This window comes from Delphinus delphis, chromosome 9, assembly GCF_949987515.2.
Source record: "Delphinus delphis chromosome 9, mDelDel1.2, whole genome shotgun sequence".
In the NCBI taxonomy this organism is placed as follows: Eukaryota; Metazoa; Chordata; class Mammalia; order Artiodactyla; family Delphinidae; genus Delphinus; species Delphinus delphis.
The window spans coordinates 3,906,531-4,028,426 of record NC_082691.1 but is presented as its reverse complement, the minus strand read 5'-3'; the positions used below and the strand labels follow the sequence as shown (position 1 = coordinate 4,028,426).

The following is a 121,896-nucleotide window of genomic DNA, read 5'->3' as shown; positions in this document are numbered from 1 at the left end:
TTGTGGCGGACTCTGGCCCTGGGAGGACTCAGGTGCCTCTGGCCCCTCACTGCCTGCTGACAGGCTCTGTTTGGCCTCACGTGGTGGAGGTGATGCAGCCCCCGCTGTGCCCTTTCCCTGCACCCCACATGCCAGCCCGATCGCCGCCCAGGTGGGCTTGTTCAGGTGTACACGGCCGGTCCCCGCACGGCCAGGCCTGGCCTCTCATCTCTTGATTCTCTGACTGGGGTTCCTCCGGCGCCCTCCGGCCACTCTCTTTGTATTGAGTCACTCCAGAGCCTGACGGTGGCCTTCATTACATTGCACGGAATCCACGGCTGGGTCTGTGGTCAGGTAACTGGGCAAAGACAGGGCTTCTCAAAAGACTGAACTGTGCTCTCTCCCACCTGCCCACCTGTGTACCCAGCAGGAACCTCTTCTGGCCTCTACCCACCCCTCTCCTCCTTTGCCAAACCAGTCCACAAACACCACGTCTGCCCTCCTCCTAGGTGAGGCTCAAAAAGACAACGCGAGTGGTTAAGAATCCGCCTGCCGATGCAGGGGACATGGGTTCAAGCCCAGGTCCGGGAAGATCCCACATGCCGCAGAGCAACTAAGCCCGTGTGCCGCAGCTACTGAGCCTGCTCTCTAGAGCCCACGTGCCACAGCTACTGAAGCCCACGTGCCACAACTACTGAAGCCCACGTGCCACAACTACTGAAGCCCACACGCCTAGAGTCCGTGCTCTGCAACAAGAGAAGCCACCACAACGAGAAGCCTGTGCACTGCAACGAAGAGTAGCCCCTGCTCGCCGCAACTAGAGAAAGGTCGCGCACAGTAACAAAGATCCAACACAGCCCAAAATAACAAATTAAAAAAAAAAAAAAACGCAGTAGGGAATTCCCTGGCGGTCTAGTGGTTAGGACTCAGCGCTGTCACTGCCGGGCCCAGGCTCGATCCCTGATCTGGGAACTAAGATCCTGCAAGCCGCACAGCTCAGCCAAAAAAAAAAAAAAAAAAAAAAAGACAACGCGATGAAACCCACTGGACCGCATTGGCTTAATTATAATTAGAGCAGCTGAACTGGTGGCTTTGTCTCCGATCAGCCGAGCTGACTGGCCCCCACAGAGGGCTCCGCCACGGCCCTCGGGTCCCACCGGCACGCCAGCCCTGGCCCCCTCCCAGCCCCAGTCCTGGTCACTCCCGAGCTACAAATAATACAGTAAACGGAAGCCCAGAGTTCACAGAAGAAGACTGCAAATAGCTAAGGAACATAAGAGCATCAATTTTTAAGTGAAATGAACAGTTACAGGAATAGCTGCTTCCTCCAGCTTGTGTGGCCACTGTTGAATCCTCACCTGCACGTATTTTACAAATCTCGTCTCCTTTATGTCTCTAGAGAGAGCGTATGATCCTTAGTGGCGTCTGCCATCTTTGATCGTAACCTACGGTAAGAAACGCTGTCATCTTGCGGCCCAGCGCACATACGCCCATACATCATCGAAACAGAAATTTCAGGAAACACGATTTCTCTTGTTAGGTGCGATGGCCCCTCTTTCCTAGTCTATTCTGTTCTGTTCTGTTTGCTTTCCTTTTTAAAGATGCTGGTCACGAGATCTCTAAACCGGTTTCATGACCCAGCGACAGGTTGATCCCAGTGATTTGAAAAACATATGAATTGGAGAAGAACTGGGTTGGAGGTATGACACCCCCGATTTCAGAACTCCTCTGAAGCTGCGGTAGCCAAGGCCGAGTGCCGTTGATGAAAGCAGAGAGAAATGGATCCGCGGAACAGAGTGGAGAGGCCAGAAACAGACCCACACGAATAGTCAAGTCTCTCTGACAAAGGAGCAAATGCAAGACAACGGAGCAGAGACAGTCTTTCCAACAAACGGTGCTGGAACAACTGACATCCCCTTGCAAAAGACAAATCTAGACACAGACCTCACACCTGCACAAAAACTACCTCAAAATGGATCGCAGACCTGAACGTGAATGCAAAACTATAAAACCCCCAGAATATGACACAGGAGACAGTCTAGATGAATAGAGGGTTTGGTGATGCCTTCTTAGCTACAACACCAAAGGCACAATCCACAGAAGAAAAACTAAGCTGGACTTCATTAAAATTTCAAAACACTGCTCTGCAAGTCGTATGGAATTGACATTCTCATCTGCTCCTAAGCAAAGCGGCTTTTCCAAGAAAATTTGACTCCGAGGACATTTCTCCTCTGCAGATCGGTCACAAGGCAGGCCTAAGCAGGTGTGTGACTCATGGCTTTTCACCCCCGACTTCACCAGAGTCTGCGGGGCCCCGCTTTGCTCCAGTCTCCACAAAGTGGGAATACTGAAGTCCCTACGCCTGCCTCCAGACCAGATGATGTGGCTTTGACACTGTAGAGAGCTGCTCAGTGTAACCGAGACGTACAACTCACTTGGTGGAGGAAGAGGCTTCCTAAGACCCGTGCGGTGGGGCAGCTTCACTGGCTCTGCCCACCAGACAGACCAAGATCCTCCTCCCGGGGACGCCTGGGTGTCCACATGTGACATCGCTAGAAGGGGTTCTTTAACTCCAAGCTGCATTCAGTTGAAAATGTGTTCTGTTGAAAAGCCCGAGTCCACATGGTATAGTGAAAAGTACTGAGAACTTCCACTCTTGCGTCAACAAGCCTCCAACGCAGACCTGCAGACGCAGGACTTGGTTAAGTGGCCTCGGCCAACGCCATCCACGATCCATCACTTCTGTGCACCAGCCGCAAGGTCTGGTGACTCTGCCCACAGCTGTCCCCGGGCACCAGAGCTTGCTGTGTCCGAGTGAGGGGTGTGAGGGGGAATTACCAGCCCTCTCAGGTGGACCCCCCCACCACCCATCCCAGCTCCCAAAGTCCTGCCGCAGGGTCCCTGCCCACCAGGCCACCAGGGGGGTAACTGGCTTGGAAAAAGGCCTGGTACTGCCTAACAAAATAACAACTAACAGGGCTTCCCTGGTGGCACAGTGGTTGAGAATCTGCCTGCTAATGCAGGGGACACAGGTTCGAGCCCTGGTCTGGGAAGATCCCACATGCCGCGGAGCAACTAGGCCCGTGAGCCACAACTGCTGAGCCTGCGCTTCTGGAGCCTGTGCTCCGCAACAAGAGAGGCCATGATAGTGAGAGGCCCGCGCACCATGATGAAGAGTGGCCCCCGCTTGCCGCAACTAGAGAAAGCCCTCGCACAGAAAAGAAGACCCAACACAGCCAAAAATAAAAAATAAATTAATTAATTAATTAAAAAAAAAAACTAACAAAACAAGCAACCGGCACGTGAGTCTTTGTCTCAGGGGAAGCTCTGGGGGAACCCAGACTAAGACGAGGACATGACCAGAGTTAAACGGTGGGGTTGTAGACGGGAAAACTCACTTCCTAAGAGGTCAGCTCCCCACAGCTTACCTCCGCATCAGTGTGCTTGCAACCCAGACCTCAGCAGAATTTTTGAATGTAGGAACAAATGATTTTAAAGTTGCTTTTGAAAGAGAAATGTGAAAGCAGCAAGGATTTTTATTAAAAGAAAACTGATAAGGGAACCCTTGCCCTTCCAAGCACCCCAATGCATTAGAAAGTGATCAAAGTTTACAGTTTGCTGTACACCTGAAACTAACACAACATTGTAAATCAATTTTACTTCAATAAGAAAATAAAAAATAACAAAAATATTTTTTTTAAAAAAAGGAAAGAGATAAAGTTTAAATGCTGTAGCCCTGGCACAGAAATGAAAGAACAATTCCACAGGACCACAAAAGCTCAAGAAACAGAAATATTTTTCAAAGATACTATTGGAAGAATTAGCTTACTCTATGGGGAAAAACTTAGAACTTTACCCTAAAATAAATTTCAGATGGAGGAAAGCTCTAAAGGTAAACATCTCAAAGTATAAAACGCTAAAAGCAAATAGAAGTAAATGTGTATACATTTTGAGTAGAGGATAGTTTCCTAAATTCCCTGAGACGATCTGTTCTCTGTAGGTTTCTCAAGATATCCTCGACCTTTATCACCATTAGAAATTAATATTTAACCAGCATATGTGGCTGAACAAGCTAGGCCTTGTGGATCTGAAGTGGCAAGAAGACTGCAGGGCTAAGCCCACCTCCTCAGCTGCTCTCTCACGTTCTCCTCAATCCCCAGAGCTGGCAAATCTCAGCAAGGAGCCGAGACCCAGCGGGGCCCGAGTTCCCAGCAGGTAAGTCCTGGCTTTCTACTTAACCGATTATGATTGTTGGAAACGGCACCGTCTGGACCTTGACTCTGCTGCCCCAGTGCCGGGTGTTGGCGTGAAGGCCAACTCGCTTGGAGACTGGAGAAAACAGGGTCTATGTACATGCTGTCTGTGGGGCTACAGGCACCACGCTGTGGGGAGGGATGCTGGCGCTCACAGGTGCTCACACTTACCCATGTGTGATAAGGCAGGGGCGGGGGACCATCTCGGGGCCACCGCCAACACAGCAAACACAGGACACACGTGTGGATTCCTCTGCTCTCTACCGCTTGCCACCCGCGTGGTGGGGGCCTCTGAGCCGCTGTTTCTTCCTCTCTAAAATGGGGATTTTAATAGTACCCACCTTGTCAGGTTCTGGTGAGCCCCGACTCTCATAACATATGGAAAATACCCGGCACATGGGAGACGCTGAATAAATATCAACTCTTCCCTTACCTTCTTAACATCTGTGACTCTGCAAATGCTCTCCCTTCATGACACATGTAGTCTCCCCACAGGTAAATTCAGAGTCTACCTGTGCAGTGGGATTTGAGAGAATTAAAGGATCTCTCCCGCCAATCTAGCAGGCTATTACAATCCCATCAGAAGATACAATTCTTGAGAAGGAACCTTTGCTTCTCCATCAGGCTGGAGTTAAAGCAATAACTTGTGGTTGTTTGCTATGTGCTGGGATTCACATGCTTGGCCTCTATTGTATCCTCATCTCACAAGGGAGAAAACTGGGACAGAGGAGGTGAGGAAGGTGGTCCAAGACCTCACAGCTCGTGACCACGGAGGTAGAACTTGGATCGTTCCTGCTGTACCACCTGGCGCTTTCCGCCCTGCCATTCTGGGAAAGTGGTGCCTATTTCAAGCACCTACCCTGTCCCTCGCCCTGTAGTGAGCACCACAGGAAGGGTTAAGCTGAGCCCCTTGGAGATCAGGGAGCAGGCTGTGGAGGGAGCAGACAGGAGATGCAGGGCAGCTGATGGGGTCGATGGGGGGATGGAGAGGGTGGGAGGTGGAAAGTGCAGGGCTGCACACAGGGAAGGGGGCTCTGGGCTCCCGCAGTGGGTGAGGGCTCAGAGGGGGTGGTCTTCTAGGGAAGCCTGAGCAGGCAAGCCCCTGATGGCCTTCTGCCCTGAGGACCTCGGATGGCTCCGGGTCAGCCGAGCGACACAGTGTCATGGGGCCAGATGACAGGTCTGGAAGAGTTCATCCTTGGATGAAGGTGTGGGACAGAGATGCCCCAGAGAGCTGTCACTCCGTGTGTCCTCAGCGTGGATTTATGACATTTGAAACCAGGAAAATGTTGGTGCTGCTGAAAATTTAAATCATGACTTCCAGACTTAAAAATTCCTAAATAATGTGCGAAGAAATAGAGCCCTGAGCTTCACTGCGCCCCCAGCCTCCGACAGCTGAGGGAGAACAGGGGTGATTCACACTGCAACAAGGGAACTAACAAGTAATCTGTTACGTAACATTACTTTATAAAATGATAAAAGGTTCAGTCCACCAAGAAGCAATGCAGTTCTAAACACATACAGACCTAACAGAAAAGCCTTAAACGTATAAAGCAAACCTCGGTACGGCTATGGGGAGAAATTGCCAAATTCACCAGCATAATAAGAGACTTCAGCACGTCTCCAGCAATGGCAGCAAGATGGGTGGTAGAGCAAGCGAACAGAAACAGTAGTGAAGACTTAAAGCATTTAAAGCATTTCAATAAGCGACAATCTCGGTTTATTGGACGTATATGGAACGCTCCACCTAGTAATTAGAAAATACACTTCCTTCTCAAGAGCACATGGAATGTTTATAAAAATTCAGGATGTAGCAGGCTGTAATGCAAGTCTCAGTGTCGATCAGAGAACTGCTATAATACTAGCTGCTCTCTGACCACAAGTCAATTCAATTAATGAAATTATAATTCAAGAAAAAAATAAGTAAAAATTGCTATATGTGTCTGGAAATTTTTGGAAAGGTACCACACAGCTCATGAATCAATTTAAAAATGTGATAGAAGTTAAATAATACTTAGAAAAAATGATAATGAAATATGCTCATTTAAAAACTTGAGCTATGTATTGAAAGAAGTATATAGAAGAAAGAAAATAGTTTTAAATGCTTATATTAGAAAGTAAAAAAGGCCAAAAAGTAATGAGACAATCACTCAACTAAAGATGTTAGGAAAAGAACAACAGGATAAAGATCACTGAATGCAGTCAATAATAAAGACAAAGAGGATAAATTAGGGAAAAAGAAAATAAAGGTAGATGAGGGAGGATCAACGAAGCCCAAGGGCTATTTTTTTTTTAAGACTAATAAAATAGACACAGTTCTGGCAATATTAACTAAAGGCAAAAAGAGAGCGGAACAGGTAAAAAAATATGATAATAAAAGGGGATATAATTATAGATCCAACAAACTAAAAAGGTAATGAGTATATCATAAAAAACATTCTTGTCATTATATCTAAAAAAATTGATGAAATAATATCAAATTGGGTTCCAGGAGAAATAGAAATCTTAAATAGTCCTATAGTAATAAAAAATGGATTTGTTAGTATCAAATATTCCCTCAAAAATGATAGGAAGGGACAAATGATTTTATGTATGATTTCTTATACTCTTTTAGTGACCGGACAATTCCAAATTTCAAAATTATATGACTGTTTCAGAGAATCAAAAAAGAAGAAATTACCCTCAGAGCAGTCTACGATACCATAGAATCTGACAATAAAACCAGAGAAAAAATTCTATTCAAAATGTTAATACACCATAGTTTTATTCCAAGAATGAAAGGATACTTGAAAATTAGAAAATTTAATGTGATTCATCACATTAACAGTTCAGAGGAGAAAAACCATAAGATTTTCTCCTTTGATGAAGAAAATCTTTCGACAAAATTGAACATCTATTTATTATACAAATAGGAATAGAAGAAACTTTTTAATAAAGAGTACCCAATAAAACCCTGTTGTCAATAGTGAGTGTTGGAAGATCCCTTCTACAGTCAATGAGATGAGACTTTCACTACCTCCATCACCACTGTCCCAGAGGCCCTAGAACGGTGCCGGGCACGTACAGGATTTTAAATGCTAGCAGCCATGTTAACAAAATCAAAAATACATGTGCACTACAATAGCCTATATTATGTAATACAACAAAGTAAAATCAAAAATACATGTGCACTACAAAGTAAAATCAAAAATACATGTGCACTACAATAGCCTATATTATGTAATACAACAAAGTAAAATGTAGTCCTGCACTCAAATTATGTAATGGGGAAAATTTCCACACTGCTTCAGTTTTTAGATTTAAATTTAAATTATTAAATAACATTAACTGACGTATTCATTTCCTCAGTAGCACTGGCTGCATCTCAAGGGCTCAATAGTCAGATGTGGTTCATGGCTCTGATGCTGGACAGCACAGTCCTAGACAGTGTAATAGGACAAGAAAAATAAAGTAAAGGGACTAGAAAGAACAACATTTTCCCAGTTCACTAAGGATACTACTGTTTACGTTGAAACCCACCTGAATTAACAGATAAGTTATTAAAAGTTCTAAGAGAATGTAACTAGGTGGCCAGAAAAAAAGATCAAACCTACAGAATCCACTGCAATTTCATATGTCAGCAATAAACAGTTATCTTCTTTGATTGCTAACAAGAAAAATCACTTTTTCACGTATTTATGAGACTCCTTTCCATTTCTGATAAATGCTTGTATTTCTACTGAATTATCTTTTTCTTATTGAAAAGTCCTTTTTATATTATAGACCCTAACTCATAATTAGCGATATGCATTTCAAATCCCTTCCTCTACTCTGGAAGTTGTCTTTCTAGTTTCCACTGTTGGAAGAACAGATATTCTTAACAATAATGTAGTCAGATTTGTCAGTCTCTTACGGTTAGCTGATTAAGTGAATCATTTAAGAAATCCTTCCTCTCCACAGTAATAAAAATATACTTCTCTGTTGTCCTAAGAAGTTTGCCTTTCACAGTTAAGGATTTAATCTATCAGGAGTTTATTTTTGTACATGGGGTGAGAAACAGATTCAAGATCATGTTTTTTCCAAGTAGCCAGCCAGTTGTTCTAGCACCATTTAATAGTTTATTCTTCCTCACTGGCTCTGTGATTCCACATATGTCCATTTTCCAAATCTTTTGTGGGATTTTTTTCTAGGTTATCTGTTCTGTTGGATTGGCCAGATGTCTATCCTTGCATCAAAACGGTTACATTTTCACAGCTTCATCTGTCTCATAAGTATAGAGCGAGACTGCAATATTCTTTCTCAAGCGCATGCTGTTCGTTCTCAGGCTTTGGCTTCTCCGTTCATATTTTAGAGTCAAATATCCATGTGGGATTTTGATTAAAATACTACTGAATCTGTTCATCAGTTTGAGGGAAATGGAAATGTTTATGGTACTGGGTTCTTTATCCATGACTGGGCATTTATTTCCATTTATTCAGCTCTTCTTTAATGTCCTCCCATGGGCTTTTATAAGTCTCTTCATACAAGTCTTGCAGACCTTTTGTAAGGTTTTGTTAGGTCCACTCCTGTGTCCTGTTCCTAAGTCAGAGCTTGTCACTGTCCCTGGGATGGGGAAGCAGCTGTCCACAGTCACACAGCAGGTCCGGGAGGGAGGTCCAAGCCGGAATCTGCAGGCTGATGTCTCAGCCCTGTGCCGCATCTTCAGACCACTTCACATCTCCTTGTTTCTACTTCCAGATAAATCTCAAATCTATCTGTTCTCTCCCCTGCAATTTGCTCTCCAAGCAACAGCTGGCGTGACTTTTAAGCCCTCAGGCACGTCAGTGCTCTGCCCCAGACCCTTCAAGGACTGGATGTCCCCCCAAGGGCAGTCGGGCCCTGAGCTGCGGGCTCCCCTCTAGGCTGCTCCCTCTTCACAGGCTTGGCTCTGCAGCCCTCGTCACAGCTGGCCACTGTGGCTTTCTCTCTGCTTATTCTTTCACCATCTGCCTCCGACCCTGGATGCCACACAGCAAGCTCACCTGGCAGTGCCGGCATGGGGGCCCGCTGGCCTGGTGAGGGACTCGCTGCTCAGCCACGTGCTAGCTGTGTGACCTTGGGCAAACCTCTCTGGGCTTGCGTTTCCTCATCTGTAAACTGCAGATGATGATAATCTACCTTGTGATGAGAGTTGTGAGGGCCTGAGTGATCCTGTGGTAGGAATGCCTGAAAAAGAACCTTTATACATGCTAATTATTATCACTGTCACTCTTTACAAAACGGAAAGTTCCGTTCTTCTCTCACAGCCCCTCTCTCAGAGTTCCATCATCACACCTCTACCCCCTCTGCACAGCCTCCACGAAAGATGCAGGGTTCACCTAGGGTCTGCGCTGGGCCAGGCGCTGTGCTGGGTCAGGGGCCCCGCGCCTCGGGCACCGCGTCCAGAGCCCGCTGGAGCCCTGCACAGGCACAGCGCCCGGCCCGGCTCTGGCCATCCCTGCAACCTCGCCCCCTCCCTCCCCGGTCTCTCGTCCAGCAGAGCGGTGCTGGGGGGTGAGCGGTCCTCTGCGGCCCCCGGCGACGTGGTTCGGAGCTTGGTCGGCCCCGCACGGAAGGGCCTGATCCCCGCACCAGCCTGCGGTCCTCGCTGGGTGGAGGGAGGGAAGAGCTGCGCGGGGCGCGCCTGGGTCCCCGCAGACCCCGCCCACCCGCCCCACCGGCCCCGCCCACCCGTCGCGGGGGCCTCAGCCCCTGCCAGCTCCACAGATGCTTCAAAGGGCAGATGCTCCTTTGAAGAGATGCTGCTTCGTTAAAGCCAGGGGGGAATGGCTTTCCGTGGGAAGTTCCCAGCTCGTGGCTGTGCCGCAGGCCCTGAAACTGTGTTGTGTGTCTGTGTGTGCCTTGTGTGTACGTGTACGATGGTGTGTGCACCTGTGCATGTGCACATGGCTGTGTGCGTGTGCACGTGCGTATGGCATGTGTGTATGTGCCCTGTGTTGTGTGTGTGTGTGTGTGTGTCCAGGGTGAGTGTAAGTGTTGGAAGCAGGGGAATCTGCGTGCCCTGCTGGCCTGGGGGGGAGCTCCCTGCAGGTCCCCTTTCCAGGCTCTGAGCCCCGGGTCAGCCTGCCCGGCCAGGTGGGTGAGAAGGGAAGCCCAAGTCCAGGTTTGAGGAAGTCTGTGTTTTGAATGCTGGTCAGCTTCAGGGAACGGGGTCTCTGAATCCAGTGAACCTGGTTTCAAATCCTTGCCCGCCTCTGCTTCTCTCTCTGCCTGGGCTTGTGGGCTTGGCACTCAGAGCCTCCTGCGGTCAGGTCAGCCTCCTGCACGGCACAGCAGGTCCCAGTGGCCCCGAGCGGGTATGGGTACAACGTTCGTGGCCCAGCGCTGGCACAGAGCGAGTCTCCTCGCTTGCCTTGCCCAGGCCAGCCCTTCTTCAGCCCATGAAAGAGCCTGGAGCCTTCCGCTGCTCAGAGGTTACCTGGAGAGACCCCAGGAGAACTGGCCCCAGCCTGGGTGTGGCACAGGGCACTGGGACACAGAGCCCCTTTCCCTTGTCTTCTAGGCCCGCAGCCCCTGCAGGCTCCACCGTCTCTGGGCCCTGCTCTGCCCGGCCCGACCCTCACGTCCTGTGGAGGATGGGAAGCAGGAGGGCGGGGGTGGGACGTGCTGCCGGGTAAATAAGCCGAGCAGGCCGCTCTGATTGGCTTCGGGGAGGCGGACACTCTGTCTACATAAATGGCAATTGCAGCCTCTGTGCCTTTTAACTGTCACCGAGGAGGAGAGAGAGAGACAGACAGAGAACGAGCACCTCGGGCTGCCTGTGAGTACCGCTCCTTTGTCCTCAGAGCCTGGGGGACCAGACTCGTGGGGGAAGCCAGCTCCTGGTGGCAGCGCCCCTCCGGTGTGGGGACTTTGGGGACAGGAGGTCCACCTGTTGATCGCAGCCGGGTGGGTCTCCTCAGGCCAGCTGGGAGGGGTGAGCGTCCAGCGCTGTGCAGGTATGGCATACTGGAGGGACTTTCTGAGACAAGAGGTGTCAACCTAAATCACCTGCTTTTGTGTGTGTCGTGTCCAAGTGACAAGTCAGATAAAGAATCAGAAACTTCCGAGGGTTTTTTAGCCCATGATCTCTGAGCCATAATAGCAACATAACAGAGCGAGTGGAAATTCTTTTCCAGGCTGGTTCATGGTGCATCTGGAGCCCACAGAGGCCGGGAGATGACGGGGGTGGGGGGAGAAGATGGACTCCTCTGGTCCTCTGCCGTGAAGGACATCCTCCTGCACGATGCTTGTAAAAATCAATTGGGTCTGATGTTTACGAAGGCTGAGCACACAGTAGGTGGTCACTAATGGGACCTACATTATTAATAAGCAAGTAAACTGCAGGTGGGAAAGTGGGAGAGGGGTCCATCTGCCCCGAGTATGTTGTCTCCTCCAGTTTCCAAGGGAAATTCAAGCAGGTGGCTTGGGTTTTCCCCTTCATCGTATTTCTCTGAAGGGTTCCAAGACTTGGGTCTTTACAGTTGGTTTCTCATTTAAATCAGCAGTATTTTCCTTCTGAGGAAGAACCAAAACAAAGGGGACAATTGCGGCATAAAAAGTGGCCAGGGCAGTGGTCACCCTGGAACAGTGAACACACAGGCAAGATGAGGGGCATCTGGGTGTATCTGAAAGAGAAAAAAACATGACGTTCACAGCAGGCTTTTCTGTCTCTCTGGGCCCATGGCAGGTGGGCTGCTGCACAACGCCAGTTTGCTTAAAATAATGAAAATAAGAGAAAACCCATTTAAACCTCCACAGATTCAACTAAATTGCTGGGGGGGGGAGTGTTATTTACATATTTCCCCCTCTTCAGGCTGTTGTTTATTCTGAAGGTTTTACCCTGTTAACTCTCCATCTGAGTCTGGTGGTAAGTTTGGGGAGAGACCCCAGGAAAATTAGACGCCCTCGATATTTTAAAAGAGCGGTCCCAAGGTTTCTCTGGGTCTCATCGGCATTTCTGCAGGAGGATGCTCGGGGCCGACAGGGGCAGTGAATTGGCACACGGCCTCCAAGGAAAGCTCCAATCCCCCTGCATTCTCTGAGTGGCTAGGCTCCCTGTAAGCGAGAGTCGTGGGGGACCCCACGCCAAGGGGAAGTGGTCTGGTCTTCTGAGTGCACAGACCCACGTGTGAAACCGTTCCTGAGCTGTGTGGCTTGGTCCAGCCCCTGCTTCCCCGAGCCTGTTTCCTCATCTCTAGGGTGGGGATAATTTTGCTTCTCTGCAGAGCGGCTGTGAAGACAGAGAGAACAGAGATGAAGGGTTACCCCCAGGCCCTGTGGACGGTCACCATCCGGCATTTGTCAGGGTTTGGAGGAACCGGGGCAGCAGCGCTGCTCCTGGGTTGTTCAGCTTCTGCCGGTTTCCGTTTGTGTGGGGACCAGCCCAGGCGGGGGCCTGGTGCCCGTACCTGGAGCGTCCTCTTCTGGGTGTGGTGATCAGGTGGGACCCCGACCACACTCTGGGTGCCAGGCACTGCCTCCCCAGCCCAAGTGGGGGCCCTGGGGTCTGTGGGCTCTGACCCCTTGGGCCGTGTGAGGGCACAGGTGGCAGGCATCCCGGGTGTGCCCCGGATGCTCGGCCACGGGGGTTAGGGGGAGGCTGGCTTCAGAGTCAGAAATGCCAGCACCACTGTTCGCATTACTGGTTCTCTGGCCTCCGTCGGGGCACCAGCCCCTCAGAGCCTTGGTGAAACAGCAGTAATAATACTGGCAGGGGTGATGAGAGTGTTAAGGGCATAAGGCATACGGTAAGCTTAGCAGAAGGTCAGGCGACACTGATTCATTTGGTTTCTTGGACCGTCAGATGTGGCCACCAAGGTCCAAGTGTTCTCAGGATTTGGCCTGGAGGAAGCCTCAGATGCAGGCTTCTTAGCCATGCGGGTGACAGGCCTGCAGCCATGCCCAAGGGGTACGTGTTCACAGTGAATCCAGGAGTCAGTGTTTACTGCTGAGCTGACTGGTGAAGAAAAGCGGAGACTCCCCAAAGCATGTGCTAGAGATGTTGCCTAGATGCACAGCGGCAGGTGTCCTGTGTTTACTCTCGCTGTGTCGTGTGTGTCGTAGTCACGGGGCATCCCGGCTGTCGTGGAAAGAAGCAACCAACTAGGACATCAATTAATAGTCTCAAGTCTATAGAAAAGGCAGAGGGTTGTGACCTTTTATCAACGATTAATGTGACTTCAATGAGAGAAAGGGGGGAAAGGATTGAGGGAAAGAAAGAGGAAATAAAGTAAGGCGGAGGAGGTCTAGTCTGACACCCAATTAAAATGGAAACAGAGGAGGAAAGTTCAAATTAAAATTACTGATCATTCTTATGTAAATGTTGTAGGAGAGCAAACATGAGTGAAAATGATAAAAGTGATAAAATTTTAAGCTTAAATTGAAACTGTGAGCGAACGATAAAAGCTAGCAGAGAGGGGGTGTTTGTCATGCCTACCCAGCCTGACGGTGGGTGACATTTCTGTATCATTCTGGTTTTTCTGGAAAGAAATTTGGCAACACGCAAAAGAACCGTGAAACTCGCACCTCTGGATTCCACTGGGGACTTAGTATATTTGAGGGACGAAGTCAACAGGGGGATAAAGTGACAAGCGCCGTGACGGGTAGCACACGGCCACGTTCCCCTCGGCAGTGCTGTTCGCAACAGCCAATGGCCCTCAATCCACGCGGGAGGCGACCCTGCGAAAACCGCAGGTATCGATAAGGGTACATATGTGCACGATATTAACGTAATTATGCACAGTGTAATTAGGGTTATGGGGAAAATAAGTGAAAAGAGGCTACCGGATGATACACATAGCCTGATGCCAGCTGTTGGAATGGTCTGAGCTCAGGGGTAAATTGGAATGATATCAACTAGTTTAATGTCACTGTTATTTATCAACTTTTGAAATTGCTTAAGTTGTGAAATTTTCAGCCAGCTTTATAATCCATCACAATCCGTTTGCAGGGATGTGAGTGGAAATAGTAGTATCTTCCCACGAGAGTAAAATTGAAAATCATGGTATAAATTTCTTCATGCCTCCACCCCACGGAGAGCTGTTGGCCAGGAAAATACTGAGATGGCGACTGTCTATTAATCAGGGACCGGATCGGAAACAGACGCAAAGTTCCTCGCACATCAGAGGAGCAAGGCTTTCCCCTTGAAGTCTGATCTGGGTCCAGGGTGGGCCTCCACCCTCCCCATCCCCCGATTCTCTCCTGCTGCCCTGGTGCTCTGTCTGACCTCATGATGATCCGACCTGCTTCTTTCCTAACATCAGGATCCGCAGAGGCCAGACACAGACAGCTTTACAGTCCTGAGTGGCTCCTGCCTGCAGCATCTCGCTGCCCCGTTACAAGGGGCTGAACTGAGACTCCAGAGGCCACGGAGGCAGCCGACAGCAGCCCAGCCTCTTGCAGCAGAGCCAGGGCTCGAGCCTGTTCTCTCTGACCTTAACCCCTGTTCTTTCTAGGCTGCTGGGAGGAAGATCACTAGCTGAGGATTGCAGCGGGGAAGAATCTTGTTTTGACAGTGTAGCAGGGAACCTCTGTAATCCAGACCCAGCTGGCCAGAGGGGAGGTGCTTCCGGCCCTGACCGGGGAAAACCCACTGCCTGTCTGCTCAGGCTTCTGTGAGATTTCCCCTCTGACAGCAGACTCCCTAGAGATGCTGCCATGGCATGGACCGCCAACCATATAAGTGATCTTGTACCCTATGTAGAATTCTCTGTAGTACTTAGTGTTATGGTCATTTTACCAATAGAAGATGGAGGCTCGGAAGTCAGCTGGCCCGGCCACGGGTACACACCTCACAAAATGTTGCGAGCCCCTTTTCTTCCTAGTTACCATTTGTCAGGAGCAAGGGAGGCGCCCGTGGACGTTGCCTCGCCTGTGGAGGTGGCCTCTAGGGAGCATCTGGGCAATCATTCCTGGAAGCTCAGGGAGAAACCTGTTTTTCAAGTTTCTCATCTGGAGGGTTCGTCGTACTTTTTTTTCAGGAAACCCCAAAGCTGTTGGAGATGCACTGCACCTGTGTTTGAGTCCAGTGCGTTCAGGACGTGGCAGGTCGGAGGTCAGAGCGCTGGGTCCTGCTTCTCTGAGCCCCAGCCTTTATCATTTGTTCAGGGGGTGATAATAGTCCCAAGAAGGTTGTTATGAAGATTAATTAGAGCATATGCAAAGAGTTGACGTAGCACTTGGTGCATGTAAGCTAATATAAATGCTGACCATTAAAAAAATTGTATTGAGCTACAGTTGACTTACCATGTTGTATTAATTTCTGCTGTACAGCAAAGTGAGTCAGTTATACACATATATACATTCTTTTAAAAAAATATTCTTTTCCATTATGGTTTATTACAGGATATGGAATATAGTTCCCTATGCCGTACAGTAGGCCCTGGTGTTTATCCATTCTGTATATAATAGTTTGCATCTGCTAATCCCAAACTCCCAATCCACCCCTCCCACCCCGCTCCCCCTTGGCAACCACAAGTCTGCTCTCTATGTCTGTGAGTCTGTTTCTGTTTCATCGATAAGTTTACTTGTATCGTTTTTTAAGGTTCCACATACAAGTGATATTGAAATGGGACAGGACCCTACGGTCCTTGCCCCATGTCCTCAGCCTGACTTTCATCTGGGGAGAAACTTTAGCCAAAGAGTAAGTTTAATCAGAGAAGTGAGAAAATGCAGAAACAGAGGAAAACAAAGGAGACCAAATCATAATAGTTTAGTCATTAAGCATAGTCAAGGACTTTTGGTTCCTCCTTAAGGGCTAAAAGGGCTATATACAATTCTGAGCCATGTCCTGCGAGCTGTCTTATAGATACTGAAACCTCCACCAGGTGGAAGAAGTTAACTACGTGATGACCAGGCTGTAGCCATGACATAAGCTGCCACAATTCCGAGAACTGGTCTCAAAGAAATGAAAACAAACCGACCCTGGAAATGAAGATTAACTGTACCTAAAACAGTCAAGATGATGCTGGTCAGACCACTGATGACCAATTTCAAGATGCCTGTCAGAGCTGCCTGTGCTCTTTCTGCACGTAGCCCGCTCCCTCAACCTATAAAAGCTCTTGCCCACTGGTTGTAGGAGGGAGGGAGTCAGCCTTTGGACAGCTGACTTTCCCCCCACCCCAGCCCCCCAGTTGCTGGCATGCAAAATAAAGCAAAGTTTGCTTTCCACCAACCTGGCCTCTTTATTGGCTTTTGAGTGGTGAGCAGCTGGACCTCACTTTCGGTTACAATATCATGTGATATTTGTCTTTCTCTGTGTGACTTACTTCACTTAGTATGATAATATCTAGGTCCACCCATGATGCTGCAAATGACATTATTTCATTCTTTTTCATGGCTGAGTAGTATTCCACTGTATCTATGTACCACATCTTCTTTATCCTTTCATCTGTTGACGGACACTTACATTATTTCCATGTCTTGGCTATTGTAAATAGTGCTGCTATGAACATAGGGGTGCATGTATCTTTTTGAATTACAGATTTGTCTGGATATATGTCCAGGAGTGGAATTGCTGGATCATATGGAAGTTCTATTTTTAGTTTTCTGAGGAACCTCCATATTGTTCTCCATAGTGGCTGCAGCAATTTACATTCCCACCAACAGTATAGGAGGGCTCCCTTTTCTCCACAGCCTCTCCAGCACTTATTACTCGTAATGCTGACCATTTTTTAAATCAGCGAGACAGCCTGTATTTCAATGAGAACACCCCAGTTTAGGTAAAGCAATTGTATGAGTGGAAGAAAGTGGTAAGTGTGCGTGTGCGTGTGCATGCACATGTGTTCTACAAGGTACCGGGCTAACGATTGCAGTGACAAGTGGCAGCACTTTGGCTTAAGGAACAGACTGCTTGGCAGGACACATGAGCTCTGCCTCAGCTCTGCCACCACTGGCTTCGCACCTGGGAAGAGCCTAAACACCTCTTCCTCCTGTAAAATGAGGGTAGTAATAGCACAGACGTAATAACGCATGCAGTGAGTTAAGGTACCCCGTTTGGGTCTCTATTCCTATCTCTCCCTGCCCCACCCTCAGACCCCCACAGGCTGTGTTTCCCCGGCTCCCAGGACACCTGGATCCTGGTAGCCTTTTGCCAACAGGAGGCTCTGGTGGGAGGTTGAGGGGCAGAGGTATCCACCTCCTTTGTGACGCTGGCTGTCTCCTCTGCGGTGCCAGCTCCTTCTGGGCAAGGCTGACCAAGTTGCAGCTTTGCACAAATGACCCGGGTACCCCTGTCCCTAAGGCTCCTAAATACATCGCTGTTAACTAGAGTCTTAAGAGGGACAAAAGGTCTTAGAGGGGTGGGGGTTTTTTTTGTTTGTTTGTTTTTGTTTTGAGGCAAGTTAACAGACTGTTTTTGTTTTGCTTTGTTTTGTTTTTTTGTGGTACGCGGGCTTCTCACTGTTGTGGCCTCTCCCGTTGCAGAGCACAGGCTCCGGATGCAGAGGCTCAGCAGCCATGGCTCACCGGCCCAGCTGCTCCGCGGCATGTGGGATCTTCCCGGACTGGGGCACGAACCCGTGTCCCCTGCATCAGCAGGCCGACTCCCAACCACTGCGCCACCAGGGAAGCCCCAGACTGCCATCCTTATTGTTAGAAAGCTCTCATTGTTAGACCCTTCCTGACCGTCCCTGTTAGAAACGTTTCTCCCATTGGGTTTATTTATGCTCTTTGTGCCCACAGAGAAGATGTTCATCAAGAAACCAGTCGATTCAGGGGAAAATCAGCCAATTTCATTTTGCGCCTGGATTGATACTTACGTGCCTGAGGTTAAAAACAAGAGACAAGGCCTCACAGTCCCAGAGCGAGAAGTGTTTTTTGAAACGTAAATTACAGTTTATTTTTCCTGGAATAGCGTAAAAAGAAAATGTAAACACTTTTCTTTTTATCCAGATAGAGAAGGAAAAGCAGGAAATGTTGAGTGAAGGGCCCAATGTCCCAGGGTTTGAAACAGGAGCAGCGCTTGTCTGTACCGATAGGCAGGACCATGGGCAGGCACAAAGCATCTTGATTCTGGTCCTCTGTGCCCCCAGAGGGGTGGCCTCACTCAGACCCTCATACATGGGGCATGGCTGGCCCTGTGCTGACAGTGCTGATGTGCAGTCACCACACAAGCTCTGCACTGAGGCCATGGGCACCAGTCCCACCACCTCCACTGCCAGGGAAGCATCAGCTAGAGCCTGGGCTGGGTTCTTGCCAAACACCTGTGTCAAAGGTAGGGTTCCAGGGGTCCAGAGAGGGGGATATTTCCATCCAGGACCACAGGGACTGCTGGGGCCAGAGCAGAGGGAAGCCCAGATCCAAGATGAACTTCCGGGGCCAAGACTGGGGAAACCGAGTCAGTTCTGAGCCTGCAGGGTTAGAGGCTCAGCATGAACTGAACACCAGAGGCCCAGGGTGGCGGGGACCGGGTCAGGATTCCCTGAGGAAGGGGCCCATTGTTCTTGAGCCGTGATTGTCCCCTGTGGCTTTTTTGTGGCAGGTATGTGATGGGCTGTTGGCTTAAAGGTAGAGAGTAGGATCTAATATACCATATGTCAGAAACAAAACGTTCCGAGGACAAAAAGGTTTTCCGTTCCTTCTCTGGTTCATGCGCTCATTCATCTGTTCATTCCTCATTCAGCAAACATTCATAGTGCTAACTGTGGCCCAGGGTCTGATTGGTCCCGAGAAAGCAAAATAAAGAGTTGAGGACTCTGCTTGGAGAAGCCAGCACCTAGCAAAGGATGTCAGTGGAATGATAAAGTACAAAAATGAATGACCCCCAGGTCAGCCAGGAGGTCCAAGGGCCTGCAGTGGGGTTCATACCTCCCCGAGCAGGTGGGGTTCACCAGGCGCTTGCGTGTCCCACAGGGGCTGCACGTAAAGTACCGCGGCTGTGGCTGCTGGCGGGGGCTACGATCAGATTATGTCAACAGGCGCCGTTTCAAGGCCTGGAAAGATATCAGTCATAACCTTTATCATCATCTACATCTTTCAGCCAATATTTGCCCAGCCTGGAGGCATGAAATATCAGACAGCTCCAAAATGAACACAAGATTCTCTGTGGCTTTGCACCAAAAGCCTTCTGGAAAGGTCTTTGTGGGAAAGAACTGACAAATAAATGACAGAATGATTCGAAAATAATAATTAGGTCTTATCTTACAATTTGGTAGTATTTCTTTGGGGGGGCAAGTTGGTGTGTCTGTCAGTTTATTTTTTTCACGAGGCAGCCCGTTTTGGCCATCGTACTCTTGCATTCCCATTAGAAGGAAGCAGCTGATACTCCAGGAACCCAAGCAACTTTCTTAATTTTTGCACGGCTCCTCCCCTGAGGCTTCAGCCTGTGCGGTGCAGGTGCTACCCTTTAATAGGGCAAACAGAGGTCGCGCGAATACTTGCTCTAAAAGGCATTTTAAATAGTCATACACAAGGAACAAATCACAAAGAAACAGATCCTGAGATGTGACTGCATGAAAATTAAAATTCTTATAGGTCGAAATAAAATTAAAAGCAAAACTAGGTCAAATAAAGATAAGGAAAATGTCTGCAAAATATATCACACACTTAGGGTGCAAGTATTTATTATATTAGAGCTCTTTCAGTTAAATAAGAAAACATCTAACACCCTAGCAGAAAAGAAGGCAATTAACAAGCAATTCATAAAAAAAGAAATACAAAGAAGTGTGAGAAAACTATTTAACTTCATTAATCAAAGTAAAATGAAATCATGAATGGCTGCCAGACTGGCAAATCTTAATATGTATCTCGAACCCTAGTATAAAACTAGGGTTCTCTCACACTCCCTGTGGAAGAGTAATTTGGTAAAAATATGTTCTGGGGACAAGTTTGGCCATATAATCTTAACACGCTAAAATACATATCTCTATAATAATTTGTTCTAAAGAAATTATAAGATAAATGCTTTTTAAAGAAAATTTTAACACAAAATAAAGTGTGCAAAAATAAAAGTATGAGGTTGTATATTTCAGTACTTTATAGAAAATCTAACAACTAACATGTGTTGAATGCTTATTTTGTGCCTCTACTCCTTAGCCGTTCCCACGTACTTACCTAATTATCACCAAAAAAATTATTTGAGGTAGAACTTTATTACGGTGTTTGTTTTCAGTTGAGGAAAATGAGGTTTTTACTGCAGTGGCATCCCTGTCAGGCTGTGCAGAGCCTTTCAGTTCTTGATCATGAAGGGTTGGCCATTGGGCTACACCAACTCTTCCCACTAACATAGGTGAGAACCGGAAATGATGTAAATGTTCAACAGTAGTGATGCACATCCTGAATATAGCACATTCTCACTGTGAAACACCATGCAATCGGGAAAAATCATGCAACAGAAAAGTGTTTATCAACGTGGGAAACGTACTCGTAATTGCTTTGTGAAAAAAACAAGCTAGCAAAAAGATCTGCCATTTGATGCAATTTTGGTTGAATTTGAATCAAGTCAACTAAAAATACTTCAATTTGAGGTAAGACCCAGTTGCACTCTGTGTGCGACGTTTGACATAATCAGAGTCATTCCAAATGAAAAATTCATTTCGAAGCCTGCAGACCCACGGAATTATAAACCTGAAGCTATATGTATAAAGCTTCATAGCTTTGCATTAAGAGCCTTTGGAAAATCTGGGCGTGACGTTTTGAATGATAAGCTTCCTTGGCCTGCAGTTTATGAAACACAAAGGTGCAATGGAAACTCAAAGACTCACTTTGGTTTTTCTCATGCTGTTATTTTAGCATTTGCTGTTGCTATGATTTTGAATTGTATCCAGTCCCTGTCGCCGGGGCATTCACTACCCCCAAACAATAATATGGAAATGGGGGTTTGGTCCAGTCACTGACCTTGAGGAAACCTGGAACCTTCCGTGGGATGGCTTCCATGCTGTTCATGGAGAACATCTGAACAAAGAACAGTGGAGAGAATTCTGAGAGAGGAGACATACTGTCAAGCTGATTCCCTTTGATGAAGACTTCCTCCTTGGTCAAACCCAGTCAGGCTCCAATGAACCCTCTTCCTGAGTAGGTCCCCACTTCAGTGAGTTGAGCCCAGCTGTAACAGAGAATCATGCGAAGTTGGTTTGTCGAGGAAGCCTCTACCCTTGGGATACAGTCCAGATCACCTTCCTCCACCTGGACACCCAGCCAAGCTGCTCTTAGTAATGTCCCATCTGTTTCCTAACCCTACCTGTCGGCTATACATCCCCACTGGCCCTTGTGATATCGGGAGACAGTCTCCCTCCCCTACTGCGATAGTCTTGAATAAAACCTGTCTTGGAGTGTTTAACATTAAAAGCGTCAAAAAGCAAAGCAAAGCAAAGCAAAGCAAAGCAAAGCAAAGTAGTACAGACAGTGGGAAGCCATGGAAGAAGTATTGGGAACATGATATCAAGATCAGGGTCTATGCTAATGACAGTGGAGGTAGAATCGCCCCCCAGCACTTACTCCCATAGGAAAATCACTCTTGACTTACGAAGTTTTGAGCTATGGGAGGAATTCAGAGATGCGTCCCTGGCTCAGCACACAATTGTCTCCTAAATATAAGAAACAATCTAGAAGGGTGTGTGCCAGAATTTTTTTTTTTTACCTTGCAGTACGCGGGCCTCCCACCGCTGTGGCCCCTGCTGTTGCGGAGCACAGGCTCCGGACGCGCAGGCCCAGCGGCCACGGCCCATGGGCCCAGCCGCTCCGCAGCACGTGGGATCCTCCCGGACTGGGGCACGAACCCATGTCCCCCGCACTGGCAGGCGGACCCCCAACTACTGCGCCACCAGGGAAGCCCGAGTGGTGGAATTCTTGATGAATATTTTTCTGTGTGTTGTCCAAGTTTCCTGTTTTGCAAATACAGTCTATGCTTATCATTCACAGATTTTCTGTATGCAGGTGTCACTCTTTGCTACAATTCATTCATGATCCCCACATCAGTAGTCGTGGTGCTTTCGTGATCATTCATGGGTGATACATTTGAGTTGCCCAAACGCACTTGTTCCCAGCAGAATCTAACAAGGCAATGCTCTGCCTGGTTGTTTCAACAAGCGGGCCTATTTAGTGCCACATTTTTGTGTTATTCTTGGTTATTTGACTATTTTAAATGGCCCCCAAATATAGTGCTGAAGTGCCTTCTAGGGGTCCTACATGCAAGAAGGCTGCGATGTGCCTTAGGGAGAAATCACGTTTGTCTCATAAGCTTCATTCATGAGTCAGAGAGCTGTTGGCCAGGAGTCCGAAGTTCATGAGTCAGTGCATATTAAATAAAGTGTCTTTAACAAGAAACACATAAAAAAGATTATGTATTGATTGATTGACAAAAATGTGACCAGAGGGCTTCCCTGGTGGCGCAGTGGTTGAGAGCCCGCCTGCCGATGCAGGGGACATGGGTTCATGCCCCGGTCCGGGAAGATCCCACATGCCGCGGAGCGGCTGGGCCCGTGAGCCATGGCCGCTGAGCCTGCGCGTCCGGAGCCTGTGCTCCACAACGGGAGAGGCCACAGCGGTGAGAGGCCCGCGTACCGCAAAAAAAAAAAAAAAAAAAAAATGTGACCAGAAACGCACAGGAATGTAACCTTGCATTTCCCCGGGAAAGGGCCAGTGTTTGCTAATTTGTGGAGACTTTATAGAATGTTACTACCACAGGGCACCAGGATCATCTGTACATTGTTATGTGATGAGGCAAGAAAGTGCGAGTTTTGAAAAGCAGGTTGCATGCAGGGGTGCGGCTCCATCTGGTGATGGAGTCAAGATAACGAAAGCAGACTCACTGATGGGGGTTGTGCTGCTCGGGCCCTTGTCTGAGTGCTGTACTCAGGCCATGCGATTGCCTTCATAGCTTCTGGAGAGATCAACACACTGTCATGTGCTCTTCTCAGATAAAGAGAGAGGCTCGGAGAGTCTCTGTCCCACAGCTAGCAGAGAGCAAGGTAGGACTTGGACCGAGGCTTGTTATTAAAGCTGGGAGGGACCATAGACATTCATGTGTGCCCTGGTCCATTTCACGGATGCAGGTAGAAAAAAACGAGACATGGCATTGTCTTCAGCTGAGTAGCTGGCGAATAGCACAATAGGCTCTTTGCTGCCATCTCCAAATCCAGGGTCATTTCCACCCCATCCAGACAAGGAAGGAAAGTGCTGCTGGCTTGGGGTCTGGTGGACTCCAGGGTGTTTGGGTCTCCACCCAGGCAGCCCCAGCTGTCAGCTTGCTTGGAACTGCCCTGCTCCAAGTGAGACCTCATCATGTTTGCAGACTGGTTTCTTTTCTCTTTGTGCAGGTTTTGCCTCTGAGGAAGCCCGGTCACCATGAATGCACATGAGTTCCGCAGGAGAGGGAAGGAGATGGTGGATTACGTGGCTGACTACTTGGAGGGCGTCGAGGGGCGCCAGGTGTACCCCGACGTGGAGCCTGGCTACCTGCGCCCCCTGCTCCCCACTGCTGCCCCCCAGGAGCCAGAAACATTTGAGGACATCATTAAGGACGTCGAGAAGATCATCATGCCAGGGGTAAGCCTGTGTCCAAGATCGGAAAACAGGAGGGCTAGTGCTAACTTAATATTGATACTGACTGGGCGTCAGGCAATTCGTATGAATTATTTCACCTAATCCTCACAACCATTTCCTTGGATAGAAACTTTTTTATTTCTATTTTATAACTGAGGCAACTGAAGCCCAGAGAGGTTGGGTGATCAGCCTAAGGTCACACAGCTAGTAAGTGACAGAGCCAGGATTACAACCCAGATTGTGTGGGCTCCAAAGGCAGTGACTGTGCTTTCCCCCCGGCCCTGCAATTTGTCACCGAACCAACTTGGGTCCGCTCACCCACATGCAGTAAAGCCAATCTACTGACACCAGGTTGTGGTGAAGGAAAGTGCAGTGTTTACTGCAGGTGCCAAGCAAGGAGTCCTGGACAGCTAATGCTCAAAAACCCTGAGCTCCCTGATGGGTTTCAGCAGAGCATTTTTAAGGCCAGGTGAGGGAGGGGAGTCCCCGTTTAAGTCATCAGCTAGTGCACAGTTCTCTGATTGGTTGATGGTGAGGTAATGGGAATTCTCAGGCGCCAGTAGGTCTGGGGGCTATGTGGTCATGGTCATCAGGTAGTTAATTTTTTCCATTTGGTGAGGGTTTTAGCATTGGTAAAATAACTCAGGAAATATGTGCATCAGATGCTGTTATCTGGGTACTTCAGAGAGGAGCCACAGCAGAGGACATGGGGGAGGGGTCTGTCCTGGGAAGGCCCCATGGGGTCCTGCTCTCCTACAAGGTTAGACCCCTACCCTGAGACCCTGGTAGGTGAGAGAGTCGTCACATGACTGTTGAGGAAGTGAACCCCTGGAGGCTGGTTTCAAGTAAGTTAATTGCTCCAAATAAAGCACACTCTTACTATTTTGTGTTCAGCAGAGGGGAGATCACACGTGTGGAAGAAATGTTTCCTTTATTTTACGTGAGAATATGGGCTGCGTGGTGCTGCGTCCTCTTTGAGGCCAGTGTGCCTCGGTGTGGGGTGCGCCAGGGGCCGCAGACAGGAGTGGGGAGGACACAGGACAGTTGTGTCCACAAGAGTCACTTGGAAGGGAGCAGACAGCTCCAGTTCAAAAGAAACTGCACTGCGGCTTCATGCTTGCGTGGTGAGATGTTCCCTGCCCAGGACTCGCCTAAAAGCATGTTCACTGCTGTGGCAGGAGGGCCAGCCCCTCAGCCTTACCCTCTCATCTGCAGTCAGGACCCCGGGGCCTGGGATCTCAGGACCTGGGGCTCAGGGTGCAGAGCCCCTGCCCACGGGGTACTGGGCCTCCGGCCTCAGCTCCCTGATAAGTCCCTCAAGCCCAGCTCCCCTCTCTCGTCCTCCCTGGAGTTCCCGTGACATTTGTGCTTTGAGCGGAGCACAGGATTCCAGTTCTCACCTGCCGGGAGGTTGTCTGTGCAAACACGAGAAGCCGCGCAGCATCAAATCCCTCCCAGGAGTGTGGTTAAATGTCAGGCCCCGGGCTGTCCTGGCTGTTCTGCAGCTGCAAACACCACCGCTAACGTCTTGGACAGCGCATCCACTTCTCACGGGGCTGAGGCTGGGCGTCCGAGGTCAAGGTTCCTGCAGATTCCCCTCCTGGGAGGTCCTCATCCTGGCCTCTCCTCCCTGCGGGGGTGAGGTTAGGGGGGCCCACCCTCACCATCTCATCCTACCCATCACCTCTCAAAGGCCCCAGCCCCGGGCACATCGCACAGGGTTAGGGCTTCAACACAGGAATTTGGGGACACACACTACAGACCGTGACGGGGGCACAGGGAGACTGTGGAACCCGGAAGCTTTGCTCCATTAGCAAGGAAGCGATTGTATGGGAGAGTGAGGGGGCAGCAGTAAGGCGGCTAAAGAAACCTCAAAAATCAGACCTCTTTTGTTCTTTTTGATATAGACTAGTTTTGGGAGTACTTTCAGGAAAAACAATCTCGTAACTGGAAGAGATGGGGCCTCAGGGGCAGACCCCTCACTGGCACGTGCTCCTGGCCAGGATTTAAAGCAGGGTTGTTCTGAGAGACTTGGTTGACCATGGCAAACCCAGCGCCCTGGGTCCCCTGCCCCCGGGGCCGGCCTCCCTGGCCCCGAGTGACCGCCATGTCCCGTACAGGTGACCCACTGGCACAGCCCGTACTTCTTCGCCTACTTCCCCACGGCCAGCTCGTACCCGGCCATGCTCGCGGACATGCTGTGTGGGGCTATCGGCTGCATCGGCTTCTCCTGGGTGAGTGTCGGCGGGGGCGCCCTGGGGGCCCTGCACGGGGACGTGCAGCCAGGACTCCGCCGGTGAGCAGGTGGCGGTGCCCCCGCAGGAGGGAGGTGGACTCAGCCCTGGAGGGGGGGCCTCATGAGGGCATTTGGGGAAAGAGCGGGGGAGTCACGTCCACATGCAATAGCCGGTTCTGCACAGCGGTGTGTTTAGGGGTACCTGGCTTGCATCCAAACCGCAGCCAAGGCCCTGGAGCCTCTGCAGCCCCAGAATGTCTCCCAGGCAGAACAGGGATCTCTGTCCAATCTGCAGTTTGAGAAACACTTCTGCCCTCCTCCCATCCCCTCTGTTCTCGGCCACGCCTGCCGTCCCGAGAGAGACCCCAGCCCAGCATAACGGGAGAGAGTCCTGCCTTCCCAAATGCAGAGCGCTCGGAAGGAGGGCTTCTTGCTGACTGCGCCCAGGACCCCAGGGCTGCCCGCACGCTGGGACTTCTCCCCAGGCCAGCGTCTGCTCTTGGCCCTTTGGGTCCAGAGTGCCTGCCTACTTGCTTGTGCCTTGGAGCTAAGCGGACTCACGACTCCTGCCTGAGGCCTGCAGGAGATGTGGGTTCCTGAACGCACGAGCAGAGCTGTCTGCTGCCCCTGCCACATCCCCCTTGCCCCCAGCTCCCCACTTCCACCCCCCACTGCTCCTCTTTAGCCTGGGGTCTGCAGTTGCTGGGGGGGTGGGCCTCGGCGCCCCAAGGAGCAGGGTCGGAGGGTCACCCCCGGGTCCCGCTGCAGTTCTCGGCGGAGAGCAGCCTGGGGCCGCCCTGTGTGGCCTCGGGGACCTTCCTCTGTCCGGGCTGAGCACACCCTCCCCTCAAGGACATTCCTTACATTAGACACCGCAGCAGATTCCACTCAGCTCTGCCACTCCAGAGCCATCCAAGGGGATGATAGCATCTTTCCAACTATGTCTGTCCTTCCCAAGGACAGTCTGATGGTCTGGGGCCTTGGAGGGCTTCCTTGCTGTCTCTAAGGTGTGCTGGCTGAGCCCCGGGTTCTGCACAGTGAGGAAGGTCCCCATGCCTGGAGCCGGGCTCGGCCGGGATGGAGTGGGACCCTCCGTGTGGGGCTGGCCAGCAGTGCATGGGGAGCTGGAGAGCACTCGAACCACCACAGTGAGACCCACACGGACGGGAGGTCCGTCCACCCTCCGGCAGAGTCTGGGGCCAAGCCGCCCCCCCCAACCCCGAGCGCGGAAGGCAGGACTAGGGGCCTGGGGGGGCTCCCGGGGCTGCACCTCCTCTGCTCAGCCCATCTCACTCCTCCCACTGTGACTGTAGACCAGGGTCCACCAGGGAGGCTTTCTGGCTCCTTCTGTAAACAGGTGGCTGAATGAGCTCCCTGTGTGGGCCCAGTGCGGCTGGGGAGCAGGTCATCGTGACGGTCACTGCCTTCCTGCCCAGGCATTCTCCTCGAGTCACTGTCAAAGAGCATGTTTGACACCTTTTGGGGGCATTTGAACAGCATCTTGGATTGGGAGAGTTTAGTCTGGGTGGGATTCAATGGAAGATTTTCAGCAAGACCTGGGCACTTGCTATGGCCCCAGCCCTTAGAGGTTTCTCTTGGAGAAGCGTGGGGTGACGTCAGAGTCAGAGGTGACGTCAGCAGGGACCCATGCCTACGGGTGAGGCATGTAGAGACAGGCAAACCCCTGCAGGCAGTGACCTTGGACTTCCAGCGGCCGCCCTGGGCCCCGGGGATGGTGGCTCCCTCCATGCCTCCAGGTGCCGGGGTCGGGGGCGGAGCAGAAGGTCACGTGTGCTGCTCTCAGCACCAAGTTCCCCCGCAGTGATCCTCAGTGATGCTTTGGGGTTGCTGTGGGGCAGGAGTCCAGCCTCTGCCACTGCTTCTCTGGGAAATCTGCGATGGGAGAGCCCACCTTCAAAGGGGTTCCCACCCAGGGATAGGCCTTTTGAAAATGTTGAGAACTTTTTGCTAAATCGACCCATCAAAAGGAGGGGAGTAAGGAAGGCTCCCTGTTTGTCACTCCACTGGACACCAAGCTGGCGGGAAGCTGAGGGCGGCCAGCCTATGGCTCACCCCCACCTCCCACCGCAGGCTGCCAGCCCAGCGTGCACAGAGCTGGAAACAGTGATGATGGACTGGCTGGGGAAGATGCTGCAGCTGCCTGCGGTGTTCTTGGCTGGAGAAGCTGGAGAAGGGGGTGGAGTGATCCAGGTAAGGCACAGAGGGCGGGGGTCCCACCTCTGGGGTACGCGGGCTCCCGGAAGGCGGACAGCAGCAGGTGTCCTGTGCTGTCCTGTGTCCTCATGTTTCTTCTGGAGAATAAGCAGGGCTGAGCCTTAGGAAAGCTCTGGATCTGGATCCCCGAGCCAGGCCCCCCTTTAGGGTGGGCAGAGTAGTGGCTATCGCCTGGCTGGTGCATAGCAATAAAAACAACAGTGGAGGGCTTCCCTGATGGCGCAGTGGTTGAGAGCCCGCCTGCCGATGCAGGGGACACGGGTTCGTGCCCCGGTCCGGGAGGATCCCACATGCCGCGGAGCGGCTGGGCCCGTGAGCCATGGCTGCTGAGCCTGCGCGTCCAGAGCCTGTGCTCCGCAACGGGAGAGGCTGCAGCAGTGAGAGGCCCGCGTACCGCAAAAAAACAAACAAACAAACAAACAAAAAACAACAGTGGAGATTTGCGTGGTTCCCCATTGCCTGCCAATGTGCTGGAGCACTTCCCAGGCCTGGACTCAGTTCTCACAATGCTATGATTAGGGGCCATTTTAAGATTCCCATTTTACAGGTGAGGAAACGGAGGCTCAGAGCAGTCAGGGAACTTGCCCATTGGTTCCCAGCTGGTAAGTTCTAGAGCCAGGGTTTGAGCCTACACCAGTGTGACCGCCACTCAGGGCCATCCTCAGTGGCAGAGGCCACTAGAAACGGCTGCACCTATGGGAACCCACCATTCACCTAAAGATGCTGCCTTTTCTATGCGCTGATTTAATTCATTCTTCACCTGACATGTACCTTTGAGCGCAACTACGTGCCAGAGGGCCCATCAGGGGACAGGACACGAACAATGACAGTCACAGTGGAACACCTGCGGCACAAATGCCACTAAGAAAACTTGGAGTTCTTGGCTTTCTTCTTTTCTAGTAGGGAAGAGGGATGCCCCTAAACCCACCGCCCTCCCAGGGAAAGCAACCTTTACTTTGGAGAAGAGGGAATTTCCTTTTTCAGACACTGTCTTCTCTCTAAGAATCTGTCATGGCAGTTGTGATTCTGTCCACTCAACGATGAGAACTGAGGCCCGGATGCCTCAGTGTGAGGTCACCTGCCGGAGTGGCCAAATGTGACAGGATGCGAGCCCCAGCCTCCAGGCCCGAGGCTGCTCAACCGACCAGGGTTTTTAAACTCCCATGTGTTTATTTTCTGACAAACCTATTATCTTACAGTTCTGTAGGTAGGGAGTCTGGGGTGGATCTTACTGGGCTACAATCAGGGTTGACAGCTTGGCGGTTCTGTCCTTGCCTTTTCTAGTTTCTAGACGCTTCCCGCATTCCTGGACCATGGCGCCTCCTCCGTCTTCAGGGTGGCTGTGTTGCATCTCTCTGACCCTTCTTTCATGTCCACCTCTCCCTCTGACCACAGATGAGAAAGGTTCTTCATGTTGCAGGATGCATGAGATTAGATCAGGTCCATGCAGATGATCTAAAATAATCCCCCCTCCCCTCCTGTCAAGGTGCTTAAATTAATCACATTGGCAAGGTCCCTCTTCCTTGTCAGGTAGAGAATCACAGCTTCCAGGATGAAAGCGTGACATCTTTGGGAGGCCTTATTCTCCCAAACACAGGCAGTACGGCTTAGGGTCAGGGAGGGAGTCTTCCTCTACCCTCGCAGATTCAGATTCAACAAGTCTTAGGCGGGCCCAGGAATTAGCATTCTAACCTGCATGTCAGGTGATTCTGATGCAGAGATGCTGACATGCACTTGGATAAATAAGCCTTGGGCTGTGACCCATGGCTGAGTTCTCTGTGACCCACGGCCTATTTACTCTCTCAAAGTAAATCTTTTGTCAGATTTCTTATGTTTATGGTGGGATGCCTGAGGTGATGATGGGTAGGTAGTGAGACACGTCAGCACAGGGCAGGTGTTAGTGGTAGACAGGCTCTTCATAAGGGATATGATATAGGTTGGTTCAGTTGGAGTCCTGGCTAGCATGCTCGGATTCACAAAAGCGACGGTCAGGAGGAGGGTTTTGATGATGAAGGTAGCTGTGTGTCATTCTGGCATGTAGGGATTATGGAATGCTCCCAGGATTAGGATGGTTTCGAAGATGTTTATGATGATGATGTTGGCAGATTCTCTAGGAAAAACAGGGCAAATGGGCCTGCTGCATGGTCCTCGCTGAAGCCGGAGAAGAATTCTCCCTCTGTCAGATCGACTGGGGCCCGGTGGTTTCTGCTCCAGGTGGTGCTGGGAAGATCAGGCACAGATGCTCTTGCGTAATGATTACGCTTGAGAGCGTCACCGACCCGTTTATCAGTAGGACTGGTAAGAGGATAACTGCTGTGTCACCTCATATGAATCAGCCCCACTCTCTCTGTCCCCTCCTACCTCACCTCTTTGGTTACAGCACTTTCCCTCCTACATCAGCGATTCTGAGTGGGGCTGATGAGAATGAAGCATCAGCCATGGGTAAGCAAAGTTTCCCTGCGATGCTGTGAACGGGACTTAGACGTAGCGGCAACGATGATTTTTCTCACAACTGCAAACCTTTCAGCCACCCTGGACAGTTTTCTGCTGGTCAGAGGTGACGCAGCCTGGGCAACCTTGGAAAAACCACACACAAAGATTTGAGTTCTCAGCTGCTTCCAGCTTTAGGGAGGGGACTGCTGTACGTGGCCCCCTTCCACCACCCCCCACCCGCCCCCCATCAGCCAGCTGCATCTCACCTTACAGTGGGGAGGTGTTCCAGTCCCCAGCACATGGGTCCTGATGTTCTGGGGCTCCACTGCCAATGGAGAGCAGAGCCCGGCTGTGGGCAGAACAGAAAGTGGCCATAGTAAGAGCAAGAGAGGGGCTGCGATGGGGTTCTTGGTGTTGAATTCTATTCGACTCAGTTCCGGGCCTGGGGGTGATCTGATAGTTCATGACGACCTGGACCCTTGCAGTAAACTTACTTTTTCTTTGTAATTCCACACATTTTGCCAAGATCTACTTTTTCCATCTGTGCTGTTCATCTTGACCCCAACCCCCAGCATCTGGGAAGCCCTATTAATCCGAGACTCAGCTCTTCCCTCACCTGGGGACATTTTAGTCGTTGCCTCTGGGCCACTTCACTCTGTTTTTCAGGCGCTTCCATTTCCCACGAATTGGGTACCTCTTCCATAATTTCTAACTTTCTTTTGTCATTTTCTTTTTTTTTTTTTTTGGTCATTTTCTCTTATGTGTTTTTTGGGAACTTTCCCACGTTTTTTTCTACATCATCGTCTCCATTTTCCACACTGCCAATTGATTGCCTTCGATGTCAATTTTGGTTCCGTTATTCCACTTAAGAGTATCATCCCCTTTCTAGTTATGAAAACTAGACATCCATTAGAAAAAGGGAAGAGATGCGGAAACATTTAGTGTCATTTTAATACCGATGTGTTTGTGTGTGTGTGTGTACATATATGTGTACATAATATAAACAAAACTGGGATAATGCAACACATCATACAGATTTTCTGTGTGGTGTTTTCCTTACTATTTTATTGTGAGCATTTCCCATTGTTTAAATAGTCTCTGAGAATATTATTATTGCATGATTTGCTATGATGTGTCACAATTTATATAAATAGGAGATGCAGTATATACATTGTGTCACATCTTTCACTCTTGTAAATCATATTTCAAAGGACACCCTTTAGGATGAAGGTTAACAATCTCCTAAGAAGATCCTCAGCTTTCTGCTGGGGCTCCCCTGGTTGAGTCCATATTCACCACACATGCTCCACCAAAAATCAAAACCAAACAAAAAAGTTCTTCTGGGTCACTGGAGATTATAACTAAAATAATTTCACATTCAATTCTTTTCAGCAGCCCAAGCTGATTCCTCTAGGTTGATACTTCTCAAAACTCTTAACAACTACCCTGTCAATCAAGGCGTGTGTATTATAATAATAGCCACTTGGTATTGCACACCCACTCTGAGCTAGCCTGTGTTTTAGTTTTATTTCTTGTGTTTAATGTGCTCATTTTTCAACCTCCAAATATTTATCAGGCTTGATTGGATTATCAACAACCTTTTTCATAGATGAGGAAACCGAGGCCCAGGAACGTCACGCATGGGACCCAAGGGCAGGAGCTATTTAGAGGCAAGGCTGGGGCACCTGTGAGCTGGACCCACGAGTGTTCCACCAGCCTGTCCCTGACCCTTTGCTTGGGTGAGTGTGCAGAGGTGGGCATGCTGCCATGGGCTCCATCTTTAAATTATCTCTTCTTTGAAAGACAATCCCGTTTTCCAGAAACAGCAGAAGCCCCGGCATTTGATTATAGGAATAATTCTGACATCACTCAGCCCAGGATTCAATTGAGTCCCCCTTGGAGCCCACCCACCCAGTATGAGGCAGGAATCCCGCCCTTCCCGCTGACAAGGCTGATTGTCTGTAATTTGCGAGGTCCTGGAGCGCCTGAGCCTGCTGACAGACGGGGGGCCCGGATGCGGGGATGCGGGGGGAGCCCCTCAGAGGCGTAATCACAGCTGCTGGGCGTCGGCACCGTGACGGGCGTCTGCATCAAACGGCAAATCATCCTTTGATCTGGACAAACGGGGCCATGAAAATGGTCTCTTAATTGGGTTTGAAAGCTCTCTTGGAAGAAAAGCCCATTTCCCGCCGTGTATGGGGTGACACTTGAAAACCCAGAAGATGAAAGGACATTTCTGCTCCCAGCATTCACAGCCGAGCGGCCGCGCTCACCGTGTTTCTTTCTGCCTCCTAGCGGCTTTGCCATGGCAACCTTTGTCTGAGGCAGGAAAGCAAAGGTATCATTACTGTCCTCCGAGCAAGACTGCCCCTGCCCCTACCTCGGCCCAGATCTGCTTCCCACAGAGGCCTGGAGACCGGCTCGTTCTCCTGTCCCGGTCTCCAAGCCATGACACTTATGGATGCTGGGCTGACGATTATTTCACTGGGCAATTTTTTGTTTGTTTGTTTCGAGTTTTATTTTCAATTCTTCTTGTCAACACATCTCCTGAATGCTGACTACATTTAGTGAAACTTCCTTTAGAAGTGTGTAATGACCCTTTCAGCTATAACTATCCCTCTTAATATTTTTTTTAATATTTTTTAATTCCACATATATGTGATACCATGTGGTATTTGTTTTGCTCTGTCTAGCTTATTTCACTTAGCACAATGCCCTCTAGGTTTATCCATGTTCCAGGTTTATCCATGACAAGGTTTCCCCTTTTTTTGTTAAGGCTGAAAAATATATATTAATATATGTATATATATAAAAAATCACATTTTCTTTACTTTTCTTAAAATTCTTAATTTATTTATTTGCGGTACGCGGGCCTCTCACTGCTGTGGCCTCTCCCACTGTGGAGCACAGGCGCCGGACACGCAGGCCCAGCGACCACGGCTCACGGGCCCAGCCGCTTCGTGGCATGTGGGATCCTCCTGGACCGGGGCACGAACCCGTGTCCCCTGCATCGGCAGGCGGACTCTCAACCACTGCGCCACCAGGGAAGCCCATGGGTCATCTTTACTATCATTACTCTGAATTCTTTTTCAGGTGGATTGCCTATTTCCTCTTCATTTTTTTGGTCTTGTAGGTTTTTACCTTGCTCCTTCATCTGTGACATATTTTTTTGCTGTCTCATTTTTTTTTCCTTTTTTTTTTATGAGTGGGGATGTGTTCCTGTCTTACTGGTTGTTTGGCCTGAGGCTTCCAACACTGAAGTTTGTAGGCTGTTGGGTGGAGCTGTGTCTTGGTGCTGAGAGGAGGACCTCCTGGAGACCTCACTCTGATGAATATTTCCTGGGGTCTGACGTTCCCTTTTAGTCCAGTGGCTTGGACTCGGAGCTCCCACCGCAGGAGCTTCAGCCCGACCCCTGGCTTGTGAACCAAGGTCCCACAAGCTGTGTAAGGGTGGCCAAAAAAAAAAGAGAGAGAGAGGAGAACGATAACAAAGTAAAAAATAAAATTAGACTAGGAAACTAACAGGTATGTTAGAAAAAATTAAAAATATAGATGAAACAACTGAAGCTAAAACAGAAGCACAATAGTAAAAAAGAGGAGAATAAAAGGTGGAAAAGGCCTTGGCTGTGGAGGGCGGGGCCAAAGCAAGGGCGAGGTTTGGGCAGTGGGCGGGGCCTATGCTTAGGACCCACAGGGCTGGAAAAGGCCGGGGGGATGGGGGCTTAGGCTCAACGGAACAGAAGGGGCTCAGACGTGCCTCCAGCCTCTGTCCTCAGAGGGCGGGGGACCCCACCTGGGAGCCCAGCAGGCTTCCTGGGTTCGAGTGGACGTGGCAATCACCCTCCACTCCTCTTCTGCTCCTCCGGTCCTGGAGGGCCCCTCCCACCTGCCTCTCCTGATCTTCCTGGCCTCCCTCCTATGCCTCCAGGACCCACATGGCCTGGAGGGGGCTTTGGAGGGCGGGGCAGCAGCCTGGGAGCTCAGCAGGCTCCCTGAGTCCGAGTGGGCGGGGCGAACGCCCTCCGCTCCTCTCCTGGTGGGCCCCTCCCGCCTGCCTCTCCTGTTCTCTCTGGCCTCCCTCCTACGTCCCCAGGACCAACCCAGCCCGGAGGGGACCTCTGAGGGCGTAGGACCTGGTCCGAGAGCCAGGCAGACTTCCCCGACCGATTGGGCAGGGAAAAAGTTGGGTGCACTCCCCCCTGACCTGAGCCCCCGCAAGGGTCCCTCTGGGCATGGGAACCCGTCCCCCCCTCAGCCACCCCTCAGGGGCACTGGTCCTGTCCAGCCTCCACTTCTCCTCCCCCCTCAGTCCCCCCACGTGCTACTGGTTCCCTTGGGGGTTCTGCCCATCTCCATGGGCGTCGGGGTCCCCCACCAGCATCCAGCAGCCACCCTAGTTGTGGGGAGACGTGAACTCTGCGTCTTCCCACACCACCATCTTGTCTCCGCCCCCCTCCCCTAAAATCTTATAAACCTTCTCATAGTCAACAAAACTCTACCTTTTAAATTTTTTCTTTCTAATGGTAATACTGTTCAGCTCCTGGTTTCTTCCAGGATTTACTAAGATTCCGTGATCAAGAGCAGGGGGAACAGGAAAGTTGATTATAAATGTGGGGAGGTTCCCACCAGGCAGATGTGGGCTCGCTCCTAGCCATGCCGCTCCCCAGCTGCTGATCTGGGGCAAGTTACCCTCTCTGAGCTTAGTTTCCCACCCTAAGGTGATAAACTTTAGAAGTGGGATTATTTTGCAAATTAGCTGGGCTAACACGATGGGTGTTGAATCCATATTCTCTTTCACCTCCCCCCACCCTCAGAAGAGTGAATTTTGCATCCTTCTTGACTACTTCGCCAAAATAAGTTGTCGACATTCGTTGTGTTAGCTTGCTAAGGCTACCACAACAAACAACCACAGACGGGGCAGCTTAAACAACAGACATTGATTGTCTCACAGTCCGGAGGCTGGACGTCTGAGGTCGAGGTGGCAACAGGGCTGATTTCCCAGAGGCCTCTGCCCTTGGCTGGCAGGCGGGCATCTCCACCCTGTGTCCTCATGTGGCCTCTCCTGCGTGCGTGCGTGCGTGTGTGTGCGTGTGTGTGTGTGTGTGTGTGCACATCCTCAGCTCCTCTTCTTACAAGGACATCAGCCAGGCTGGATCAGGGACCCTCTAACTTAGTGACCCCTTTACAGGTCTTGTCTCCAAATATGGTCATGTCCTGAGGTACTAGGAGTTAGGGCTTCAACGTATGAAATTTTGGGGGACACACTTCAACCTGTACCATCAGTGACTGAGGAAAATCCTGCAAGGCAATTTTTGAGTCTCAAAGAAGAGGAATCCCATTTATAGAAACATACAGATTTATCTGTCCACGTTGCGGTGCACACAGAGCTGGGTTGAGAGCTGTGCCCTGGGCCCCATCTTCTCCTCTTCCCCGGGAAATGGGCCAGCACCTCCTGGGTAGACCAGGAGGCGTCCGTGGGAAAGTGCCTGTGAAGTGGGCCCGGTGATGCCTGGTACGCGCTGAGTGCTCAGACATGTGGGAGGTTATCTTATGAAAAACAGACAGAGCAACGTTGAATCGATAATAAGAGCTGCAGTGGCAGTCACAGGTGTGCAGCCTTTTCCCGCTGAAAGGAGAGTGAACTTGGCAATTTGAGATGCATCTTTTAAGAAAATATGGGGACCCCAAATTGCGTCTCCCAAGTTTAAGATGATTCCCTGGCTGTACTTGGAAGCCCATTTCGACCTTTTCTTTGATTTAGGGAAGTGCCAGTGAAGCCACCTTGGTGGCCCTGCTGGCCGCTCGGACCAAAGCGACACGACGCCTGCAGGCTGCCTCCCCGGGGCTGACACAGGCCACCATCATGGAGAAGCTGGTGGCCTACGCATCTGACCAGGTGGGTGTGGCTGCCCGGAGCCCCATGGGACCTCACAAGGCAGAATGATTGGTGTGGTAGCGAGTCAAAACCCAACCAAGCTGTGCAGCATCATTTCCAATCCAGGAACAGCTCCCCAGGGAGACCTATGCTGAAGACAAGGTGTGGGCTGCAGGTGGGAACTTAGTAGATCAAGTTGAAAAGAAAATAAATGGACCATGAGGTCACCGTGACCCCACTTGCACCTGCTCGTGTTGAGGTCATCTGGTGCCTTCAGAGCGGGGCTGTGGAGACTCATGTGGGACGTGGGCTCAGAGACCTGGGCTCGCATCCCAGCTCTGCTGTTTCAAATTCTGTGACCTCAGGCTCATCACGCCAATTCTCTGAGCCATTATTTTTAACTATCAAACAGGGCCCAAAACGCCTGTCCCCTGATAATGCTGCTCTACCAGCTGGTGGCTAAACTAAGATGAAGGACACAGCGGTGCTTTGTAAGGTTTCGAGAACTCTGCAAATAGGGGCATCTAGCATGTGGTCAATTCCAGTGACCAGCCCGCTTCAAAACGGTTAAAAACAGAAACAAAACTGAATCGTGTGAGAAGGAACAGGAGGCAAGAGCATTGAGCAGTAGCTCCATGAGTGAAAGTGTAGCAAGGGGGCACTGAAAAGTGGTACCACTGAAGGATTTGGTTCCACAAGGAATAGCTGATTTAGCTCTGCTGACATAATATTTGTAACGAATTTCTTAAGCCACGCATTTCAACTGTGACAACTTTGTTCTAGTTAATAAGTACGTGTAGCCTGAAATCAACACAGCACCTATATTTTGATGCTTAATCAGGAGTACTGTCTCTGTGTGTATCCTAACTCTAGGCGCTAGAGCTCCCTGCACATCAAGAAAACTACTCACTTCTATTTCTATCTCCCTGGTTTTCCAGAAAGACACGAGGAGACTTGAAGAAAATGCATGTGTAGGTGTTCAGTGAATCTAGGCTGAGATAAGTTGCTATGAACGTTAGGGTGTAGCCTTTCCCAATAGGGTTTCCATGAGGGAATTTCGCCCTACAGAAGTGATTTGTGATGCTTCTAGATTCTCCCAAGGATGGTGCACGGCTAGTACCATCCTAGGTGATGGCAGTCAGGTGGGTTCCTTACATCCACCGGACGGCCATGGGCTCTAGGACGCAATTCTTCCTCAGCTCTCAGGCAGGTTCCCCAGGAGCGGGACCTTATGCGAGCCTTTAGGGGTTCACTGTTTATTCAGTGGTGCTTTCTGGGGAGTCCTGTAGGAGTTAGGGAAGCAGAATGGGCAGTGACGGAGCAAAAGCAAGGATGTGGCCTCTGAGACAGTCCCCGCCTGTCACCTCGTCCCGAATGGAATCTACACTTCAGGAGAGCCTTAGCCCCCGGGAGCACGGGGTCAAGGTGCTGGTTGTAAATTAATAACCTGATCACCTCACTCCTCACCTGAGGTTAGAGAGGACACACAAACCGCGAGGAGAGCTACTTCCGAGAATTGTCTTACGTTTCACAGACGATTTTAGAGCCTCGGAGGGAAAGAGTAGGAACTGGAGCTTACTGAGTGCCCTTATTAAGGACACACCATCACGTGTCATTATCCCAACTAGGCTTTCAAATGGGCATTCCCTGCTTCACTAGAATTCAAACCAATGGATGAAAACACCCCCAGTACTGCCGAGCACTTCTCGCTCTAAGCGTCTGAATCATTAAACTGGGAAGCAGATTCCTCAGGACCTGAAACAGCTCCAGGCCGGAAGGTGGGGGGCAGGAGGGCTGTGAGCTGCTGCAGACGCTACCCCTGCGCTCTCTTGCAGGCACACTCCTCCGTGGAAAGAGCCGGCTTGATTGGTGGAGTGAAATTAAAAGCGATCCCTTCCGATGGCAAGTTTGCCATGCGAGCTTCTGCCCTGCAGGAGGCCCTGGAGAGAGACAAGGCCGAGGGCCTGATTCCATTCTTCGTAAGTTTGTGTGGCTCCACGGGGGTGTCTGGGCCCTGCAGGGGGTGGGCCCGCGGTGACAGGGCCACTTTCCACGCTGCCGCGGTGGTCACACGCCAGGTGGTGCTCAGGTCAGCCCGCCTCTCCTTGAGGGTGGCTGGAGCAAAACTCCATTTATTTTTCCTTCCACTTGTGTGAATCTCAGAAACGAGTAACACCAGAGAACCCAGCCTGCAGGATGCTGTGAAGCCGAGAAGCCTTGCTTCTGCTTCCTGTTAAAAATGACACCATAGGGTGGCCCCTTGACACGGTGGATGCATGACGGACATCCGAGTGAGCCAAATTAAAAATAAAACACACTTTCCACCTAGATTGGTGTCCTCAGTAGATGCTAAGAGGCGTCATTTGCAAGAGGTGTATTGCAAGCAAGCAGTGACTAATTAAAATACAGATAAATAGGATATAATTAAAATATCTAACTAGCCAAATAGCAGCTAGTTTTCTTGTGCACGGATGGGCTTTTTCCAGTGGGGAAGAAACAGTTGCTGTTACAACTGGAGGCTGGGAGCTGTCAGGCCTGGTGTGATCTTGGCATCAGCCGGTGTCTGGACTGGGACGTCAGGTGTGATGGCAGCTGAAAGGCTGTGATTGTGGCACTAACCCCGTGAGGTCATCTGGCTGCACTTTGGGGTCATCTGGGGAGCTATAAAGAATGCTGATGCCCAGACCCTGCTCCAGCCTCTCTGGGGATGGGACCAGGCATTGGAGACGCTTCACAGCAACTTCCAGATTCTCCTGTGTACCCAGGATTCCATGCTCTGAGGCACACCTGTCAGTATCTGGGTATTTCCTAGTTGTAGAGCAATCTAGGTTCAACAGACTCTAGGGGCCATGTAGTAATAACTTCCACTACTTTTTAAGAGTTAATCTTTGAGACAAGCTTTTTTATCCAAAAAATTGTTTTGAGCGGTTCAAATTTAGCGCCCTTTATTGAATATCTAACATGTAGGCTGGGAGAGGCACAGAGGGTATGATTTTATACACAATTTGATCCTGATTCGAGGACTTCCCAGAGGAATCAGGAGCATAAACAAGTAATTGTAGGGACATCAACAAGATTCAGATTGTTGAGCTTTAAGATTTCTTTGTATATTTTGGACACCAGTGCTTTATCAAAAGGTATGATTTGCAAATGTTTTTTTCCAAGTCAGTGACCTGTCCTTTCATTCTCTGAAGTATCTATCACAAAGAATAAGTTTTTATTTTTAATGAAGTCCATCTCATCAATTTTATTTTCATGGAATATGTCATTGGTACCTAAAAACTCATCACAAAACCCAAGATGTTCTAGATCTTCTCCAGTGTTATCTTCTAGGAGTTTTATAGTTTTACATTTAGGTCTCTGATCCATTTTGCTCTGGTTTCTGTAAAAGGTGTAATGTCTGTGTCCAAATCCATTTTTTTTTTTGCATGTGGATGTCCAGTTGTTCTAGTACCATTGTTGAAAAGACTATCCTCTCCCCATTAAATTGCCTTTGCTCCTTTGTCAAAGATCAGGTGACCATATTTGTGTGTGTCTATTTCTGGGCTCTCTATTCTGTTCCACTGATCTGTTGGTCTATTCTTTCCGCAATTTTACACTGCCTTGAATTGCAGTAACTCTAGAGTAAGACTTGAAGTCGGGTAGTGTCAGTCCTCTGACTTTGTTCTTCTCCCTCAGTGCTGCGTTGGGTAGGGAATTCCCTGGTGGTCCAGTGGTTAGAACTCGGAAATTTCACTGCCAGGGCCCAGGGCCCGGTTCAATCCCTGGTTGGGGAACTAAGATCCCGCAAGCCGCGTGGCAAAATATATACATATATATTGTGTTGGATATTCTGGGTCTTTTGCTTCTCTTTATAAACTTTAGACTTGGTTTGTCCATAGCCATAACATGATTGGCTGGAATTTTGAATGGAAGTTTATAGATCAAGTTGGGAATTACCAAAATCTTGACAATACTGAATCTTCCTATCCATGTACATAGAATATTTGTCCATTTATTTAGATTTTTTTTTACTTCTCTCCTCAGAATTTTATAGTTTTCCTCATATAGATCTTATACATATTTTGTTAGATTTTTACCTAAGCATTTCTCTCTCTCTGTCTCTCTCTCTATCTCTAGTTTGGTGTTAATGTATATGGTATTGTGTTTCTAATTTCAAACTCAAATTTTTCATTGTTGGAATATAAGAAAGCAATTGACTTTTGTATATTATCCTTTATTCTGTATCTTCTTATAATTGCTTATTAGTTTCAGGAGGTTTTGGGTTTGATTTTGATTTGGGGTTTTTTTGGGGGTGAGGGGGTAGGGTATCTATATAGACAATCATGTCATCTTCAAACCAAGGTAGTTTCATTTTTCCCTCCCAATCTGTATATCTTTTAGTCCCTTTTCTTGTCTTATTGTTATAGGTAGAATTCCCAGCATCGTGTTGAATAGGAGTGGTGAAAGCAAATATCCTTGCCTCGTTTCTGATCTTATCAGGAAATCCTGTAGTTTCTCACTGTTAAGTGTGCTCTCAGGTTTTTAATAGATGTTCTTTATCAAGTTGAGGAAATTCCACTCTAATCCTAAATTCGCTAAGAATTTTTTATTATAAATGGATGCTGGATTTTGTTAAATACTTTTTCTGTATCTATTGATATGATTGTGTGATTTTTTTCTTGTTTAGCCTTTTGATATGATAGGTCATATTAATTGATTTTCAATGCTGAATCAGCCATGCATACCTAGAATAAATCCCACCTGGTTATTATTTTTTATATATTATTGAATTCAATTTGCTAATATTTTGTTGAGAATTTTCACATCTATATCCATGAGATATTTGTCTACAGTTCTTTCTTGTAATGTCTTTATCTGATTTTGGAACTAGAGTAAGGCTGGCCTCACAGAATGAGTTAGGGAACATCCCCTTTTCTTCAATTTTCTGGAAGAGATTGTAGAGAATTTGTTTAATTTCTTTTTTTTTTAACTGAAATATAGCTGAGTTACAGTATTATATTAGTTTCAGTTGTACAACATAGTGATTCAGCATTTTTACAGGTTATATTCCATTAAAATTTATTACCATATAATGGGTATAATTCCCTGTGTACAATATATCCTTGTCGCTTATCTATTTTATACACAGTAGTTTTTATCTCTTAATACCGTACCCCTATCCTGCCCCTCCCCCTTCCCTCTCCCCACTGGTAACCACTAGCTTGTTTAAAATTAATTAATTTATTTATTTTGGGCTGCATTGGATCTTCGTTGCTGCATGCGGGCTTTCTCTAGTTGCCGCTAGTGGGGGCTACTCTTTGTTGCGGTGCCACGGGCTTCTCATTGCGGCAGCTTCTCTTGTTGCGGAGCACGGGCTCTAGGCGTGCGGGCTTCAGTAGTTGTGGCACGCGGGCTCAGTAGTTGTGGCTCGCGGGCTCTAGAGTGCAGGCTCAGTAGCTGTGGCGCACGGGCTTAGTTGCTCCGCGGCATGTGGGATCTTCCCGGACCAGGGCTCGAACCCAGGTCCCCTGCATTGGCAAGTGGATTCTTAACCACTGCTCCACCAGGGAAGCCCTAGTTTGTTTTCTATATCTAGTTTAATTCCTTTCTTAAATATTTGGTAGATTTTACCAGTGAACAAAACTGGGCCTGCTGCTTTCTGTTATGGAAGGCTATTAATTTACTGACTTTATTTCTTTAATAGATATAGGCCATCTTAGTTTGTTCAGGCTGCTATAATAAAGTACCACAGACTAGGTGCCTTATGAACAACAGAAATTTATTTCCCACAGTTCTGGAGGAAGGAAGTCTGAGATCAGGGTGCCAGGGTGGGCTCTGGTGAGGACCCTCTCCTGGGTGCAGACAGCTGACTTCTTGCCATGTCCTTACATGGAAGAAGGGGCAAGGGAGCTCTGTGTGGTGTCTTTTACAGGAGCACCAATCCTGTTCTCAAGGGCCCCACCCTCATGGCCTAAGCACCTGCCAAAGGCCCAGCCTCCTAATACAAACAACTCTGGTTTCAAGGGTTTTGCGGAGGTGAGGGGGGAACAGAAATGTTCAAGCCATGGTATAGGCCTATTGAGAGGATCTATTTTTCTTTATGTGAGTTTTTGTAGATTACATCTTTCAAGCAATTGATCCATTTCATTCAGGTTTTCAAATTTGTGGGCATGAAGTTACTCAGAATATTCTTGTACTACCCTTTTACCATCCATGGGATCAGTAGTGATGGTCCTTCTTTTATTTCTAATGTTAGTAATTTGTGTCCTCTCTTTTTTCTTAGTTAACCTAGTTAGATGTTTATCAATTTTATCAATGTTTTCAAAGTACCGGCATTTGGTTTCGTTGATTCTCTCTATTGATTTCCTGTTCCTAATTTCACTGATGTCTGCTCTAATTCTTATTATTTCTTTTCTTTTAGTTTCTTTGGACTTAAATTGCTCTTTGTTTTCTAGTTTCCTAAGGTGGAAGCTTACATTATGGATTTAAAATTTCCTTTCTTCTCTAGTATATGTATGCATTTCATGCTATAAATTTCCCTCTAAGCATTATTTTCACTGCATTCCACAAATTTTGATAAGTTGTATTTTCATTTTCATTGAGTTAAAAATATTTTTAAAATTTCTCTTGAGACTTTCCCTTTGCCCTATATGGTAATTAAAATCTTTACTATGTTGTCTTTCAAGCCATGAACATGATATATCTCTTCGTTTATTTAAATCTCCTTTAATTTCTTTCATCATATAAGACTGTACATGTTTTGCTAGATTTATACCTACAGAATTATTATTTTTGAACAACTGTAAATGGTATTGAATGTTTAATTTTGATGTCCATGTGTTTGTTGTAGCTTATAGAAATAGAATTAATTTTTGTATGTTGATCTTGTATCCTGTAACCCTGCTAAACTAAGAGGGTTTTTTTTAATGGATTTCTTGGGGGTTTTCTATCTAGATAATCATGCTATATGCAAATAGGTACAGTTTTACTTCTTCCTTTATGACCTGTATACCTTTTATTTCTTCTTCTTGCCTTTTTGCACTGGATAGAACTTCCAGTACTATTTGTATAGCAGTGATGAGACTGGGCATTCTTACCTTGTTCCCAATGTTAAGTGAAATGTATTTAGTTTTTCACCATTAAGTAAGATGTTATCTTTAGGTTTTGGTACGTGTTCATTGCCAGGTTAAGAAAGGTTTTCTCTATTCCTAGAGTTCTGAGAATTTTTATCGTAAATTCGTGTTGAATTTTGTCAGATGATTTTTCTACGTTGATTGATATGGTCATGTGGTTTTCTTCTTCAGTCTGTTAGCAAGGCGGGTTACATTGAATGTCAAATATTAAACCAGCCTTGCATTCTTGGAATAAATCTCACTTGTTCATAGCGTGTAATTCCTTTTATATATTGCTGGATTCCAGTTACTAATATTTTTAGGATTTTTGCTTCTCTGGTCATGAGTAATATTGGTTTGTAGCTTTCCTTTTTTATAGTCTTGTTCTGGTTTTGATGTTAGGGTAACACTGGCTTCATGAAAAGACTGGAGAAGTGGTTCCCTCCTCTTCTATTTTTCTAGAAGAGATTGTATCGACTGTACTTTAAACATCTGGTTTTGAATTTAGCGCTTTTCTATGTATGGGAAGATGCATCCAAGGGTCTGGGCTCAGTGAGATATGCACCTTAACTATCTAGGCTTTTCTCCATCCTGAATGCCTTTAGGGTGCACAGCTGCGGGAGGCTGCCGTGCTGAGGGCGTGATGGCCACAACATCCTTTGTTTACTGAGGTGGCAGGGGACATTCTTGTCCACACTCTCATCATCTTGTGGTGGGACTTCAGAGGTAGAGCCCTGTTTCACTCTGGCTGCTACTCTGTGCCTCTGTGTTTATGAGGACTTTGAAATAAGCATCATTTGTGAGCTCTTCAGGGTGGCCAAGACCTCTGTTGGAACATTCCGTGTGTGTCCTTTAAGAGGCATCTGCACGTCCATCGACTACATTTTACGATCTCCATGGTGGGCTCTCTCATGCAAAAGGTGACAAGTGCATGGCCTTAGGAGCAGCAGGTGCCAGATACTTCCACTGACTGCATTTCAAAGCTTCTCGTGATGGAACAGGCAACAATTCCATGTTCATTCACTAAGTCATTCACTTGTGTGACAAATGAACACCCTCCACGTACTGGGCCTGTGGGTGCTGAGATTAAGGGGGGTGGGCCTCAAGGATCTTATTTGCTAAAGTGGAGACATTAAGGGAACAGTCGTTTGTGCCAAGGTAAATGTGAGCTGTGTTCGAAGTCCTGTGATTCAGAGCAGAGGGTTTCACAGCTCATCAGAACTCACAGTCTGACCTGCGTAATGTGTCTGTTTCCTTAGAGCACTTCCTATACCAGCCCTGGGCATCTGTGGAGAGGCGTGGCCCTTTCCTCCTGCAATGTTCCTGGAGGGAGACAGATGTATCCTTGATCTTATCTGATGAGGACTCTGTGCATGTGGACAAGGGGTAGAGGGTACAATGAGTTATGTAGTGGGTGTCAGTGAAGCCTTTGCTAAGAGGTAACACATAAGGCCAGTGTCCTGGAGGACGTGCGGGCACGTGCCTGTCTTGTGAGAGAAAATAGTACTGTAAGGCACAGAGATGTGAAACATCATAGGATGCAGGAGGAGACGCAGCTGGTTGTTATCTTAAAGGGGCAGGCAAGGGTCTGTGAAGCTGCAGAGAGAAGGCCGCCTGGGTCGGGCAGGAGGGTAGCTTGAGCTTTGCCATGTGGCTCTCTTACTCCCATTGAAACGAACGCGTGCTGGTCATCATTCTGCACATGCGTAACTCAGTGCCCGACCCTGAGTTGTGGACCCTGATGCCTCGATGTCTTAGGGAGCTTGCTGACCCTGGAGGTCTAGCCAGTTTCCGGAGGTCTGAAAGGCAAGTGAGGCTTTCCTAAGCAAACCAGCCACTCGGAGCCCACAAGCTCTGACCACCTCCTTCATGATTTCGCAAAGAGGCTGCAGCCCCTTCAAAGTCAAAACCCGCCTCTCAGATCAGGGGTACGTTGGGCAGATTTGAACTTGGAAATCAGAATCACTGTCCCTCCACAAACTCTCTGTGGCTTGTAATAATGTTCCCTTTCTCATCTCTATGGTTTGCCTTCCTGACTTGCTAAGGTCAGGATCGAGGCGGAGGGCGGAGCCTGCACGGCTTGTATTAGAGCAGATCGGGCCCATGGTGAGGGCGGCGGCGGAGAAGGAGGGGAGGGGACAGCGGGGAGTAGCAGGACCGCCCAGGGCTCTCAGAGATGGGGCGCCCACACAGGCCCCGCCTGTCTCCCCCTGCACAAATGTGATTAGGCCCCTGCAGAGCGCCTGAAATCAGGTTAGCATCACTGAGCTGAGCTGGGGTAATCAGAGCCCGGAGCGGAGCAGGTGCTGGGCTTTAAAGCGGTGTCTGAGAGTGAGGACAAGCTGACTCACAGCCACTAGAACACCAAGCACGCAGGGCCCGCCCCTCCCCCTCCTCTCCCCCCCAACCCCGTCCCCTTCCGGCCCGCCTGGAACAGCCTCGCGAGAGCCTGGATCCCCGTGCCGCCCACGTGCGGCCCGGTGAGCCGCAAAGGGCTGGGGTCGGTTGGAAGGGCCTCGGGCACGGTCCAGCGTGCTGCGTTCTCTAGGCGGCAGGACCAGAGTTCACGCCCCTGGGCTCACCTTGTGGTCTGCTCCTGCCTGCGTGTCCCTGGACCAACCCCTGACCCCGCCACAGGAGGCTCACTTAAACCAACTGTAAAGTAGGGGTCCCTGAAGGCATCCAGCTCAGGAGGGTCGTGATGGCTGGATATAATCTCTGCAAAGCTCCCAGGCCTGGCTGAGACGTGTTCTCTCCTGAGGCCACTCCTAGGACTGGGCATCATTTTCTTGTTGTTTTTACAGAATGCTCCATGCTCAGAACAAAAACATCAATAACTACATGAAAAGCTAAGAATATACGGTTTATATTAGCCAAATCTCATCATAAGAGACAAGCAGTACTAATATTTGGTGGAATCGTTCTAGACACACTCCTGTGTACACATTAACGGAAAATAATTTTAACAACAATTTAATAATTTTTAATGTTTAGGTGTAATTTTAAAAACAGAAGGTATGGTGTTTATTTCCATTAGAATTTAGCTGAGGAAAATGAGATGAAACTGAAGGAATTGCTGAACTACAGAAGCGTCATTCCTAAGAGACTCTTAAAATTGAGAAAATAAATGACAAGTGATATTAAGAAGGTTTAATCATCCTTTGGTTTTTTGAAGCTACATGGTTTATGACATAGACATAGCATTTTAAGAGTTCCATGCTCTACCTACCAAACTAGGCCCCTTAGATAAAGCATTTTAGTATTCAGTTATATATTGCAAACACCAGAGAAAAATCGCTCACTGACTTGGAGTCCCACTAAGTCATTTATCTTGTCAAGATGAAACATGTGGAGAATGCTTGGCACTTGGACCAGGGAGGGGATGGGCACAGAGGCAGGAAGGAAAGGGGCTGAGAAGCCACGGGAAACGTTGAGGCTAGAAGGTCTACACCCGCAGACCTTAGGGTCTGGGCAGGTCCTGGTCTAGTGCATTTGTGTTGAAAATGAGAAAACAAAAACCCAGCAGGTGCCAGTGTGATGCAGAACTGGGCCTCCAGCCCCGGCCTTTTTGCCCCAAATGCTCAGCTTCAATGTCTGTGTATTCATCTTGCCTTTTTATTTTCTGTGTTGGTGATGCCTGGATGTCGTAAGGACCTTGCTGACCCTGGAGGTCTAGCCAGTTCCTGGAGAGCTGAAAGGCAAGTGAGCCTTTCCTAAGCAAACCAGCCACCCGGAGCCCACAAGCCCTGCCCACCTCCCCTTTACGAGTCTCTCACACTCCAGGCCACACCTCTCCTTCCCCGATCCCCCCAGAGCCAAGGACCAGACAACCAGGGCAGTCCCTGTGCCTCACAGCCTGCTGAAATCATCTGAAAGAATTCACACTTGTCAATCCTAAGCCTGCCTGCTCTGCCTCACTTGTTCCTTTCTGCAGGGAACCCATAGTTCCCGCCCACCTTTTCCCTTCCCTCTGCCTCCTGACTGACCCTGATGCTTCCCTGTGTGGCTCTGCATGGCATGGCATCCCCTCTCCCCATGGGTATAACGAGCTATCTTTTTACTGGCAATGTCCTCCCAACCTGTTGGTCTTGCCACACCTGAATAGCAAAGCAACACTCTCTCCGGCCCAGGTGACTGTATCAGCTGAGCCATCACAGAGCGGAACCCATGCCCCCCTGGCCAGAGCACTTTCACTCTCTTTGAAAGACACATTTGGTTTTCAGGTCAAATGCAGGTGGTCGCAGGCGAAATGCACCAGAGAGGCCTCCAGCTGGGTTCTCAGGTTTCCTAGCTTGTGTGTTTCCGACCCCTGTGTCTCTCTTCTCGGGGCACAGAGCATTGCTGGGGGCTCCATAAAGGCCACACAGATTGAATGAAATTTCACAGCCTTATCACATGGAAAGAGAAATTTCATTATCCAGACTGTGTCCGCCACTGTAAATCAATTAGGCTCTTTGGTTTGGAAACAGAAGATGCTTTTTGATCATTTGGAGAGCGTTTGCACGCAGCAAATGTTTCAGCCCCTGTTCTGTGCTAGCAAAATGTGAGTTCCTAGCAACACAAAGAAATAAGATGTAGACCCTGGTTTCAAGATTTCATGGGTCCGGAGGGAGAGACAGCTTGGTGAGTGGGAATTTACAAGTCAGGCGCGCAGGTGTGATGACAGACCTGCAGGGCGCTCAGGGAGCAGAAGTGAGACGGCAGAGAATTCCCAGCCACGTCTCCCAGCTGGGTGACCAACTGTTCTCAAAGCTTTCTCGGGACACCCTTTAAGAATTATTTTCAGGGTCGGGAGGGCTTTCTCGTGAATTTCCTTAGGAGAGCAAAGCTTCATCTTTGGAGGGTTGAAGTTAATCTTTGGGAACAGTTTCATTCAGAGAGAAGGGCAGCAGGTGAACACCAGTGAGTGATGCCGTTGGTCCAACTCTGAGCTGACGCGGAGGCTGGTCCAGAAGCAGCATCGCACGAGGTCTGGAGCAGCCCCAGCCAGGCCGATGACGTGCGCATCATTCCGTGTGCATCATTCCGTGTGCTTGCCCTGTGCGCACGCGCACACACACACACACACACACTCAGCTAAGAAAATCCAGGCTCCCTACTTCATGGAAGGAATGATATCCCTATAGTCGATATACACACTTGTATCAATAAAGCGGATCACAGGGAACGCTGTTCACACGGTCTGGGCCTTCCTTCCCGTCCCTCGGCATCCTGGGAAATCTGTGCCAGTGCCCTTTGTAATCTCACAGCCTAGTTTTCTGTTACCAGCTCTGTTTCTCTCAACCTGTTATGATGCTTCCATGCAAATAGTAAATACGTATCCACAGACTCACCTCTCCATCCAGCACACGTTCAGCCAGCATGTGTATTCAGGCTGTGGGCCCCATCTGGGTAGGGGTGGTAGCTGTGTGTGTGTGTAGGGTACGGCAGTGACTACGATGCAGGGCTGAAAGGACCTCTGCTTCCTGCTCTCCAGGTGGTGGCCACGCTGGGGACCACATCCTGCTGCTCTTTTGACAACCTCTTAGAAGTGGGTCCCATCTGTAAGTATCTGATTAAAATTTTCCTTTGGAAAATGGGCTCAGTATCCGGGGACTTCAGTAGACTGCCTCTTTGGTCTCTCCTTCATAATATTAACTTCATATCATAATGTAGTATATAAAATGTAATATAATTATATAGTAATAAAATATATTAATATAATATTAACATCGTTAAACTTATTGCAGGATAGTTTGCCAAACTCTTCTCGTGTTTACAGTGACACAAACCTCCTTAGCTTGAACCCCATAAACTCGGAATTTGGGCTAATTGGACAAAAGCTAAGCTTAGCTGTACCAACACGCTATTGGTAAGAAAACTATAACAGTGATGACAGATTACAAAGGCTGTGTTGCCCCCAGTTGAGGGGAATCAGCTCTTCAGACTCTCAGAGGGTCATGTGTGTGATGGCAGGAGAATTTTCTGTCCTTGGAGTAGGTCTTCCAGCATCTTTTTTTGCCTTTTTGGAATTCCTGAATATAATTGAGCACATTAAAGTGATTAAGCAAATCAATATCAAAAAACTGGATTTCTCCCAAGAAGAGTGTGTGCTTCGTGTGTCTGCCGGGCCCCCTCACCTCCCCCTCACTGGAGCACTGAGGTTTTCTGCAAGAGACAAGAATTCAGAGCATTCAAAGGTGAGCCCTGAATAAGAGGCTTCTTTAAGCGGAGGCCCTGGGAGCTCAGCAGGCCCAGGAGGTTTTCTGTGGCCAGAAAGCCTTTCCTCAGGCAGGGGTCCTGGCTTGTGACCCTCCCCTCCTCTGTCCTCGGGGCAGGAGGGCCTGTCCCACCGCTGCAGGCCGAGCTGCTGCCCCGGGAAGGGGAGGGCCGGGTGGCAGGGGTCATCAGAAGGGTCTGGGGGTTTCATGGCCGAGCTGCGGCTTGTCCCACTGGGACCTGGCTCACTGCCCGTCTGTGGAGCCCCAGCAGGCTCTTGCCTCTCCTCACCTGGGTCTGCCTGTGGACCACACTCACGGGGTGCGGGAGTGGACCCTCTCTCCCCCGGTGTGACTGAAGTCTGATGGAATGTGCTGGGCAGGGCTGCGTCACAGGCAGCCGTGGTGCAGCCTGGGCCACCCTTGAAGCCGTGTGCCTCAATTCTGAGCTGCGTCTCCATCTGCGAAGTAGAGATGGAAACATTTATTGTAAAGCGATGGGATTCTGAGTGGACGAGTTAATGCACGGAGAGGGCGCGAGACAAGAGCGAGAGAGGAGGGCTTCCCTGGTGGCACAGTGGTTGAGAGTCCGCCTGCCGATGCAGGGGACATGGGTTCGTGCCCCGGTCCAGGAGGATCCCACATGCCGCGGAGCGGCTGGGCCCGTAAGCCATGGCCGCTGAGCCTGCGCGTCTGGAGCCAGTGCTCCACAACGGGAGAGGCCACAACAGTGAGAGGCCCGCGTACCGCAAAAAAAAAAAAAAAAAAAGAGCGAGAGAGGAGCCTTCGTGCTTTGAGGGGACGTGGAGCCGGTGGCTGGTTGGTCAAGTGGCTGCTGGTGTGGCCTGGCCCGTTCCCATGGGCTCCGCCACTGTGACCGTGGCAGATGTCTGTCTGAGCAGCTGGCCGGAGGTGGGGCCGCAGGGCCGGGGGCTGGGAGCCGGGAGGAGGGACAAGCCAGTCGTGGCTGCAGCGGTGGCCTCACGAGCTGCAAACCCTGGTCCCAGGCCAAGGCGCTGAGCCCCTGGACTCAGATGTCAGGTCGGGAGCTGGACGTCCTGGCCCGCGGCCGGCTGATGTCACTCCGGGGCCATGGGATTAGAGGGCCGGGTCACCTGCCGGGCACAGCCCACAGGGTCCTGCCGCCCCAGCGCCGGCTGTCCTGATGTCCAGGGGCTCCCCCTGCGCTCGGGCCTGGGGGCCATGGGAAGACCTGGATCGGGGATGCGTACGGTGCCAGAAGCCGAGGCTGTTCTGGGCAGGTGTGGCGAGTGCCACAGCGCTCCACTCGCTGCCGAGGTTTATCCACGAAGCCGATTTGGGCAATTCTGTTCATTACCAGCCATGCTCTTACTAATCGTCCGTGGTGACTTGACGGTGAATGAGCGCCTTTCGCCTGCTTCCCCTCCTCTGACGTCATTTACTTGAGTCGCCAAATATTTAGCATCCTGTAACCACCTTGTTCTCCCGTGCGGTTGGACTACACCATTAAGATAATTCAGATTATTTATCTGCGCACCACTGCGTGACCAAGAGAGCAGGTCAAAACTCGGTTTTCTCCCAACTGCTGCTTTAGGAAAGACACTTTCTGTTTAGCTCCTTTCCAAACAATTTGCCAGAGAGACTGTTTCAGTTGGTCCTCTTGGACCGGTCAGTGGAATTTCCTGGCAGATTTTATTGAGAACAGGATGAGAAACAGAAAGCAGAGAGTTGCAGGGCTTCCCTGGTGGCGCAGTGGTTGAGAGTCCGCCTGCCGATGCAGGGGACACGGGTTCGTGCCCCGGTCCGGGAAGATCCCACATGCCGCGGAGCGGCTGGGCCTGTGAGCCATGGCCGCTGAGCCTGTGCATCCGGAGCCTGTGCTCCACAGTGGGAGAGGCCTCGGCAGTGAGAGGCCTGCGTACCGCAAAAAAAAAAAAAAAAAAGAAAAGAAAGAGAGTTGCAGGTATACAGGCAGGCAGTGTGAAAGTGGGAAGCGGGGGTCCCAGGGCTGTGGCAGGGGGAGGGGTGCCTGGCGGGTCTGTAGCTGATGGTGCCAGAGGTCTGTCTGCTCCTGTCCACGGGGGCCTCGAAAGGAAACAGGCAAGGCAGTGGGGGCCCGACAGGCACAGGGGCTGCCCCTTCCCTCTTGGACGCATCAGAAACCTCCCCGTCGAGGCGACCTTGCCTGTGTGCTGGGTGGGCCTCGTCCTGGGGCATGCGACTCCTGTGCTCTGGCCTTGGGGTCTCAGTGACCCCTGACCCCTACAGATGCCCACCATATTCGGTGGGCACAGAAGGCAGGTTGTGCTGTCAGCCGATCACACGTAAGACTTGGGATGCAGAGGTGGTGCTCGAGGCTGTTCCCCTCCCCGTGGAGAGAAGAGAAGCCCATTGGGAATCCACTCCCCATGGGCGTCTGGAAGGTCCTCCTGCAGGGGTTTTAGGCCAACTACACGGCTAGAGGGAATCCAGTCCCTCACAGGCTGTCCCTGGTCCTGACACCAGCTCCAAGGTCAGGGCTTCCACAGCTTCCCTCTGGTTTGACGCTCCACACCTGAGCGCATACTTGTGGTTACGGTTTATGGCAGGAGGAGGTGCCTGGGGCAGAGTGGGGAAGGGTTCAAACTTGGGGCTTCGGGTCGCCCTCTCCTGTGAAGTCACCCTGGGGCCCCCCCACCAGCCCTGATGCGTGACAGTAGGCCCAGAGAGCGGGCCCTCCCTGCCAGGGAAGCTTGCCGAGCCTTCGGTGTCAGGGTGTGTACTGGGCTGTGTCACACACTGGCCGGGAAGCTGCCCTCCTTCCCCAGCCCCTCCCGGACATCCAGCTCATACCTTTCGTTCCCAGTCCTTCAGGACTCAGGACGGACATGGAATGGCCGTCTGGGGGCCGCAGCTCCTCTCAGGCCGGGCCTTCCAGGGGCTAGAGGTCCCCTCCCTAGAGCCGAGGGCAAAGGCCAGAGCTCTTCTGGGGTAAGGCTAGTTCTCTCTGCCACCTTCTTTCTGGTGCCCCGCTTTCGAAACCCTGAGCGGCCCCCCATCATTCCCCACCCACTGCCCCTCCTGGATCTCCCGTACCCTCTGGAGTGACAGAGCCTTGAGGGCTGGCATCGTTACAGCCCCGTCCTGGGGGTTCAGGGTCAGATCTCCTCTCTTCCATCTGTCCCGAGGTAGGTCCGGCTAAAGTAAGGGGGTGTGGGTTTTACTGTGTTACAAGCATCCCTCTCTCAGGGTGAGGGCCGAGGGGGAAGGAGAGCCCGTTTGCAGCTCCCAGACTCCGTCCCCTCCTCCAGCCCTCACGGCTGTGTCCCTCCTGCCTTGTCTGCCTGACCCTTCGCTGCTCAGTCCTGAGCCGGACACAGTCAAACTCCACCCAAGCACCTCCATCAGAAAATGCAGCTTCCCTTAGCAGCTCCCACAGCCGCGAGGAGAGCACAGACCTGCCTTGAGATTTTGTGTCTATCCTGCACGTGCGTCTGAAGCGTCTCCCTCCCCTCAGCGGGTCTGAGCTGTAGCAGCAACAGATGACAGCATTGCTGCAGCAGTGACAGCCGTCCTGTCCTTTCCTGATCCCCCTTCTCCCTTCCTGGCTCATGGCCACATCCATGGGGGGCTCCACGGGTGCCTGGGGAGGCTGGTCTGAGTGCAGCGATGAACCCGTAAGACGTGCTTTAGGTTCACTCAGTGTGATCCTCTGTGGTGATATCACCACCCCCCGGACACATTTGATCCTGATCCAACCAAAGGCTTCATCCCTTCCATCCTGAAGATCAAACTGAATCGAGGCTTTGAATTGCCTCCTCTGTCTTTTATCAGCAGAGCTCAGAACCACTCCTCACTCCTCATAGCGTCGTGTGTGATCAATCAGCCTCACGCACGCAAAAGTGAACCGTGAATCCATCCACCAGCACAAATGCAGGTGCCGACGGACCCCTGCCAGGGTGCCCTGATCTGGCGCTCCTGGGGCAGCTCCGCCCCTGGAAGGGAAGGACGCCCACCCCTTGCTGCAGACCCGCAACCTCTCCTGATTGCATATTTCACGGCTGTGGGCAGTCTACAGCACGGAGGCAGGAAATAATTACGGGGATCCCGTCGCTCCTCTAGGAGCGGGTCTGTCCTAGTGTCGTGATGGGCACATATGAGTGTTACCTCGTTTGTCCCTCAAGGTCTGGATGCTGTTTCATCTCCATTTGCTAAGAGGGGAGCGAGCTTGCAGGAGGGCAGTAAGACCACACGGTGGCTGGGTGGCTGGAGACGGGAGTGGAGCCCAGATACGCTCGAATTGAGGGAGCACATTTATTTTTTATTTTACTTTTTTTTTGGCCGCACCATGTAGCATGTGGGATCTTAGATCCCCGACCAGGGATCGAACCTGTGTCCCCTGCGGTGGAAGCTCGGAGCCCTAACCACTGCACAGCCAGGGAAGTCCCGAGGGACCACATTTAGACAGGACTCTATCCCAGCTCAAAGTCAGGCAGGTGCCCTTCCCGCGAGACTTTTCCAGTGCGGCTGGAACACAAAAATCTCATTCATGAAGGGAGCTGAGAATGATCTCAGGAAGCGTAAAGCTGGTGACTGAACTTCCTGGGGGGGGTGGAGAGACCAGTGTGGACCGCGTGGTCCCAGCCTTACGAAATGCTTGTGGGAAGGACTTCAGACCCAAGAGAATCGAGGAGAAAGTTCCCCGAGGGTGAGGTGGGGAGGGCACAGCATGGCACCTACCTGGAGTAGATGTGGGTGGACGGGCTGCTGGTGTGGGGTAGGCTGGTTCCTTGGGGCTCTGCTAGGCGTGAGGGTCAACACCGAGGGTCAGGGGTTCCCCTCACCTCCACGCGTTCTCTGAGCTCTGGTCCCCGTGCCAGGCACCGTCGGGGCCAGTAGCACATGGCCTCTGCCTCAGCATCACTGCTTGTCAGGGATGCAGACATCAGGCCAACAAATGCTCTTGACAGACTGTATTTGAGAAGATGCTGGGCTGGGACAGGTGCTCTGACCCCGGGATGAGGGCGGCCCTCCGAGCGCTCACAGGTCGCTTCTGGGCTTCAGGTCGCGAGGAGGACGTGTGGCTGCATGTGGACGCTGCTTACGCGGGCAGCGCCTTCATCTGCCCCGAGTTCCGGCATCTTCTGAATGGAGTGGAGGTGAGTATGCTCTTCCACAAGAGTGTTTTTGAAAGGTATCCTGTGACCAGTGACTTCTCCTTACAAGGATGTGACATTTATAATTTTTACTACTGTGGTTCGTTTCAGCAAATGACTTCCAAACCAGTTTCTGTGATGAGTGGAGGTTACACTTCCCTGGGACAAGGGGTGAGAACCTTCCCGATCATACAGCCTTGTCTTCTCAAAATACACCTGACGTTTACACTATTTCTCCGTCTGCAAATCCTGGGCAGAGCTATCATGATAGGATAGAGTTGAGCTTACAAACGGTGGGAAACTGTTTAGGAAGAAAATAAAATCTGAATGAGTTTCAGATCAAGGGATAATTTTTTAAAAAACCACCTGCAATTCCATGTGATCTGGATCAATAGTCATGTTCTGATCACGCAACAGAGCATGCTGTTCACTTTCACTGAGATGGAAAAAACAGCCACCAAAACGATTGACAGATGCTCTGCTTCTGCAGGGTGCAGAGTTAACACTAAGTGATGAGTTTGTTTCAGGCTGGAGCCGGGTTTCACTGTCGGCAGCTCACGGGACAGGAAGTTCCTCCTTGCCGGGGACTCAGATGTACATGCCATGAAGGGTCCAGGGTGGCAGACTTTGTCAGTGAGCGGGGGAAGAGGATAATAAATCAGAGGAGGCCAGGAATGGCTTCATGCTCAGAGGCAGGGCTTTCTCGAGACCTTGACCTCACGAGGTGCAAGGTGTTGGGCCTTGGACAGCCTGTTTGCATCCTGGCTTTGCCCTAGGACCAGCCATGTCCCCTCGGGCAGCCTGGTATCCTCTCCCCACCTCACAAGATGGATTTCGTAATCATGCCTCCTTTGAGGGGTTGTTTTAAGGATCAGAGAAGTTAACCATATTTCAAGGGCTGAGAAGCAGCGTCTGAATACAGCAAGCTATGCACGCATTCCACACCATTATCATTTTTCACCACGGCCTGGAGAGACCATCACTCCAAACCTCCCTCTGCTCTCTTGCCTGCTGCCGATCGATTTTCTAGTGACTAATTTGGATTCTCATAACACCATAATACCAGCAAAGTGGGTGTCAGAGGCATAGAATACAAAATTCCCCTCTTTGGGATGAAAAATGCCTTTATCACTAATGAATGAAGGCGCATTCTGGTTTATAGCTCCCTCACATCCATCCATTTATTCACTCGTTCACTCAATAATTACTTATTGATCACTGAATGTGTGCGAGGGCTTAGATGAACCCTCGGGGGGTAAATAGAGCTTCCAGAGACCTCTGGAAATATTGGGAAGGGGTGTAGTACGTGAGAACTTCTGGTAACGGGAAGCTCACACTGGCCTCTATAGTTCACGGCTGGTAGCTAGTTAGGTGGGTGTTTGGTGCTAGGAAGTGAAGAATAAATCTCTGTACCATGTAAATACCTTTTGTTGTGGTCCTGTGGTCTTGTGTGTGACGATACACATCACTGGGAATGTCTGTCCCTATGGTCTCCAGGGACCAAGGGCAAAGTATTCATGTGCGATGTATGTGCCCCTCCCAAGGCCTGGTCTTTTCTAACTCTGAGTATCAGATGTGGAATCTCACGATCTGTCCCCCTTACACTCTTCTCTTCCCCATGAACCCACAGCTCGAGGTTTCACTTTCATGGGGGTGTCCAATTGTCAGACCACCCCCGTGGTGGGGCTGCAGTGAGATCCTATCAGCAGCAGACAGGATTTCATACCCAACAATGAGTCATTGCCATCTGTCCTCCTGTGGCCACTGGTCCCTGGGCTGGGAGGGCCTGCTGGTCAGCTCGCAGATAAGGGGAGCAATATCCTGTCTGGTCCGGTCCTTCCCTGCAGATAAGAACCTTCCTCTCCATCAGCAGGAAGAAAATGTCACAGTGGGTAATGAAAGACGTTTACACAGATCAGCCCCCAGGAGGGAACTAATAAAATGCCTAGCAAACAAAGCCCCTTCTTTCACCTTCTGTTTCCCGTTATCAACAAATGAAACTTGTCATTTCCTGTCTCTTTCTCAATATTGCTTTTATTGGAACCTCGAGGGAAATGAATCTGCTCCCCCAGAGCGGGCAGACAGGTGAGGTTGCCGTTGGTGACCACGCATCTCCCTGTCGGCCCCTCCTGGCTACCCCCCTCCCTTCCCTCCTTGGGATGGAGAAGAGGTGTCCCACAGCCTTGGGGAGACTTCGAAGCTTCCCCCACTACGAGGTTCCTCCCAGCTGGGGCCTTGACATGGCCGCTGCCATCATTCTGCTTTAATTATAGATGCAGCCATGTGGCCTCCAGGTGGACCCAGGTCCTGTTCATCAGCCAGAGGATATGCCAAGAGCCGGCACTCTGATAATCTTAAGAGCTCGCCACTTGTGATGGCTCAGTGGAAACGCAGACTGCCCTCCTTGGCCAGTCTCGGTGGTTGAAATCTCTCATTTTTCTACTTGAAAATGGGATGACACTTGAACTTGAACCTAGAGCCAGCTGTTGGCAGTTGTTACCACTGGCATCCAGGAAGGGACCCTGTTACTGTTATGAGTACGGTGAATGTGGATGGTATCTTTAGAAATAAAGGAGAAAACATTTAGATAAACGGGAACCGTTGTTGATCTGTTACATCAATGTGGGTAAAAGAACCAAACCCAGTAAATGAAAAAAATGGGCTGAGCCTGATTACTGAAGATTAGCCATGAAATTTTCACTTTCCCATTGCTGCTCATGATACCTACATTCTGAGAACTTTGCTAGTTCATAAAGCTGAGGAAACTTATGCATAAAGTATTTCCCAGGCCAGATCGGTCCAGTTGCCTGACATGGCACCTGTGAATTAAAATTTTGATCATTCCGAATTGTCCAGTAGTTTGAAATGTGGATAAATTTTATGTGACTTCAGACTGCAAATTTGAAAGCATGCAACATAAGCCGTGAGTTACATCTCATTTTATGTGGGAAAGTAGAACTGTGAATCTCCCCAATTAAAAATGAATTGGGACCCACAGTTTCAAAGCAGGCGAGCCCCCCCAGATATGAACTGTGTCTGTGTTGCTGCCAGGGTGGGTCTCCTCACGATGATGGAAACTTCCCATGACCTTTGTCAGGGTCGGGCTCCGACTATGCTTTGAAATTCTGCATATTTTCAATTATCCAGGGTCCTCGAAATGCATCCCTGATCCAAATGATAGCCCTACACCAAATTAGGATTAACACATACATAATAAGAAGGCTCTAGATACTACCTCATTCCAATCCCTCACTTAGAAATTCCTGTAGAAAAGGCTGCTGCCATATCAGTAGACAAAGGATGTTGTAGCCATCAAGCCATCGCATGACAGCCGCCCTGAAAGTGAGCCCTGAGGGAACTCAGGATGGGAAAGCACAGGACACTGGTCCCAGGTAGCTGAGGTGCCCATCAAAGGGATGATTTCAGTGAGTCCAGACTCTTGCATCTTCCCATAGATGCACAGAAAAGAGCTAAATTCCTTAACTTGAGATGTCTGGTTTTCTTTAATTAACAGTAATCTTTTGATGTTCTCACTACCTGGTCTTTGTTGCAAAAACCCCTCTAGATCCTGGCTCCCCCCTCGCCTCTTCAGAGCAGTCCCTTAGAGCTACCTGAGATGCTGTCTTCTGGGCTTGAAGTTCTCGGAAAGTCCGCCAAAAAAAGCATAACTCAACTTTGAGGTTGTGCATTTTTTTCAGTCGGCAACCGGGTACCCTTCACGTCCAGCGGACCTCAGCGTCGCTCTGGTTCTGTGGGTGTCTCTCTGCAGGGCACACCCTCCCCTGAGGTACATCCCAGCCCGGCTCAGCCAGTCCCTTCCCTCCGCCTCTGAGCGGGGAGCCAGCTTGAGGGCTACCTGGCGGTCGTTTTCATATGGCCCAGGGACTGTTCTCTTGCCAGGTCTCCCCGCTTAACCAGAGCTGCAGGAGGTCAGTAGCCATTTTCTCATCACGTGGTTCCCTGGGCCAGCGACCTGGCTGGCTTTACAACCACGGAGCAGCGACAGTCTCAGTGTTTGCACTGGACGGTTTCTGCGTCACCCTCGGGAGCTGCACTGAAGAGTTTGTGGCTCTGATTGCATGCCTTCCCCACGAAGCAGAACTCCCATCCAGGCCACATGGACAGGCGGTTGTGCCCGGAAGCCAACCCCGATTCTCTGGCTCCAAAGCTCTCTTCCTCCCCTTGCGCTTCAGCCCAGAATCAGATCTACATTAGCTTCACGTTTCACGAGACAGGATTTGAAAATGAAAGAAAAGAGGCTCAGGTAGGAGCGGTGGCTGCCCAGAACTTCCTGAGTGCCCGCGAGCCCCAAACCCCACGGTTCAGCTGCTTCCCTTCTCCTCTGTCTGGTCATGCTGGTTTTCATTTGAGACTGCAAACTGTTATTTACTATGTACGAGGTCTTGTTTTATAGCTAAACATTAACAACTGTTTTCTTTTTGTTGCTATTATTCCTTGGCAGTATGCAGAGTCATTTAACTTTAATCCCCACAAATGGCTTTTGGTGAATTTTGACTGCTCTGCCATGTGGTAAGTTGCCCTGTTCATCAGATGTCAATTACCCTGCAATTGCACTGCTCCTCAGACTAGTTTATATGAAAGAAACCCGGCAGGCGAGGTGCGATGGCCGGGGAAGCACATACATCACTTACTGCTTGCCTGCATTTCTGAGCCATGGGTGGAATGCTTGCTAAATCTTACCCTGTTGTATGCTGTTATCTAGAACATATTGGCACAAGAAAAGAGGATAACAGAGAAAATCTCTGGTCTAATCTATCTAGCATTAATAAAAAACAGTGCTTAGTAACCTTAGCACATATTTCTAAATCATTTGCTTCTATGTTTTTATTCGTAAATATTTCATAAATCTAAGTCCATATGCCTAAAAGCATTTGCTAAGGAAAAATAAAAGCAATTCTGTTTTCTAAGCAGTTCCCTGAAAATTCTTACCGGCAGTACCGGCATCACATTGGTTATCTCTAGAGCAAGAAAAAAGAATTCCAAACTTCCAAAATGAAAGTGGCTGGTATTTCACTACATTGATAATATTTAAAGAAATCATGATGACTGGGAGTGGAAAGGGATTTTACTAGAAACTAGTTCTTCTGAGTTTTTTAGAGTAAGAAGGTGGTTAATGAATCTTGAGATCAGGAGGCCTTGCATGAATTTTGTGCAAAATTGTTTACTGTGTAATTAAGTGAATGGTTTTCCACCTTAGAAGGGTGAGGAAACCAGCTCTCACGTAATCCGGCTAAAGTCAGTTCACCAAATAATCAGTTTCCCTTGAACTCTGTCTAAAGATAAACTACATGTTCAGTGCTTCACTTCTGTTTAAATCAAATTCTCTTTTTTGTCAGTCTTTGACCCAAACTCTGATACATGATTTTAAAACCCATTCGTATTTGGGCTACAGTTTTTCTGAAATGTTAATAAGAACTGATAAAAGATACAGCTTTTATGAATGTTAATATTCTTGTGGTTGTGTTTGTCCATTTTACCTGGATCGGAACACTTTAAGACTAGTTTATGCAGCGTGTCAAAACTCCCTTTTTTCAAACTTTAATTCGGGTTGAGATGTAATTCTGTTTTGCTGGGGTGTTGGGTCAGGTGCAAAAACTGTCCGAGGGAGCTGACGGGTGGATTGTGGGTCCAGAGCACCCAGCTGGCATGGGGCCGGCAGGGGTCCCCGAGGCCTCTGTTCTGTGAGGGGGGGTGCTGGCCTCAGAGCAAGTTAACTGGCAGCTAAGGGGCCCTTAGCTAAGGCATTTGGCAGAGAAAAGCCACAGAGCCAGCCTGGACAGACCAGCTGACGGCTGATGGGGGATGGAGCGAGGTGACCCCAGAGGGGCTTGTGGTAAGCCGTGATGTTCCATTCATTTCCTGGGTAAAGTAATAGCAAAAATGGATGTGCAAGGAGCCCCCGTCCGTGCAGGCTGCCGTCATCACACGCAATTCAACCGAAGTCACTGCCCCCCCAGGCAGCCTTGCAAAGAGGCTGCCCCCTCTTCCAGACAGGGAGACTGCAGCTGTCAGGGCCCACTGATGTATGAGCCAAAAGCTGAGATGTGATAAGGATGAATACAATAAATGTAGCATCTGCCTTTGCATCCAGAAAGCCAGGGAGCAAGTTAAGGATGAGAGAAAACGTGCTTTATCCGTGGCCTTTCCCAGAGCCTGGTGTGACGGCCGAGGCTGCTGGAAGATGCGGCCAGAGCTGTGGGCTGTGTGTGTTAATCTGTCGCAGACAGGTCCCTTCTGGCATCTTCTGTTCAGGACCAGCCCGTAGAGGGAGATATGGCAGAGGGGAGGTGATGTATGGGAGGAGACGGGAAATGTAGGGATGAGGCCACGTCGTTTGGAGATGGAAAACGGACCTGAGCGTTACGAGCCTGTAGGAGAAACTTACACATGAGCCACGAGACACAAGAGCAGCCTCCAGTATTTGAAATTTTGCCAAAGAGAAGGGTGATTAGTTATCCCCTCGGAGTGGGGAATTGAGGGGTGGGAGCCTCCCACCTGCCTGTGGGTTTGAAAGGCTAAATAAATAGAGTAAAAATTTTAATTATAATAGAGGATGTGCCTTCTCTCTCCTGAGCTATTGAGGTCCTGGCCAGAGCGGTTGTCAAGGGTTTTGAGGTGATTTCACACATCTGGGAGATATGGTAATGATGATATGAATATTGATTGACGGAATTTGATCTTGAAGGATTCGTGTTTTAACATAAAAATTACCCATGTGTACTATTTCGGGCGCTGCGTTTATATTACCTTGCTAGGGCTGCTGTCACAGAGTACCACACACTGGGCGGCTTAAAAAACTGAAATCTAATTCTGGAGGCTAGGAGCCCGAGACCAAGGTGTCTGCAGGGCTGGTTCCTCCTGAGGCCTCTCTCCTCAGCGTGTAGACAGCCTTCTTCTCCCTGGGTTTTCATATGGTTGTCCCTCTGTGCATGTCTGTGTCCAAATTTCCTCTTCTTAGAAAGACACCAGTCATATGGGATCAGGGCCCAGACATATGACCACATTTTAATTTAATTACCTCTTTGAAGACCCTGTCTCCAAATGCAGTCACTTTCTAAGGTACCAGGGGTTAGAATTTCAATGTATAAATTTGGGGGATGGTGACACACTTCAGCCCAGAACAGTGCTCATAAGAAATTACTAGTTAAAGCCAGAAGGCTAAAATTTAGGGAATTAACCCAGGTCAGCTTACTTTAAACCCTAGAATCTTAATTATGCCACCTACTACTTTCTGCGTTTTTGATTCTTATCAAACGCTGGTTTTCCTTTGACCCCACTGCGCCAAGCACCCCTTCCCTGCAAAGAAGTTCTCTCTCCTTGCCCACAGGGGCGCGTTGAGCACTTTCCAGCTTGTGGGGTGCTCAGCACAAGGTCCTCACACACCCGCCCAGACCCCCACCCCAGGGGTTGCCCTGGGTGACGCTAGTGAAGCAGCATCTGCAACTGGGGGCAGCCCCGTCCAAACCAAGACCTACAAGGAGAAGGGAAGGTCAGGATTTAGTTGGAAAGCATTTTGTTTTGAGCGCTGTGGACTGAAACCAGAGCACTATCATTCCTGGACTTGAGAAGTCTCAGCCATGGGATAGAGTTTTCAGTAAATAAAATACAACCAAAGGAAACTGAGAACCTAAATGAAATCAAGTCTAGTCCAGTGCAAACCGAGATCCATGGGGTGAGGAGATGCAGGGCAGGGAAGGGCTTGGGAAGACAGAGGGGAGCGGTTCAGGGGAGAAGCGTGGGGAGCTGGGGGTAGAGGGGGGTGTGCGGGCGAGACCCCGTGATCGGCCCCTTTGTTCATTGCCCAGAAGCCTGTCTGGTGAAGTGGCGTCTGACAGAGGGCACGTGAGGAGGGTCCAGACAATGCGGGTGTGGGGGTGTGGGGCAGCAGCCAGTGCAAAGGCCCTGAGGCGCACGTGTGCATGACAGCAAACTCAGAAGAGGTGACAGCTACTGAAGATGGTTTCCTGTGGTCCATGTAGGTTTAAATTCCTTTTAAATAAGCTGCCCATATTTAAAAGTTGGCGTTTTTACATAAATGTGCAATTTTCCAATGTCTCATCCATTACTGAGCGCCTTTAAAGCATCATTTCTGCCCATCTGGGATCCTGGGGCCTCCTTCCCACCTGGCACAGCCCCGTGGCCAGCCTGGCCCTGTGCACCTGTGAGCACCAGGCTCCTCGAGCACGCACACGTGAAAGATTATAGTTGCTCTCCAGATACTTCTGGTTTGAAGCAATGATGTACCAAGTTAAATCACAGCACCAGATTCTATGAAGAAGTGAGATGTAAACCTAAGTCCTTGGGCTGTGTGAAGAGAATTCCCCCTGCCCTGGCTGGAATGGGCAAAGAAAATGCACCTAAACCCTCATCCAGGGGTGCCTGATTCTTCGGTTTACAGCAGTACTGATGCTTCGAGTACAAATGTTACGCTCAAGCTATTACCTGCTAGTAGGTGGCCTTTTACTTTCTCATTCACCACCTCCCCTGATCCTATCGCAGTCCTGCTGGTATAGGAATTATCGTCCCTCATCCAGGTGAGGCAGCTGGAGTTCTGAGATGTGCCTGGGTTTGCTGATGGCATGCAGCCGTCCATGCTAGTGTCTGATGCAATAGGGGTGAAGGTTCAAAAACTGTAACTGAGTAAAAAGAGTCAGATACAGAATTAGATATCTCCCGGGATGCAAATGAAGACGAGCACACAAAGCAATACCCATTTCACAAACACACAGGTAGACAGAAGGATGCACAGAGAACACGCTGGAATTGTCCCGGATGGATACAGAGAAACTGGAGAGCGAGAGCTGTTTTTAGTGTGAGTGAGGCAAAACTGGGCCCTGATTCTAGGTCCACTTTCATTCAGTCTGACTCTGATTCTGCTTTCCCTCTGAATACTGAAAATAATCCTGGATTTTAGCCCTGGCCCATGCAGCCTAAAGTCCAAAGGAGAGTGAACGGACCACAGCGTTCCTCTGCTGGTTCCAGGCAGCTACCCCTTTGCCTACCCGAGCTGTGGGTCCACTGAACAAGCTGGGCCCAGGTTGGGGGCCCCTGCGTGTTTGCAGAGGAGGTGAGCGAGCCTTGCAGCCTGGTGACAGAGAGCAGGGAGAGAAGGATGGCTAAGAGTCTGCTCAGAGGCTTTTCTGCCCTGTTGTGAAAATCCAGGGGATCACATACATATATTTTGCTATTCTAAGAGGTTACTGCAGCAAAAAATGAGGTGTCCTAACACAGTAGAACACAAACAGTCCTAAGTTGTGATTTTTTTTTTTTTTTTTTTTGCGGTACGCGGGCCTCTCACTGTCGTGGCCTCTCCCGTTGCGGAGTACAGGCTCTGGACGCGCAGGCCCAGCCGCTCCGCGGCACGTGGGATCTTCTCGGACCAGGGCACGAACCCGCGTCCCCTGCGTCGGCAGGCAGACTCTCAACCACTGTGCCACCAGGGAAGCCCTAGGTTGTGAATCTTTTATAGATGTGTTTAAAGGTTTTGCTAATACAACAAACAACGTGTAAATGGATTTTGTTTTTTGTGTTTTTTTGCTCTCACTGGCTTTTTTGTATTCCTCAAAATCATAAGGGTCTGTCTTTTGTTTAATGAAATTTTATCAATGGTTAGTCCATAATTTAAACTCAATTTGTTGGTTATATTCTCTACATATTAAAATGGACAAGATAACAGAAGTTTTAAAAACTTGACCTCATTACAAGCCCAGTAAATACGTTTTATAATGATTTCATTATTGTCTTCATAAGTTCTTTATTGTTCATTTGGGTATTTTGAATCTTTTATATGTAAATATGAACCACTCTGCTCTGACCGCAATGTCCCTTAAGATCAGATTTTCTCCAAAGAAAGCCTCAAATTCCACCAAGGGCATGTTTTACTCTGTCTTTAAAAAAGAGGGTTAATTTTTTTCCAAATAAAATTAAATTTTTTAGTTTTATACCTTTTGTACACCCCTGTTATTTTGGATTTTTTTGAAAAATTCAGTTACTTGGGAAGATTTTAAGTCACTCTGGTTATGGTAAGACGTATTCTAGAACCTGTGCATGACAGCACAGTTTTCTCTGAATCTCCTTTGTTTCTTTGCACTTTGGTCCTCATGCTTTTGGCATCTTGAATTCTTTATACTGTTTCTGGCACCAAGCGGTAACAGGGGCCGTCATTCAGGGAGCCCTTCACACACAGTGTTGTAGATTCTTAAAAAGACAACTGAAGAAGCCATGCTTTCTGCACAGGACAGGCGTCCCCTGCCCCCTCCTCCATGGACCATCCCTCAGGGATGTGTCCGGTGACAGGGAGAGGATTTCCTCACCGTGAGGCCCATCAGGGGTGAGATGACGTTGGTGCCTAGAGAGGGTGTTTCTGTGCAAGCGTGTGTGTCTGCGTATGTGCATGCACACGTCCATTTGCTTGTTTAAATAAAGTTTTCTTCTCTGTAATATCGTTAAAATTCACAGAAAAGCAAAGCTGGTACCTAAATTTTGAAGAGCAAACCACCACAGACCCACTGGAGCCATGGATCAATGAACGAAGGGAAACTGGAAATCGTAGGACCTGAATATGAAGATGTGACAGAATTCATGGGCATGCGATAAAGCAGGACTTGGAGAACAGACTTAAACAGAAAACATGAAAGCCAGAAAATAATTAGCTAAGGGCCCAAAGGAAGCCAGAAAACAGCGACAGAATAAACCCTCAAAACTAGAAGGAGGGAAATAATGACGATGAAGAGACAGACATGAATTAGGAAATAAGGAAACAGGAGCAGAGATCAAGAGAGCCACATGCTGGTCCTTGACCTGCCTAATAAAATAGATGATCTCCAGAAAGAAGGACCAGAAATAGAGGAGAAGGCACAGTTCACTGAACTGGAAATATAAGAAAGACAAAACCACAGACACAGCAGGCATTTGAAAAACGAGTCAGAGAGTACTATGAATTACATCATTCCAGAATTGCCTACAAATGTACATATTCAATAGCTACAAAAAATATGTCATCAGAACTGACTCAAGAATAAATAGAAAACCTGAAACGTCTCATAGCTGTAAAGACTACGTGCCAATAGTTACATTTCACACAACAGAAACAACCAAATTCTTCTAACAGCAGGTTCTACCAACTGTCAAGGCATCTATAGGTCTAATTATAAGTGTAGTTCAGAGACCAGCAAGGGGGACATATATCATGAGGTCAGTGTCACTTTGATCCCAACACCAGATGAGAAGCTGAGAAAGGAAAGCTACAGGACAAGCTCACAAAATTACATGTGGAAATTCCAAGTATATTTTAGCAAATAAAATTCAATAATGTTTAAGGGGAAAATAAAGACGGTATATCGTGACTAAAATGTGTTCATTCTAGACATCCCAGGGTGGTTGAAAAATATTAAAAGATTTTAAAATGTTATGACCATGTTTAATAGTAAAGGAGAAAAAAAAGTTATCATCTCATTAGATACGGAAAAAGCATTAGATAAAGTTCTAACCCAAGCAAAACAAAAGCTCTAGTAAAAGAGGAACAGAAGAGAACTTCCCAAATCTGATAAAAAAATATCGTCCAAAAAAATACAGCAAACCTATTCTTAGTGGTGAAATATTAGAAAAACTGCCTTTAACATCGGGAGAAAACTTTACAATTCCCTTAATACACACCCTATTCAGCTTTGTGCTTCCCTAACCTGTGCAGTAAGACATGACAGAGAAGTAAAAGTAAGGATTACAGTGGAAGCCGTAAAACTCATGATTCTCAGATGGTGTGAGTGTCTTCAATGAGAACAGAATCTTCCGAGAAAGTATTAATAAGAGAACACAGCAAGATTTCTAGATACACAGCACTTTAAAGGTTGCATTTATTTGCATATATGATAAGTAGCACGTGTAAAATTTTCAAAAGAAATATTCTTTTATAATAGCAAGAAAAGATGTAAGGTTACTATGAATAAATATATCAAAACCTGTGTAGATTTGTATGAAGAAAAGGGTACAATTTTTTGGAAGCCATTCCAGAAATCCTAACTAAATGAAAATGTGGACTCAGTGTCAGGTCTCAGTGCAGTTCTAGTCGGACCAGGAATAAAGATCGAAGGCTTATTTTTATTATACCCCGTACCCCCAACCTCAGGGGCCCAGAGCTCTGGAGGTTAATGCTGTGCTACAGCCGAGCCAGGGGATGGGGGGTGCAGATGGGGGCCATGCGTGCCGGGTGGGGTGTCAGGGAGGGGACTGGGGAGCAGGGGAGCCTGAACCCGGCGGGAGAAGGAACAGGTGGCATGAAGGCCCACCTGAGACGCCTTCTCGTTAAGCCCCTTGATTTGTTCTCTAAAACAGGGTGAAAAAGAGAACTGACCTGACCGGAGCCTTTAAATTGGACCCCGTGTACCTCAAGCACAGCCACCAGGACTCAGGTGAGCCACTGGCCTTGCTTTCTCCAGTCATTCCCATCAGAGCTGCATCCATGGTACCCAGGAGCCAAGGTGAAGAGTCATGCCTACAGACTGGTCCTAGGGGGCCGGGTGCAGAGCCAGGACGAGCTGCTTCCTGAGGCGGGACGCTGATGGCGACGCGGTCCTGCCTCTTCTCCTCACTGTTGGCGGCAGGGTTGGGGGAGGCACCCATAGGGCCGGAGGGGCCACAGGGCCCTCAACACGGGCATGGGCACCTCCTGCACTGAGCCTTTGAAATGATGACTGCCCTAAAGAGAGTTTGTATCGCTTAGACCAGTAGCACCCGGGGAAGAAACAGCTGGGCCAGGGGCCTGGGGAGGGAAGAGAAAATTGGGCAAGGCTGAGACAGGAACCACACACAAATGCGGATCTCTAAAAATTAAGTCTCCTAGTAAAAAAACCCAAATCTCACGGACTACTTGAGATCCTGATCAGATACAATGCATGAGGCAACCTGCACAGACTCTCCCCCGTCCCTCTGTGCCCACCCGCTGTCATCCACGCGCTGGGGACGGTGATTTGCATGCTTGTCTGTCCCTATAGGACTCAGCCTCCGGGTGGGAGAGGATTCTCTCATTCTTCAGCAGGTGCCATGCCGGCCACCATGGGGTCCGGGGACCCCGGGGAGGGAAGGACAGGCCAAGTCTTTGGGTACTTCTGCCACTGTCTCGTTGAGTTTCCTTAGACAACAGTGGATGTTAGTGATGGGAGGGACACCGGAGATCACGTGACCCCACCCTCCACATACTGAGCAGGAACTGGGCTGGATGGAAGATGAGGCAGTTTTGATGACTGTGGCAGGAGCGCTGAACAGTAGTGACACAAGTCGAGGCACAGCCCCTTCCCTCCTATGCGGACCCCAGCCCGCGCGGTCTCCACGGAAAGATCAGACCTGGGTTTTGCCCTCTTAAACTTGCCCACCGTCCCATGGGGCGCATCGGATACAAACAGCCAGCCCCTGCTCAGTTGTGCTCAGAACCTAAAACTGCTCTAAAAAATAAAGTCTAGTTTTTAAAAATGGCGTTGGCATAAAGCCATGAGAAATTAGGAACCGGCTGCCAAAGCTCTTCCATTTAAAAACGCATTTCATGTTTGAATAATGAAAACCACAGTCATCATGACAGTTAGCAAAATGCGGCTCTTAAACAATGAAGGAATTCTCGGGACTTCCCGGGCAGTCCAGGGGTTAGGACTCAGCGCTTTCACTACCAGGGCCTGGATTCAATTCAATCCCCGACGACTGGGGAGCTAGGATCCCGCAAGCCATGTGGCATGGGCAAAAAAAAAAAAAAAAAAAAAGAAGGAATTCTTAGAATGAGTTTAAGCCATCTCAGTAAAGTTCATTGCTCCAGGAATTTTTAAAAAGTGTAATTTTATTCCACTTTTATAGAAAGGCAGTTTCTGATAGAAATATTGGCTATGGCTGTTAAAGATGAACAATCTTAGTTATTTGTAATTTTTCCCTAAAATAATCTATGAATCAACAAAAGCAATGACCCATTTTGTGTTTACCAAGTAAATCACCCAAAATCAACTTTAAACTTCTATGGCCACTGGATATAAGCGTCTATTTTATCTGGATGGATCTCACTTTCCTGCTAAGCCTGCTGTAATTTGAAATGGAATATGTTTAGAGTGTTTTTTAAAAAGATCCTTTTTTTTCAATAAAGAAATCTTGGGCTTCCCTGGTGGCGCAGTGGTTGAGAGTCCGCCTGTCGATTCAGGGGACACGGGTTCGTGGCCCGGTCCGGGAAGATCCCACATGCCGCGGAGCGGCTGGGCCTGTGAGCCATGGCCACTGAGCCTGCGCGTCTGGAGCCTGTGCGCCGCAACGGGAGAGGCCACAACAGTGAGAGGCCCGTGTACCGCAAAAAAAAAAAAAAGAAATCTCTTCATTATTTAGCTATTAAAAAACCCACTCAGGACTGCCCACGTGGACTGCCCCTCACCCGACACCCCGCAGCTCCCCAGGTTGCAGCCCAGTCCCTCCTGTGGGTCACTGGGACGCCTCCCTCTCATCACTGGGGTCCAGGACCAAAGTCTCCCACGCAGGGGTCCTCCCAGGCCTCCCGATGTGAGTTCACTTTCTGCACTTACATAAGCGTGAAAGTCTCAGCTTTCTCCTTGTGCCCGGTGGTAAATTGGCATCAGATCATATACAGCCCTCATCACGCATTCACTCATGCGTGGGAAGGTGAATTTGTGGTATAAAGAGCGATTAGAATGTAAAAAAGAATCAAACTTTTGATGGGTGTTCATCTCTGTATTCTCAGATCTTAGTCTGGGTTCTGGCGCTGAGCAAATACCCACTGGGTATTCTTCGAGTCAGTTTCATTATCTGGGATTCAAATGGCTTCACAGGGGTTACGAACTAGTTTGCATTTTAGTCTCCCCTTGTGCCAAGGGCTGCAAAGCCAAGGATGGTACGGAGGAAAGAACGCTGGACAAAGAATTTCGTAGACAGAAGTTTCTACGTTTCTAAGTTTCTTGGGCACAGAATCAGGTGGGGATTAGAAAGATGCGTTTTGGACACCTGATCCTCCAATGGCGTCCAGAGGAGGCTCGCTGTGGCTGGAGCGTCCCCGGCTTCCCAGGTCAGATCAGCTGTGGCATCCATCCATGCGTAATTCGGCACGTCCTTCTACGCTTTGCTCTCTGGAATCCCCGCCGCTCTTGAATCTGTTACCTTGGGAAGTGGCTCAAAGAGCAGTCAGCCCTGCCCTGGGTTTTATGTCTGGTTCAGGAGATGATGGAAAAGACTTGGACATGTAATCAACTGAGGTGTCTAATGGTTCCTTTTTGTTTCCTTTTTCTTTCTCTTTTCCAGGGCTTATCACTGACTACAGGGTAAGTGGAGATTTGTCTCCCTGAGTCCAGGTCTGTGGTAATGCAAGATGTGAATGCAGTGCGGGGCACTGTCATGGGCTGTAGCCCCTGCAGTCTCCCGGTCCTCTCAGGATCAGGGTCCCACAAGAGGACACCCTCTAACTGGGTCCTAACTAGAGATCGAGCTCTGCTGAGCCCACGGATGGCAGGTCTCAGGTTAAGAGGAAATGAAGCTGCCCGTGACCCCTGGAAGATTCCTCTGTAAGGTGGGGCGGTCCCTCCATCGTGTGCTCAGGCTGTGTGCCAGGAGCTGGCATCCCCGGGACAGTGGGAGAGCAAAGGGTCAGAGGGCGTAAGAAGCGCTCAGACGACAGCCTCTTAACTGGCTGCTCTGGTGACAAGTCTCCTTCCCCAGGCAGGAGCCGTGCGCTGCTCTGGCAGCTGCGGTGAGCCGGGAGATGGGCTGGGAATCAAATGGCAAACAAGCCTGGGCCCCCTCTTCTCCGAACTCACGTCTGGTCGGGGGTGAGGGGAAAGGGCTGGGTGCACAGGGCACCTCTGCCCCCGGGGAATCTACCCCACTCCAGTGAGGTAGTGACAGCATTGTAGGGTGACACAAACATTTTAGGGTCGCACACCCTGTGGGGCAGTCCTGCACCTCCCCCCATCTGCTCACGATGGCCCCCGAGCCTAGCACCGGCCTGGCCCCCGTGTGCCCTGCATGAGCATCTCAGAGCTTTGTAAAGACAGCCTCCGGCTGCCGGACCGCTTACTCCACTGCTGTCAGCTTTGCCATCCAGGATGGGGCATGGCAGCCAGAGGGTTTGGCCTCCAGGGCCTTCAAGACCCTGGAGGACAAGGCCATGAGCTATAAAGGAAAGCAGCCCTTAGCATAGCCCTCACGGATGTGCCGTGTTGTGTCTTATTTCAGCACTGGCAGCTGCCGCTGGGCCGGAGGTTCCGCTCTTTGAAGATGTGGTTTGTTTTTAGGATGTACGGAGTCAAGGGACTGCAGGCCTATATCCGCAAGGTGAGTTTGTTTTCATTATTTATCCGGGTGACATTAGGGAGGTCTTAGACTTTAGAAAGGAAGTAAGATGTCTTCATAAACCACTCTAAGGGAAAGTTTGGGCTGTTGAGAGTGGGGCATTTATAAGATGCTCAATGCACGATTCTGGGTCTTTTAGACACTTTCATGGGGACTGAAGGCTATCACTCCAGGAGACTGTCGAAGTGACAAACACTCTTAGCTGCCACTGGAGCCACCGCTGGCCCACAGGGAGGCCCAGTCCACAATGGCAGTAATGAGGATGCAGTAGGTTTTTCTCCAGAAGACTGCCAGAATGGGAGAGATTGGGCTGCGTGGGCTGCATGTCCTCCGACACAGCCCCGACCAGAAGCACATGCACGACCTTGGTCTCTCGGAGTGGGTTTCAGTAACCTCTATATAACAAGCCAGCAGGTGGCTGTGATGGACGCTAAACTGTGAGGACCATGGATCGACTCTAAGCCCCACGACCCTGCTTTGTTTTTTTAATTTTTTTTTTTTTTTTTTTTTGTGGTATGCGGGCGTCTCACTGCTGTGACCTCTCCCGTTGCGGAGCACAGGCTCCGGATGCGCAGGCTCAGCGGCCATGGCTCACGGGCCCAGCCGCTCCGCGGCACGTGGGATCTTTCCGGACCGGGGCACGAACCCGCATCCCCTGCATCGGCAGGCGGACTCCCAACCACTGCGCCACCAGGGAAGCCCTGTGTTTTTAAAATTTTATTGAAGTAAAGTTCGTTTACAATGTTGTGCTAGTTTCAGGTGCACAGCAAAGTGATTCAGTTATACATATATATCTTTTCTTTTTTCAGATTCTCTTCCATTATAGGTTATTACAAGATATTGAGTAGAGTTCCCTGTGCTAGACAGTAGGATCTTCTTGTTTATTTTATATAGAGTAGCGTGTATACCCTGCTTTTTTTTTTTTTTTAACAATCGAGGACACAGTCCAGAGGAGGCCTCCCTTAACTGGCTGCAGAAGGCCTGCCAATTTCCAGCCGGGCGCTCCCATCCGGCTGTCCTTCCTCACCTGTGGGCCCACCTTGAAGGACAGAGGTCCTCAGACATCACGGGGATGGGGCACCCTGCAGTGTCTCATTCTGGTGACAGTGCAGCTTCGGGTGTGCCCTCCCCTATGACAGGGCACATGGCCCCGGGCCCCTGCGGCGCCGTACACATGAGCATCCGTCTGTCTTACAAGGCTGCTCTGGAGGCCATAACGCTCCTGGAGGCTCTCCGTGGGGAAGCGAACGAGGAGGGACGTGTGCGTGAGTTCACGAGTTCTCGCCCAGCTGCTCTGGGGAAAGGAGGATGCAGCTGCTCTGGGGAAAGGAGGCAAAGCACAGGTGGTTTGATTCCAGCTGGAAGCTCAGGGGGAGCTGGGTGTGATCACATCGCTGCTTCCTGAAAAACCCTGCAAGCCTCCCTGAGAGGGACCGGCCCTGCCTTCCCAGGAGGGGACTGAGTGGCCGGAGCCGGATACACCCCGGCAGGTGGGCAGCTCCTCAGGACCCAGCTCGAGGACACCCCTGCCAGCACAGTCTCTGGAGCCCTCTAGTTCGTCCCGGGCCCGGGGACCACTCATTCAAACGGTGTGTCTGTCCCAACACTTGGAGCGGCACGATCTCTGCTCAGACGCTCCCGGGGCCCCTGCCAGTGACCCCGCGCTGGATACCGGCGTTTAGGACGTGCTCCCTGTGTGCCGAGACCCGGGCCAGCTGGCTCTCAGATCACATACTGCGTGAAGCAGCTTTTGGTTTCTGTAAACATCGAGACGTTTAGTAAGGGGGTGGGTTCAGGGAGAGCAGGCAGCCCTGGACGGATGAGGTTCTCACCTCCGGTGGCAGGTGCTGCGGCCTAACAGACAGCGGCAGACCTGGAGCTCTGGTATCGGAATCAGCTTCGGTCTGCTGGTCTGCAGAATGGGCGAGACTGTGGTGTCACTCCCTGTGTCGCGGGTCAGCTCGACAGCTGGCCGGTGAAGCGCTCAGCTGGCCAGCCAACGTCGGCCGCTGTTTCTCTTCTGGAAAGTTTAAATCCCCCTTGACAGCATTTATCCTAAAATTACAAAAGATTCTTTGGTGGGGTGAAAAGGCTCCCCTGAGCAGAAGATGACAAGGGGTGTTTCTCTGAAGACTTCCGCCCTTTTCTCCTGGCAGCCAGTTTCTCAAGCTGCACAGGGAAAGCTGGGAGTGGGTGACATCAGTGCTGCGGAAAATGGCCACAGCTTATCAACGAATCATGTTCCACGTGTGGTCTGATATGGTGTTTTAGGTGGCTAAGCTCTGAACCAAGCGGTGATGAGAAACTCAGACAGATGTCCCTTCCCTTTGCAGCACGTCCAGCTGTCCCACGAATTCGAGGCTTTGGTGCACCAGGATCCCCGCTTTGAAATCTGTGCGGAAGTCACTCTGGGGCTGGTCTGTTTCCGGCTAAAGGTACGTCTAAGTCGACTTAGTTGTCTGAATTTTCTTTGAGTAGGACAGAGAGGAAACTCTCATTCGTTATGTCCATGCTCCAAAACCCGCCCGAGCTCCCCAGAGACCGTGGATTCCCCCCGAATTTTCCAGCCTGCTGTTCCCACCTCCCTGCCGGGACACCTACTCTTCTCACTGGTGTTCAGACTTCTTGCCTGTGTAGACCCGGCCCGAGGATGCTTGCCATCTTCTCTATCCATCCATCCCTGCCACTGGAACCCTCCAAGGACTGACCCACCCACGGGCTCACTGGTCCTAGCATGGTCCCCAGACAAGCATGGGCATCACCTGGGAGCCTGTGAGAAGCCAGTCTCGGGCCCACCCGGGACCCGCTGACCCCTACATGGCCCTCAGGCTGCCGGTGCTTATACAGGGGCTGGAGGACTGCTGGTCCCTGGGGCTCTGTAATTCTGCTGCCTGAGGGCCTCAGCCACCTTTGCTGGGAATCATGACCACATTGCTCCGAAGACCCCAAGAGGAGCTGCACGCACAGGCCCCTTAGTAACCTGCCCTGTGTGAAGGATGCCGGGTTGGGGCCTAACGCCCTGTCTGCTCTCCGGCTAGCTTTCTGTTTGCAGAGTTGACGCCACCCACAGGCCTTCTTGTCCGAGTCCACAGAGGGCAGCAGGAGAAGGAACCACGGGCTCAGTCGCCTTGGCAAGGTGCTGCCCATCCAAACGTGGCCCTTCGCTCCCCCTTCCTTTCCCCTCAGCGATTCTTGGGGCTTTGAATGCTGGCAGGAACCAGCCATGGAAAAGCCTGGAAGCAGGAGAGAGAGAGCAGAGTCCTGACACAAGAGCTGGCAGGGAGACGTGAGGTCCCTGCAGCGTGTCACTCAGAGACGCCTGAGCACAGATGTGCAGAGGCTGGCGCAGAGTCCCCGGGGTGACCGGATGGGGCAGTTCCGTCCGCGCTGGCGTTGGGGGCAAGTGTGCTTTGACTTGCTAGCCATCAATCAGTTGTTTTTGCTTCTACTGCCAGTGTTCCTGTAGGATTTAAATTCTTTAATTTTTAGCCGTTTTATTGAGATACAATCCACATGACATACACTTTGTCCATACAAAGTATACATTTCAATGATTTTTAGACTATCCACGGGGTTGCACAGGCTTCACAACAAGCTAACTTCAGAACATCTTCATTTTCCCCCAAAGAGAGCCCACACCCACCAGCAGCCACCCCAGCCTCCATCCTTCGGTCCACGGACCCATTTCCTGTCCCTATGCATCTGTTGGCTCTGGACAGTCATATCCACGGGATCGTCAATATGCTGTCTTTTGTGAATGGCTTATTTCACTGAGCGAAATGTTGTCAAAGTCAAGACTTTTATTTTCTCCTGCTCATTTACAAGGGTACCGAAGCCACCTGTGTGTGCCCTTCCCACTCTTCTCCTGGGCAGCATGGTGTGCCCTCCCGCCCAGGGGCTTTTCAGAAAGCGAAATATGTCTTTTGTGAAACTTGTTACTTCCATTCCCCGAATCCAGTTTTCTTCTCAGGGAGGAAGTTATCCAGGCGTCCTGGCTCACTTTTCTGTCCCCCACATCTGCTATCTCATTATTCTATTCTTTGCCCCGTGGCTGCCCATTCTGGATGTCAAGTCCTCTCCATCATCCATGGCTCAACGTGTGCGTGGTCTTTATCTGACCTGAAGTGGATAAGCTGTTGCCATGGCATCAATTTCCTTCCCCCGCCTCCTCTCAGCCAGCCTCCCTGATCCCACTCTGCACCTGCTCAGTCCGTCTTTGCCGTTACTTCTGTTGTTACATCTCAGACGGATTTCTCTGCTGGGCTCTTTGCCTCTAGCTCGTAGAAAATATATCTTGTCCAATCCATTAGAAAATGGCAAGCAAATTTTTCCCAAGTGACTTGCTTTTACTTCCTACATACGTAATTTTCAGGTGTTTGCTCTCCTGTGAAGACTTCCTGGTGAAATTCCATCCTTTTGTACCACCTTCTCATCCTCATCCTCGAGCAGGTCCGGCTCTGTCTGGACCCGGTGCATGTCAGCAGTTTCTGAGTGGCCTTTGGCTCATGCACTGTCCATGGGGCATCAGCTGGAGTCCCATGCAGGCCATCATCCAGCGGCCTGGAGGCCCTGCACGGACACGAGGCCGGTGTCTGGCATCCGGACGACCAGGACGCTTCCCTTCCCACAATCCTCCCTGCCCTTGAGATGAAGCAAGAACAGGAATAGTGTAACCCACTGAGGGTCACATGACCCAGGACTCGGCCCCACTTCCAGGCCCTTCTGCAGCAACTATAAGGCGTGTGGGGGTGGAGTCACTGCCTGGGAACAGAATGGAGACCGAGAGGGCTGGGGCAGCTATGAGGAGCAACGGGGCTGACCGGGCAGGAGAGGGACGGCTCCCAGTTCTGTGTGACACACGCCTCCCATCTGGTCCAGTTAGTGTGAGGCGTGGGCCCCCCGTCTCCCTGCCCAAGGCTGCTGGGCTGCTCCTTTCCAGAGGGAGATCCACCAGTGGTCCCTTGGTCCATAGTTCATGGACAGTTTTCCCAGATCCTAGCAAGCAGTTGGCTATTACGCTTCATTTTCTATACAGGTAAGTCCCCTACATAGGAACAAGTTCTGTTCAGAGAGCACATTCGTAAGTCCAATTTGACCGTAAGTCCAACGAAGTTAGCCTAGGCACCCGACTAACACAGCTGGCTGTATACCACTGCTCTTAGGCTTGCTTGCAGACATCCTGGGCTTGAAATAAAGATACTGTACTACCGTACACTGGACAGTACTGTACAGTAAAGTACACAGACGCACAACCACTTGTAGAGGACGCACGCACTTGACGACGTACGCGAGACACGTGAGCTAACTTACGTGATTGGACATGCACGTTTGCATCTTTGAAAGTTCGTATGTAGGGGACTTACTGTATTGTTGAGAATTCCTCTGAAGCTTTCTCTTCACTGGTGCCGTTAAACAGTTCTGCTCTTTAAGCTCATGAATTTGTAGATAACATGTCTAGAAATCTTCATTTTTCTTTAAAAACCTGGATCACGGAAGGCTCATCTTTTGACAGCACACTAGAACATGAAGAAGTTGTCTTGTGGGAGGGCTGCCATCTTTCAGGGCCATGTCATGATTACTTAGTTGAATTTTCTACCATTGCAGAGGAAAGGCCAGTGGTGAGGTGACTCCCTCACTGATCTGGGGCTGTGTCACCCACCCGGGCCTCACTTGGTGGTGAGTGTTTGGGTCCCCACAGATCTGAGCACTACCCCTCTCTTTCAATCCCTGCAGGGCTCCAACAGACTGAACGAAGCTCTTCTGGAAAGAATAAACAGTGCCAGGAAAATCCACTTGGTTCCCTGTCACCTGAGAGACCAGTTCGTGCTGCGTTTTGCTATCTGCTCACGCACGGTGGAGTCAGCCCACGTGCAGCTGGCCTGGGAGCACATCCGAGGGCTGGCGACCGACCTGCTGGGAGCACAGAAGGAGGAAAAAGGCGGTAAGCCGTGCTGCGGGGGCCAGATTTCCTCCACCATATAAAGAGGGGGCTAAACCCAGGCCCTATCGGGACTTCCCCAGTGCTCCAGCGGTTAGGACTCCACACTTCCAATTCAGTGGGCACGGGTTCGATTCCTGGTTGGGGAACTAAGAACCCGCGTGCCACACAGCGCGGCCAAAAGCTAAATAAAATAAAATAAAATACTCTGCATTAAAAAAGAAAAAACAACAACCAGGCCCTGTCTGGTCCGGAGAAGTGGAAGGAACATAGCCTGTAGTGAAGCTTTAGTAACTCTGATAGATTTCTGCTTTGTATTCTTTTATTCGAGACCGTCAATCACATATGCCTATGATTTCCCCTCAGCTTTCTTCAGTTTGCATTGAGGCAACTTACGATCACAACAAGCTTATACATTAAACTGGCAAACGGTAGATAACTGAAAATGAATGAAAACATTCAAAAAGGAATTTGACGTGACTGCTGGCTAGGACCAAATTCATGATGGTTCAGAGAAAGGAAATGTCTAGAATACTGGGCATCAGTTACAGGAACCCTGAAGACAGCGGGCAGGCGACTTCTAAGGAAAATATCTGCACAAAGGCAGTGTTGGCAACAGGTTGGAATGATGTCTATTGAACCATAAGAGTCTTCAGAGCCTCGGCATTAAGCTATCTTAGGAATCATTCCACTAGAGTTTGTCCACCGTCTTGCTTTCTGTCTTTTTGCCTTTCGCCCCACTTGGAGGAGGCAGGTGGTGGGAACTTCTGCTTCTCTTTCTCTCTCTTCCTGCTCACTGCCCATCTGTCGTCACCCACGGGGGATGCAGAACTTCGGTGTGCAATGGGATTAGTCTACTGACTGCATACAACTTGATCTTCTGGGCTCTTAATTTTAACTGCGAATATCTGAGATACTACAGTGCTCAAAAAAATCAAAAGCTAAATACTGTTACGTTTATGTGAGAGGTCCATCCAGGCTTCTGACCTGTGAGGTCAGAGACCCACCTCCTCTGTCAGGACATGTCCTGAAACACCAGGTCCTCCTCCTGGCTCGGCAAAGCCCTTTCCTAAAGGTCGGATGCTCGTAAGCTGAGGGGCCACCCTTCCCAGAGCAATGCCACAGTTCAAGCTTGAGCATCTCTGAAAGGTGTTGGGGAGAGGCCCGTCGTTCCAGATTATTCCACTCCTCCGCAATAAGCATGAGTGTGTGTGGTGGGTGTGTGTGTGGGGGGGAGGGGAATAAGATATATTCAAAACAGAATTGCATCAGGCAAACGCTGCTGAGGAACATTTCTGCAGCCCTCTGTTTGTGTATCTCATCATATCTTATTCCCATATGCCCCAAACAACACAGAAAGAGACTGTAGCTCAGAAAAATGATCAGAAACAGAGGCACGTTTCCAACAGAAGTCACAATTACTGTGGAGTCATTATACTTGCTATGAATTGCAGAGCTAAAAATGAAAGGATTTAATTTTTTTAAAATGTAGGATACAATAGTAAATCGCCATGCATGTATGTTGTTTTGGTCAGATTAATTAGAGTGATGAACATCTTAACACCTTGGTTTTACTGGTGCTTATGTAAGGCTATGTCAAATCCACTGGTCACAGTTCTGAGAGAAAGAAGGAACTATTTCTATTTGACAAAAGGTAGGAAATTGGACCAAGATTCTAGTTGACATTAATAAAATTTATCATAGAGAAGCCAGATTGGCAATAAAAACTCATTTCTTCCAGTTCAAACTCTTTTCCATTGTACAGTTGGAGAAAGAGTATACTCCTTCTCTGTGTTCAAATGAGGAGTATACAAAGTTCTAATTTTTCCATTTTGTGTGTGTGTGTGTGTGTGTGTGCAATTACACTATTTTATTTAGTATTTTAAAATTAGGTGTTATTTGCTTCATTGTTAAAGGTACATGCTCGGAGAAAACGAAAAAGATGATAATGAGTATTTTGGCCAAGTTTACCCACAGTAGCCTGACTCAATCAACCAGTCAGTTGAATCCTTTAAAAATCACTTTTTAAATGTGATATATAACCTATTATATATATATTACTTTATTACAGCATGATCAAACTAATCTATTCAATCATTTAGCCAACAGGCATCCATTCTGCCAGGAACTGTGCAAAATCTGGGGGAAATAAAGATGAATAAGAGTCTGATGGAGATGGAGATGGTCGCAGTAACCACTGCTACAGCTTTGATGAATGCAGTGACAAACGCCTTCTCTCCACATCCTCTGGACACAGTCTAAGCTGTTCTCTCATTTAGCAGCCTGTCCTCTTCTAGCAGTACATTATACAGTGCCTAAAAGAGACATAAGCACATATTGAGAGCTCAGTAAACAATTAAAAGTATTTAACTTAATTTTCGTTTTATTTTGTGTTACGTACAGTGCTACGTCTTCCAAATGTTTATTGCATGTAATCAGTGTTGTACTGGTAAAAGCCTCTCCCGGGGGAAGAAAGCCTGATTTGTAGTGTTTGCTGATCTCAGTGGCAGAAATGATTTTTGCATTTTTTTGAATACAGCCATATATTCATGTTCTTTTTTTTCCCTGTAGAGATCAAAACCTGAAGTGATCTGAATACTGGAATGAGAGGAAAAGATGTATCATCCCAGCTCCATGGAACCAAGTCTGAATGTGGCCCATGCTTCCTTCTCCAAAGTTATCCAGAAAGAACCTCGTGATTACACCTGTTCAGCCTCTCATCAATGAAGAAATATTTGCTATAAGTTAACCCCAGTGGATATAGCTTTTATTCATTATTTGGCTGTGACTTTTGTTGATTAAAAAATCATCAGTTTCTGTGCCCCTGAAGTTGTCAGTGGTGGTAAAGGCTTATTGAAATATTTTCCGGCGCAATCTATAATTACGGGACTTGAGATTATATCCATGGTCTTTAAATTGTTCTGTCATGTGACTTAATGCTTAATAAACAACGTGAAGTGTAACGGTAATTGTGTCTGGTAAGCATCCTGTTCTACACTGTAGCAAATTGAGCGGCATTCTTGGATATTTTTAAACGGTATTCGTTTAGTCAGCAAATGTTTATGGAGTGCCTAGTATATGTCAGGCACTCCTCCTGATGCAATAACAATACACAAGTTTTATTTGGAGATGACTCCAACTTCTAAAGAAATGAATTCAGAACCGAGACACAGCCAGAGACCAAGCTCTGCTGGTGTGATGGGAAAGCCTTCTGGAGCCTTGGTTTCTTCATCTGATCAGTCCACCTGCCCTGTGGTATCATGACTAATAAACACCTGAAGATGCTCTTTACACATAAATACCAAGAAAATGCAGTTTTTATCCAAATAACCAATCTTTATGTGAAATCATTTTTGTTCTTAGAAACGTGTATTTTAATCCCAAGACTAGTTCTTGTCATTTGGAAACTACAGAATTATCAAAAACACTCTCAGAATGCGTCCTTGGATTATTAATATGGATATGTGAATTTCAAAGACCTCTGTTATCTCTGTGATGTAATGATCTGTTTTTCGGAAATCTGGAAATATGTCAGATGCCATGTGGTCCCCATCTCATTTGGTCAGGTGGTTTGTTCTCTACCCATCAGTGGAGCAGACCTGACCTCCAGCATGGTGCAGGGATGTGGGACGGGCCACTGGGACCCACTGGGGCCACCGCATTAGGAGCTGTGGGAGGCCGAGTGATCAGGCCACTGTGTCGGGGCTGAGGTGCCTACATTTTACAGTGAGGTTGTCTGCACCTGAGTCTGCTCTTGAGTTGAGATCGCCACAGGGCCCCCAGATGGGGCCACAGAGTCACCCATGCAGCCCTCGGCCTTTTGGGAGCAGCTCCACCCAGCCCATCCACACATGCACTTTGTGAGGACTGAGATTTAGTTTGAGGCAGGAGACCAGGCGGCAGACGACAGTAGGTTTGCTGCTGGGAGATGTGCACAGACAGGGGGCAGGAAGTTAGTTGAATGATGAAGAGCCCCCCTCTGAACGGGCTGGATTACTTTGTCGGGGATTCTCAGACATCCGCTCAGGTGTAGACCCAGCAGGGAGAGAAGCTTGCCCGACTTCTGGCTCATTTCTAGGTAACTCATGACAATTCACCCCACCTCCAGACCTCTCTAGGCATCTCCATAACATAGCGATCAGACCCCAAACCACTCAGCCTAGAAACAGGAGGACATACTTCCCCCCAGTTTATTTAACACACATCCTCCTGCCATGTGCTCTATGCCAGGCACCGTTGTAAATATTTGTAATATTAACTTATTTAATACTTATTTTAAGGCCCTCAACTATTATTCCCATTTTATAGATGAGGAAACTGAGACATCAAGAGGCCTAGTGACTTGTCCGCATGAGGACTGGAATGCGGCACCCTTCCCCATCCCCCTCTGCTGTCAAGTGTGCTGTCTGCTCCCTGGGATGAGCCTTTTCTCAGGATAACTGGCAGTGAGGACATTCACTTCCTTCTGGGAGAAGCCCGCCTTCGCCTCCCAGGGTAGAGTCCTGGACCCTGACCCTAACCAGACAATCCCCAAATAGCCCAATGGGGGGAAGTTTTTGAGGGTCTGAATTACACAGCCTAATCCATCTGTACAGCATCTTCATCTAAACCTATATTCAATCTAGTGTCACGATGTAGCACACAGACCACCACTGGTACTGGAACCAGATAGCATCTCCCAATAACGGGCACCTCCAGTTAGTGCTGGGAAAATCCCAGATCAATCTGGACACAACTAACCTCTTGATACCAACAAAACAGTTTTTACTTATGACACTTCTGACACCAAATGAAAGGGTTTTCCCTCCTGGCACCAAAGACATGGAGTCTTTTCTAACATCACTTCTCCATCTGTCTGACAGCACCTGCCTGGAGTGAGTGTCGTACTGCACACGTTAAAGGCTTGGTCCCACAAGACACTCTCACCTCACCACAAGCCCGGGACCCCCTGTACTCCTGACTGACTCGCTATAGACTGGGGGTTCCCATCATGCCCTCATCAGGGTCTACAATTGGCCAGAACAGATCACAGAACTCAGGAAGTCACTTTGCTTACGTTTACCAGTTTATTATGAAGGATACAACTCAGGAACAGCCAGAAAGAAGAGAGGCATAGGGCAGGGCATTGGGAGGGGATGGGGAGCTCCCATGCCCTCCCAGAGGGCACACTCTCCAAGCAGCCTGATGTGCTCACCAACCTGTGCTCCAAACCCTGTCAATTAGGGATGTTTATGGGGGTTCCAGTAAATCACTGGTTGATTAAATCATTGGCCGTTGTGATTCACTCAGTCTCTGGCCCCTCTCCCCTGCTCCAAGGTTGGGGCTGGGATGGGGCTAAATGTTCCAACCCTCTCACCATGGTGACCGCCTCCATCCTTACCCTCTCTAGGGACCTGCCAAGAGTAGCCTCCTTAGAACAAAAGAGGTTCCTGTTACCCACAGATCCCAAGGGATTTAGGAGCTCTGTGTCAGGAACCGGGACACAGACCAAATACATAGTTCTTATAGTATCAGACCTAAGGGATCTCCTGGAATCATATGCGTCCTCCCTGACGTGCAGCAAACAGCCAAACTTCCTGAAACCAGAGACTGGCAGGCGGCTGACTCCACGCCAGTCACAAGAGGAATCTGTAGAAAAGCCCAGATAAAACGGAGAAGCAGGAATACTACTCAGCCATAAAAAAGAATGAAATAATGCCATTTGCTGCAACATGGATGGACCTAGAGATCACCATACCGAGTGAAGTAAGTCAGACAGAGAAAGACAAATATCATATGATATCATCTATATGTGGAATCTAGAAAGATGATACAAATGGACTTATTTACAAAACAGAAACAGACTCACAGACTTCCAAAACAAACTTGTGGTTAACAAAGGGTAAAAGTGGGGGTGGGGGGAGGATAAATTACGAGTTTGGGATTAACACACACCCACTGCTATAGATAAAGTAGATAACCAACAAGCACCAATGGTATAGCACAGGGAACTCTATTCAATACTCTGTAATAACCTATATGGGAAAAGAATCTGAAAAAGAATATAACTTAACATAACTGAATCACTGTGTTGTACACCTGAAAGTAACACAACATTGTACATCATTGTACATCATTGTACATCAACATATACCCCAATATAAAATAAGAATTCAATTAAAAAATAATAAATTTTAAAAAGGAGAGGCAGTTTGTCACTGGGTGGCCCCCTGATCATCACAGGGGAAACAGAGGAAGACCCCAGAGGAAGCGGGTATCAACCATCCATCGACTTCACACCTGTGCCCCTTAACCTGGGAGTCCAACAGACTCAGCAAATTAGCAACAAATATTGCTGATCTTTTCTTCAGAAAGCCTGTTTTTGAGGAAAGGAATGGAAATTGCCAGATGACTTTTTGAGCTAAGGATTGTTTTATTGCTTCTCTGAATCATGTAAATCCCTAAATATCAAATCTTTTTTTGCTTTTTTTTTTTTTACTGAATTTGATATTGAAATCTATTTCTTCAGTATCATCACCTATACTTGTAATAAGTAATAGAAAAAATTAATAAGAAAGCAGTAAGAGTAATTTGCTTGCACAAACTGGATAAATTTGGAACTACCACTTCAGAGAAAGTTGAGTGTGATACACGCAGAGATGCAAATTGGATGGATCCCAAAACGTCCAGAAGGTTGAAGTCAAGTCCAGACCCCGCCACAGGTAAGTGATGGCCATATCCCCGGGTGTCACAGAGGAACCAAGTCACATGAGGAGGGTTAAAACGCAGGATGTCTACTGGGAAAGACACAGAGAGGCCTTACTTGGTAGCTGTCTTCAAATTTTACACTTACTCTGACTTGAAGGGACTTTGTGCCTCCAAAGAGCAAGTGGTACAGAGGGAGACAGATTTTTCCAATGTGAAAATCAGCCAGTCGTCAAACAGAATGTGTTTTCTTACAGGGCAGTAAATTCTCCACCACTGTGGGTGTTCATTGGTGACAGGAAAGTCAACGGTTGAGAAATGGTGCAGGAAACATCTCCAAGGGACTGAAATCTACAGTACATGACCATTAAGCTCTCTTCTGTATCTGAGATTCCAACAGTCTATGAAAATAAGAGAATCTGGCTAAATTACAAAGCAGAAACACCACCATCAGCATGGGTTATTTTTCAGTGACAAGCTGTAATCTGGGCAACCTGTGTTGAGCAAAGGGCTCGCCCTGCGATAACAACGCCTGACACTTGGGTGGTGTTTCCGGGGGCCAGGCTCTGGTCTGAATGCCCTTCAGATGTCAAGTCCATTTATCCTCCCAGCGGCCCTTGGAATTAGATCATGAGTAGTGGAGCCAGGATTTGAACTCTGGAAAGCTGACTCCACCACCCCTCTGCCATAGCAATACATTGTGTTCGTTTCCTAGGGCTGCTAAAAGGAACAGAAATTTACTCTCTCAGAGTTCTGGAAGCCAGGATCCGGAAGTGAAGGTGTCAGCCGGGCCATGCTCCCTCCAAAGCCTCCAGGGAGGATCCCTCTTTTCCTATTCCAGCCTCTGGCACCCCAGATGTTGCCTGACTTGTGGCTGCATAATTTCCACCTCTGCCTCTGTTTTCACTTGGTTGTCTTCTCTCTGTGTCTCTACTCTTCTTCTTTATAAAAACATCAGTCACACTGGATTAGAGTTCATCTCAATCCCGTATAACCTCGTGTTAACTCGATTACATCTGTACAGACCCTGTTTCCAAGCAAGGTGACATTTACAGGTACTGGAGGGTAGGACGTGGACATGTCTTTTGGGGGGATACGATTCAACTCACAACATATGGTATCAAACCGGAAGCACCAGAAGTACGGACTCAGGTTGGCAGTGACACTCTGGAGGAAAACAACCGAAGCAGATGGTTCCTTCCCGGCTCTGCCCTCCCCATTTCAGGGGAGGCCCATCTCCCCACTCACCAGCTCTGTTTATGATGGTGATGCCAGGGAGCCCATCAGAGCCCTCGCGGGTCATTCAGTGCAGTCAGGGAAAACCTTTTGCTGGCGTTGCATATCTCAGTCACTCCAGGTCCACACACCCCTTACTCCTCTGATGGAGGCAGGAACCCATCCCCTCGGTCCTCCATCCTCATTCTGCCTTCTTCCTTAACGCTGGACATCAGTCAGAGTCTAGCCACACTCAGGAGTCCCACCAAGAAGGAATTTACTCTTGTCCTGTCTGCTTCCACATCCCCTCTACCCCATCCACCTCCTTGGACCTACAAACACACCTCTTTTAAAATTAAAGTGACTCTCCTTGTACACGGGGATGCACATTATTTAGGGCCATAGTCTCCCTCCGCTCAAAAACAAATGAGATCACTGAAGTGTGCATTGGCGTTTGTTGGAGACCATGTTTATAATATTCATGAATATGGAAATGAGCAGCCAGCTCCCAGAATCCCTTGCACCAAGAACTGGCGCTCTGTTTGCTGTAAGTGTAAACTTCTTTCCTTGCAGGTTCAAAAATTTCTCCCCAGGAGAAAACAAAACAAAACAACCTATGGTCTCAGAAGGGAAGTTTAAGACCTGCATAGCTCAAGTGCTAAACTCCTACAAATTATGCTAAACTGTTATAACATTATTCTAAAATATCCCGTTTGTAAAAGAAGAAAAAGTCTTGCTATGGCTTAAGGGTTTGGATCCCCCAAATAGCATTAATAGTAGCAATAAATATAGCATCACAGCTTCTGTTGAACGTCTGCAATGTGCCAGCTCCTGCTTTGATAATTTAATCATTAGATCTCATATTAATCATAACTCTTACGATAGCATCCTGAGTTAGAGATGCTTATTCCTGTTTTATAGATGAGGAGGAGGTTGACGTTCAGAGAGGGTACGGAATTGAGTTCGATTTTGTCAGCTACGCAGGAAGAAAAAACTGCCGGATTGGGAAATGCTTTTCTATCAAATACACAAAAGTAAAGTGGCAACGCTAGTGTCACTTGTTGGAAAAATTTTAATACCGGCAACAATAAATGTACTTCAGTATGTGAACAGTACTCTTAGGAGGATAAGACGGTGGTCTACATGAATTCTCCAAAATGCTATCACTAAAATTTTGGTGATAAAAAAACCAAAAATTTCTAATTACCCAAAGATTATTTATATGGTGATTTCTAAACATACAAGTAAAAAACAATAGCTAGCGGGCTTCCCGGGTGGCGCAGTGGTTGAGAGTCCGTCTGCCGATGCAGGGGACACGGGTTCGTGCCCCAGTCCGGGAAGATCCCATATGCTGCGGAGCGGCTGGGCCCATGAGCCATGGCTGCTGAGCCTGCGCGTCCGGAGCCTGTGCTCCGCAACGGGAGAGGCCACAACAGTGAGAGGCCCGCGTACTACAAAAAATAAATAAATAAAAATAGCTAGCAAGCATACAACTGAAGTGGTCTTGAGATAATAATGGTTTTCGTTTTCATTTTCTTTTATTTTTATTCTGGGTAATTATAATAATTAGCAAATTAGTTAATAAATTATGAAGAATTAGAATAAAAAAGTCTTTTATTACTATCTAAGCCAAGAGATGAATTGTAAGCTGTCATTTTCCCTTGTCTATTTTTAAAAAGGTATTGTCCAATCATTCCCTTTTGTTTAGTTTGTGCCCATTTTAAAAAATCTTAAAAGAAAGGTCTTAAATGTTTTGCCTCACACTTCTTAGGTCTTGCATTTCAATGTCATGTGCTGTTAATTGCTCCTGGACAGTCATTTTCTCCATGCCCAGTGCCACTCGCTTTCCGGGGAAGGGGTACCCACAGGACCCGGGAGCCAAGGAGAGGAGAAGGCACCGCGGCTTTCCGAGGAATGGCTCCTCCTTTTCCCAGGGGAAAGGTTCTTCCCCAGTCCGGCCTCTCCTTCTCGCTTTAAACAGGGTTGTGTGAGCTGGTTCCCTGGGTTGTTGGGGGCGCCCTTGGGACACGGAGGCGACCAGCCGGGGAGGAAGACGGCAGGGTGACAAGGTGGGAAGACGGTCCTTCGGGACCCCCTCAGGTCACGCCATCAGACCTCCACATTTCCCAGGTGACGCGGTGACACGAACGACCCGTAGGCCGCTGTGAGGGCTATTCCGTTCCTCGTCCTGCGCCAGGACACAGTCCGCTGGAAGAAGGGCGCGCTTCCCGGTCTTCCAGGACCGTGTCCCCAGGGCAGCAGGGAGGAAAGGGACGCTCCGGCACCGAGATGCAGATTCCAATTCCCCGATATGGTTTAAAAATGTGTGTGGGGGAGGAGCCCCTCCCGAGGGGCAAGCGCGCACCTACGTACAAGCCTGTAGGTGCGCTCGGCCGCGGAGCCTCGGGGGCGTGCCTGGGGCGTGCCTGGGGGCGTGTCGGGGGGGGACGAGCCTGGGGGGGGGGGGGGGCTCAGACCCCTCCCGGGGGAGCAGCGCTGCCCCGCCCCTGCGCCCCGCCCACCGTGCGCTCGCGCCCCGCCCACCGTGCGCTCACGCCCCGCCGCGCTCCTCCGCCCCGCCGCACGCTCACGCTCGTACAGACGTATGAATGCACGCACGCACGCACAGCGGGGGCCGAGCCGGCAGCAGCGCGCAGGCGCACGCGCTCCGCGCGCTTTTCGGAAGCCGCAGGTCGGCGGGCAATGTGGGGAGGCTGTGGGGCTGTGGGGGCCGGCGGGCGGGTGTTTGCAGGGGTGCGGCGACGGGGGCTGAGGCCCGGGAGGGGCGCGGGGCCGGAGGGCTGAGGGGCTTCGCTGGCGGGCGAACGGGCAGACCGGCCCGGGAATGTGTTCTCGCGGCGGGCGCGCTCCCGGCGGCGTCGGGTTCGGAGGCGGCCTGTGGGGAGGGGCGTCCCGGCGGGCGGGCGCCGCGCTCGCGGAGGCTCCGCGGGGGGCGTTCGGGCGAGCCCTGGGCTGGGAGCCAGGCCGGAGGGGAGGGACTGCACCCGGGATCCCGGGCGGTGGGCCGTCCCGCCTCGTGAGCGCCGCAGGGTCCACAGCCCCGTCAGCGCGGTGACTGCTGTCCCCGGGGCTGCCCCGCTCCGGGTGCGGGGAGACAGTCAGTATGGCGGGGAGCATGTACGGTCTGGACGAACGCCACGTCCTACAACAGGCAGGGAAAACCCCAGAAGATGGGATTGGAGCTCGTGCATCGCTGCCGCCGAGTAACTTTAGTGATACAGACGTAGGAAGTGGTACTCGGGACCCGGCTGTGCCGTTGACGGGCGTGGCCAAGCCGTCCTTGGTTACCTGTGTCCATAGTTTTTGGGTGAATGCGCTGAAAGGACGAAGTAAGACTTGGGAGGGGAATGTTGAGCAAACAGGAGAGGGTGGAAAGGAAAGAGCAGGGTATTTAGGGAACAGTGACTAGAACTCTGTCTGAGCCTTTGTAGGAATCCCAGTTTTGCGGATGATAAAATGGGATGAAGCCGTGGAGAGGAACAGGATGTTCATAGTAACAGGAAAGTTGGTGATAAATGGTTTCCAAGTTACCTCATTTGCAATTTCTCATTTCAGCTGTTGCATAAAAGATTAAAATAGGGTAAAATGGAATAGTGGAAAGAGGGATGAATTGTTTGTCAGGAGATGTCAGTTCTAGTTTTGACTTTATGGTTTAAGCAAATTAGGATCTCACTAGGCCTTAAGTTTATTTTTTTCAAAAATAATTACAAAGATTTATGAACACCTACCTACAATGTGACAGATTCTTTGTAGGGTTTATGGGAGAAACAAAGCTGTATTAAGCATGGGTCTTGCACCAAAAGAGCTGCTGATTATTAAGCTATATTTATAGGTAATTTGGAAGGTAAATTTTAACATAGTTCTTGGTTTTTACTTGACTTCAGTACCCTTAGGAAGCTTCATAGTTTTCTTACAAATTTTTCTTCTGGATTGGCAGGTAAATTCTACACATCTGTCAACATGAATACATCCATCTGCAGTCCTGTTAAAATCATGTTAACTTAATGTAAGGAGGCTTATAAAAGTAACATGAGGAAAAAAATCTAAAACCATTTCAATCACACACTTGATCTCATTTCATTTATCACGACAGCTTCACTTTTTAATGCTTCCTGTGAAATTGGGAAATTGTGAGAGATTCTGAGGCATCCTGTTTTAAGTGCTCATTTACAAATTCTTGAAAACATTTAGTATATGACTAAATACTGTCGTTCGTATTTGTGATACATCCTGCAGTGACCTTTGGTGGCAGCATGAAGGGGCATTTATGTGGTGAAGTGCACACTACATGCAGTGAAACTGCTCGTGTGCGAATTTTGGCACCATTGCTCACTGGCTGTGTGACCTCAACCAAGCTTTTGAACGCTGTCTGCCTCAGTTTCTACATTTGTGCAGTAGAGATTATACTAGTAATTTTTAGGTATTTTCGTGTTCATTGTTTGACTTGATTCTCATAATGACTTCTCTCATTTTACAGATAAAACTGAAGGCCCAGCGACGTGAAGAGGCTTCCGTGAGATCATTCGTCTGATTTTCCTAGGGACGGAGCTTGGCTTGGTTTGTTTTGCTTTGCTTTGTCTCTAGATCCCTTGTTCTTCCATGTTGCCTTTCGTTTGCTGATTAATTTTAAATCCTCTCCATTTAAACCTTTCCCTAATCACAGGGAAAATTATTATATAACTAAAACAGTTTAACGCATAATAGAGCATTATTATTATTATTTTGGCTGGATTGGGTCTTCGTTGCTGTGCACAGGCTTTCTCTAGTTGCGGCGAGCAGGGGCTACTCTTTGTTGCGGGGCGCGGGCTTCTCACTGTGGTGGCTTCTCTTATTACAGAGCATGGGCTCTAGGTGCACGGGCTTCAGTAGTTGCAGCACGCGGGCTCAGTAGTTGTGGCTTGCAGCTCTAGAGCACAGGCTTAGTAGTTGTGGCACATGGGCTTAGTTGCTCCATGGCATGTGGGATCTTCCGGGACCAGGGATTGAACCCGTTTCCCCTGCATTGGCAGGCAGATTCTTAACCACTGCACCACCAGGGAAGTCCCTAGAGCATTATTAAGTCAAGTCTTTAATCTTTTATATCTTGCATGCCTGAAAGCTATGGTTAACTAGATGTTCCCCTATAAACGGTCTTTCCTTATAAATGAAAAGTCCAGTGTACCTTCCTTCAGATAGGCAGAGATTTTAAAAGTATGTTTAAAGTATTATGTCTTTGTTTCCTTCTGGATACTGAATCTTTTTCATCTTTGTCGTCTGTTATAGAACCTCTAAAATGCAGATCTCTGGCTCCAGGTCTGTACACTTGAGTGAATGGCAGAAGAATTACTTTGCAATTACGTCTGGCACGTGTCCATCAGGAGAGAAGGCAGACGCGTACCGAGCACAGATTCTCCGCATTCAGTATGCATGGGCAAACTCTGAGATCTCCCAGGTCTGTGCTGCCAGACTGTTCAGAATATATGCAGAGAAATATTCTGCAGTTATTGATTCTGACAGTGTTGAAACTGGCTTGAATAACTATGCAGAAAACATTTTAACTCTAGCAAGATCTCGGCAAACTGACAGTGACAAGTGGAAGTCTGGATTGTCAATAAATAACGTGTTCCAAATGAGTAATGTGCAGGAAATGATGCACGCTGGCAGCAAATCCAGAGACTCTCTGTTGGCACCTGCAGATGAGTCAGTAGTCATCCACAGAGCGGCCGCTGTCTTTGATCTTCCTAAATTTAGTGTTTGTGGTGGTTCTGGGGAGAGTGACCCATTAACTAACTCAGCCCATGGTGCCGATAGGACCAAAGACTTCCCAGAGGGCAGTCCTTTGAAGTGCCTTCAGAATGCCCAGCCACCTCTGGTCACTGACACCACTAAGACGTGTCCTACGGTCTCAGGACCTTTCGGTGAGTCAGCCACCGCAAAATTCCATGCCACACCATTGTTTGGAAATGTCAAAAAGGAAAATTACAACTTCCCGAAAGCCAACACAGGACTAAGTGTGTTCTCATCTAATCAGTCTTGTTTTCCTTCTGGCTTTGAAAATCCACGGGAAATGAAAGCTTTTTATGGTTCTGGCACCATTGATGCACTTTCCACTCCAGTAATGAATAAGGCTTTTAGTAAAACGGAAGATAATGGCCAAAGAGAGGAGAGCGGCCTGCCTACTTTTAAAACTGCAAAAGAACAGCTATGGGTAGATCAGCAGAAAAAGTACCACCAGCCCCAGCGTGCATCAGGGTCTTCACATGGTAGTGTCAAAAAGTCTCTGGGAGCTAGTAGATCCCGAGGGATATTTGGAAAGTTTGTTCCCCCTGTACCTAAGCAAGATGGGGGAGGTCAGGGCGGGGGGACACAGTATAAGCCTCATGGCGCAGGAGCTGCAGACCCAGCACATCCCGTGGATGAGCGTCTGAAGAACTTGGAGCCCAAAATGATTGAACTTATTATGAATGAGATTATGGACCAGGGACCGCCAGTAAATTGGGAAGATATTGCAGGAGTGGAATTTGCCAAAACCACAATAAAGGAGATAGTTGTGTGGCCCATGATGCGGCCAGACATCTTCACTGGCTTACGAGGACCCCCTAAAGGAATTCTGCTCTTTGGTCCTCCTGGGACTGGTAAAACTCTGATTGGCAAGTGCATCGCTAGTCAGTCTGGGGCAACATTCTTTAGTATCTCTGCTTCCTCCTTGACTTCTAAGTGGGTGGGCGAGGGAGAGAAAATGGTCCGTGCATTGTTTGCTGTTGCACGATGCCAGCAACCAGCTGTGATATTTATTGATGAAATCGATTCCCTATTATCTCAGCGCGGAGATGGCGAGCATGAATCTTCTAGAAGGATAAAAACTGAATTTCTAGTTCAGCTGGATGGAGCAGCCACATCTTCTGAAGATCGTATTCTAGTGGTAGGAGCAACCAATCGGCCACAGGAGATTGACGAGGCTGCCCGGAGAAGGTTGGTGAAAAGGCTGTATATTCCCCTCCCAGAGGCTTCAGCCAGGAAACAGATAGTCATTAATCTGATGTCAGAGGAGCACTGCTGCCTCAGCGAGGAGGAGGTCGACCTGGTGGTGCGGCACTCTGGTGGGTTCTCGGGGGCTGACATGACGCAGCTCTGCAGGGAGGCGTCTCTGGGTCCTATTCGCAGTTTACAGGCTGCCGACATTGCCACGGTAACGCCGGATCAAGTTCGACCAATAGCTTACAGTGACTTTGAAGATGCCTTCAGAACTGTGCGACCTAGTGTGTCTCCAGAAGATTTGGAGCTTTATGAAAACTGGAACAGGACTTTCGGTTGTGGAAAGTAAACGGGGCGCTTGAAATTAAAAGGCGGCATTTTTGTAGCCCAGGCTTCCGTTTTTTTAGCATAGGAAATCGATGAAGTGTACATCAAAGGTATATTCTGAATTCTGTACCTCAAATAAAATGGAATAACAGTAGCTCAACCTTTACAATTGATTGACTTAGACTATGTTAATATAAGCTCAGTTTTCCTTCCAGTCACCACCTGATACGTAAGCCTATTCACGTGAAATGGGAATGTACTTTTTTTGTTTTGTTCCTAAGAGGTCTTTTCAAGATGTATAGGATGAACAGTGAACTCAAATTGAAACCGAAAATCTGATTTGTATATGAGGATGTATCTGACTTACATGTATCTTTTATTGAAGAAAGTTTCTTCTGAGGATCACATAATTCTTAGTATTGGCTAGTACAGTGGTTTGCATTTGAAACCGAGTGTTGCTTAGTGTTGTTTAATAGATTTAAAATCTCAACCAAAGCTAAAGTGAAAGTGCCCGTTTTTACTTTGTCCTGGCTTGTAACTGCTTATGGTTTTCTTTCCTTCCCAAGACTAATTAATCAGAACATGTTCAGAAATAGCAAAGTGTAATCTACCATCAGAGACAGGTCCACAGAACTGAAAGGGGAAGAATGTTGTGTTTCTCCAGGGGGTGGGTGATGTTTGAAAGTAGTATTTTATTTGGCACTACTTTACAACCTGTAGGGTTGGTCTCTTTCAAAAATAAATGTTTTCAGGTTTTAAAAACGGACTGTTTTGTTTTCCAAATAGTGCATGTTCTATGTAGAAACATTGGAAAATAGAGGTGAACAAAAGGAAGAAAATAAAAGTCAGTTACCCTACCACTTTGAGGAACACAGTGTTAACATTTCAGCATCACTTCTTCCAGATGTTTTATACAGGAGTGGGGTTATGCTACGCCTTTTCTTTTGCAGCTGTTTTCTTTAAAGTCCCTCATCATCATCTTCCACATTGACGTACTTCTGCATCTTCCCGTACGTGAGTGCCTGGGATTCCGTGATACGAGGGGGCCTATAATTTAGTCAGCATTCAGGGCAGTTCCTTAGGTTCACCTTTTGTATATAGTAAATAAAATATGTTAAATGCCTTAGTTATCTTTTTAAAAAACATACATTTCTTGAGTAAAATTCTTGGATTAACAATTTTTAATGCTTTTGACATGTGTTCTAAATTGTCTTCTGGAACAGTGGTACTTGTGTAGAATTCCTATCTGCACTGAGTCAAAGTGCCTGTTTACCTGAACCTGGTGGTCATGGACACTGTCCAGCTGCCAATTGGACAGTACACAGGTTTTGCATCCATCCATCCATTCAAAAACTATTTATTAGGTGCCAGGCAGTGTTCCAGGCGCTGAAAGTAGACCAGTGAACAACAGACAAAAGTCCTTGGTCTCTTGGAGATTACGTTCAAGTTCTAATGTTTTGAGAACAATGCACCTTAAGAAATGGAATTTGAAACTTTTAGTAGATGAATTTAAGCAATTTATATATTGTTTTAATTTTTATTATTGGTCTGTCTGCTATTTTTATGCTCTTTTAAAAGCTTTATTTCTCCAACTTTTAGTTGTTCCCTTTGAAATATGAAATTATCTTTTATTAGAATTTGGATGTTAAATCTCTTAATCTTTTATTGTATCTTTTAAAATCTTAAAGCATTTCACCATATTCATTGCTATCTTCTTTACAGATCACTTCCACCCACTTGGATCTTACAATTACTGTAGTTATTTAGATTTATCATCAATTGCCCAGGAGGTGTTAGTGTTTTATTTAACTTTGTAATTTGGTCTTAATGTTTATTAGCAGTTTTTTCTCGACAGCAACTTCTGCCAGTTCTGACTTTCAGCTCCATTGATCACCCACCATGGGGCCATGTCCCTCTGTAGAACTTCTTTTTTCTTTTTTTAAAAAAAAATTTTATTGGAGTATAGTTGCTTTACAATATTGTGTCAGTTTATACTGTACGGCAGAGTGAATCAGCTGTACTTCTTTTAGATTTTGACCAAGAGAAAAAAAAAATCTCATTGGCCCAGCTTATCTTGGACTAGGCAGAGCCATGTCCTTGTTAGGTTGTGAAATGGCCCCTCCTGAATTAAGGTCTTCTCTGTTCAGGTGAGACTCTAAGCCTGAAAGGAATAAGCAAGTAGGATATTTTAAAGCTGGAGAGAAAATAGGAGATAGGGAGTCACTTGGCCGTTTCTTCTATGTTATACCACATTAGAAGCATCCTTTCTCTCAGCGTTTTGTGATTTACAGTATGTTTCTGAGGCATTTGGATAGGAAATTTCCTGAAACTTAGACTTGAGATTTCTTTCTATTTCTACATTATGAATATTCTCTTGATTGAATATGATAATTTTGGGTTGAATTCTTTCCTCCCAAGTGTTTTGTGCTGCACTGTCTTTAGCCATTGTTTTTGAGAAGGGAATATTTACCTGTTTTTTTTTTTTATGTCATTGAAAGATACATTTCCTTTGTAGAAATACACACATTTTACCAACACATGTAACTTGTTTATATATTAATGCTTAAAAATGTTGGTAGGAATACAGAAATTTATCTGAGTTTTTAATGTCAGGACTTTTTAAATGTTTTTGTTATACATCTACTTATAGTTTCTGGTTCTTTTGATGTGTATTCTTTGGGAAATTCGATTCCAATTTACGGTATTTGCCGTTCTTTTGAAATTCTAATTCATTTTCTCAGTTCCAAAATACCAAGTCTGCCTCTGCGTCGACAAGTTGTTAGGGTGGAATCTGTGTGAAGGGCGTGGACTTTGGCACAAAATGGGCATGTTAGACTCTGTCATTTACTAGTTGGGACTGTAGCCTACCTCTTTGTTCAGTCTCAGTTATGAAATTAGAGTAGTCTGTACCTATCTTGTTAGAGAATGAGAATGACACAGTAAAATACAGGTTTGAAAAGTCTGACTGCTCAACAGTTGTGCACCCTCCTCTGCCCATCCAGCTCGATTCTGCCTTCATTGCTTTGAAGAATCATTTTCTTTTCAACTGTTTCATGTGATTGTCTATTCCATCTTATTATTCTTAATTCTACCTTAATCCAGCGTGGTACTGGCACAAAAATAGACACATAGACCAGTGGAACAGAACAGAGAGCCCAGAAAGAAACCCACACATCTATGGTCAATTAATCTTTGACAAAGGAGGCAAGGATATACAATGGAAAAAAGATAGTCTCTTCAGCAGGTGGTGCTGGGAAAACTGGACCAGCTACATGTAAAAGAATGAAATTAGAACATTTCCTCATACCATATACAAAAATAAACTCAAAATGATTAAAGACTTAAACATTAAGACATGACACCATGAAACTAGAAGAGAACATAGGCAAAACATCCTCTGACACAAGTCATACAATGGTTTTCTTAGGTCAGTCTCCCAAGGCAATAGAAATAAAAACAAAAATAAACAAATGGGACCTAATCAAACTTAAAAGCTTTTGCACAGCAAAGGAAACCATAAACAAAACAAAAAGACAACCTACAGAATGGGAGAAAATACTTGCAAATGATGTGACTGACAAGGGCTTAACTTCTGAAATACAGAAACAGCTCATATAGCTCATGGCTGACAGACACATGAAAAAATGCTCAACATTGCTAATTATTAGAGAAAAGCAAATGAAAACTGCAATGAGGTATCACACCAGTTAGAATGGCCATCATCCAAAAGTCAACAAATAAATGCTGGAGAAGGTGTGGAGAAAAAAGAACCCTCCTACACTGTTGGTGGGAATGTAAATTGGTGCAGCCACTATGGAGAACAGTAGGGAGGTCTCTTTAAAAATAGAGCTACCATATGATCCAGGAATCCCACTCCAGGGCGTATATCCAGAAAAGACAAAAACTCTAATTTGAAAGAGATACATGCACTCCTATGTTCATAGCAGCACTATTTACAGTAGCCAAGACGTGGAAGCAACCTAATGTCCATCAAGAGAGGAATGGATAAAGAAGATGTGCTACATGTATACAATGGAATATTACTCAGCTATAAAAAGAGAATGAGGTTGAGAGTCCGCCTGCCGATGCAGGGGACACGGGTTTGTGCCCCGGTCCGGGAGGATCCCATATGCTGCGGAGCAGCTGGGCCCGTGAGCCATGGCCGCTGGGCCTGCGTGTCTGGAGCCTGTGCTCCGCAACGGGAGAGGCCACAACAGTGAGGCCCGCGTACCGCAAAAAAAAAAAAAAAAAAAAAAAAAAATGAAATAATGCCATTTGCATCAACATGGATGGACTAGAGATTATCATACTAAGTAAAGTAAGTCAGAAAAAGACATATCATGATATCACTTATATGTGGAATCTAAAATAAGTGATGCAAATGAACTTATTTACAAAAGAGAAGCAGACTCACAGACATAGAAAACAAACTTATGGTACCAAAGGGGAAGAGGGAGGAGGGATACATTAAGAGTATGGGATTAACAGATACATACTACTGTATATAAAACAGATAAACAACAAGGACCTACTGTATAGCAGAGGAAACTATACTCAATATTTTGTAATAACCTATAAGGGAAAAGACATTCATATATCTATGAACCTCTGTGCTATATACAACATTGTAAATCAACTATACTTCAGTCAAAAAAAAAAAGAGATAGGATTAACATAGTGCAAAACTGAAATGAATCCAGAGTCAGAAGTTCAGCCACTGGTCCCATTCCTGGGCCACATGATGAACTTGGGACCTAAGCTAATAGACCGAATAAAGGCAGCTCCACCTTTGCTAGGAAGATCGTGTCAGTAGACATTTGTCTCATGAAAGAGAGGAAACTGTTTCCTGTGTTTTCAGAGAATCCCTGCTAAAGTTCCTGCTGAAATCCTTGGGATGGAAGTAAAACTAAGCAGGCCTGAAACAATCACAGATGTTGCCAAAGCAGAATTATTGGTGTTTTAATAAACTGATAACCAACCCACCAATTCCAGGCAGAGCGGACATGATTCAGTAAAGCAACACGTGGGGTTGTAAAGCGCCTACTGTAAATGAGCCAGGGGCCCTACCAAGAATTGATGCTCTTCCTGCAATCCTTATGTCAGCAGCTCATCGGAATAGTTTTTCCTTTGTAATCACACTTTTCCCAGCCTTTCATCTGTTGAATGGGTGCAGGACATCTAGAACAGGGCTGTTCAATATATATATATAATGAGAACCACATATGTAATTTAAAATTTTCCAGTAACAACAGTTAAAAAGAACCAGGTGAAATTAATATCTAATTATTGTCATTCCAACATGCAATCAATGTAAGAATTATTCATGATATATTTTACTTTCTTTTTCTTGTACTGAGTCTTTGAAATCAGTGAGTATTTTTCATTCACATCACATCTCGATCTAAGTGACCACATCCAAATACTAGATGGTCACATGTGACCAGTGGCCGCCACACTGGACAGAGCAGGTCCAAAGATGGTATATTCAGCGCCATATTTGTAATTAAGGTAAGGAGTTCTCTTAAACTCTGTGTTGTATATATGCAGTCAGCCTTTTTTTTTTTTTAACATCTTTATTGGAGTATAATTGTTTCACATTGTTGTGTTAGTCAGCCTTGTAGGAAGTAATTTCTATACCATTAAAGCTAACGTTAAGAATCTGGCTTCAGGAATTGGTGAACTTCATACAATGTCGGCTTCTGGGCAAACAGTTCCTCATCATGTTACCTCAGTACTGCAGCAAATGTGACAATGATCTTTAAACTCTCCCAGGCTTCATTGTCAGGCATTTTGTTGTAGCCCAGGCTCATTCTGTCATCCAAAATCACTGTCAGAGGTAAGTACTTACTATAAAAAAGAGAAGGTATATAAAAATAGAAATGCTTAAAAACAATAATGCTTTTATTGACATAAATTTTCATTTAAAAATGTCTCTAAAATTGTTGATATTGAAGTTCGGAACTCACAGAGTAGTGTGTATTTAATATTGCATTTAACTTCTTGTATCATGTTCTTATGTTCTCTTTAATACTTGGGGTAGATGACTGAATATTGATGAATGTTTCATATTAAATCACTCCTTTAGAATAAATGGCAAATTATTATTCAATCAGCACTGATTAAACATCTAACTATGTAATATATGAATATATATGCATATTTAAATATATATCCCATCTAAATTAAGGTAAAAACAAAACTAATATATATATATGATATATGTGTGTATATGTTTGTATATATATTTTAAATACATCTGTCTAAAATGTAAGTGAAAATGATAGTAAGAAATAGGACAAGGATAAGAAATGAGATATAAAACCTCCAAATCACCAGAGAAAAATAAAAGCAAGGGAAACCTGATCAATCCAATGAAAGAGAAAAAAAGACTTTTTAAAAAAGGATGAAGAAAAAAAAGAACAAAAGCTTAATAGAACATTTTAAGTAAGATGTCAGAAAAAAGATTAAATACTTCAGGTTCAAAATAAATGGGAAGAACTTGATTAATAAACAAAGCCTCATAGATGAGGTAAAAAAGGCAAAGTTCAATGATATTTTCTTTATGAAGTGAAACAAGAACGGTGACAATAAAGGGATGGAGAGAGATGCAAGCAGGAAAGTGCTGACAACAGCGGGAGGGGCACCCTTACTCCCAAGGAGAGAGGAATCGGGGTCAAAAGCAGTAAACTTGGTGAGGAAAAATATTTCATGTTGATAAAAGTTTCCTACCTTTCACACCATTCGTGAGCCTTTACACGTGGAGGCAAAAGCATCAAAATCAACAATTAACGACTACAAATGATTAAAGCGCCAGCAACAATGTGAAATATCCATGGTGCTCCGCGCTGGTAAAACTTTGGAGAGCAGGCACTGCGCACACTGCTGGGGGAGAGGAGAGGTGAGTCCAGCCTTGCAGGAGGCAGTCTGGTCACAGCTGCCTAGAAGTGCCTCCACTGCTAGGTACGTATTACATAAATACGTTCATGGAAACATTTTAATATGTGAAAACTAGTGCAGACATCTATCAATGGAGAATCGTTAATCTGGTCCACGGGTTTTAGTAGTGGTTTTTAAGAATCAAGTCGATGTCTGCATATACACTGATGGGAAGAGAGCTCCAGGCTCCATTGTTCATTGAAACGAGCAAGTTGCACGGTAAATCGTGTGTCTCTGTGTAAGCAAGGGAATGCAAAAATGCTCCAGAAGGTATGCAGTGACCATTAAGACTGCTTACCTCTTGGAGTGAGGTTGGAGGAGGTGGCCAATTTCCATATCTGACAACAATAATGTACTCTTTTTGTAATTTTTAAAAACTCAGTGAAATAGTATTTTTAAGGTGTTGAACATGGCTTTGTTGAATAATGAAAGTTTTAATTTTTTTTAATTAGAGGAGCCATGAAGTTTGCTAGTAAGGAAGAGGCAAGGGGTGAGAACTGAAAACCCTATCATAAATTCCTTTTAGAAAATATTATGCATTTCATATGGAAAATGAGCCTGAAAAGATGATGACCAAACAGAAAATAAATCTTTAAAAACCAGGGTGGAAGGCTCCCCGTTTTGCACATACATATAATTGTATTTAGAAGTAAACCTCTCAGAATCAGAATTTGTAGCAAATATCATTCATCCAACTCCAAATTGAGCAGGACCATCAAAATTGCTTTAAAAAGTAGCTGTGAGACAAATACAGATTTCATCTGCATTTTAAGAAACTGAATGCTCAGAAACCCATTATACAAAGGAATCTTTGAGAAAGCAACATACATGCATAACATCACAACAATGACCACAGAAGTGGTTAAATTCTATTTTATCAGAGTTTGGGATGCAGATAATGTTGGGGCCTCATATCTGGAAGAAACGGCATGGCCATAAATATGCTTCTGACCCTGTGGGACATGGCAGCCTGAATGTATGAATTTTTGAGACATAATTTCACAAAATATAGGAAATTGCTATAAAACTAGGGCACAATTGCAATTTAAGGGAAATGGTGCAGATAAATCTATTTTAGTGGATAAGCTTAGTAGATGCAAAATAAATATGTCAGGACTTCATTATTTATTCCTCTCCACTGGCCTAAATTAGAGTGGAAAATGCACACAATATCCAGCCTGCAATTGTACACAGAAATGAAAACAATTTGTTTTCCCTAAACCATTTTAGTATTTTGGAGACACTTAATCCTACTGTATAACTAATCTCAAAGGCTCTTTCTGACGCAACTCCACTACGTGATCTATTATGTCTCTTTTTGTGTCACACATTACCTAGGCTCACCACTGAAAGAAGTTCACAAATGCCCTTCGGGTCAAGTGAGTCTCTCTGGACTCTAAGGTATTTTCATTCAGCAAAATTTAGGTGAGTGAATTGGACAGAAAGAGCTGCCTGTCATCAGTACCAGACAAAAGGGCAAATGGGGATGAGCCCAACACAAAAGGCTGTGATACCTTCCAATTCGGTAACTCTTGGTTTATTGAGCAATGTGATTAAGTCATGAGCAAGGCCTGTCTTTCTTGCAGCCAACACAACAGATAGATTAAGAAGGGGACCTAAAAGTCTAAGTAAACTTTTACGATTCCAAACTCTCCTAAAATTCTACCTAAGTTGAGAAATCAATTCATAGATATTTATCCTAAGAAATGGGGAATTCAGTATAATCTTTCCTTTATTATATTAAATTTGCTAATTTATGTAAAAAATAGTACACATTTTATCATGTCCTAGAGAAAATAAGACTTTTTTTTAAAGGCAAAGAAACAAATTCCCTAATAAAATTCTATAAGTAGTGTTATCCACTTATGATAAATGAACTCCTCTAAGTTTAGTTATCAACTTGAAACAGGAGAAAGTATATTAAAAAGACAAAGCTGAATTTTGCCTGAGAAAAAAGCCCAACACATTTTCTAAGGAAACCATAAAAGTATGTACAGGTCCAGGGTCAAAAAGTGAAACAACTGAAATTGGGTCGTTCAAGCATAAAAATCAAGAATATAAAATTCTAGCTACTGGGATTTAAGAATATTTGCTCTCCTTGTCTCTTCTTGATGTTTTATGTTTTATTTTTCATAAGGATAATCAGAGACATGCTCAATAGACATTAAAACATTTTTTTCTTTTCTTTCTTCCATTTTCCCCCATTCTTTATCTTTTCTTCAAGTGTTAATTTAAGCCTTCTGATTAGTATTTGGATACATAAGGAGCTTTTTAAAAAAATTCTTATTTATTTTTATACAGCAGGTTCTTATTATCTATTTTATACATATTAGTGTATATACGGCAATCGCAGTCTCCCAGTTCATCACACCACCACCACCTCCCGCCGCTTTCCCCCCTTGGTGTCCATACATTTGTTCTCTACATCTGTGTCTCTGTTTATGCCTTGCAAACTGGTTCATCTGTACCATTTCTCTAGATTCGACATATATGCATTAATATACGATGTTTGTTTTTCTCTTTCTGACTTACTTCACTCTGTATGACAGTCTCTAGGTTCATCCACATCTCTACAAATGACCCAATTTCGTTCCTTTTTATGGCTGAGTAATATTCCATTGTATATATGTACCACATCTTCTTTATCCATTTGTCTGTCGATGGGCATTTAGGTTGCTTCCATGACCTGGCTATTGTAAATAGTGCTGCAATGAACATCGGGGTGCATGTGTCTTTTGGAATTATGGTTTTCTCTGGGTATATGCCCAGTAGTGGGATTGCTGGATCATATGGTAATTCTATTTTTAGTTTTTTAAGGAAGCTCCATACTGTTCTCCATAGTGGCTGTATCAATTTACATTCCCACCAACAGTGCAAGAGGGTTCCCTTTTCTCCACACCCTCTCCAGCATTTGTTGTTCGTAGATTTTCTGATGATGCCCATTCTAACTGGTGTGAAGTGATACCTCATTGTAGTTTTGATTTGCATTTCTCTAATAATTAGTGATGTTGAGCAGCTTTTCCTGTGCCTCTTGGCCATCTGTATGTCTTCTTTGGAGAAATGTCTATTTAGGTCTTCTAACCATTTTTGGATTGGGTTTTTTTTTTTGTTTTAATATTGAGCTGCATGAACTGTTTATATATTTTGGAGATCAATCCTTTGTCACTTGCTTCATTTGCAAATATTTTCTTCCATTCTGAGGACTGTCTTTTCATCTTGTTTATGGTTTCCTTTGCTGTGCAAAGCTTTTAAGTTTAATTAGGTCCCATTTGTTTATTTTTGTTTTTATTTCCATTTCCCTAGGAGGTGGGTCAAAAAGGATCTTGCTGTGATTTATGTCATAGAGTGTTCTGCCTATGTTTTCCTCTAAGAGTTTTATAGTGTCTGGCCTTACATTTAGGTCTTTAATCCATTTTGAGTTTATTTTTGTGTATGGTGTTAGATAGTGTTCTAATTTCATTCTCTTACATGTAGCTGTCCAGTTTTCCCAGCACCACTTATTGAAGAGACTGTCTTTTCTCCATTGTATATCATTGCCTCCTTTGTCATAGATTAGTTGACCATAGGTGCATGCGTTTATCTCTGGGCTTTCTATCTTGTTCCATTGATCTATATTTCTGTTTTTGTGCCAGTACCATATTGCCTTGATTACTGTAGCTTTGTAGTATAGTCTGAAGTCAGGGAGTCTGATTCCTCCATCTCCGTTTTTTTCCCTCAAGATTGCTTTGGCTGTTGGGAATCTTTTGTGTCTCCATACAAATTTTAATATTTTTTTCTTCTAGTTCTGTAAAAAATGCCATTGGTAATTTGATAGGGATTGCATTGAATCTGTAGATTGCTTTGGGTAGTACAGTCATTGTCACAATATTGATTCTTCCAATCCAAGAACATGGTATATCTCTCCACCTGTTTGTGTCATCTTTGATTTCTTTCATCAGTGTCTTATAGTTTTTTGAGTACAGGTCTTTTACCTCCTTAGGTAGATTTATTCCTAGGTATTTTATTCTTTTTGTTGCAGTGGTGAATGGGATTGTTTCCTTAATTTCTCTTTCTGATCTTTTGTTTTTATGTATAGAAATGCAAGAGATTTCTGTGCATTAATTTTGTATCCTGCAACTTTACCAGATTCATTGATTAGTTCTAGTAGTTTTCTGGTGGCATCTTTAGGATTATCTATGTATAGTATCATGTCATCTGCAAACAGTGACAGTTATACTTCTTCCTTTCCAATCTGTATTCCTTTTATTTCTTTTTCTTTTCTGATTGCTGTGGCTAGGACGTCTAAAACTATGTTGCATAAGAGTGGTGAGAGTGGACATCCTTGTCTTGTTCCTGATCTTAGAGGAAATACTTTCAGTTTTTCACCATAGAGGGTGATGTTGGCTGTGAGTTTGTCATATATGGCCTTTATTATGTTGAGATAGGTTCCCTCTATGCTCACTTTCTGGACAGTTTTTATCATAAATGGGTGTTGAATTTTTTTTTAATTAATTAATTTATTTTGGGCTGTGTTGGGTCTTCATTTCTGTGTGAGGGCTTTCTCTAGTTGTGGCAAGTGGGGACCACTCTTCATTGCAGTGCATGGGCCTCTCACTATCACGGCCTCTCTTGCTGCGGAGCACAGGCTCCAGACATGCAGGCTCAGTAGTTGTGGCTCACGGGCTTAGTTGCTCCGCGGCATGTGGGATCTTCCCAGACCAGGGCTTGAACCCGTGTCCCCTGAATTAGCGGGCAGATTCTCAACCACTGTGCCACCAGGGAAGCCCCAAAGCAGGACTTGTAAGTGACCAACTCGTCATTGTGACCAGACACGGGGCTTCCAAGCATAGTGTGGAAGGTGCTAACTGGTTCCTGCTCATAGTGAAACACAGGAGGAGAGTTGGGTACCGATAGAAGAACCATCAGACAAAACAGAACCAGGGCTTGATGATTCTCAAAATCCTCAGCCTCTCCAGATGGCAAAGGTGCTAAAATTAAGAGATTTATTGTCAGGAAAATGTCTCAAGGAAAAGCAGAGCGTGTCACTTCAGAAGGATGAAAAGTTCAGAATACTCACTCACACAAAAGACACTTTGGTGCCCCACAGACCCTCCCCATTCAGCTGGCTGGCCTCTGTCCCTTGGCCGTGCTCAGGGGCCATGGAACAGGAGGGATGGTCTGAGGGCATCAACATCCCTCAGATGTCTGATGGGGTCAACCCACCCAAATCCACAGAAGGCTCATACAGTATCTGAGAAAAACCGTCTTGGTGGAAACACTGTCAGCTTAGACTAACAGGGACAACGAATAAAGACGAAGGTGGATGGCAGACTCTCGAACACTTCCGGCAGAAAACTGGCGGGTGAAACTGCTCACCTGCCAGTACCTTCCATGAGAAAGGAAGGATGGCTCAGAGGGCAGAACCCGAGACTCGGAAGGCAGAGCCAGGGCCACGGGATCTTGTACTCAGGCCTTGAAACTGAAGCCCCTCCCGGCGTTAGCCTGGTGGAATTTCAGAACCTCTCGGGGTCAGTGCCACCCACCTGAGTGCCCCTCCCGGGTCCCCATTTGGCGTGAGGGTGTGGGTAGCTGCTTTCCTACCATTGTACTCAGGTTGTGATGGGGTAGACAGCTTGTCTCTTTCATTTGCAGGCTCTCAGATCAAGAGATTTTGAACCCCAGGAACTTGCTCAGGGACCACATCTGGACCTGGACTTGACTTAGGTGATAAGAGTTTGGACTTTGAGTTGAATGGGATGAGACTTTTCAAGGGGTGACTGTATCTTACAGGTGTCAGGATAGAGTCACTGGGGCCAGTGGGTGGATTCTGGTGGATGGACTACAAGGCAGTTCCCAGGATCCTGACTTCATTTGTTCATGGTTTCCTGTAATCCCCCTCTCCTTGAGGGGGATTACAGGAAACCATGAATACAATGCAGTAAGTCCAGTACATACAAACCTTCAAGTTGCGAACTTTCAAAGATGCAAACATACGTTCCATCAACGTCAGGCATGAGTGAAGTTGCAGCTGGCCCTCCGTCCCCTGTTGCTGATGACCCTTCAGCTCTACTATCTCCCACCTCCTCTCCCTCCACCAGTCAGTAAGTCTTCTTGCCTGTTCACTCGGTGCCAGCCCCTGTGTGCCAGCTGTTGTACTGTACTACTGTACTTTTCAAGGTACTGTGCTGTAAGATTAAAAGTGTTTATTTTTTGTGTTTGTTTTTTTATGTACATATTATTTGTGTGAAAAGTATTATAAACCTATTACAGTATGGTACTGTATAGCACTGTTAGTGTGTACCTAGGCTAATTGTGTTAGTTGGGTACCTAGGCTAACTTTGTTGGACTTAACGAACAAATTGGACTTACGAATGGGCTCTCAGAATGGAACTCGTTCACATGTAGGGGACTTACTGCATAGCAAAATTGATCAGATGTCACCTCCATGATTAGTTCTCAAGGGCCGGTTTCTAGCTCACTCCTCTCTTGCTGCCTCACTCTGTGGGTGGACGGCTGCCATGTGTGAGCTGCCCTGTGGAGACCTACACAGCAAGGACAGAGACCTTTAGCCCATGGTCAGCAAGGAGCTGGGTTTCTCCATCCAACATCCCGAGAGGAATTGCATCTTGACGATCCCATAAATGAACTTGAGTGAATCTCCCCCATTTGAACCTTCAGACAAGACCTCAGCCCAGGCAAACCTTGTTTCCAGACTTGTTGGATGCCTTGAACCAGAAAACCCAGCTAAGCTGCACCTGCATTCCTGACCTCCAGAAACTGTTAGAGAACAAATGTTTCCCGTTTGAAGCTGCTAAGTTTTGGGATAAGGTGTGTATAGCAATAGGTAACCAATAAGGCCTGTAAAATGATATTTCTTGCACACTTGAGTTTGTGGCCTGAAATTCAAACATATAATAGTATGCATAATTTCACTGCTAACCATATATGTTTACCCCTAAAACGCTTGCAGTAAAAGGAAGACTTATGATTTGCTTTCATAGATTCCGTGGTGTCTTTCCCATAGCTACTATTTATTTAAAAACTCAGGGATCCCACTCCTTATTTGAAACTTGCTAGCTCACCCACTTTTTTTTTGTTCTGATTAAAACATCTCCTATTTTATTCATTAAAAATACTTCCTATTTAAAAATTTCAGACTTACAAGAAGTTGCAAAAATAGTACAGGTTTTGTACCCTCTCCCAGTTTCCCCTGTGATAACATCATACATAACTGTAATTCATCATAAACATCATCTGCTCTATTTTTTGAATAGAAGAATAAGTCTATTTGGCAGATTTATAAGTAGGAGTTCACCCTCCATGGAAAGTCTCTGTCACTGGAGCCTTCCCCTAAATGTGGCTTCAGATCGTCATTCTTCTCTTGTTTAACAGAAATTATTCCAAAGATTGATGGGAACCAATACCTCCGTGCAGGCCTTACACTAGGCTGAATCCCACACAATTGCCCACATTGGGCCACTCTTTGGACCACATTGGACCACCTAAACCATGGAACTTCACAGGGTACAAGCTGATAGGAAGATGATTCTGCTACTTCCCAGGCCTCGGGTCATCACTGGTCAGTGGTGCTAGATATGCCCACCCTCAGCCTCCAACCTGCTCTCGGGTCTCCCCTACCCCCGTGACCCTCACAAGCAGGATGCTTCTTGGAGGAAACCGGGCATGGATGGTGTTTCCAGCAGGTTCTCCATCTTGGGGTCTCTGGTTTATGCGCCCAGTGAAAGGAGCACTTCCTGGCACTGTGTCCTGCCAGGCTGAAGGGAGAACGACTTCGCTGTTCCAGGTCAGTGTTTATGCTGAGGCTCTAGAGCAGAGTTCCCGGGTTCTTCACAATTTTATTGACTTTCAGTCCTCTGTCAGCCTTGGCTTTCCAGCCGTAGATCCAGACTCAGTGTGTCTCTCATTCGGCGTCCTGATTGCTTTGGGTGCTTTCGTACAGGGAGCAGAGTTGTGTGAAGGTTTTACATGGTTAAATGAGAGAGACAGAGACAGACAGCAGAGAGACCTGGGGAGGGGGGGAGGGACAGAGAGACAGGAGAGAGCTGGGGAGGGGGTGAGAGACAGAGACAGAGGGAGACAGGAGAGAGCTGGGGAGGGGGAGAGAGACAGACAGGAGAGAGAGCTGGGGAGGGGGTGAGAGACAGAGAGACAGAGACAGAGAGACAGGAGAGAGCTGGGGAGGGGGAGAGAGACAGAGACAGAGGGAGACATGAGAGAGCTGGGGAGGGGGTGAGAGAGAGACAGGAGACAGGAGAGAGCTGGGGAGGGGGGGAGAGACAGAGACAGGAGACAGGAGAGAGCTGGGGAGGGGGAGAGAGACAGAGACAGAGAGACAGAGACAGAGGGAGACGCAGAGAGAGACTCCTACGTGCCCACCTTACAAGGAAAAGCCTGTTCCCAGATGCCCAGCAAATGGGTCTCCTTGCCCTCTTCCTCTCTAGTCTTGGTTCCTATCTGTTTATGTACCAGACCGCCCAAACTTTGGTGTTTTAATGGACTTTTCTCTTGTTTCGCTATATCACAGCTCTTTCCTGTAAACTTAGGGTTAGACCTGCTGCTCTCAGATCACTCTGGCGCTCATGCACACGGAGGGAAATGACCTAGGAGTGAGTTTTTGCACTGGATTGCAAGTTCTGAAATTGCACAACCGAATTTCACCACCACATTTTGTGTGGCAAAATGTTGCACTTTGTTTGGGGAAGATCTGCATCTTAATGAACTAAAATTTTGCCTTTTTAAAGATAAAGTTTTAAAGTGGCAACTTGCATCTCAGTGGGGCTTTGGAATGAGTCTTGGGCTTTAACCCCGACTCAGTCCCAGTGATGACTCTGGATGCGACCTAACTGCTCTGAACCAAGTCTCCTTATCTGTAAAATGGGTCTGATTGTACCTACTGTGTGTGCCTCACTCGTAGCACTGTGATAAAAACAACTGAAATGACATGTTTAAAAGTACACAGTACCAGTTACATGTGAAACATTAGAAGAAATTCTATAACTGAATTTCACTTATTAATATAAATTATAATGTGGTATATGAAATAGCATATTGTTTAAACTTGATGAAGTAATATTTTTAATGGGCTGGTGAAAGGAAACGATTGTAAAGGTTTATAAAGTATTTTGCTGTGGTGAAATGAAACGCTTTGCCATCAAGACAGATGATGGAGTAGAAGAATATTCACTGACGTGGGGAGGGTCTCAGGATGGGCAGGGGTGGAGTGGGGGGGGGTCCTCAGGCTTCCTGGTTCCACCCAGAGGGACGTCACAGGGCAGGAGAAGGAAGAAACACTCTGTCCTCAGAGAGCAGGACGGAAAAGTGAAGACCATCTCGTGCTTTTTATTTTATCTTGCTTTACCTTATTTGATCTTCATTCTCTTCTATTCTGTTCTATTCTTGCTATACAGAGAGTGCTTCTTGTGAAGATAAGGACCCAAGCTCGCAGGGCCGTGCTTTCCTAGGGCAGCTTTCCAAGTCCATCTTTTCTTCAAAGAAGAAAGGCGTTCCCATGGTGAATGGCCAAGCGTCCACTTGCCCAAAGTCTCCTGAGCCTGGAAAAGGAGGAATTAGAAATATCAGTGGGGAAGAAACATTACTCAAAAATTTTGCAGATACTTGGTGAGTTATTTGGAAACATCCATCTAAATACCCTATGACATTTAACAGCATCAAAGGACCATGCTGCCGTTCACATGCCACGTCACATCTGGTCTCACATCCCATGTTTTCTTTCCTTCCAGATCCTTGCATTGTCTAGACCAGCTGTCCCAAAGATCTTTCTGTGATGCTGGAAATGTTCTGTGTCTACACTGTCCCAGACAAAATCCATTGGCCACGTGTGCTACTGAGCACTTGAAATGTGGCCAGTGTAACTAAGGACCTGAATGTTTCATTTCATTTCATTTTAATTAATTTAAAGTTAAAGCCACATGTGGATGGTGACTACTGTTTGAGACAGCACAGGTCTACATGCCACTGGAAAAACTGTTTATTACCCTGTGTCTCCTGAGCAGATCATTTCCTAAATGGTCTCTACTTATTTAATGGCTTTGCCACATTAATGTTCTGAGTTTTTGCTGGGGACTGCACTGTGAGGTTGATTCCACACTTCCTCTTAAATGAAACACGTACAGGGTTTTAAACTTGGACATTGTTGACAAGAGCCCTTGCCTATCCTGAGAGGTGTGACTCAAGAACAGGTCTGTCATTTAGCTGAAAGGGTCTTGTGAAGTCTCACACTTAGGTGCCCAGAGCCAGGACTGAAGTGATGCTTGCTCTTGCCTGAATCCAAATGGCGGCGCCCCCTTCCTCCTGGAATCTGTGGTGTGTATCACCATGCTGCCGCTGCCGTTATTTTGGTGGTGTGGCTTTCCCCTGAAGCCTAGGGCTGTTGGGCCCCTCTCGGGAGCTCTCCCGAGAGCCCAGCGCCTTCTGTGGGGCGGGCTCATCAGGGCTGCAATAGGTAGACCAGGTTGATGCTGCTCCACCTTTGCTGATGAGCACAGATCCCCACAGAGATGCTATGGGGTTCGGGCTCTGCTCCCTGTACAAAGGTACCAAAAGCAATCGGGGGCTGGACAAGATGCACAAGTGGACAAACAACTTCCCAGAACCTGGGCTGAATCCACAGCAATAGCATAAATAATAAGTTAAACACAAATAGTCTCTCCTAGAGAATTAAGTGAACCTTGGTGGATCTGTGCGCCTGGGCCCCGGTGTGATCCTCAAAAGACACACCGTCCTTTGCTTTCCCCACGTTTTGGATCATTTTCCTGAATAGTCACTGCCTGACACACGAGGGGGCACACTTAGCGAGATGAGGTCACCTCGCTGCCGTGACCACGCCAGCGACTCAGCCAGTGAATCCAAGCCCATTTCAAGGTGAGTCTGAATTTAGAGCCAACATCTTCCTTCAATTCTTCAGTTTTCAGACTTCTCACAATAGCGGTTTATTATTTATTGTTGCCTGTGCCATTAACAGAGTGAGGCAGAATGAGTTAAATAAGTTGAAGGGCTGTCATTTCCCTTTTACCTTTAGAATGACTACTAAATACAAGGAATGCGACCCTGTTTCCAGCAAATCCTACATATGGGGTTAAATATTTGTGATCTTGACAATTTGCAAGGGTCCCAGATGCCAGGACGGGCGGTGATGTTATCTGCACTGGATCCTAATGGATGCGTTGTATACGGAGGCCGGTCTCCCGGCCCCAAGGTGAGCCTGGGGTGAAGGACACCACGGGCTAGTCAGTTTTCCTCACGCATGTTGGGAGGACCTTGTGAAGCTGGGGACCCACGAGTCTCCTGAGGCAAATTTGCTCGTGAATGTCAAGGGTCCGATCTGCTCTAGGACACGGCTGCCCGCCAGGCATCAGAGGTCGCTGGTTTGCTCTGACGTTCACACTTTCCCAAATAGTCCATCCTAGCGTAGACCAAGAATCCGTAAACGTCAGGGAGCCTCCCGGTTTCCAGGGCTCTGGGGATCCCCCAGTCTCCAAGGACCAGAATGCAGTCAGTTCCCAGGCAGTCGGACACAACCCTCAGCAATCGATCTCCTGCTGTTGGCAGGTTTTCTCGCACCCTCGGGTTTCCGTGCATTGTTGCAGCCTCCTGTCTGGCCTCAGCCCTTCTTCACAGACATTTATTCAATAAACACATAGGGACAATTGCTGTGACAGTGGGGTTACAAGTATGAACGGGACGTGAGGCCTGACCTAAAGGAGCCCGCCGTCTGGAGGCCAACAGACCTCACGCATGAGGGCTAGAGCTCCAGGGCCGGGATCTCCCGAGCACTTTCTCCCATCCCCCCTCACATGGTGGGGTTGCCCTTTCTTAAGCACGTGGGCGCCTCCGTAAAGACCCTGGACCCAACTCCAGCGTGCTGGGGGCAGGGGAATTCCCACAGCACCAGGCACTTCTCGGACAGCAGCTGGGGGTCCTACAGTTTACCTCAGCTCTGACACTCTACCTGGAGGCAGGATCAGATGCCACAGGCGAAGGGCTCAGTCCCACAAGACCACCCTCCACTTCAGGGGCCAGTCCCAAACGCAGACTATTACCTGTGCTTCTAACCAACTGGCTATAAATCAGAGGTTCCCACAACCCCTCCTTGGGTTCGATTCATTGGTTAGAAGAGCTCACAAAACTCACAGAGACATGTTATTGACTGAGTTCCTGACTTATTATAAAAGGATATAAGGGATACAGATGGACATCCAGATGGCGGAGATGCACAAGACAAGGTGGGGGAGAGGTTGTGAGGCTCCCATGCTTCCTCTGGGTGCTGCCATCCCCTCAGCCTCCACGTGGTCACCAACCCAGAAGCTCTCTGAACCCCGTTTTCTTGGGACTTTATGGAGGCTTCATGGCACAGACAGGATGGAGTCAATCATTGGCTGTTGTGATAGATTCAACCTCCAGCCCCTCTTTCCTCCTGGGAAACTGGGGGGGGGGGGTGAGGGGTAGGACTGAAAGTTCCAACTGGTTGGTTGGAACCAACATGGTTGGTTCTCCTGGCAACCAGCCCCATCCTTAGGTGGGACCCCACAAGCCACCTTCCCTGAAGGGTTTTCTGGAGCTGATCCCATTGCTTTTATCACTCAGGACAGCCCAAGTGTTTCAGGATCTGTGAGCCAGGGATGGTGCGTGAAGGCCAGTCATATAGGAGAAACGTGCGTGGTGATTCAGGTCAATGAGCAAAAGCATATATGTGTTTCTTATGAGTCACAACATCACAGTGCCCGCACCAACCTTACTAGCCAACCCTTATGTACCGTTGCCTTTCCAGAAGCTACCAGCCCCGCACATCGAGTCCCTTTCCTCGGTCTCGGCCCTTCTCATTCAATTGATCTTTCTTTGTCTGGATGGTTCAACAGCCCCCAAGCCTCACTGTTTCTTGGGGGGGGGTTCTCTCCTTTCTATGAAGTCCCTTGTGCCACGTACAACTTTTAACACCAGATAAAACTGTGTGCCTTTTCTCCTGTTGACCTACCGTTGGCTTAGTTTGCAGACTCAGCCACTGAACTTACTTGGGTAGAGGCCAATTTCCTTCCCTACAGACATCAGGCATCTTGGTTCCAGGGACCCGGAGGCCCCGGGTTAAGGGCCAGTGGAAAGAAGAATCGCTCCTGAGCAGGTGAGCTCCCGAGACCCCTTGCTCAGGCCAGGGGGAAGCTCCACAGAGGTCGAGGTGGGATCCAAGGTAGGGGTCGGAGAGGAGCACCCATCAAGTTAGAAGGGTTCTGGGCTAGAGTGAGGACCCCCCTCTGGATGGGGGAGGTCCCTGCGCTTGGTGTTGACAGAGTTTATGCCAGAACTGCTTTCAGGGGGCATAACAGCTGAATAACGGATTTTAAGGGTATTGAACATCAAACTATAAGCTAATGATACTGAGAGAACACATTTCCAGCCTTAACATGCTAAGTGACCAGTTCAGTTTTCACTGCCTCAGGGCTCCGTTTGTCCTTGTCGCAGTGGCGAGCTGGGCTCAGGGTGCAGAAACGCTCTCCCCTGGTAGGTGCTGTGAGACCCGGTCCTGGAAGCAGGGGGTTGGCGGCTGCACTCTCTGCCTTCACCACTAGGGGGCGCGCGTCTCCCGCTTTCCTTGGGGCTCTGGGTGGGCTCTGGAGTTGCCTGTATCCAGCCAGCCCTTTGACATTTTTTTTTTTTAATTTCATTTGTGAGCTCTTTTTTGTTTTATTTTACTTTTTAATTTTTATTGGAGTATAGTTGATTTACAATGTTGTGTTAGTTTCAGGTGTATAGCATAGTACTTCAGTTATAGGTATACAATGTATCTATTCTTTTTCAGATTCTTTTCCCATATAAGTTGTTACAGAGTATTGAGCAGAGCTCCTCGAGCTCTACAGCAGGTCCTTATTAGGTATCTATTTTATACATAGCAGTGCGTGTATGTGTCAACCCCAATGTCCTAATTTATCACTCCCCCCCCCCCACCACGTTTCCCTTTTGGTAACCATCAATTTGATTTTGAGATCTGTGAGTCCATTTCTGTTTTGTAAATAAGTTCATTGGTATCATTTTTTAAATTGGATTCCACATATAGGCGATATCATATGGTATTTGTCTTTCCATTTGAAGTTTGATACTATTTTAAGGAATTCCAACTCAGATGTTAGAGAATGTTCAGCTAGTTTGCCACACAACTCAAATATTGAGTTTCTTCACTTTTGTATTTAAACTAAAAACAAATTGTGCTTACTGAATTGGCTTTTAAAAATGCTCTGGCCTATAGTGTTACTGGGAGCTTTCCAGCTGGATTGCTTTACTGATGCTGGCTTCTGTGTACACAGAAAGAGCCTCGAGTCCCTTCCAAGGGACCTGTTCTTTCCTGGGCCAAGCAGACATGTGAACTGGTGGAGATGGGGGAAGGCGGGCAGTCGGTTCCTTCCACCCTTCCAGCCTCTGTGCTTTCCCAGCTCGGTCGCCTGCCAGAGAGTCCCCAGGTCCTCAGCCCAGACACTGAACACACACACACACACACACACACACACACACACACACACACACACACATGGAATGGCTCCCTGGGAGGGCAGTGCACACGTACTCTCTTGACGTCTAGCGTCTCCTGAACCCCTCCCCCTGCTCTCAGGACGAGTATGTTCAACCTTGCTTGTTACAGAGGAGGCAGGTTAGAGTGAGTTGCTAACCGAGGGGCCCCCAGCCCCCCAGCGCACACAGAGGCCTGGACTTTGTCCATTTGCAGCAGGGCCGCGGAGAGGCCTGGGCCTTCGGGAGGCTGCTGCTGGCTGATGAGGTCGCCGTCTACCCTGGGAGGCCCCCAGTTCTCGGGGGAAACCTTCCAGAGCTCCCAGAGGTGCATCCCGTCCCACCCTGGAGTCCAGCGGAGATGAGCACACACCATCAAAGGAAGAGCTGGATGCTTCGAGCTGTTGTTTGTCTTCCGACAGAGATGCAAGGACTTTAGCCAAAGTCCAGGGATGGGGGAGCCAGGCCCGGGGAGGAAACTGCCATGCAAATCCCTCCTGGAGGCCTGGGTGGCACAGCATGTGGATGTGTGGAAATCGCTTTCACGAGGAACATTTCTCTAACTGCAAAGGAAATGAGACAAGCAGTTTATCGAGGAGAAGCAGAAGCAAGAGGAAAGTGATTTGCCTTTTTTTCCTCTTTTTCTCCTGAGAGGAGAATGGTCCTGCAAGAATCTACCAGCAGGGCGTCAGAGTCCTTCCCTATTTGCTGGAAATCCCACCCTCCCGCGGCTGCTCTGCAGGTCGCCACTGCCAGGAGGGAACTGGAGGTCACAGGGGGAGCCGCCGGGGCACAGACCCAGGGGAAGCAGGGTGAAAGTCTGGGAGATCCCGTGGGGCATCGGGGAAGAGCAGCCCTACCCCAGAGACACCTTGAAGGGCCTGCGAGCCTGCTTTATTAAAGGGACATGGTCTCAGGCGAATGCGGTGTCCCTGCTGGCAGAGTGGAAGGCCTGATTCCCCAAGGGGAAGTGAAAGTTGCTGCATAATTTGAATATTGGCGGCAGCCTTCAGGATTCGGTACCCCAGGGCAGGCTTCCTCAGGAACAAGCTGCGAGCCCATGGTCTTCTCGGGGGAGGGGGTTAAGGTGTCCCCCTCCAGACGCTGGACGCTGAGGGGCCGCTTGGCACCCTGGGACAGAGCTGCCCCTGCGATGGAAAGCTTTTCTATCTGCTCTGTCCAGCATGGCAGCCAGAAGTCCCACGTGGCTTATGGAGCACTTAGAATGAGGCTATTGCAACAGACAGGCTGAATGTTATAATTTATATAGTTCTGATGATTTTAAGTTTAAATCGCCGGGGGTGGCTGGCAGTTAACGTTTGGGACAGCATCGTTCTGTGTAGGATCTCTCTTTGGGGAAGGATCTCAATACTCTGTTCCGGCATTTCCAAGCTGCAGGTGTGGAAAAGGATGCCCTGTTTCTCGAAGCAAACAGGCGAGAAGCAGAATTGCTCTTTGTTTCTGCGCGCCTTTGTTTCCGTGCGCCTTTTCGGCTGCTCTGTGTTTAATCTCTCAGAACAGCCTGCGTGGGGCTGGGCGCGCACCCAGAGTGTGTGGCAGTGACTAGGTAATCCTCAGGGTAAGACACTGTTACCTGTTTTCCTTTCTGGTGGTTTAACACGATCCTGTTGCACGCGAGTTCCTGCCCAGGTCACCAGGAGTCTGAGCTGCCCCACGGCCTCGTAGTGTGGTGACAGCTCCCCCCAGCTGGGGGACCCCAGGCCAGGTGGGGACCCTCTCAGCCTCTTTCACATCGTCTCTAGGGCACAGGGATAGCGACACCTTTGTTTCAGGATTACTATCTGCATTGCTGTGCAGTAGTATTCTTTTTCCTATGTGTCTGACCCAGGGAAATATTCATTCAGGGACTGTGTACCTTGGGCATAAGGGGCGTCAGGAAGTGTGGTTCAAGGGTGACTCTCTGTCACCTTGAAGAGTGTCTCTGCTTCCCTGGCCTTCGTTTCACTACCTGAAGCTGCTGATAACGCCCCTCCCCGCCCTTCCTCCAAGGTCCCTTGACAGCCGGGCAGTTCCAGGACCAGGACGGGGGCTCGTTTCCTGCCTCTTTCCCCAAGCCTCTGCTTAGCATTGAGAAGGCCCTTCTCAGGCTCAGTGTGGATGCCCCCCTTCCTGCTGGACCCCCCAGTGGGCTGGCCCCTCAGCACCACGGAGGCTGCAGACCCCAAAAGCCCTTCCGGGTCCCTCTGGCCAAACTCAATGGCATGGCCGTCCCCAAACACATGGCCATGTTCTGGCCTCCGGACCCGTGCTCACCTGTCCCTCTGCCCCAAGTGCCTTCACACCTTTCTTCACCCAAACCCCTTCTGTCTTTCCAATCAGCCCCGTCCTTCCTGGTTTTCTGTCTGCTGGATCTGTCTGTTTCTGACGGAGGGTGTTGACGTCTCCAACCGTGAATGGATTTGTCCTACGGCATATTGGGATGCTCTGTTTGTAGGTGCATACACGTTAAGAATTGTTACGTCCTCCCAGAGGACTGACCCCTTTATCGTGACACAGGGCCCCTCTTTACCCCTGGTAACTTCCCTGGCTCTGAAGTCTGCTGTGTCTGAACACAGTATAGGCTCCGCTCCTGCTTTCTTCCGACTGGTGTTGGCAGGGTGTGTCCTTCTTCATCCCTTCACTTCAATCTATGCGTCTTATGTTTCAAGTGAACTTCTCATGGACGATGTGTAGTTGGGTCTTGTCTGCGGATCCACCCTGACAGCCGCTGTGTTTTAATTGGTGCTTCTAGATCAATGACATTTAAACTAAGGATCGATACAGCTGGATCGGTAGCCACCACATTTGTTACTGTTCTGTTTGTGGCCCTTGTTCCTCTTCTTTTGTAAAACTTAATTGTCTTCCACTCCTTCTGCCTTCCCTGGTTTGAATCGAGTGTTTCTGCCTCTGTCTCTCCTGACTCAGCTGAGACACACTTGGTCAGTGGAACCTGGCTGCCCTGCCTTCAGTCCTTGCTGCTGTCTGAGCAGCAGCCCCCAACCCCACCCCCAGGGCTGCTCAGCCTGTCCCCTGGACGAGACCCCCCTGCCAGGGCCTGAACACCAGGACCCACGAGAGAGGACCCTCCTGGAGACCCCGGGAGCTTGGGCCCTGTGTCCCATTGCCTCCTGCCTTTCTCTGGGGAGATGACGCTGGCCCTGAAGCAAGTGGAAAGATGCGAGGGGGCTTCAGAAGGAAGAGCCGTGGGCTGGGGTCCAGGCCATCATCTTGGGTGAGATAAGACCTCACAGACTTCCAGATGCAGGGGAAGAGAGTCCATCCTACATGCCGCGTGCCATTCCTGGGGCCACAGGGGCATGACCCCAGCTTGGATTGGAGGTTTGGGGGTGATGAGGTAAGACCCCTGACTCATAGTCCGACAGGGGAGGTTGGCACTTAACACAGCACCGTGAGGGCCCTGACACAGACTTAAACATGCTGCTCCAGGAGCCCAGAGAACTGGCCTTGAGAAAACTCCAAAAATTAGCCAGGGACAAGGGTTCAGCCTTGTCACACGCCTAGTTCAGCAGCTGGCAAGGCTCCGGGGGCATCCCAGGGCCAGCAGGCTCGTGGTGAGAGGGAGCCTGGGTACCAGGCTGCCTTGAAGGTTGGAAGCAGCCTGGAGAGAGGCCGGGGGTCAGGTCTTGATCAGGCTGGATGCCATTCTGGAGGGGGTGGACTTGAACCCCAGACCCGTCTCCCTGACCCCCAGGCCCTCGGTGATGGCAACAGACCCCTGAGCTCATACCCGTGCCTATTTTATTTTTGTAGCAGTGGATATACACGTATGATTGCTTTCTTGTAAGATGGTTCAAAGGCAACTTCGCAAAGGAATTGTGATGACTTAAGGGGTGGGGTCCGGGTGTGGGCAGGGGGAGCCACGGCGGGTTTTGTGGAGGGCAGTGCCCAGAAGGGAGGAGGGCCCTGAAAGGGGAATCGAACTGAGGGCCTGAAACCGCACGCCCCCTTGCTGTGGGGCCTCGCCTGCCCTTGCCCACAGGAAGCGGGAGGGCTGATGCAGCCGCAGGTGTGGGGATGGGGTGAGGTGTCCGGGAGGAGCTGCTGCCAGGAGCCTGGGGCCCTGCCACGGGGTCCCTCTGAGAGGGAGCGGGGTTCTGCCTGGGCAGGGGGCACTGCTGGGTTGCCCACAGGGGCCGTGGACCAGCCGGGGAGGGGACCCTGGGAGAGTAAAATCGGGGGAGAGGGAGGAGGCCTGACTCACGCAGGGAGAAAGAAGACATCTTTGGACAAGTCACACACTCAATGTCGTATCTAGTTGGCTTGACAAAACATGGGAAAGAAGAAGTGAAATTTGTTAACTGTACCGAGATCCAGGCAGTTCACTTCAGGGGACAGCTTTGGTACCAAATTATCCTTATTATGCAAATGTCCTCCCCAGGCGGCTGGGTCCCAGTTGTGCGCAGGGGACCACGGTGGCCGCATCTGCTTCCGGCCCTGCGATCCCCCAGGCAGCCACAGCCCATCTGCTCTGCCGGGGCGGCACCCCGCTGCCAGGGAAGGGGGGCACGGGCTGCTTGAGTTGGGGAGGGATGTGGGGCCGGCTCCCCAGGGGTGCCCAGGGCCCCAGCAAAGGGTGGCCACAGGAGACATCGCACAGAGATGGTGCCTTGTTCCCGTCCTTGGCTTTGCCAAAAAGCAGAAAAAGTGAGGGGACTTCACACTGAGGTTTTCACCTTCCTCCTTAGGAAAGTTCAGCCCAGTACTTGGCATTTTTGAAGCATCAGGTCCCAGCTGAGGCCTGAGGCCCGTGCTTCAGGGAGTCCCCATTTCTTCTCTGCCAGCGTCTCGGGTCCCAGCCATCCTCCGCCCATCCTTGCCTCTTGAACCCACCTGCCTGACCACCTGCTTTTTGGCCTCTTCTTCATAGAGGAGACCCAGGTGCTGGACTCAGCATGCTTTCCTCCTGTCTGGAACAATCGCCCTCTTCCCTCTGCAGTTCCAAAGCGTCTCCCACCCTCCCACCTGGCTCTCCCCTTGGGCACCTTCCTGTGTCCATCCCGCTTTCCTTGCTGTTGTCCACATGACTCTCAAACTCTGACCTGTCTTCACAGCTGACCTACTCTTGTCATCCAATGGCTTCAATTAAACAAAACCGAGCTTCCTTCGCCAATCCCACTGCCCAGCCTCCCTACTAACTGCTCATATAGGACCGGAGACTTGGGGTCAATGCCTCATGATTCCTTCATGTACAATCACTTTAATCATCTTCAGTAGATGATTATGCATGCATGGTTATTGACCTCCGTCTCCATCTGTGAGCTGCTATAACAAAATGCCAAAGACTGAATGGTTTATGAACAACAGCAATTTATTTCCCCCAGTTCTGGAAGCTGGACGTCTGAGATCAGGGTCGGGTGAGGACCCCCTCCCGGGTGGCAGACTTCTCACTGTGTCCTCACATTCGAAAGGGTGAGGGAGCTCCTTGAAGGCTCTTTATAAGGGTGCTAATCCCATCACAAGGGCATCACCCATGTGACCTCATCACCCGCCAAAGGTCCACATTCAAATACCATCACCTTCGGGTGCATAGGATGTCTGCATCTGAATTCTGGGGGGACACAAACATTCAGACAATAGCAAGCACCTACTATGTGCCAGGTACTCTTCTTGACACTGAGGATATAACAGTAAAAAATTGTCCCTGTTCCTGGAGATTGCATTCCAGTGGCAGAGATTCATGTCCTCCCCTCTCTGCTTCTGCTCCAGCCCCGCTGCTGTACAGGTTACAGCCGTGTCTCTCCTGCCAGGACTGCTGCCTGGCCCTCCCATCGCTCTCCCTGGTTCCCACTACATCACTCTCTTCTCTGTCTCCAGTGGCTCGCCTGCACCTGGTTCTCTACCTTTCCACACTTGTCTGGCTGCAGGAACTGAGCTTGCTTTCTGCTGCTTTCCTGGGGTCTGCTGCCTGCAGGATGTGGGCTTTGGTCCCCCTCCCCTTTCTTGCAGGGTAGGGGCTGAGCCTCTTCAGGGGGTGCCTGAGTTTAAGTCCTGTCTGCATCCAGCAGAGCAAGTCTGCCTGAGGTTTGCAAGCCCGCTGTGGTCCATGCACTGAAGCCATGTCCTCTAATCTAGGTTTCTATGGGTAGCACGGATAGGATTTTGACTTCCTACTCTCTGACTCTCTTGTCTATATCTGAGTTGTCTCAAACTTAAGAGGGGGAAGAGAGAGACATTATTAATTTTTAATAATTATTCATTTTTATTAATAATTATTAATTTTCTTCCTCTGTCAAAAAAGAGGGGGTTGATTGAGCTGGAGGAGAGGGTGAAGGCTGTACCTGCCTTGACGCGAGGGGGCTGGGGGGAGTCAGCTTATCCGGACTTGGGGAGCTGGTCCCACACCTGGTATGGGGGGCTCCATGCAGACCTCCAGCTCCAGAATGGTCAGGAGTGGGTCTCTGGAAACTGCATTTTAAAGAATCAGCCAGGTGATTCTGAGTCGCCTTTGAGAACCAGGGTCATGGGGGAGTTTTGGAAGCCCTGGGGCTTGGGGAAGGTGGCGTGGTTTAGGGAGTCCAGAAGCAGCCTTGAGCCAGGAACTGGGAATTTGGGTTAATGTTGGGAGAGGCCAGTGGGAGGACAGCAGCCTGGCTGTGAGGCAGAATTGTTATTCCAGGAGCCAAGGGAATCCATTTCCCCCTCGTTCCTGGGTTCTCTGGGGAAAGGCAGAGAAGATCAATGCTACATAGGCAGTACTCGGGCTCCACCCAGGGTTGCTGCTCTGGGTTCTGGTGGCAGAGAAAGGCCGGCGGGGTTCAGAGCGATGCCCTGGGCTTTGGAGGAATATTGAACTCCTATGTCAGTGGTCTGAGAACGTCTTCCGAGTCTTCAACAGATTGTCCAGCTCCTAGATGTCTGTTTTGAGCTCTACTCTGTGTTTGGAGTTGAGAGGTGGCCATACAAAAAAAAAACAAGACTTTTGGCAATGTCCAAGGGATCCTGTTCCTTGAGAATGCACGTGCTTTTAATGAGAATGCACAACCTCACCAAGGAGTCACAGAACCACCAAGACGTCTTATTTTGATAGCAAAGATGACCAATGGAAATGGGATCAGAAACCTTTGGCATCTGAACCCCGAATTCTGATGTTTAGCTCCCCAGATTTCACACTAATAATTAAAGTATAGCACAGCACTCATCAGGAATAGAACTGGACTGCAGACGAGCAGCTGTTTTCCGGGGGTGGGTGGGGGATGACAAACCGCATGCAGGAAACTTCCAGGGCTGCCCCAGGGGCACCACCAGAGAGGGAGATGTCCAGCACGCACCAGGCTGTTCCAGGTGCGCTGGGAACAGTGTCAGGTGTGAGAGCTGCGTCCATACCTCGCTTCCTCCGCTCAGCCTCTTCCCGGCCCTCCGTGCCGGCCACCGGCTCTTCGAACCTTGCTGCGTCCACCTGGAAGCAGGCGTAGTCCTCCTGGGGCCAACCAGGCAGACCGATGCTGACTCCACTCCCTCCCAGGTGTGGAGGTGAAACGCTCCGGTCCTCACTGTCACCTCAAGAGGTGACACCCTCCGGGTCAGCCTCCCCAGAGTGGGGCCCACCGGGTTGGGCGCACGGAGTGGGTATACCACTGACTCACTACAAGTTCGCAGGGGCCCAGAGGAAGGTTAATGGGAACGATGGTTTACAGCATCAGAAAGACATGCTGAGAATAATCATTCTTAGGAGGACTCAAATGAATAACAGGTAATGAAAACCAAGGAATGAAGTCTCGTCTTGCTAGTGGCTCTCGAAGTGGGTGTTTGAAAACTCACCCTCACTCGTCGCCACGTCCCGGGATCCAGGACGGATGCCGCCGCCCCCACCCACCATGCTCGGTCGACGGGTACCAGGGAGGCTGGAGAGAGGAGGGCAGGCAGCTGCTCCCCTCACACCCCTTCCACACACACTCGTTAGGCTTTGTAAGATGTACACAAACACAGTCACGTCCTCACTCTCACGGTCTAACCCCACACTTCTGAGTCACTTTTTCTCCTTAGATTGAGCCTAGGTCATTTCTGAGTTAATGCAAGCCTTCTTTCTTTTTTGGACCTGTGATCACTGAGA

The 121,896-nt window shown here is 48.3% G+C and overlaps 2 protein-coding genes across 3 annotated transcripts; both read left to right on the top strand.

Moving 5' to 3' along the window:
- Positions 1–4,053: 4,053 nt before the first annotated feature.
- Positions 4,054–80,137, top strand: DDC (dopa decarboxylase). Its single transcript, XM_060020097.1, has 15 exons — positions 4,054–4,194; positions 23,486–23,714; positions 25,832–25,945; positions 28,039–28,158; positions 36,377–36,511; positions 38,326–38,469; positions 49,061–49,127; positions 54,807–54,901; positions 59,361–59,428; positions 67,250–67,326; positions 70,193–70,212; positions 71,123–71,221; positions 73,573–73,674; positions 76,973–77,180; positions 79,749–80,137. The coding sequence occupies exons 2-15, from the start codon at positions 23,514–23,516 to the stop codon at positions 79,760–79,762; spliced, it is 1,464 nt and encodes a 487-aa protein (XP_059876080.1). The 5' UTR covers positions 4,054–4,194; positions 23,486–23,513; the 3' UTR covers positions 79,763–80,137.
- A 7,575-nt stretch (positions 80,138–87,712) lies between these two features.
- Positions 87,713–93,490, top strand: FIGNL1 (fidgetin like 1). 2 transcript variants are annotated; one of them, XM_060019771.1, is made up of 4 exons: positions 87,740–87,768; positions 89,035–89,103; positions 89,575–89,654; positions 90,360–93,490. In XM_060019771.1, exon 4 carries the CDS (start codon positions 90,370–90,372, stop codon positions 92,398–92,400), a length of 2,031 nt encoding a protein of 676 aa, XP_059875754.1. In that variant the 5' UTR covers positions 87,740–87,768; positions 89,035–89,103; positions 89,575–89,654; positions 90,360–90,369; the 3' UTR covers positions 92,401–93,490. The 2 variants fall into 2 exon arrangements, with proteins under 2 accessions (XP_059875755.1, XP_059875754.1); XM_060019772.1 differs by lacking the exon at positions 89,035–89,103 and having other exon boundaries at positions 87,713–87,768.
- The last annotated feature ends 28,406 nt before the right edge of the window (positions 93,491–121,896 follow it).

Coding starts and splice junctions, on each gene's coding strand:
- DDC (XM_060020097.1), top strand. CDS start 23,514: ATGAATGCACATGAGTTCCGCAGGAGAGGGAAGGAGATGGTGGATTAC. Junction 23,715..25,831: donor AGAAGATCATCATGCCAGGG/GTAAGCCTGTGT, acceptor TGTCCCGTACAG/GTGACCCACTGGCACAGCCC. Junction 36,512..38,325: donor TGGCCTACGCATCTGACCAG/GTGGGTGTGGCT, acceptor GCTCTCTTGCAG/GCACACTCCTCCGTGGAAAG.
- FIGNL1 (XM_060019772.1), top strand. CDS start 90,370: ATGCAGATCTCTGGCTCCAGGTCTGTACACTTGAGTGAATGGCAGAAG.